Source organism: Hippoglossus hippoglossus, chromosome 6 (assembly GCF_009819705.1).
Source record: "Hippoglossus hippoglossus isolate fHipHip1 chromosome 6, fHipHip1.pri, whole genome shotgun sequence".
In the NCBI taxonomy this organism is placed as follows: domain Eukaryota; kingdom Metazoa; phylum Chordata; class Actinopteri; order Pleuronectiformes; family Pleuronectidae; genus Hippoglossus; species Hippoglossus hippoglossus.
In genome coordinates, this window is record NC_047156.1 from 9,757,497 (window position 1) to 9,874,396 (window position 116,900).

General features: G+C 41.6%; 12 protein-coding genes and 1 long non-coding RNA gene across 24 annotated transcripts; 8 read left to right on the forward strand and 5 right to left on the reverse strand.

Moving 5' to 3' along the window:
* The first annotated feature begins 10,552 nt into the window (after window positions 1-10,552).
* arsa (arylsulfatase A) lies at window positions 10,553-15,326 on the forward strand. 2 transcript variants are annotated; one of them, XM_034588098.1, is made up of 8 exons: window positions 10,553-10,891; window positions 12,811-13,051; window positions 13,165-13,383; window positions 13,464-13,633; window positions 13,865-13,989; window positions 14,536-14,663; window positions 14,772-14,874; window positions 14,966-15,326. In XM_034588098.1, exons 1-8 carry the CDS (start codon window positions 10,659-10,661, stop codon window positions 15,259-15,261), a joined length of 1,515 nt encoding a protein of 504 aa, XP_034443989.1. In that variant the 5' UTR covers window positions 10,553-10,658; the 3' UTR covers window positions 15,262-15,326. The 2 variants fall into 2 exon arrangements, with proteins under 2 accessions (XP_034443989.1, XP_034443991.1); XM_034588100.1 differs by having other exon boundaries at window positions 12,811-13,047; window positions 13,161-13,383.
* Window positions 13,887-14,633, reverse strand: LOC117763170. Its single transcript, XR_004614122.1, has 3 exons — window positions 14,513-14,633; window positions 14,041-14,242; window positions 13,887-13,996 (listed from the first exon to the last, which is right to left on the reverse strand). It is a non-coding gene; the product is annotated as an uncharacterized LOC117763170 (long non-coding RNA).
* An 890-nt stretch (window positions 15,327-16,216) lies between the features above and the next one.
* On the reverse strand, window positions 16,217-47,190 carry mapk8ip2 (mitogen-activated protein kinase 8 interacting protein 2). 2 transcript variants are annotated; one of them, XM_034588095.1, is made up of 14 exons: window positions 46,595-47,190; window positions 33,193-33,298; window positions 27,338-27,571; window positions 27,142-27,220; window positions 26,605-26,706; window positions 23,565-25,812; window positions 23,260-23,468; window positions 22,237-22,312; window positions 21,127-21,299; window positions 20,730-20,839; window positions 20,513-20,635; window positions 19,932-20,002; window positions 19,746-19,844; window positions 16,217-18,785 (listed from the first exon to the last, which is right to left on the reverse strand). In XM_034588095.1, the coding sequence occupies exons 1-14, from the start codon at window positions 46,657-46,659 to the stop codon at window positions 18,713-18,715; spliced, it is 3,768 nt and encodes a 1,255-aa protein (XP_034443986.1). In that variant the 5' UTR covers window positions 46,660-47,190; the 3' UTR covers window positions 16,217-18,712. The 2 variants fall into 2 exon arrangements, with proteins under 2 accessions (XP_034443986.1, XP_034443985.1); XM_034588094.1 differs by having other exon boundaries at window positions 26,503-26,706; window positions 46,595-47,188.
* On the forward strand, window positions 36,106-39,116 carry LOC117763167 (gastricsin-like). Its single transcript, XM_034588114.1, has 9 exons — window positions 36,106-36,161; window positions 36,246-36,387; window positions 36,538-36,655; window positions 37,053-37,171; window positions 37,641-37,840; window positions 37,930-38,046; window positions 38,163-38,310; window positions 38,487-38,585; window positions 38,773-39,116. The coding sequence occupies exons 1-9, from the start codon at window positions 36,106-36,108 to the stop codon at window positions 38,926-38,928; spliced, it is 1,155 nt and encodes a 384-aa protein (XP_034444005.1). The 3' UTR covers window positions 38,929-39,116.
* Window positions 46,434-51,014, reverse strand: LOC117763164 (zona pellucida sperm-binding protein 3-like). Of its 2 annotated transcripts, XM_034588108.1 has the most exons (8): window positions 50,518-51,014; window positions 50,281-50,399; window positions 50,023-50,126; window positions 49,741-49,918; window positions 49,515-49,632; window positions 49,326-49,408; window positions 49,080-49,225; window positions 48,838-48,975 (listed from the first exon to the last, which is right to left on the reverse strand). In XM_034588108.1, the coding sequence occupies exons 1-8, from the start codon at window positions 50,953-50,955 to the stop codon at window positions 48,914-48,916; spliced, it is 1,248 nt and encodes a 415-aa protein (XP_034443999.1). In that variant the 5' UTR covers window positions 50,956-51,014; the 3' UTR covers window positions 48,838-48,913. The 2 variants fall into 2 exon arrangements, with proteins under 2 accessions (XP_034444000.1, XP_034443999.1); XM_034588109.1 differs by lacking the exons at window positions 48,838-48,975; window positions 49,080-49,225 and adding an exon at window positions 46,434-46,545.
* A 2,006-nt stretch (window positions 51,015-53,020) lies between these two features.
* On the forward strand, window positions 53,021-55,730 carry LOC117763184 (zona pellucida sperm-binding protein 4-like). Its single transcript, XM_034588134.1, has 10 exons — window positions 53,021-53,024; window positions 53,256-53,520; window positions 53,629-53,768; window positions 53,895-54,079; window positions 54,173-54,270; window positions 54,451-54,608; window positions 54,690-54,882; window positions 54,978-55,164; window positions 55,266-55,341; window positions 55,554-55,730. The coding sequence occupies exons 1-10, from the start codon at window positions 53,021-53,023 to the stop codon at window positions 55,670-55,672; spliced, it is 1,425 nt and encodes a 474-aa protein (XP_034444025.1). The 3' UTR covers window positions 55,673-55,730.
* A 676-nt stretch (window positions 55,731-56,406) lies between these two features.
* On the forward strand, window positions 56,407-66,625 carry chkb (choline kinase beta). 3 transcript variants are annotated; one of them, XM_034588102.1, is made up of 11 exons: window positions 56,409-57,025; window positions 58,080-58,188; window positions 58,344-58,457; window positions 58,732-58,865; window positions 58,949-59,053; window positions 61,091-61,149; window positions 63,623-63,710; window positions 63,865-63,973; window positions 64,784-64,884; window positions 64,986-65,067; window positions 65,170-66,625. In XM_034588102.1, exons 1-11 carry the CDS (start codon window positions 56,520-56,522, stop codon window positions 65,224-65,226), a joined length of 1,464 nt encoding a protein of 487 aa, XP_034443993.1. In that variant the 5' UTR covers window positions 56,409-56,519; the 3' UTR covers window positions 65,227-66,625. The 3 variants fall into 3 exon arrangements, with proteins under 3 accessions (XP_034443995.1, XP_034443994.1, XP_034443993.1); XM_034588103.1 differs by lacking the exons at window positions 64,784-64,884; window positions 64,986-65,067; window positions 65,170-66,625 and adding an exon at window positions 64,172-64,249 and having other exon boundaries at window positions 56,408-57,025; window positions 63,865-64,024; XM_034588104.1 differs by lacking the exons at window positions 61,091-61,149; window positions 63,623-63,710; window positions 63,865-63,973; ... (1 more) ...; window positions 64,986-65,067; window positions 65,170-66,625 and adding an exon at window positions 59,626-60,094 and having other exon boundaries at window positions 56,407-57,025.
* A 646-nt stretch (window positions 66,626-67,271) lies between these two features.
* Window positions 67,272-70,252, forward strand: LOC117763161 (kelch-like protein diablo). Its single transcript, XM_034588101.1, has 8 exons — window positions 67,272-67,523; window positions 67,892-68,080; window positions 68,192-68,376; window positions 68,444-68,795; window positions 69,103-69,248; window positions 69,429-69,583; window positions 69,790-69,947; window positions 70,070-70,252. Exons 1-8 carry the CDS (start codon window positions 67,272-67,274, stop codon window positions 70,250-70,252), a joined length of 1,620 nt encoding a protein of 539 aa, XP_034443992.1.
* A 766-nt stretch (window positions 70,253-71,018) lies between these two features.
* On the forward strand, window positions 71,019-90,279 carry cpt1b (carnitine palmitoyltransferase 1B (muscle)). Of its 2 annotated transcripts, none has more exons than XM_034588097.1 (20): window positions 71,019-71,215; window positions 72,275-72,427; window positions 72,578-72,717; window positions 72,855-73,026; window positions 73,233-73,334; window positions 74,138-74,275; window positions 74,360-74,437; window positions 74,690-74,797; window positions 75,261-75,345; window positions 75,621-75,816; window positions 75,901-76,086; window positions 76,177-76,282; window positions 76,362-76,478; window positions 76,555-76,719; window positions 76,811-76,945; window positions 77,327-77,479; window positions 77,572-77,685; window positions 77,790-77,882; window positions 78,006-78,333; window positions 90,269-90,279. In XM_034588097.1, exons 2-19 carry the CDS (start codon window positions 72,287-72,289, stop codon window positions 78,138-78,140), a joined length of 2,364 nt encoding a protein of 787 aa, XP_034443988.1. In that variant the 5' UTR covers window positions 71,019-71,215; window positions 72,275-72,286; the 3' UTR covers window positions 78,141-78,333; window positions 90,269-90,279. The 2 variants fall into 2 exon arrangements, with proteins under 2 accessions (XP_034443988.1, XP_034443987.1); XM_034588096.1 differs by lacking the exon at window positions 90,269-90,279 and adding an exon at window positions 78,366-78,445.
* On the reverse strand, window positions 79,091-85,604 carry sephs1 (selenophosphate synthetase 1). Of its 3 annotated transcripts, none has more exons than XM_034588110.1 (10): window positions 85,284-85,604; window positions 83,294-83,416; window positions 83,091-83,187; window positions 82,725-82,828; window positions 82,501-82,608; window positions 82,220-82,374; window positions 82,021-82,111; window positions 81,812-81,911; window positions 80,838-81,050; window positions 79,091-80,376 (listed from the first exon to the last, which is right to left on the reverse strand). In XM_034588110.1, the coding sequence occupies exons 2-10, from the start codon at window positions 83,387-83,389 to the stop codon at window positions 80,162-80,164; spliced, it is 1,179 nt and encodes a 392-aa protein (XP_034444001.1). In that variant the 5' UTR covers window positions 83,390-83,416; window positions 85,284-85,604; the 3' UTR covers window positions 79,091-80,161. The 3 variants fall into 3 exon arrangements, with proteins under 3 accessions (XP_034444001.1, XP_034444003.1, XP_034444002.1); XM_034588112.1 differs by lacking the exon at window positions 85,284-85,604 and adding an exon at window positions 84,730-85,231; XM_034588111.1 differs by lacking the exon at window positions 85,284-85,604 and adding an exon at window positions 84,434-85,231.
* On the reverse strand, window positions 86,061-91,761 carry bend7 (BEN domain containing 7). 3 transcript variants are annotated; one of them, XM_034588107.1, is made up of 10 exons: window positions 91,381-91,761; window positions 90,328-90,405; window positions 89,884-90,243; window positions 89,491-89,610; window positions 89,068-89,420; window positions 88,342-88,449; window positions 88,057-88,174; window positions 87,835-87,948; window positions 87,596-87,637; window positions 86,061-86,835 (listed from the first exon to the last, which is right to left on the reverse strand). In XM_034588107.1, exons 1-10 carry the CDS (start codon window positions 91,442-91,444, stop codon window positions 86,777-86,779), a joined length of 1,416 nt encoding a protein of 471 aa, XP_034443998.1. In that variant the 5' UTR covers window positions 91,445-91,761; the 3' UTR covers window positions 86,061-86,776. The 3 variants fall into 3 exon arrangements, with proteins under 3 accessions (XP_034443998.1, XP_034443996.1, XP_034443997.1); XM_034588105.1 differs by having other exon boundaries at window positions 89,884-90,246; XM_034588106.1 differs by having other exon boundaries at window positions 89,491-89,607; window positions 89,884-90,246; window positions 91,381-91,759.
* Window positions 91,762-93,355: 1,594 nt separating this feature from the next.
* On the forward strand, window positions 93,356-99,458 carry prpf18 (PRP18 pre-mRNA processing factor 18 homolog (yeast)). Of its 2 annotated transcripts, XM_034588115.1 has the most exons (11): window positions 93,382-93,557; window positions 94,653-94,730; window positions 94,968-94,994; window positions 96,054-96,158; window positions 96,257-96,370; window positions 96,534-96,680; window positions 97,303-97,371; window positions 97,646-97,786; window positions 97,870-97,941; window positions 98,032-98,187; window positions 98,662-99,458. In XM_034588115.1, the coding sequence occupies exons 1-11, from the start codon at window positions 93,492-93,494 to the stop codon at window positions 98,740-98,742; spliced, it is 1,056 nt and encodes a 351-aa protein (XP_034444006.1). In that variant the 5' UTR covers window positions 93,382-93,491; the 3' UTR covers window positions 98,743-99,458. The 2 variants fall into 2 exon arrangements, with proteins under 2 accessions (XP_034444007.1, XP_034444006.1); XM_034588116.1 differs by lacking the exon at window positions 94,968-94,994 and having other exon boundaries at window positions 93,356-93,557.
* Window positions 99,459-102,879: 3,421 nt separating this feature from the next.
* On the forward strand, window positions 102,880-112,004 carry si:dkey-234i14.6. Its single transcript, XM_034588819.1, has 5 exons — window positions 102,880-103,688; window positions 106,068-106,244; window positions 108,525-108,734; window positions 110,180-110,393; window positions 110,925-112,004. The coding sequence occupies exons 1-5, from the start codon at window positions 103,218-103,220 to the stop codon at window positions 111,101-111,103; spliced, it is 1,251 nt and encodes a 416-aa protein (XP_034444710.1). The 5' UTR covers window positions 102,880-103,217; the 3' UTR covers window positions 111,104-112,004.
* Window positions 112,005-116,900: the final 4,896 nt, after the last annotated feature.

A 116,900-nucleotide genomic window follows, 5' to 3' on the forward strand; every position in this document is an offset into this window, starting at 1 on the left:
TCCTGGCTGGTGAAACAGTAGCTGCCCATTCAAAAGGAGATGAACAGACTTAACTGAGTCATGGTGAGGAGATCTTAGACTAGAATAGTCATTCAGAGGCGGGGGGGGGGTGGGGGTGGGGGGGGGAGCTGAATACCTCCTCTGTGAGAAATGGCAGGAGGCAAGCCTTTCAGCAACTGGCCAGTAATTAGGTATCAATGTGTGTGTGTTCGGTTCATCACGGGGCAGATTCAAAGGTGCTCTTGTTAAAGGGGGTGTTGTGACTGAGGGGGGTCTGCTGGGGATGAAAGCAGGAACAGGAAATGGGGCAGATAGACCGAAACAGATCTTGTTTTTGTTTTTTACCTGTGCCTAAACTCTCCCTCTCTGCAGATGTAATCTACACCTGCATTAATAATTGAGGAATGCTCTTTGTGTTGCGTGCCTGAGAGGAATCCAGCCATTGTTTATCTCAGCTGCACCATGTATTTTTTCTCCCCCCCCTGCATTCAAAGTCAGCAAAATTCTGTTATTCCGGTTGGCAATTTACCAGAGCTGAAATAGCAGATAAGGATTTACCTCTGATAATTACCACAATCTAGATGTGGCATGGCATATTTATCGGTACACACACACACACACACACACACACACACACACACACACACACACACACACACACACGTACCCATGTGCTTGCTCAACCATCCTAACATTCCTCTCACTCTCCCACCTGAGAAGGGCAGCGTCCGTCACTCATGTCAATGAGGTTTCTGGGTATTTAACAGTCTGCGAGTCAATTCAGATTGATCTCATCTGAAATGGAGCCAAAATAAAAAGACAATTTGCATATTCATGGTGAGACGGAACAATGCTGACTAAATCTGATGAAGGTCACCTTCAAGGAAAGCTGCAGCTGCTTTCAGCTGATCAGTGTCAAGTGCAGAGAGCAGCAAAGGGAGAACAGTTGGTGGGATGCTAATGTTTTCACACACTTGCAGCTTTATTGTTTTCTCTCTGTGAAGTGTATAGGAAGGTATAGTATTAATTCCAGCACTAGAATAATGTGCACAACCTTCAAATATAACTCAAACATCCAATTAAAGTTTAATTTCTAATATTATTTCTGCCTTTTCTTCCCTTAATCCATGTCAAAGCGATGCACCACTTACTTCCCTGCTCTCAACGGACCTCTTTGAAAAAAATTTTACTTTAGTGTGTGTGTATATACAACCTTAACTTTATTCCCCTGTGCATTTTTTCCTTTTGTTAACAGTTTTTATGACAGGTTTTTTCTCGACAGTGACAATTTGACGTACATACCCATCTGTTTCAGCAGGGAGCACAGAAGACTTTGTTGTCAGCAAAGTAGATGCAGTATGTTCATAAGGGAAAACGTGGCACTACAGCCACTTCACTTTTGTGTGCGTGCGTGCGTGCGTGCGTGTGTGTGTGTGTGTGCGTGCGTGCGTGTGTGTCTATGTGTGTGTGTGTGTGTGTGTGTGTGTGTGTGTGTGTGTGTGTGTGTGTGTGTGTGTGTGTGTGTGTGTGTGTGTCAGTAGCGCCAGCAATGACAAGTATTGATCTTTTTTGTTTGAAATAGCTGAACATCAGCATATTTAAACAGACAGGGGGGTTCGTAGATAAATAAGAGAAAGATTATTTCAAGTGTACTAAAAGTGTGCTTGCAGACTTGCTGTGATAAAGGTTTACGAATCTTTCAGAGAATATTTATGGCAATGTAGCAATGACTCTTGATCTAAATTAGATAATGAGCATTGAGGTAATAACATCAAGGTGTTACTCAGTACTTTAACCCCTGGAGAGGTACTGGGTCAAACGTATCTGCATAAAATACCTCTGCTTTTTTGCTGCCAACATATAAAACAACACCAACTTGATTATATAAATTCTTGAGTGCTTGTGTGTGTGTGTGTGTGTGTGTGTGTGTGTGTGTGTGTGTGTGTGTGTGTGTGTGTGTGTGTGTGTGTGTGTGTGTGTGTGTGTGTGTGAGTGTGACGACCCTCTCAAAGCAGGCCTCTCCCTGCAGGAGCCTGATGGGAGGAGTTTGGTCACCAGGGAGAATCACCTCCCCTGGTCTGGCTACAGTAGCTTTACAAGCTGGTGGCATCCATTCATTCATTTCTTTATATAAACATGTGTCTTTCCTGAATTTTTCCAGAAGTTGAATGTGACGCCAATATTATCAAAACTTAAACTATGACATTAATTTATTTTATCAGGCAGAAATAGTCCCCAGCGCCAACCGGAGCTCTGAGTCATTTATCAAATTGTGAAAAAGCCGTCGCTTTAAAGATCCGGGAGACGAATGAGAAGCGGCTTCATTGCTTGGAGACAGACAGCGCAGAAAGACAGGGAATAGCTTTAATCGAGCGTGACACCAAGAAATAGGATCCGGGTTTGCAGGCATGGAAGTGGTTGGTTAATTGACTTAAGGATCGAGATCAGCTCTGAGGCTTTAACCCCAGGAACATTGTTGTATGGGAGCTGATATGCAGCGTGACAGCTTAAATACCCGCCTGACGGAGAGCGAGAAACCGCTCCGTGAAGAGTCAGCCCTCAAACACGATGCAGCTAATAGCTTACCATGCTAATTCAGAGTCAAAACTGTAATTAGACACTTTGTATGGCTATAGCTGTTAATTCATTTACAGCTTCTCTCTGCTTCCTCGCCAAATGAATTCCATGTGATTAAAGCAGTGTGGGACTGGATATGGTAACAAGGATAATGAGTGATACTGCAGCTGAAGTCAGCACAGAGCCTCATTATGCAGCTGACACACGCAAAGCTATGACTTCATTTCAACCTTCTGGCTTTGCATTTATATACGGAGTGAAAGCAATTAATAAACGGCTGGTGACACCAATTAATTCACCTCAAATAGAGGCAATGGGATTTTTACACCTATGCATTTATTAACTATAAGTCATATAATTAGGAATGTGAAGTAGCAGCTATAATCTGTCATGTGTCATGCATATATTTTGTATGTTTACAAAATATTACAACTGAGCATGGTTAATATATTAAGTTAATAGAGTAAGTAGTTTTTTTTTATCATACTACTATTTCCAGGGATGGCTAATAAACCTTATATTCAACACCGCATTCATAAAAAAGCCTGTGAATGATTTGTATACAGACAACTAAGTTTTATAAAATGAGTGTGAAATCATATCGTCTTATCAGTTATTAATACACAGCGATGCGATTATGAACACTTCAATGGAAAAGTTTGACTTGACAAATACATAAATAAGCATCTGGGCAACACAAGGTTAGCACTGTTGCCTCAGAAGGTTCTTGGTTCGAATCCCTCGAGTTTTCATGTTCTCTTCGTGTCTCTGTGGGTTTTCTCCGGTACTCCGACATCCTCCCACAGTCCAAAGTGAAGTAGTTTGGGGTTAATTGGAGACTATCAGTATATCTATTTACTACAGGTGTGACTGTGAGTGTTAATGGTTGCCCTGCAATAGTCCATCTACCATCCAACGTCAGATGGGATTGGCTCCAGCTCCGGCTAACCTCAAAGGATAAGTGCTTTAGATAATGGATGGATTATTGCACGTTATAAAAATATTATTAATACTTTTTGTAATGCTTAAAATATTCAAAATAACTTGTGAAGTGTCAATAAAGATAATAGCGATGATTCTCACATGCAAAACGACTGATGTGATATTTCTCGTCTCTCGTCTTTGAGCTTGCGTGACGGGCACATTACATTACATTATTATTACGAGTCGCAGAGGAAGCCGCGTCTACCAACAGCTGATCAAGTTCAAATCTCAAATGGGGAAATAATCATTAAATTCAGCTCATTACTTTGCATTCATTACAGTTTGTGGCTCCAAAGTCATTAGGAAGGATTCGGTCGCATACTGTAACTGACTCAAGCACTGGAGTCGCTAATGAAAGCCTGTTTACATCTCTGACTGTGACATATGTCCTGTTTGTTCTGTGAATATGTTAAATGTGAAAAGATTTGAATAAAGTTTCCACAGAGATATGAATGGGTACATTATTCCTCATCTCTGAAGCATGATTACTGCAGGAAAGGAAATTGTCAACCTGAGCACTGTAAGTCAGAATTTATTAAATCCATCCATTGCTCTGGTTTATTCTTTTTAATCAGTCAGAAGAAGATGGGGGAGGGGCACGGTGCAGCTCAATGCGCTGGCTGTATCTGTTCCAATTACAAATGATGACAATGCAAAAAATGCTCTCTGAAAATTAGAGGAATTACTGTTTACTTTTGGCAGCAGAGTTTGCAGGAATATGGAAATGTGGACACGAGGAGCTGATCTTTGAGATTATGCACACATGACAGATGAGACAGATGTTTTCTAAATTCAGACAGAGCTGTTTACAATCAAAGCTGGAGCTTTATTTCCCCGAGGACTCATCTCAAGGTGAGCTGAAAAGATAAATCTCAACATCCGTACACGTTTTTGAAGTTCATTTCACGTAATTCAAATCGGAATATTTTTGTTTTGTTTGGCCCTTAGCATGCATCAGTAATCTCATATCCCAATACATGCAGCAGAATCTCCATTTTGTTATCTTACTTACTGTGCAGGCCTGTTCCTCTGCGTGTTTCTCTCAGGTCTGCATAACAAGGTGCAGAGCAGATGCTGGAGTCAGGCTGAGAAAAGAATGGATCACTTGTGGAAGCAGCGTGGCAGCAGATGACAGCCGGAGGGTGGCGGGAAGATGGCAGCGGGCACGAGGGCCACTCAGACTCTCCTTTTTTTTCAGTAATGTTGCCAGACAGTTGTGGAGGAAATGGTTGCAGGGACAGGTCGTTAATACCAGCAGTCTGTCAGGAGAACGCAGGGATCACACGGGGACACGACGGCTGGATCACAGGAGGTGTTGCAGTTGCAGTTCATAACTGACTGTCTGAGTGTATTGTGTGTGTTGTGAGCGAAGACAAAAATGGCAAAACCCTTAATTTTGACTGTGATGTCTCCTCTGTGTTTTATGTAGGGCTGTTGTGTAGCTGAAAAACTTTGGCTCTATGTTTAGTACAAGGAGATCATCCGTGTGTATGAGCCGAGAATGTCGACAAAAGTGCATATTACCCCGGCAGGTACTCAAACATTTATGAGTTCTTCAGCTCATGTTGCTCCGCAGAGGCCTGTTAGATTTCATTGCATAATTCTGTGCTCTGTTTCAGCCTCTGTTGTGCCAATGAAGCTCTGTTTATTTGCCAGGATGTTTTTGTGTAACTGCTCCCTCAGCTCACGAGCCAGAATAACAATGACTTTTCATCATCGAAAGGACCGCTTCATCCCCAGTCAGACAGGAGATCTGCTCGACGCAACCGCCTTCAGCAAACACTTCAGGCGGTCTTGACGGCATCATGAACTTAAACTCGCCGCCGATCCAAAATGAAACTGTGTTTTTATACTTTTCTAATGCTGCACTGACAACTCGTGTAATAACTGTTATTTATCTCAATGAACTGCAGTTTGTCTGGGGAGTCTATAATGAAAACCACAGGATATGAAGCACTTTTGGGTTATTTTCAATTTGCACTTTTTCATCACTATATCTTCTCTGAGGAGCAACTTCAAAGATGTTGTGGTGTACGCTGCTCAAAGTGCATTTGCATGACGACAAGATAATAGGCAGCTCGCTCATTGAAGATGTTCTGCTGTCAGGGCAGCGCCACATCAAATTATTAAGAGCTGTCCATGGTTCTGATTCCAACACCTACCTACCTACCTATCTATCTATCTATCTATCTATCTATCTATCTATCTATCTATCTATCTATCTATCTATCTATCTATCTATCTATCTATCTATCTATCTATCCGTCCACTTGTCCTTCCTTCCTTCCACCTGTCTGTGCATCCACCCTTCCACTGATCCCAAGACCTACCTTTCTTTATCAATAAATCTATCTACCTACCACCTACTACCTCCACCCATGCATCCCTCCATCCATCCATCTATCCATCCCTTCATCTTTCCATCCATCTGTCCATCAATCAATCCATCCATCGAACCATCCTTCCACCTGTCCGTCCATCCATCCATTCATGGATCCCAACACCTACCTTTCTTTATCAATCTACCTATCCATCCACGTACCTACCTACCTCCATCCATCCATCCATCGCTAACTCTTTTTCTATTTCACGTTGCATAATTGTAATTCTCCTTCGACTGTGACCTTCCATAAAAACCTGCTTAAGTTAAATAGAGATTAAATGTCTTTGAGAAATGGCAGCAGGATGCAGAGCTGCAGAGGCAGATGTGAGGAAACTACATGAGGACTTGAACGAGCAGCTTTGCCCAGCCTCCAAATGTCAGAAAGCTAACCTGCAATTTAACATGTGCCATCAACCCTCAATGACTCCATTACTGCTCAATGTATTGTGCAGCACAGCCTTGGAAATCAGATTTAAAAGAGATTGTCTGCGGAACTAATGGTAAAAATCTGTCTTCGGCTCTGATATAAGGAATGCATGCAAAGAAGGAAGTGAGGGCCAACTGTGATCCAATGGTGCCCACTAGTGTTAAAACGTTTCCCCCGCATTTCTCATACACAGCCGCATAACAGTTCACAGCTTAACTCACAGCTTCTGACTGTTAATATTGTGTGAAATGACACACAGCAAGAGGAGGACTAGAAAAACGTTTTCACACAGTGGCCTGTTGGTGCTTGTTTACTGTTGATTTACGTCCCAGTATTTGCTGTTGCTCTTGTGAAACCAAATAAACAGTATCTGCAGGGAACTATGAGCACGATATCTTATTCCCATGAAGAAGAGGAGGAGGTGAGGTGAGGATGAGAGGCAGAGCTGCACGCCACGCCATGGGCTGTGAAAGCAGATGTTACAAGCAAAAAGCTGCAGACTATTCACACATGCACATGCACATGCACATGCACACACACACGCACACGCACACTCACACACACATGCACACACACACACACACACACACACACACACACACACACACAGACACACACACACACACACACACACACAAACACACACACACACACACACACACACACACACACACACACACACACACACACACACACACACACACACACACAAAGCCTGAGGTGGGGACCCTTTTTTGAGCCCCAGATTCTTCAAGCTAGTTGACAGCAGATTCTATTTACCCACAGTTAAAGGTCAGATCAGTCACATTTTACTGAATCATGGTGCAGCATGACTCTCAGGGTCAGCTCTGGTCATCTTGGTGCCAGGGAGGTCATGTTTTCATCTGCGTTTGTGTGATTGTCAATTTCCATGAGATTTTGTGGAGGGGTGGGGCATGAAGGAAGAACCCATTACAGTGTGGTGTTTTGGTGGAAGCAGTTCAGGCAGCAGGTCCAGCAGGTTTTTTCTTTCACTAACATGGGAGTTTTGCAGCATTTTCGTTGATGTGTCAGAGAATAAGTCATGGATCCCATAGAAAAAAAAGTCAGAAATGTTCAGGGGACTGATATTTATGAGTGTGTGCCATTGGTGCAGATACAAATAATAATGTGGATGGAGTAAATATAAATGTGGTTTCAGAAGGGGACTGTTGGGCCTGGGCTGAGGTATGAAATCTACTGAGTGAAAATCGAATTAATAATATAATGAAAAGGCTGTTTTTGTTGATGATGTTGTGATTGTAACCATGTAAAATACAATTAGCGACATTCTTGCGGAGCCCTGATTAAAATCTGCGCCCTAGGCAACCACTGAGGCTCGTGCCCTGTCATCCATCCACAGCTGGTCTCCTCCTTCCTCTCTCTGACACTGTCTGGCAAAACCTCTCAAAACCTAAATGGTCATAATCATAACTTAGGCTATTCAGCTACTAGATGGCTACTTGTATGTCTTCCGATACAAACTGAAACACTGATGACTGATGTGTCATGATGCATGATGCATGATGCTTTGAAAGGATTGTGGTCTTAAATTCAAAAGGAATGGAGAAGCAGGAATGGTAGTCCCCCCCCCCCCCCCTCCTTGGTTGCAGCAGCACCATATTGTTCCCTGCAGAGACGTTTCCAGAGCTCAGGGTTTCAGGTGATTAGATGAAGGGAGCTCGTGCAGTGAGGCATCTCTCTTATCTTTGCCTTTCCTTCATGCACCAACTTCATTGACGTTTTTGACAAGAACATGTGTGTATTTGTATAGAAATATGAGTTTGTGTTTGTGCTTTCTTCTGTTTAGATCACTGGGTCAAGTATTGAAAGGTTTTACTCGCAGTGAACATGCTTCTCTTTCTCCCAGGGCTGTACTGCCGCTCGATGGTTTGAACACAAACAGAGTAAAGACACAAACACAGCACATACTGCAGACTACAGTCATCAGTACAATCGTCCATGGGTGTGTGGTTGAGTGTAATACTCCCACAGCAGGAAAAAGTACAAGTAGAGAACCCAAAATGTGGAGAAAGAGAAAAACATGCAGCTGATAAAATTGCTTTAGTATTTTTGGAGCATCTCTCTCTCTCTCTCTCTCTCTCTCTCTCTCTCTCTCTCTCTCTCTCTCTCTCTCTCTCTCTCTCTCACACACACAGTCAGGTGTAGGTTATAGGCTCAAAATGTTCCTCACAAAGAAATCTGTACAAGTACAAGTACACACACACAGACACACAGGCCTACATGGCAGCTGCTGAATGTAGGTCAGTACTGTAGAGAGATGTGAAAGTGAATAGTAAATCAAAACTATCCATCAGCTGATGCCACAGCAGCGCTTCCCTGAGGCTAAACAGCAGAGCTGGACAGCACGCGAGCTAAACGAGTGCCAAACACACACACATGTGATTTGACGTGTTGCATTATTAATCAGTACCAAAGAAAACAGCTATTGTCTGAATTCCAGTAGTGGTCCCCTCCTTAGTGAATGTGTTTCAGGTGTCAGCATTATTTTGCATACAATCACGTGGGAATCACATGAGAGTTACATTTGTTGTTGGGATTTATATGCATTCATGTCCCCATTGTATCCCTGTCTCACTCTCATAGACACACACTATGCCAGCTTATCAAAATGCAGATAGCACCTTCCTGTTCTTTTCTCCTGTCCACCCGACTGAGGCTCGGCTCAGAGAATAAATAAATAAGCGGGCCCAGTACTGAGCTGTTCATATTAAAATCAACTGTGACGTCCATTTCTCCTCCAACTGGTGGCTTCTGCAGCATTGCACCACAGATTTATTTCTCCTCTTGTTTGTGTAATTGACCATTTGTCGGGTTGAATCAGTGACAAAATCCAAGGTTACCACTGAGGACAGAAACTCAGCCGCAGGCCCTAAGACTAACAGCTTCAGTCAAGAGGCAGATTAAACATCCGACGTGCAGGGTGCACAAAGAGCTCAGGACCTTCTGGACAGTCAAAGGACAAGCACGTTCTCACATATGCCACGTTGGTAAAAAGATGTGTTTTGATTATTAAACTCTAAGTGCTTAAAGTGGCTATTATTGGTACTTTTAAAATATCATATGTCAATGTGAAAACATGTGAATGCAAATAATGATGCAACTCCCGAGATATATTAACTAAGCTCTCCTGGGCTTTACACAGTTTTCTCTCTGTGCTGCTCTCACTGCAGCATTTTCAGCAAAAGCAGGAAGCTACTACGATCAAACCCAACATGCACTACCTGCTCAGCACCCGACAGCGACTAGCTGGTGAGCACTTAATGTATAAACAGTCAGATATTTTCCTCTGTAATTTGTAGAGAGAACAGAAAAAGACTAAAAAGGAGAGTAAATATCAGACCTAAATTCATCTGGTGAATAGAATCTAAATAAGGGATAATTTATATCTATAAGCAACTGCTTGCAATCAAGTTCACTATAACACCCAACCACAAGGATGGCAATGTTGTGTTCACAATTAAAAATATATATATAAAAGATCTTATATAAATATATAAATATAGGTTATGTGGATCCATGCTTTCCATATGAAGACACATGTTGCACAAATTATAGCCAATAAATAAATCCCTATCCCTCTCATTTTAAAACCACAGTGAAGTCCAGATGTGTGTTTAATATCAAATCTAAAACTAACCGTGTGCAGAAAGAGACGAAAACCTAAAGCATGTGATGTACATAATAAATATATTTTTTAGAAGAACCTTATTCAAGACGGTAAATACAGTAAAAATAAGACATAAAAACACAAAATACAACACTCAGAGCCAAAGAGGAAGAAAACAAAATACACACACAGACACGTTTTGCATTTCTATCTTAGTGAGGACACTCATTGGCATAATACATTCCCTAGCATCTTACTTTAACCATCCAAACTAAATACCTAAACTTAATTCTAACACCAAGTCTTAACCCCCAAACAGCCCATTGATAAAAGTGAGGACGCTCAAAATGCCCTCACTCTGTAGGGTCTATGCTTAAAATGGTACAAGAACACACACACACACACACATATTACTTATTCATTAATTATACTAATTGTTCATTGTTATTATATAACTAATAATCATATATAATTTGTCCTATGAGGTCTTGTGTAGTCCTTAATCCTACACGGGACTACATTTCCTAGTCGTGCGTGACGTCAACTCTCCGCGCCGGGACACGTGACGTGTTGTTGTGGTTCCTGTGTATGGAGCAGGTTCCTGATCTTCTTCACTCAGCTGTAGAAGTGGCCTCAGGATGGACGTCACCTCTCTCCTCCTCCTCCTCTTCCTCTCCTCTCTCTGCTGCTCCTGCTGCTTCGGGGCTGCTCCGCCGAACTTCGTCCTGGTTTTCGCCGATGATTTGGGTTTCGGGGATCTGGGCTGTTACGGACATCCCACCTCTCTCACCCCGAACCTGGACCGTCTGGCCGCGGGAGGACTCCGCTTCACCGACTTCTACTGCACCAGCCCGGTGTGCAGCCCGTCCAGGTGCCGGGGCTCTTACACACACTGGGGCTGATGCAGGCTCACACTCATGCTGGAGAACATGGACAATAATATAATATAATATATAATATATATTAGCCTCTTATCCAGATTTCATATGCAAAGGTCAGGGTGTATTTTCTTTTAAATATAACTCTCTGTTATTCAGAAGCTGTGCAGTGTGACAGGTCCACTGTCTCCTGTAACTAGAGGCTAGGAGCCATTACAACATCACCTGTTACACAAAGCTATGACAACACTCACTATCCAGTGCAGCTTATTGTGTCATTTACTACATTGTTACAGAGCTGGAGCAGATGAGTTTTATGGACCTTCTTCAAAAGCCAGTGTTTAAAGCGACTGTCACATTTTAAGCAGATGTTATTAAAATAATTAGATTAACAAAAACACGCCATGGTCAATATTGTACAGTCAGCAGTGATGGATGGAGCAACCACCTGTAATTCAGACACTAAATCATAAACCCTGCATGATTAACAAAGTAGGAACAAAAAGGAGGTTAAATGTGTCAATTCCAGGTCTGTCGGTAAATTATATGATCATTTTTATGACCAATTTCTGTCCTGAATCGTCAGAAAAAAACTCCTGGAGAATAATTTCTCAGAAAGACTGGGAACCCTGTTGATGTAATTTACTGTCCGTCATTGAGAAGAAGAATCAGGGTTTTAAACTGCTGGAGAAACAAATCAGCACATATTTTACAACTTTAGGAACTTTAGGAGTATATGAACTCTTAGAATTATAGAGGTGACAGCCTCATCATTTATTTAAGCTAAGAGATGACTGATAAATATAATAAAGCTTTATGTGTTTGACTTTAAAGTTATAGTATTAAGAAGAGAAAAAAGAAGCAAAACGTCTCTAATGGTTTATATTCTCCTTTGCAGCACAACACATGAATGTCCTCTATAAATCTATGTAGGCCAGCATGTGTTATGCAACAGGAGCCTAAGATAAAGTGGTTAATATAAACTCAGAGCTCGACTTGCTGCGTGTTTCAGTGTGGCCAGGAAACAGAGAAACATCTATTATAGGTGTAATAGTAGAAAATAATAATAATAATGGAGTCACAATTTGATAAAATAAAGTTAAAACTGTGCGAGAGGAAGATGCAATAAAGGACATAAAGGATAAAAGAATATAAAACAAAAATGAATCAGGCTGAATTAAAAGCAAAATTAAAAAGGAAGGTTTTAAAAGTAGATTTAAAACTGTCGATAGTAGGACAAGACCTCCTGTGGGGGCGGGAGACTATTCCAAAGCTTTTGGAGAAACAACATGGAGAAGCTCTGTCTCCTTCAGCTGTTTGACAAAAGGGAGGATTGACTAATAGTTGTTGTGAAAGGATTGAAAGGGTTGTTGTTGGTGTGAGGATGACCTAAGTGATCTGGGAGCAGAGTATGAGATCAGGAGATAAGTGATGTAGTGAGTGAAGTTTTATTCTGAATTCAACTGGGAACCAGACAGAGCAAGTTGGCTAAGACAAGCGTTATATAATCTCTTGTCTTAAGTCAATAGGATTCCTAAGTGGTGAAAGCTGCTTTTCACGATGCTACAAACCTGTTTATCAAAATGAATGACGATAAGAGCCGTGGGTAGGAGGCGATTACTGGAATCGTCAAGACACAATAACAGTTTTCCAGTGACAGATGACTCAGTCACTGGTCAGCTCTGACTGGTCACTAAGATATTTTATGTTGATCTGCAGCCCAGACATTAAAGGCCATTAATTCATCAATGCATTTTTCATCAGGTTTGAACATACTGTGAACAAAGACCATCAACACTGTCCCTTCAGACTGTTCTTATTCAGTCTGAAAATACATCCTTCTGATTATATACACTTTCCAGTCCATCCTTGTTCTGTTAAATAACATCTTTGTTTGGTGACGTCTTCTCAGAGCATCGTTGTTGACGGGACGTTACCAGACTCGCTCCGGCATCTACCCAGGAGTGTTGTACCCGGGCTCCATAGGCGGACTTCCTCTGAATGAGACCACCATCGCTGAGGTCCTGAAACCTCAGGGCTACGCCACAGCTGCCGTGGGAAAGTGGCACCTGGGATTTGGGGCTAATGGCATGTTTCTTCCGACCAAGCAGGGGTTTGACCAGTACATGGGGATCCCTTACTCCCATGACATGGTTAGTGTGATTGAGTTTTAAGATAGTTTCTGTGATAGTATTTGTTAAAGTATCTTTTTTTGCGTGTAACATCAATTTGAATGTGTTTTTCTCTGTGCCTGTTCTTCCCCCAGGGCCCCTGTCGGAACTTGACTTGTTTCCCTCCAGATGTGAAGTGTTTCGGATTCTGTGATATCGGCGTAGTAACCGTCCCGCTAATGCACAATGACGTCATCAAGCAGCAACCGGTCGACTTCCTGGACCTGGAGAAGACGTACAGTGACTTCGCAACCAACTTCATCACCACATCGGCCAAGAAGAATCAACCTTTCTTCCTCTACTATCCCTCTCATGTAAGTAGCACATGTTAAATGTATGTTTTCATCCCCCCCCAAGATTGTGGAAACACTTCACTCTCCACTTCCTCCTCCAGCACACCCACTACCCCCAGTATGCAGGTCCAGGGGCCGCCGGGAAGTCTTTAAGGGGCCCATATGGAGATGCTCTGCTGGAGTTTGACAACACTATCGGAAACCTACTGACAACCCTGGAGAAGACAGGAGTCATCAACAACACTCTGGTCTTCTTCACTTCAGACAATGGGTTGGTTTGTGTTTGTATTCAAATGAATCGAAATCCTGGAATCGTTCTTTCTTACTGTAAACTGACATTTTCAGCTGCCTCCACAACCAGCAGCTGTGGAACATTAGCCTCTGTTCGAAGGTCAAGTTTCATGATATCTTTAGATTTATCATCATATCATTGGATTTATGGCCGTCTGGTTCATTTATTGTCCTTTATCAAACGGGTTATTCCCTGTCTCTCTGTGTGCAGACCTGAGCTGATGCGTATGTCCCGTGGCGGTAACGCTGGCCCTCTGAAATGTGGGAAAGGCACCACATATGACGGCGGCATGAGGGAGCCAGCCATCGCGTACTGGCCAGGGACCATCAAACCAGGTGAGGACTCCTTGATCAGCTGCAGAATGTCGACACTGGATGATGCCTAACTGTCACTTTCCACACAGACCATAGCTGGTGCACATTTAGTCTTTGAAGGAAGCTTAGCCAATACAGTATCAGTTCAAAGACCATATTGATGGTTTTGCATGTTTCAGTCACATATACTAAGCCATTTTATGTTTTTACACTGATTCCAAACATCAACTGGTCTCTTTTCATTCATTCCACCAAGGAGGTCCTGTTCCCCCCCCTGTTGGTTTGTTTGTTTGAAAGCTACATCACACAAAACATACAGGAGGGATTTCCACAAAACTTCGGTCGGGGAAGAAACCATTACATTTTGGTGTGGATAATTCATGGATCTTGATGAAAACATTTAGGGAACTGATATCTTTGAGTGAGTGACACTTGGTGCAGTTTGATTGAATTTAAAGGGACTGCTAGGCCTTGGGGGAGGTAGGTGCTCCATAGTGTGCCACTCTTTTTTTTGTATAAAAAAATACACCCATTTAAATGTGACTTTTTCTGTGTGCATCTCTTTAGGTGTGACTCATGAGCTGGCCAGCACACTAGACATCCTCCCCACCATCTCAGCCCTGGCAGGAGCCAAACTGCCCCAGGTGAAGCTGGATGGAGTCGATATGACAGAGATCCTTGTCCAGCGAGGAAAGGTAGCTGGCGTCATACCTCGCAGCAGATAGGGAGATTTTGTGAAAACCAAGATGATGTATTATGATGAATTTCAAAGATGTGTTACTTCTTAAATTCTTGTTTTGCAGAGTAAAAGGGAGACGATGATGTTCTACCCCACAGACCCCAGTGAGATGTATGGTCTGTTTGCTCTCAGGTTGGGGAAGTACAAGGCCCACTACTACACACGAGGTAAAATAGGTTTCATCTGCTCAAAAGCAGAATTGCACCATCAGAACTGAGGTGGTTTTGACTTGTGGTTGCTCATGTGTTTTTGCACCAGGTGCCACCCACAGCGGCACGACCCCGGACAATGACTGCTCAGTATTCGCTGTTCTCAAGGCCCATGACCCCCCTCTGCTTTTCGACCTGGAGCTTGACCCCTCTGAGAACTACCCTCTCCCTCTGATGGGGAAACCCGACCTCCAAGCCCTGCTGGAGAGGATGAAGAGAGTCAAGCAGCAGTTTGAAGCCTCCATGGTGTTTGGGCAGAGCCAGGTATCAAAAGGAATAGACCACAGCCTGGAGCCGTGCTGCAATCCTCAGTGTACCCCCAAACCCAACTGCTGCCAGTGCTGATGGGACAGATGTGTGGGGGAGGCTGAAGGTACTGCACTGATTTTACTGTACAAAGTGCTCAAAGCTCGAAAGATGTGTTTTTTGAAATAATGCAATTCAGCCACTTGTTTGTGGAATGTTAAGGTTTCAGTGCTACTCATACTGAAAAGTAATTTTGCAAATAATCTGTTTTCCTCAGTGAGGAAATCTTTATTTTTTGTGTTAATATTGATTATATTTCAAATTAGAAGAGCAACCAGAGTAGGAAAAGGCTAACACTCTATCTTACTGTGTTAAAAACAGTGGAACATTCATGGATACACACATGTATCTGGATCTGCATTCCCGGCGCCTACACAAAATTTCAGGTTTCAGTAGTTTTTGTGAAATCCTGCTAACTAAAAAACAGAGAAACAAAGGCAGAAGAAAACATAACCTCCTCAGCGCAGGAAATAATGCACGACAAGGAAGGTATGTACGTTTGTCTGTTAGTAGGTTCATGCAAAATTGACTACTGTTACGAAGAAACCTGGTGGAAGGATGTGTTATGGGTTTGGAAAGAACCCATAAAATGTTCAGGGGGCCGATCCAGAAATGTTGGATTGTGAGATAGGTTGTTAAAAAACGTTTTAGTTGATTTCCCAGAGAAAAATTAATGGATTTCTTGATTTAAAAAATCAGGGACGCTTTGGGGACTGATCCGGTGCAGATCTGAATAAAAATCTGGATACAGTGAATTTAAATGTTTTATTTTTTTAATACTTTCATGAGGGGACTTTGGGACCTTGGTGGAGATTTGCAGTCTTTAACCGCCCCTCTAGTTTTAATTGATCCATTATGAAATGTTATCTTCAACTTTCTTTATCATCATAAGATTTTCAATATTAATATATGAAGTATTTGTAAAAATGTTTTGCAGCACATTTCAATCACACAAACAAAGAGTGGATGTGAACAATAAAGACGACACGAAAGGTTTTGGACATCAAGCATATATTTTATTCATAAGACCAGATCCATGACAAGGCAGAATGATTTTTTTTTGTCATTTTTTCTTTGTTTTTCCCTTTAATTTTACAAGTCCTTGTTTTTAAAGATACAAGATAGGATATGTTGTTTCTGTCACATACGGTTTTGCTCTAGGTATACAGTGAAGAATCTTGTTAATGTAGTGAAGTCAAAAGTTTGGTTTAACTGTTAATGTATGTCTCAGCGGGTAATATGGGACGAGATCATCCTCAGAGGTGGTTTTTGTGTAGTTGAAAGTGAGGAAGGATTTGTAACAAGGCAGAAAATCATAATCAGAAGCAAATAGATACAGATCAGTGATGGGGAACGCTGTCGGAGCTCAGAGGTGATTATTACAATCGGCAATAGAGTTTTCCAGTGACAGCTGACTCAGTCACTTTTCAGCTCTAACAGCTGATAGGTCAGTAATCTGCTGGGTGTGTCACACTCTTCCCGAATATGCCCTAAATGTGCTGCTGAAGCCTGTTCATAGAGACCTTATGGAACCCAAATCCCACCTGGGTGACAGATACTGGGATAAACACCTCGTGTGGAAACATAAGACACTGAAATAAAATTATTGCAGATCACAGATATTTAACGTGTTTTTCTAATCTTTCAAGGGCCATTTGTCTGGTTGTGATCTTTTAGTTTTTTTTTTATTTCTTTTTAATGAATGTACATATTCATTTCAGTAACATACTCAACATAAAGGACACAGCACTATCTTAGATTCGCTATTGTATATACATGATCTAACTGACAGCGATACATATGCAGATAACACCCTGCCTCCCTCCTGCCATATCAACATTCAGTGAAATCCTGCAGATAATATGAGGTGCTTGTTTGTTCTGGTGGACTGTGACTGAAAGCAGCAGAACAAGAAGCCAAACAGAACGAGCGATTGATGAGGACGGTCGGGGTTAAACCTCAAAGCCTAACATGTCATGTAGCAGTCGACTGCGGTGACTGCATCGAGTTTTAAATCAACCCTCTCCCCTTTGTAAGGTGCTATAAAATAAGTAGGTTGTTGTGTAACGTGTGAGCGATGCTGTAATCCTTGACCGGACTAAAAGCAATAAATAAATAAATATGGGACCGCGTCGCTATCCCTCCTGTCCTTCATAGTTAAAAACAGATCAAAGTCTAACCATTTACATAACTATAAAACTTCATATTCAACTCTTCATTAAAGGTTTAATTCCACTTTGACACAGAGTCCGAGAATTAAGCAAGTCGCTCTCACTGCACAGTAGCCACCACTCTTTACACAACTTTACCGCCACGTGGTCAATCCAGTCGTACTTTTTCCGTCGTCGAAACCGCCAAGTCAAAAGCAAAGCGGAGACTAGAGCGTCACTGAAATCCAACAGTTCAACAGTCAGAGGTGGGAGGATATGGCTTTTCAGAGGGCCTTTGACCTTTCTGCTTTCTTTGACCTGAAAGTCACATCAATCATTGCAAAGCACACAGTGACGAACCACGGTTTTACACGGTTAAATGATTTCCTGTGACGGCTCCCCACGGCGAAGCTCAACAAACACATTTTCAGGATGGGACAAAAGTAAAAAAAACGGTTCTGTCAAATCCCTACAGATGTGCCGACAGTTACCGTGCTCGGTCTGAATAAAACGTCTGCAGGGCTAATGACATTCAAAGTTCAATTTCAATCATTACAACTTTTTCAAAAAGAATCAGTCGTAAATAATCTCTACTTACTTCTGTCAGTCATTAATACCTCCAAGAGAACTATGAAGGAAGTCCCCTCCATTGGTCCTAAATGTGAGTGTCTCTTAATTAGTGTGGATGAGGCGCCTGTATGTCTACTCTCTATACATGTATTTACAACACACACTACGTCTTGTACACAACACAGGGGTAAGCTCGGACCAAGGACGGTTCACTGTACTCTCTCTACTTTGCTCCAATGTCACTATCAGTAGAAATCTAATCAGCAGTTTGTCAATATTGACCAAATACATATTTACAGTTAATCAAACTCCCGGCCTCCTGATTCCACACCGCTCCCGTACTGATTGTTGAGCTGCTTGCCATTCACTTGGATATGTGTACTTCTTGTGTGTGTCTGTGTGCATTAACCCTACTAGCCATGCATTGAAAAGTGAAACAGCAGTAGTAGGTAAGATCGTTTTTTTTTTTTTGTCATTTCAAAAGAGGAACCTTTAAATAAACAGGTGCTCAGCGTCTTAGTTTTATATCATAGAAAAGGATCAAAGAAACAGGCAATCAACCCATCGCGGTGAGAGAGACAGAGAGAGAGAGAGAGAGATGAAGTAAGTCGCATACTGTAGAAATGAAGCTCCCAGTATTTAGAGGGACACAGAAGAGTATTTTTTTTACTATGGAGAGAAGCCCCCCCACTCACAGTGCCCTCTGGTGGCAAACTTGATGAACATACACAAGCTGTAGAGGAGGAAGGTGGTCGTCATGGCAACACTTCTTACTCTAGGTAAATGTCCTCAGTGGGGCAAGCGTACTCCAGGTGTTCCTGGTAGTACTCCTGGAAGGCTCGACTGCAGAAAACACAGATGAGAACATGATGAAATATCTGAACAATCCCTCTATTGTTACACAGCCACGCTGCGCAATTTCAGCACTAACTCTGCAAATAAGAGTGGAGTTCCTCAGGTTGTAAAAGTGGTCAGTGGTTTCATCCCCTGCTCCTCCAGTGGCTTTGGACAGGACACTGAACCCCAATTTTACCTGCTGGCTGTGCCATCGTAGTGTGAATGGATGAGTTAACTCTTTCCTAATAAATGTCCATGTAGCACAAACAAAAAAGTGCTTGGTAAACATAAGCCCTAGTGGAAACACCGAGCTGATCTCTTTGAATCAAAGGAGGGAAGCAGTTTTTCATGTCTGCCTTCGTCAGTGGGTCTGGACCCGAGAGAGAGAGCAGGATGAGAAGCTGATAGATCATGTGATCAGTTCAGCTCTTACTCAGCTGCCTGCTCTCACTCCATCCAGAGACAGACATCTTTAATTATTCAAATCTGACCTTCCACACAAGCTCACACACAAAAGAACCTGGATCATTGTGTTCTTATCCAGCTTCAATAGGGAGTAAAAATCTATTCTAAGATGTCATTATCAAACCTGAAGACATAGAAATGTAATTGAGGCTTGATATTTTACACTTTAACCATAAACTTTAAACCCAAATGCAATCAAATATGTAAAACTTGAATTAGGACAATAAACATAAATCTCTTTCTGCATTGTTAATTATGTAAAATAAAAGTTTTCATATAGGTGCCATTAAAGAGCACTTAAAAAGGGATATAAGCTAAATATAGTTAGCATCATTTACAATCTCTTTTATGGACTGTTAGCATTTCAGCATCTTGGCAATTACAGAGCACTTAGAATCGAGTAAATATGTCGACTCAGACATGATTCCCAGAATAAAAAGATCATTACTGTCTCATGGTATGTGCTTGATGTATAGTAACTGATCTAATGATGTAACTCACCCAACACACTCTGCTACAGGTCGCATGGACTCCTGGGAAACAAACACATGGCAAGCAAATCGGTTCAGCATGGGGTGCTTGGTGATGAAGCCGAAGTAGCTGCAGAGAGAAGGAAACAGCGTGATGCAATCAGTCAGCTGTTCCACCGCAATCTGCAAACAGCACGGCAGAAGCTCGTTTGTTTACCAGTTGTTCCTCGGATGGCAGCCACAGAACGAGATGTTCTTCATCTGGAAGAAGTGACTACATCTGTCGTACTGAAGAGGAGCGAGAGAGGGATTCAAACTCAGATCGTGTACAGAACACATAAATACCAGTTTGCATTCACAGTTTTAACATATTTTATATCTTAAGTTGGTTGATATTACCTTGAAACTTGAACAAGAAATGACTGGGAAATGGGCCAAGAAACCCATAGGATCAAGGATCCTAGATTTATTTTATTTTTTCTTCAACATGGTGAGATCATTTTTGGGTTTTTGGACATTTTCACTGATTTCTCTGAATAATTCATGGATCCTGATATGATGCAGATCCAAATGAAAATCATGATCAAGCAGTTTTAAATGTGGTTTCATAAGGGGACTGTCGGCGGAGGTATGACCTCTACTAAGTGACATGATAGATTAGAGTTTTTTATGTTAAACTCTACTTTACGGGTTAATTCAACATACTTTAAACAAATTGTGGTAAATTGTCAATAGAGCACTAATCCAATATTATTGCATTTTAAAGGAATGACACTTCATTAATTCATTTTTCCATACCTCATCGAGGGTGTCAAAGTCATCCTCCAAGCTCATGATCAGTTTCACTCCCTGCAAGCTAATCTCCAACTCACACAGGGAAGGAGGTCGCACGTGTACCGTCCGTTTCCTCGATATCGCGATCTGAGCAGCGGAAAAACCTCCATGTTAATAAAACATCATTTCAAACATTGCAAACTGTACGTGTACATATTTTTGTGTTTTCCACTTTGCTTACCTTCTGCATGGCAGCACAGAGAATGCCGTTTCCTTGGTGATGAGGTACTTCAACAGACCCCAAAAACTGAACGTTGAAAGTCTCAATCCACGCCGGATTTCTTTTCATTCCTACATATGATGTGGACATACATGCACAACATGAGACTCCTCTGGTATGGAAGTAAATCAGTCTCATCAGATTTTGAAATTTTAAAGCCTTTGAATTTCTAGCACTGAATTTTTTTACGTTGAAATTTGTATTTTTTGCCACTGAATTTCAGTCTTCAAATTTTTAAAGTATAATATTCAACTGCTACAATTCAGTTGAAAAAATTCAGATGCAAAAACTTCCATACTCTGACTTTTCATAATGACACAGGTGAAAAGACAGTGGGTTTATATATCTGTTCACTCACCCAACAACTCCTTAGACTGGCCCATGACCTCATGGGCATAGAAGGCAGGGAAGATACCCTTCTCCCCCGTCCGCATGTTGTAGCCTCTATACCAGTAGTCATCCTCTTCTTCCTCCACGTATAAAGGATCGTCCACATCCAGCTCCAGCTCATCCGCGTGTCTGGGAATGAACCTGCAGAGGGCAGCAGAGAGGCTGAGTAAAAATAATCAAATCACCTCTGACACCATTTGTCCTTACATGGAATCCTTGCAGCTGAGCATCCTATAGACTAGATCCTATAGCATCTATCTGGGTGTCAGGTGATTCCCAGTGGGGAGCAGAGAGAGAGAGAGAGAGAGGAGGGATGAAAGGGCTGACCAGGAACGATAATGGGGTGGAGAGAAAGAGGTAGCTCTAAATGTGGAGACGTGATTACTGACAGTGGGCTGTGGTAAAGCAAATGTATAATTAAACATGCACAGCGTGTTGGTGTATACAAGAAAGGAAAATAAAGCTTTCTCTCTCGTGCACATTCACATACATACAAACACAGATGGTGGTGTTACTGGCAAACCTTCAGCTCTGGAGCCCAGCTATAGTTTGGACATCTACCCACAACCCTGATATAATGAATGATTCCATAATGCTGCATGACAACACATCGAAAGCCATTAAACATTGAAGGGACAGTGATTTAACAACGTATTTAACATTTATACTGATTTCCATGAAACTTGGTGGAAGGATGCAAAGGATATCAGGATTTCTTTTCCATTTTCTTTAACATTGCAAGATATTGTGTTTTTCAAAATTTCCATTCATTTCTCAGAGAGTAAATCATGGATCTTGATGGAAAAATCCCACTCTCCTCTGTCAATTTGAGTTTCCCTGTACTTCAGTTTTGCTGGTTTGTCCTCATTTCTCATCTGTTCATAATGTTTCAGTTTCTCCCTGTGTTGCCTGATTTCTTTTGCTTTCTGTAATGTTTCTGAGGAGGGACTTGGAGTTTGCTTGTTTGGATTAATTACTGCCTTCCTGTTTGGTCTGCTTTTGTTTCTGCCTGTAACACAAAACATAAAAAAAGCTCCCATTGTTGTCCCATGGTTGGAAATGACTGTGGTGGTCTTACCTGTAGACGGCCCTGTGTGTCTGGTCCCTCTCCTCGCCATTGATGGTACAGGAGAAAAGTCCAAAGGATTCTGTACCTACCAAGCAAAGAGACATGAAAAAGCTTTTTGAATTTTCAGAGAGGAGGTCCAAATTAAAGTTGATTGGATATGTCAAAAAAAGAAATGGGGCTCTATGCCTTCTAATGAGCCTTCATTATGCAAATCACCCTTCATTAGAGATACAAATCTTGAAGAGAGAGCACTGATTGATGGTGGTTGTACTGGGAGGCAGAGCCCTCCCATTCATCTTGTGGGATCTTCCTGACATATTTGGAACAAATATAAATGCCTCATGCTGACAGTAATGAGTTAAACTCTGATGAAGAATATTCATCCTAAGGACCATTGGAGGGAGAACTGTACCACATAATGCTAAAAAGCTTTAATATGTCAGATATGTAGTTTCCACTGGCTTAAGTTCAACGTTTTGGGAAATACAGCTATTCACTTTCTTGCACAGAGTTAAATGACATCATTACTCTCCTGTCAGTACAATAAATGAGGTCACAACCAGGAAACGGTTAGCTTAGTTTTGCAAAAACACTGGAGGCAGCAGAAAACGCATCCAACGAATAAATCTGACTGTGAGATTCTTTCTTCATCAGTGACACCATTGAATCTTTCTGTGAGGATGCAATTAACTTTTGGAGCTGATCAAAGGTCAAAATTGCCAGAATAGACATTCATATCTGGAAACAATACAGCTGGGGATCAAATCTAATACTTAAATTGATCAAAAAAGAATTCCCCCATGATATAATACTCATTTTATGAAGTATCTTTGCATCCTATAGGATTTTTAGACCCGACCTGGTGGTTACATAGTTTATGATGATGTGGTATAAATGACGTTATTATGACAAGGGCACTATTACAATAGTGCCTATACTGGTGCGAAGGATGCCTCCATTCTTTATGCTAAACTAACTCTAGCTTCAAACGGACAGAGTCATGACTTTCAAACGGCATCGTGTGGGACTTACTGGAGGAGCGGGAGGTGCTGTTGACGAACACGTTGAGGAACTTCTTGGAGAATGGGAGGTCAGCTTCAGGGGAGGAGTCCTCGGAAGAACTGAGAAGTTCTGACCTCACCTTCTCATCATCTCGACCGTAGCCCACCTCACTCCTTCCCAAAGGCTCGTCGTCACATAGCGTGGAAAGCTCACTGTCATCACTCAGAACAGAGGTGCACCTGGTAGGACAAGATTCGTCAATTTCTATCTAATATCTAATATCAAAATGTAGAAATGTAAGAGTGACATTATATTCTTAGCTTGTCACAGCGCACCTTCTGAGGCTGACTAGCTCCAGCGTAGTATTTTCATCCACCACTAGTGTGTATTTCATGGAGTCATAGGCCAGTTCATCCTCTTCATTCGACGGCCTCAGAGCCAGATCTTTCTCACACAGTGGGAGGTCATGGTCGGATAAACGATGGTCTTGCACACTGGAATCGATGGGCGGTGAACTGTCCAGCTCCAAGTCACTACCTCTGAAGGACTGCTTCCTCAGGCCACTCACGAATGGATAAGAGTCCCCATCGTCCTCCTCTTCGTCATTGTCTGTGGAGTAGGTAAGGCTGAAGCAGCGGTTGGTCTGGGTGGTGGGGATGTCGAGCGTCAGGCTATGTTTGACCTCCGTGATACGCTCAAGAGAGGCTGACGAGCGGCTCGTTGGCCTGGGCTCTGTCTCTCGACCTTCGTCCTTGTCGCTGACCACACTCTCACTGAAACTTGGTGAGTCCAGATCCCTCCTTCCCTCCAGCATCGTCAAGTCGTTATTAGGCTCCTCATCTTCCTCCTGTCTCTTGCCATTCTTCAATGTTTTTTCCATCAAGTTCTTCTCAGAGTCTTTAGTGGTATACAAGGAGCTGAAATCTGCGATTCCTCTCCCATTGTTTGCACAGCGCTCTAAAATAACAGGGGTTGCTGTGTCACCAGTAGAGTTGCTCATATACAGACAGGGGCTTATAACTACTCCTTCTTTTGAAGACTCCACACTTCTTCTTTCTCCAGGCTCCATCCTTTCCATTCTGTACTCTTCACCCTCTTTCTCTTCTTCCTCTGATTCCTCCATCTCTGCTTTCCTCTCTCTGTCCTCATCATTGAAGCCATCTCCCTCTCCAATGTCAGAGGATGGTGAGATGGTGTCTGACACTGACACCTTCCTCTTGAAGCACTCCTCGGGACAGCTGATTGGGTACGAGCCCTCTGAGATCATCCTGTTGACCAAGTTGCTGAGCAGCCAGGGTGAGTCTGAATTCTCACTTAAGTCATCCTCACTTTCTGATTCTGAGTCTCCCTCACTTGTTCCATCGTATTCATCTGAACTTTGTATTAGCCTGGGTCCCACTGGCAGGTAGAAGGAGCGTTTGAAGCTCTCCATGCTGTGGTCTGGTTCTATCTGGAGAACCATCTGTCTGGACAGACTGTCCTCGCAGCTTTGGGCCGGCGGCAGAGTCTCATCTGGGTCAGCCTGGTGCTCGCAGGACAGCTCATCATCCACATTTTGCAGCCCCATCAGAGCTTCACCGTCATCATAAGGCTCAGGGGGTAAGATGGGCGAGTCAACAGGGGATGGTGTAGCCATTGTGGGTGAGGGTAGAGGGGAAGGAGATGGTAGAGGAGATCCTTCTTTGATTGGGTCGGGCTGGCCCAGAAGCAGAGACGCTTTCAGTCCAACAATACCACTGTCCTGCTCCAACTCTGTGTCTGGGTCCAGTTCCTGGTCTGATGTAGGTGAGCTAGCCTCCTCAATGGAGTTGGTGAGATGAGATGAGCGTCCACTGCTACTTTCATCACTGGTAAGGTCCAGCTCTGTCTCTGAAATAGAGGAGATCATGTTGGAGACAACAGGACCTCCACAGGCAAACGCTGCCTCCAGCTCCCCTTCAATGTCAGAGTCAGACCCCGGAGAACTGAGGTCCTTGTCCTGGTCTGAAGTTAAGTATCCCCGCTGGTTCATATCTGCTATCCCTGGATCTGAGGATGGAGAGGTGGAGTCGTTAGCTGCTGCCTCCATGGCAGAATTTGCTTGAGTATCTGTACTGTTGGACTGCTCAAGAGCCTCTGAGTGGCTGGAGGACATATAGCTGGAGAAGGAGACAGGCTCAGAAGGTTCAATGCAGGGGAACTCGATGTATGCTGACTGCTTCTCCTTACACACCATATCATATGTCTCCTTACACATGAACTCCACTTCGAAGTCCTTCTCTAGCTCCTCATCGGTCAAGGGTGTGTCAGCGCCATCATTGGCTCCCATGGGTGCAGTGGATGACAAGCAGTGACTGGTTCCATCTGGGTCTGGGTCATTCTCCGGCTCGATACCTGACTCGCTGGTGATTGTGTAAGTGTCGGTGGCACACCGGTTTGAGTGTTTGTGATTGTGGTGGCTGTTGAGGTCATGGTCCACCTCTGTGTCTGAACACTGGGAGTGCTCGTCTACGGAGGGAACTCTGGCTGTCTGGATCAAAGGGTCAGCTTTTGGCTCAGTGACATCACCGGTGCACGAGTGGGACTTAAGTTGACCGAATGAGCCTGCAACGATAAAAAGGTGGAGAGAAACAAGAAGGGGCGTGAGGGAACAAAAATAGACAATGACATCTGCTCTTCATCTGCTATTGTGCAATTCTCAAATATTTATGATGTTTAACATTTTATTTCTTTTGCATTTTCTATTTATTCTGTTTTTCATGCTTTTACTTTCATATTTTAAGCCTGTTCAGCAATTTCTTCTTCTTCTTCTTCTTAGTTCGGTTTATTGGCTGGTGGCAACCAACGTGAAGGCGCATTACTGCCATCCACTGTGTGTTTCAATATCCTACTTCTTCTTCTTCTTCTTCCCCTGAGTTTGGTTGTTTAAACATGCTATTTAATAAACTTTGACTTTGCTTTGATGTAAAGATTTGGCTGTAAATTATGAAGAGAATGCACAAAGAGAAAGGAGATAGGTCAGAGGACTTGTAGAGGTGAGACATAGCAAATATAGAAAGAAAGAACATAAAGACTAATGAATGAATAGACATGCAAGATGTAGATATCTTTCACAAGTTGATGATGGATGAACAAGTTCAGCAAACTCTTCTTATTTTACTAAAAACACTAATTTCAGTTCCTGATCCAATTTGGTTTGTAAGAATGTTTTGCTGAACTTTTAGTCAAATTCACAGCACCACACAGATGTCAATGAAACGAGCTCTGATCTCGCCCGGTGGGCCTTCTTGTTACCGTATTCCGGCCTCTCGCGCCTGTTGCCCTCACTGTCGCAGAGTAGGGGCCTGTGAGGGGACTGGGGGTTCCCTCCCTCCCCTGTCTGTTTGTGTGGAGTACCTTTGGTCTGAGACCCTGGTGCTTGGGAAACTGGAGAGACTGGGCACTGGCCTGTCACATGGCTGCCATCCTCCAGACATGAGTGAGTTGGAGACAGACGACCTAGAAGAAGAGTAGATATTGTAAATGATTATTATCAATAATCACCAGGCTTCATTTGAAGGCAACAAGAAAATGGAATAAAAAAGATTGTGGCAATTTCAGAAACATGAATATAATTTATATTTATGTAATATATACTTTTTTGTATTTTTTGTTTGCCTCATTTGAGCCAATCAATGTCATTGTATTATATTTTATTATATTACATCATATTATATTGACGGACATTACTCAAGAAGTTGGATCAGGATGAAGTAGTAAAGACAATCAGGAAATTCATCCCTAAGTCAAGAGTTTTCCAGATAAATGAATTATTATTTAACTGATTAACTGTTAATTATCAATAATATATTTATCTTGTAAAAATAATGAAATAATGAAAACATCTCCACTGTCTACACCTGATTTACAATAGCTAACTAATTAGGTACTCACCCTGTGAGGTGGGGTTGCGTAGGGAGTCCTGCCAGCTTCCTTTCTTTGGGGACTGACTGCTGTTGTTGTTAAGAGAATCCTGATAAAAAAGAGAGAGGAAGGTCTTTAACAAGCTTATTGATATTTATTATTTAAGTCTAAACATTATGCATAAACAGTGTTTATGTGTTCGGGAGCAGAGCTTCTGTTTGCTCACCTGCGACACAGCAGTGGTGAGGTTCAGCGTGGTGGGTCTGCTCTTTATAGTGCCAAGGGTAGGGGAGAGAGGAGGGGAGGCAAAGGGGGATTGGGGCGTATCGGGGTCAACCTCTTCATCCTCTTCCTCCTCGTCATCGTCATCTTCGTCATCAATCATCTCAAACTCTTGGAAGTCATCCTGGAAGGAGCAGATCGGGTGGTGCATGTCACTCTTCTCCAGAATGAGGGAATCCTGACCCCAGAAAACAACGAGAGCGACAGAGTTAATGATGGAGAAAGAGGATGAAGTACAGAATGTTTTTACACACACTGATTACATGTCAGATGAAAGATACTTTAATGAAAGCATCCTTTCTTCTGACGGCACAGGGGAAACTAGTATGTAGTGAGCAAACACAAAGGATAAATAGCTGCTACCTTGGATTCACTACACACTTCTTTCTATTTCATTTAAAAAGTTGCCAAGAATGAGCCTGTCTGAGAATGAAAAGAAGTAGGAGAGCACAGATGGACGACATGGCAACACAATGTTTGACACATATACACACTAACCCTGTATCTATGTACTTTATGATTTTTAGTTTAACCAGTTAGCCATAACTACCCCAACAGTAGACCTCCGCTAAGGCTAAGGCCCTTTCTTCCCACGTAAAAGAAAGTTAGAAAATGTCCTGAATTCCAAAATTCAGTAGTAGTTTTTGCGAAACCCTTTAAAATAACAATCAAACGCTGATATAAACAACTTCCTTGGTGGAGGTAAAACGTGACATCACACTCTCTACGTTAGTAAAAGCCGCCACAGCATCAGTATCATAAACTGCATCCTCACCCTCACATACATTTGTGTTGGTGGGTTTGTTTGAGCATCTTGTTCTTACTTTAAATGTAATTGACAATTCAAACATCAGGATTGATTCATCTGGTTTGCAGTTTGAACAGCGCTGCAGTTTCTGTGCCGTCGTTTTAATGGACGAATCAAAGCTCATCCTCTCACCGTGCACGAATCTGCTGACTCCCAACGCATCCACTTTACGCCACAGCACCAGAAATCAACACTCAATCTATTACCCAGAGAGCACACACGAATATTCAAAGTCAAATCTATTTTTTCCTGTGATTGAGCCGGGAAGACGTGTTTTGAAAAGTTGGCGACGTAGATCATTATTTACAGCTAGTTCACAACCTACTGTCAAGCCTCACTATGCTGTTTCCCCACACCAGCCCATTATAATCCATCACTTGGGCGCTGTGACCTATAATATGACGGTGTAAACACATCCTGCGATCCATCAGCCGGGTTATGAAAATGCCACATCTGCTTGGGAGAATAATCGGCGCCGTCAGGAGACGTTCTGCGAGGCCGACTGTCGGACAGGCGAGCTCGAAGAAAAGAGAGAGAGAACTATAAAAAAGAGTTGTGTCATGGCGAGAATCGATGCCCATGGTCTGCAGTTCCCAAGGGCATCCCATCCGGCTCTGTGGCTGTCGCCCAGCAGCCTCATACAAGCATGTTCTCCTGCTGGCAGGGGAAGTGAAAGAATTTAAAACCTCTCACAGACTCGCAAGCATCAGAGAGCGCTAATGTATTATATGCAAATGAAGTGAGTCTGAAGGCAAACTGGTATTACTTGTATTGCACAAATACACTCAGACCCATACAAACTGTACTGATCCGAATAACACCCATATTACCTGCACCAAGGAGATTATGTTTTCCATTTCCATTTGTTTAATGGTTTGTTTGTGGGCTTTATTATGAAAAAAACTACAGGACAGATTACCATGAAACCTGATTTATTGCGAGCAAGGGAATTGTTTTCTCTTGATTTCTCACAGAATACTTCATGGATCTTGTTTTTTAACAATCAGGCATGTTTAGGGGACTGTTCTTTATTAGTGTGTCCAATGGTGCAGTTTCAAATAGAAATCTGGATCTAAGGAATTGAAATGTGGTTTCATAAGGGGACTTTGGTGGAGGTATGTACTCTACTGAGTCAAAGTTACTTAAATGTCCTGTATACGGCTCATTTGTTGTCAGTTCTGCTCTATTACAGCAGCTCAATAGAAAATGTCTCAGGATCAGGAGGTAGACTCAGTCTTCAATGAATCCGAAGGTTGGTGGTTTGATCCCTGGTTCGTTCGGTCCACGTGCTGAAGTGTCTTTGGGCAAACTACTGACAAACACACAAATTTCCAATGAAGTACCATTAGTGTTTGTGGTGTAAGTGAAGCACTGTTTATTTTATGCTCTATGAATTACCGGCCATCAGTCCATTACAGGGCGAACAACCAACCTTTCTCTCTTTCACACCTAAGGTCAATTTAGTCTACGATCAACCTCAATCTGCATGTCTTTAGACTGGGAGGAAGCCAGAGTACCTGGAGAAAACCTTCATAGACACGGAGAGAACATGCAAACCCCACAAAGAAAGACCTCAAACTGGGATTCAAACCCCTTCTTGCTCTGAGTTAACGTGCATTTCACAGCACCACCGTGGATATCAGACCATATACAATCCATTAACCATTTATTGAGCAGTGCCTTTGCATGCTGCTCAGTTAGCAGAGAAATATTACAGTGACAATTAGAAGATGAAGGCAGAGCAACGTTTTGATCTCTAATGAGCAGAGCACAGGCTGGTTCAGCATGTCTAATTCTGTATCTACTGACTGTGCTGCTGCTGCTGCTGCTGCTGCTGCTGCTGCACATCACCGAACCGTGAGATGGCAGCATCACTGTACAGCACCGCCCTCAGCAGCCGAGGGAGCTGAGGCTTCAGGTCGGACTGTTTGGGAATCTTGGTTAATAAGATGATCAGCTGACTGAGAGAAACCGAGAGCAGGATCCTCGGGCAAAAATTGGCTTCACGGCTTTGTGGGGGATCGTAAAATCTCGGAGAAGAGAAGTAGAAGCAGAGAGTTAGATAGCAGTGGGTCAGAAAACTAAAAAGGATAGTGGTTCCAAGCATTCTCGCTGACTAGTACACAACAGTTTATTGACCACGTTTGCAACGCTGTCCAAATAGAGTAGATATGATGGTTTTCTGATCCTTAATGACCTTTAATGAGACCATGTTGCCTTTGTTCAGCTGAGGAGTTTTTTTTATATTGTGGAGGCTGTCTATGTCGTGCATAAAATCACTGGTGCATCGCTGGGCATAATTTATTTTGTTTTTATTGTACAATTAAAGCAATTGAAACAGAGTTAGTTTGCAGCTAATTCGCATGTGTTGTCCCTAGGCAGTTAAAACAGGAAAATAAAGAAATAATAATACCCTTGAAAGTCCTGAGCAGTATTGATTTAGTAGATAACTCCTACAAACGTACATTACAAAATCACCAACACTGCAAAAATATCTCCACATTTATTTTTGTCTGTACAATACAATGTGCCCAGTTAAATCAAATGTAGCTTATAATGTGTTTTAGCTTTGTGCTGGAATTTATGACAGATGCAGATTTGTCTCCCGTTAATGGAGACCCCCTGGTGAGTGATGGCCTTCCACCTGACCCATGTGGGTGCTAGTGGTCTTCACGAGATGAAGAGGAATCAGAGGGAAAACGAGGCAGAAGCCGCAGGGACAAAAGCATGTGAACTTGTTATGTTTCTATGCTGCGGGGGGGGGGGGGGGGGAATTAAAGCCAAATGACGTGTGAAAACACATTGATAATCCTGATCCCCAGATAGAAAGGAAGGACTGAACTAGACCTGCAGAGACATTTTTGACCTTTGGCCTGAAATGACCATTTGCAAAATGAGACATTGATTGTGAGCGATCTTTAACTGCCTGCCCTCTGCTTCAAATGATAGATCAAGCTATTTTAAGGCATGGTGCATGTGTGTGTGTGTGTGTGTGTGTTTGTGTGTTGTATGCTTTCACATCCCATAACGAATTGGAATTAATCAGAGTTGGGGATTGGGGCCGGAGGATAATCCCACTGTTTAGATTGGCTGATCCTCGGGAACATCAAAGACATGCTGTCCAGTATGAACGAATCTCACTGACACAAAAAGCAAAACCATCAGCAGAGTTCAGAGCACGAAGGAGGCTGACGAGCTGACAAAGTGTCACAAGCCCTACTGATGCAGGCAAAGTCAAACACCATGTGAAATACCCTCTGCATAAAGCTCTGTCTCGCTTTTTTCCCTATGATGTTCAAACATGCAGCTCAACGTGTCTCCAATCCATCGCATGTCAGCAAGATTTCCTCCTCTGGGCAATAATGAAACATAACGAGGGCCGACACTCTCTCGGCCCTGTGCTTTCTCGAAGTGAGCAGTCAGGGCCTGTGCTGATGTGTGTCTGATGTGTGTGACTGCATGTGGGAGGCAAAGAGGTGAAAAGGGGCACTGATGCCTGGTTTACTACTGTACGACCTCTCCGGCATGAGAGGGGAAAAGACGACTATCTAAAGTCGCACTCCCTCGGGGGGTCTTTCAACATCCTATCAAAAAAAAACACAACATCATTGCTACAGAAGGGCTTTGCTTGCCATCCATAATGTGTTTTTGTTGGTGGATTAAAGTGGAGGGAGCGAAATATCCAGCACAGATTTATGCCGAGAGCTAAACCCTCAGAGCCAACCATGCCTGAGCTAAATCACCTCGGCGGAGAAGAGCAAAAGGGAGAGGGAGAAAAGCCGGGGAAGGAAATCTGTCTGGGGGAGGAAGGGGTGGAGAGGTGGTAGAGAACAAGGGAGGAGGGAATCTAAGCTCTGTCTCCAAGCAACACTCTGCATAGCAGGGAGGGAAGACATATCGGAGGGAGGGAGGGAAATACGGAAGGAGGGAAGGAGGAGGATGTCTCTGCATAGCAGCAAACTGCACTGGGTCACCCACCCTCTGCTGCAGCTGTGGCTCCACGCCACCAGCATAAAACATTTACATCCAACAGGATGGAGAGCGAGAGGGCGAGGCAGGGGAATGAGATAATGGTTCAAAATGTGTAATTAAAGTCTAAGGTGGTCAGACATGTAGGATGATGCTTTGAATGTCTCAGTTATTTGCATATATTTCATAACACAGTGATTTGAGTAGGACGCTGAGAGGAAGTGCTGCTTAGAGTCAATGAATGTATGTGTGGCTCAGATCCAGCGTGAAATGATGCTTGATAATGATCTGTATGATCTGAGAGAGCTTTAGAAGAATCTTCCTGTTAACACATTATCCAGCTCGCCATCGTTCTACCATCACCCTCAGGTGGTTTTTAATCCACCATGATACTGTAAATTGAGACACGAGCTGTTGTCTGTGGAATCAGTAAACATTATATTCAGCAAACAGTGAATGACACATTAACTTCTGTGAGTGAAAAACAGCTGATTTCAGTGAAAAAAATATATGTTTGAAATATAACCTGACTGACAGGAGTATAATTATACATGTAAGATATGTTCATGTTTAACTTACGCACCTTGTTACTGTGTTATTATTATTTGTATCATTATTATAAAAATCTGACGTATATAAATGGGCCAAAATTTATATTTTTTTAAAAGAATTTTGCAATGATGCCTATATGAATACTACAAATAAATAAAAACTCAAACTCAACCAAATATATAGAACCTGATTTAAGAGAACAAACACATTTTTATATATAAATGCAATTTTCTGCATTTACTGTATATTAAAAGTTTTTATATCAGTGCATATCAGCAAGTAGAGATACCTGTGATGTCTGTGAAAGGCTCGGCTGATATCATCCGCCAACTGATAAAGCGATCATATCTATAACTCCCCTATAAAGTTTATATAAATGTAGATATTATATACAAGTTTTTATGTTGACATATTAGAGACACAACTCAACAAATGGGTAAAATATCAATGAAAGGAACAAGCAGCCTCACCTTCTCGTAAGGATCAGAGTCATAGTTGAGTCCAATCCCACAGTCATCTGTAATTTCGGAGAGATCTTCATCATCAAACTCCTCCAGGCTGATGTCATGGGATGGCCTGGAAACACATGAGAGAGACGCTCACTACATGACGTAAAAACAGAACGCTGATATAATATATGATATAATATGTCTGTTTCACCAGTGGACGCTCCAGAGGGGAATTTCTCATTGATATATGCCCACACACGGAGCCCTGATCTCAGGGAAACCTACTGTAAGTGATGGCCTGTCATGTTCTAACTGGGTCTCAGTCTCGTATACTGGAACCCACACACCTCAATCTTCTCTTCTAAAAAACAGACACATAAAAGTGAAATGAAATACTTCAAATTAAGTTGATTTGACTGTTAGCTGTGGGTGTAATGTACAAGTTGTAGGTGAATTATTGATTGTTGCCTTTTTTTTTTTTGGTAAAGTTTCCCAGCTGCCATTTACAGCTCCATCACATTACAGCAGGACGTGTATATGTCTTTGTAATGAGCCGTTCTATTGCAAGTTTGTTGATGAGGCTCTATCTTATCTTTGGCCCATTAGTTTCAGCAGCCTCTTGCTTCTACAGCAGCAGGCTCACAATGTCTGGAGGTAAATGCTGCATTGCAGTTTTCCTGCTATGGAAAGGACACTCGACATATTACGTATGGTTGCAAGCTTACATCGCACACACACACACACACACACACACACACACACACACACACCCACACACACACACACACACACACACACATACACACATGTGTATATATATATAGGGGTGTTATCTATCTACACAATGTCAAAGGTACCGGGTAACAAATGAGGATGTGCTGAAGCATCTAAAAGTGAAACAAAGAAGGTGAAAAGCCTCAGAAGTCTGAGTGTCCCCATGCTGCTGGTGTGCTTTAATGCACAGCAAGGTGCTACTGACAGAAAATAATGGGAACAGATCAATAAAAGGGTAAAAATGTGTTTTACAATCAAAGTTTCAAGTGTAAAGAAGAGTTAATTTGCAAAAAATTATAAACAAGTCATTCTCAACACACAGCTCATCCTGAACCTCAATGATGTTTTGTCACAGCAGCTGTTATTTGCCACTCAGGAGAAGTTTGCTTTCCAGGTTTTATGCCAGAAGCTTTTTTCTGTCAGAAAAGCTTTCGGGCTCTTCAGGATAAAAAGCAGCAGAATCTGCGTGCGACTTGTAAACAGGTTGTGGTGGATGAATGGGTCAAACACTTTCATCCAGGACACTGGGGTGTACAAATCCTGTAATATCTGTTTGACTTTGTTTCTCACAAGAAGCCTTTAAGGTAATGCCAGTGCTGAACACAACCTGGTACATGTCTAATAGTACGTGGTCTGGGTCTCAGCAACAAAATAAAACATTACCTCTGACACATTGCCAACTGGAGGTGGTGCTCACAGAGCAAATGAAACAACATACTGAGTTACACTGGGCAACAAGCAGGACTTACACTGTGAAACAATGGGTAACACTGGATACTGAGGGAGACTTAATACAGTTAAACACTGAATAACAATAACTAATGTTTCCAGGGGAGTGCACTTCCTGAATTAAACAAACCTGTGTCAGACTTTCAGCTCTGTGAGTCAGGTCTGCAGTGAGCTTGCATGATCACAACTGTAGTATCTCTTAAACTCTCTTAAACAAAACGGCTTTATTCTCTAATGACCCTGTGAAGCTCAAAACACTGGTTTGTACAAGCTCAGGAGTGTAGTTGTCTGGCAGCGATTTTCCAAGATATGATCTTATAAATGTTTAATATTTGCCCATGAATGGGTTGTTTTTTCGTTGCAGTTTTTAACACTTTACACTTGTTAAATGTTAAATATTGCACATCCACTACAGTACATGTCTTTTCTTCAACCCCAAAGAATAAAATGTTCTTTGTTTTTTAAACAAAAACTAATAACATAACTTTTTTTATTAATCTGAAAAATATAATATAATAACAAACATTGTATGATGTATGAACAAATCTAATCTTAATTTTATCAGAGGGAAGAAAATGCTATCAAATGTCAACATATTAAAAGTTATGATAAGCTGAAGAGCACAATAAGGTTTTGATAAAACTGTGTGGTTATGATATAACACATTGATTTTCCATTAGTGGAAAAATGTTGTCACCTACAAACTATTAAACTTGACCTTGCTGTTGATATATATTTAAATAATCAAATAAAACTGTTCTAAAGTGGCATCTCGAGGATTTAGTACAGAATAGAAACAGAAAACCTATATTGTCATTGTATCGCACAAAACAGAATTAGGGTTGCCTCCCCTGGTCGGAGCAAAGAATTTAAATAACGAATTCATAAAGTGAAAAAGAACACAATTCAAAGTATAACACCGAACTGCAGAGCAAAGAGCCGCTGCACTCGTGTGTGCCACCATCTTGGTCGTCATCACCGAGAGCATGCAGACAATTTCAGAGAAAACAACAATGAGTTCTTATTACAAATGGTTTATATGAAATCACGATATCGATAAAAAACTTAGCTCAATCAGCATCAAGAAAAAAAGACAGAAGCGGTTTCTGTATTATAAACATGAGACTTTTAAGTGATGAACCAGAGTTTTTTACTACCCCAACTGAAAAACTGTTTACTATGTGGTTGTTATATAATATATCTAATTAGGACGTCTTTTTGTCTACGTTTGTGCAGCATAGAGTGTTGCATGTACAAATAAACTGTGCAGCTGTAGAAAACAACTCTGAGGGTCACCCTGTCTTAACTGATACGACTGAAATTTCGATAAGAGCCGGGCTGATATGGGACCACACAGGCGTATATATAAAGTCTGTTCAGATCCGAGCTGAGTCGTATCCACCCAGGAGAGCTGTGTGTACAGGAGGGATCATGAAGTGTCTCGTTGCTGTTCTGGTCTGCGTCGTGCTTGCAGAGGGAATCGTCAAGTAAGGAATCTGTATTTCCTAATTCTAACTTCAGAATTCTAGCATGAGAAGACTTTAAGGTTTTGCTTCCTTCTTCTTCCTCAGGATCCCTCTGCAGAAGCACAAGTCGATGCGCGAGGCCCTGAGAGAGAAAGGCATCGAGCTGCCGTACCAGGACCCGGCTCTCAAGTACCAGGACAATGAGTTTGCTGGCTCTGCCAACATGTACATCAACAACTACGCTGATGTGAGAACGCCTGGGTTTACACCACTTTTGCATAATTTACACCCCCAAATGAAAAAGAAAAGGTGTTCTGAAACTAATCGATGTGTTTAACCCTAACCCTTTTTTATTGTGCTCCCCTCTATCTGTAACTCCAAACAATGTGTTGTCCAGACCACCTACTACGGAGCGATCAGCATTGGAACACCCCCTCAGTCCTTCCAGGTGCTGTTTGACACCGGCTCTGCCAACCTGTGGGTTGACTCCATCTACTGCAACACTCAGGCCTGCAGTGAGTACAAACCTACAGGATTTACACTATAAATCCTCATCTGTCACGTTCCTCAGAACATACTGCATGTGAAGAACATCTCCGGAGGACTTAAAGGTTCAGTGTGTTAGATTTAGGTAAAAGGAATCTATTGGCAGAAATTGAATAGGAAATAATCCTAGTGATGTTTTCACTTGTGTGTTTCATCTAAATTGTACAAATTGTTCTTTGCCCTAGAATGAATATTTACATTTTGATATTTAGTGTAATTACAGGCATGCAAATCCAAAAGAATAAGTGACTACTCTAATTCAAATTCAGCTCTTGACTTCTAATGCGAATATGAAAAGGCTCTGCTATAGACATAAGGACAGCTTCAGAGAAATGGCTGCAGAAATCATCCAGATCTATTTTACAGACGCACACACCAAGTTCAACCCCCAGCAGTCGTCCACCTACTCTGCCAAGGGTCAGAACTTCTACCTGCCCTATGGAGCTGGAAGCCTGTACGGAACATTTGGATATGACACTGTCAATGTAAGTCAAGACATCGAGAACAATCAGTTCAACAAAACACAAGTATGTGAATGGTTACCATGTTTTTCATTCACTTTTAGCAGACTACACAGGACTGAGTCATACTGAGACAGACTCTCACCAGGGAGCAGGTGTACATGTGTTGCCCTGCAGCAAAAACATCCCTGAGTTTTAAGTTGGTCAGACTTGCATCATGTTGAAAAGTGTTTATACACAAAGATCAGTGCAGCGGTTTTATGTGTATTAAGTATTGAACTTGTATTTTAAAGTAAATATATGGATTTTTACACATAGGATACTCAGCGAAGTCTTAATAATATAATAATATAGAATTAAAATAATAATTATAATCTTGGAGTAAAATTAACAGTGGCCTACCTTATTCAAAATGCTCCACATTGATTATGTATATGTACAATCTTAAATTTGCATCTTATAATGGATCTTATTGCTGGTTCTGGACCAATAGGTTGGCGGGATTGTGATCAACAACCAGGAAATTGGTCTGAGCACAAACGAGCCCGGCCAGAACTTCGTGGTGGCCAAGTTTGACGGCATCCTTGGCCTGTCCTACCCCTACATCTCTGCCGGAGGAGAGACCCCCGTCATGGACAACATGATTTCTCACAACCTGCTTGATGCCAACATATTCGCTTTCTACCTGTCTAGGTAAAACTGATAAAATAAGACTTTTATTGTTCGATACACATTCTCTCCTCATAAGGAGCTTGCAGCTGAGTTTTGGTTGTGTGGTTTAGGGGAGGACAGCAGGGCAGTGTGCTCTCTTTCGGAGGAGTGGACACCAGTCTGTACCAGGGCCAGATCTCCTGGACCCCAGTGACCTCGGAGACCTACTGGCAGATCGGTATTCAAGGGTCTGTGCTTTTCAACATTTTATCAACATAAATCAATCTTCTGTTTTTATCGAGAAGTTAGTTCACTGATATTTGTGCAAGAAAAAACAACTTTGGGCACATGCTTCGTCCCACAGATTTGAGATCAACGGTCAAGAGACAGGCTGGTGCTCTCGGGGCTGCCAGTCCATTGTCGACACTGGAACCTCCACGCTGACAGCTCCAAGCCAACTCCTGCCTTACATCATGCAGGCCATCGGGGCCCAACGAAGCCAGTATGGCCAGGTAAGACAAGCTGAGGGACAGACAGGCAAACAGACACTCACTCACCCACAAAGCAAAAAACAATCAGAGAGTAAGCCGCTGTCATTATTTCCCTGTTTGTATGCTGCACCATTTACATTCACATATCTGCACATGAAACCTCTCACACACTCTCTCTTCGTTGTCCTGATCTCTAGTACATGGTGGACTGCAGCCAGGTCAACAACCTGCCGACTCTGAGCTTTGTTATCAGCGGTGTTGCCTTCCAGCTTACTCCTTCTGCTTACATCATCCAGGTAAGTTACTACATTCATGTCTGTGGAGATTCATCCAAGTCATGATATATCCTTAGATTTACCACATTCTTGCAAGCATGTATCTGTGTGGGTTCATACACCCTTAACGTGCATGCCATGTTTTATTGTTTGTGTGTGTACATGCAGTAATGTGCCAATTTCTTTTCTCCGCCTCCCATTAAAACAGGATGGATCCCAGTCCTGTTCAGTGGGCATCACCCCCACCTACCTGCCCTCTCGTGATGGCGAGCCCTTGTGGATCTTTGGAGACGTGTTCCTCAGAGAGTACTACTCCGTCTATGACCGCACCAACAACCGTGTCGGCTTTGCTTCAGCTGCCTAAGTCTTGTTTGGACAATATGGGTTTATTTCAGTTAACATATTTGTTAGTGTAAATTTACACCACAAAATGTAGCACTGTAAGTCTTTTAAATCTTCAGATTGGTGTAGAAAGGTCTTGACAAACATACCCTGGTTAGAGCTGTATATTCAGAAAAGAAAGGAGTTTGATGGGAAAATGAAATTACATAATTATCAAGCAGAATAAAGGTGAAAATCACAGATTCAAGAGTGTGTGTCCAATTACTTCTTACGACAAATGGTGATTTTAAATATCATACAATCCAGGCACATACAAAGACTACTCTAGAAAAAGCTAATCAATAAAGGGGCAGCGTTTAGAAGGATCTATCGGCAGAAATTGAATATAATTATCGTTTTTTTTAATGTAGAATCACTTGAAACTAAGAATCCTGTGTTTTTGCTATCTTAGAATGACCCTTTGTATCAACATTGGGTGTGGGTTCTCTTCCATGGAGTCCACCATGTTGCACCACCATGATTCTACAGTAACCCAGAATGGACAAACAAAACACTGGCTCTAGAGAGGGCTTTTCATAATTTTGACATTACCTGAAAGCTAAAGTAGATTCTCCTACCCACTTAAGAAGGGAAGGGGGAGGCGAGTGGTATTCACGTGGTTGTAATGTGCATCCTCACCTCTAGATGTCACTAAATCCTACACACTGACCATATAAAATGGTTTTATATTGTACTTTGCTGAACTGTAGTTGCCATTGGCGTCACTGCAGTCTGACAACCGGTGCCAGATACAATATATAATTTAGTGCAAAATGACACCAACCTCCAAAACCAGAGTGTGGTCTGTGGGTGTGATTAGAGCATCAGAACTGTTGCCACAATGGATACACACACACACACACACACACACACACACACACACACACACACACACACACACACACACACACACACACACACACACACACACACACACACACACACAGAAGAGCCTGTCTTAAACCTGGAGCAAGAAGGTCACTAATGAGCTTCTCGACTATCCGAACCTTCAGGGAATCTTCGCTTGTATGTGTGTGTGTGTGTGTGTGTGTGTGTGTGTGTGTGTGTGTGTGTGTGTGTGTGTGTGTGTGTGTGTGTGTGTGTGTGTGTGTGTGTGTGTGTGTGTGTGTGTGTGTGTGTGTGGTTCAGAATGGAAACACACCACATCAACGCAGCTGTAATCCAAGGCAGCTTGTCACCACCACACAATACCTCACGTTTGTTTTGGATGAGGAGTTAGAGAAACGGAAGCTTATACGAGAAGGAGCTGCGATCAAGTCAGGAAGACGAGAATCCTCAGCATGTTGTTCAAGAGAATAAAAAATCTGTGTTTCATTACACAAAGCAATTTTCATTGTGAAAAGAAGCAGTGCAACAGATTTGGGTCCAAAGTACAGACTCGAGAGGCTTTTAATGTTGTTTGTGATGGTTTAATTTAGAAACTAATTGTGCTAATGTCTTAAAATGGACGTGGTAATGATTTGCTTACACAAAGAAGCACATGAAGTCAGTCATCCAGAGTCAGTGTCCCTGTCACTCTGGATAATCCCACAGAACACGCTCACAATGTCTATCCAAGATTATTTCATGGGTAGAAAGTACAATAGTGTCAATCAGAACTGATCCCCAGTGACACTACAGACACTAGAGTGACAGTGTTTCCGAAAAGAGATGGTACTGGTGAATTATCACAAAGGTCATTTTACAATGCTGTGAGCAACTTAAAATAAATGAATTCGGTGCCACAGTGTTTGGGTGGAGATGGTTTCCTCAAAATCTGGATGAATACAATTAAAACATAGAAGCTTGGCTTCATAACAGCCGTACACACTTGGAAGGATTTGCTCTTTAATTTTATCTGTCCTCTGTTTTTCATTTATTTTCCTTTGGTCATTGTCTGGTAACCTCTGTGACTTCCAATTCTCGACTCCATTTTGTTTGTGTGCTTATCAGTTTTGGTTCTCCTCTGGCCACACACACACACACTGACACACTCACACTCACACACACACACACACACACACACACACACACACACACACACACACACACACACACACAGAAATACTACATCAAACTCCAGTTTTCCATTCTCCTACTTTCTTATTTTATCTTACAGGAGATGTGCTGTGTCCTTTTCTGAAATGTTCTGCAGTTTTAATTTCAGAATCAATATCATATAAATATAAAGTGAGATTCAGTCACTATTGCAGTGTTTGCATTATGTCCATGTCCCTGTTTGATGTTTAGACAACGTGCAAGTGAGCGTGCAGTGCCTGTCACAGCGCATTGTGTTCTGCTTGCTTCTTATCCAACACTCTGACACCCTGCATCCAGCATCCAGTCCATCTCTGCTTGTGATCGTTCTTAATAATTCGGATTTGAAGCTGAGGCTTTGAAGCAGAGGAGAGAAACATCAAATTCTCTTCCACAGTTTTAAGCTGATTTAAATCAAATCTTACTGGAAGAAAAGTCCATGTCTGAATTGAGAACACACACAGTTAATATGGACTATGGTGTAACCCAAGCCAGTGTCCTGGGACCTTTGCTGTTCTCAATCAACTTAGATGTCAACCGCTATGCTGACGACACACAGTCCATGAAGCCGGATGACCCAAATATGCTGAAACTCAATTCCAAACTGACTGCAATCCTGTTTTTGCTAAACTGCAACACGACCACAAGAACTTTGACCAAAACTGCCTTTTATGATTTGTGAAATATTACAAAGGTGAGACCTGAGCTGAGCCAGCAAGATGCTGAAAATGTCCTTGTCTAGACGACTGTCCAGCTCTATGCACTGGCTAATCAAAAGCAGCCATTAAAGGACTACAGACAATTCAGAATGGGTTTTAACCAAAACCAGAATTAGGGCTCATATAACTCTAGTTTCAGACAAGGTCTCTGGAGCTTTCAGAATTGATTTCAAAGTCTGTCTCTTACTTTTTAAAGTGATCTTATAACACTATATTGTTCTATGATCAGCCTTGATACTTAAGATCCTCCACAGTTGCACTTTTAACTATTTCCAAAGTTGCAACAAAACTTTTAGCCTCTATGCTGCAAAAAATATGGAACACTTTAAATATTAGACTTAGTGGACAGTTTTCAATGACAACTGATATACCCCATAACTCACAGCTTTTTGTTATTCAAGTTAATTGCTATTTCTTTTTCATAAATAGTACTAGAACCCTTCATGTGTATGTATCTGGATCTAAAGAACATGCAGGAAAAGGGTCAGTCTCCATCTATTCTAGTGGTGACATGCTGAGAGAGAATCCTACCACAAGAAAAGCAGTCAGCACAAAATTACCATTCACTGATGCTGCTCATGTTGCTGCAATGACACACCCAACTGCCACCAGTGAGAGTTTTGTTCTACATCTCCTCGTCTCCTCTCGCTCTTTCTTTGCGTTTCTCTCCTCTCCTCTGTCAGATTGAAAACAATCTCTCCTTCTCACATTCGTTCTGACAATTTCTCTTTGTCACAAGTTCACAAGTTCACCTAACTGTCTCATTGAGTTAGGCTTTATTTTACTTTTAACAGGGTCGAGTTTTAAAGCATCTACACAATGAATCATTTTAGAGCTGCAATAAAAAATCAATTCTCTTCAAATGTATTAATTTTCATGATCAGTCGATTTTAACAATCAATAAAGTCTAGCATTTGATGATTCCAGTTTCTGAAATTCCAGGAAGATGTTTAGATAAACTCATTATCTTTTGGGTTTTGGAAACGAGATATTCGAAAATGTCAACTGATATTACATCAGATATTTTATAGACTTTATTGAAAAAACAACAACTTACTAATGTTGAAAATGATCACTGGTTGCATCCAGTCAATGGTCAGGATACTTAGAATATCAAGCAAAGCAAATATGTTAAAATAAAATGCATATGTCTAAAAAGCAGAATAGTAGATTTATGTATTTAAAATTTGACACGAGACAAAATTGGTCATTTTGATTTCTTTCCTATAGTTGTTACGCTGAGAGGAAATGAAAAGGACACTCTATTCACGATACTAAAAAAGATTCAAGGAGAATCAATGATGCCACGATGAAGCTGCCTTTGACTTTATTTATTGTTCCTATGTGAAAACCATGAGCACCTGCTTCACAGTGACATCATCTTCAGGGACAGTTGATGTGGTTGTCACTGAGTCATTAAGATCAATTTCCCAGGCTTTTCACCCACCATCAGTCTCCAGTAATACTACACACAAACACCCGCAGGCACACACACACACACACACACACACACACACACACACGTATGAGTCATACATTTAACCTAATGAAGCACTCTCTGTTTTCTTTGTCAGATCCAAACCTGGAAGATCACGCCATTTTTAAATTGAGATGATGCATCGGTTTGCTCTTTGAGGAGGACTTGGCCGGATTTGTATTAATGAAGTCATCAGATGTGAGTGAATGCTGCAGATTGGTGGGAAATGTTCACATGTTGATGGGAAAACAATCTCTTGGACTGTGTAAATATAACTTATTTCCTCATTGTTGAATGGAAAAACAAAGCTATGGCAGCTGTGAAGATTTGACGGATGAAAACATGGCAAGAGGAAATATAAAACCACCATGAGGGAGACAGGATGGGGGGGGGGGGGGGGACGCTTAAGCTAGAATGAATCTGTATTTGATTTAAGCCTCTTACCCCATGGTAACCATACCCATCATCACCCAGCTCCCTCCCTCTGCCTCCTCCAGCAGCCTTCAAAGAGTCAGAAGGCAAAAGTGGAACATCGACTGCTCACCATATGAAATTCAAAATGAGAGGGGTAGAGGAGGTGGAGGCTGATAAATCTGTCGAAGTAAAAACCCAGAAAATACTGAGGAGCTGGAACCAGCACGTTTTGCTCCTTTTGCTTAAGAAATTACTTAATTAATCTATTATATCAATTTTATTTTTGTATTGTTAAATAATTGATTCTTTGACTGATAATTGTAACTCGTAGAATTTGCTTTCCTCAGTTGTATATGACCGGATTTATAAATAACCTAACCATAGCTCTGGTTTTGTCAGATCTGTGAATGCAAATTAGTACATGCTCTATATATTCTATTTATATTTATTCTAGTTCAATGTGAATGTTTTATACGTTTTGAAATAAAGATGGAAACTGTCATAAATTGATTTGTTGAACTCAGACCTTTTTAAAACTGGATCCAAAATGGAGCCTATACCATAGAGGGGATTTTTAGTTTCATTTAGCCTAGTGAACACGTTTTATTCCTACCTAGAAAATGTGGATGGTTTTCATTTCTGCAAAATTAAGTCAAATTGAGCATTAATGTTTCCATTTATTATGTTCATCCTATTTATATGGACCCATGTCACTTAGTTGAAGCTGAAAGGAAGAGTACATTCACATTTTACTTTGGCAACAGAGGACAAATGTAATGTTAAATGATTAGTACCGAGGCATACAGCATGTATCTGTGTAAATGCTTGTATTTTCAGTGGGGAGAGTGCGTCCTCTGTTCAGGAGAAATTACAGTCAGTCATAAATTTCTGCTGCTCTGGGAGAAACCAGGCTCTCTTAAGGATTATGTTGCCCATTGGAAACTAAGGTTATGTAAAACAGATTACTGTCCCACATCATCACAATGCAGGTGGTTTCATCCATGAATCCATGAATCAGTCACACATAGAGATGAGACACATAAACATTTAAATGAGGAGAGCATGGATATAAATAAAAAAGTTAGTGAAAAAATAAATCAACAAATGCACTTTTATTTCCGTGTTCCAGATATAAGTATTTCAATATGATTTATTAGAATTTCACTGCTTAAATCTGATGGTCTGACTGAAAATAAACAAAACTGCTTGTGTACTTTCTAAGGTACCCAGTAGAGGTCATTACTCTACCAGGTCCCAACAGTCTCCTACATTTAAATACACTAGATCCAGATTTTTTATTTAGATGTGTACCAAATTGCAAACACTCATAAATATCAGTCCTTTAAACATGCCTGGTTTGTTTTTCCGTCAAGATTCATGAATTATTCTCTGGAAAATCAACGGAAATGTTGAAAAATGCCTCATTTTACAATGTTGGATCCGCCCCCCTGATCCAGATCCACACCAACATTTCATGGGATCTTCCTTGGATCAAGCCCCACCCCTTCACAAAATGTCATGGAAATCGACGGAGGAGCTTTTGCATAATCCTGCAGGAATATAACCAAACAAACAAATCCAGATGAAAACATAACCTCCTCCATCATTCTCCACCTCATTCACATAATAGTGACACACTGTAGAGACACGTCTCATCAGTGGTCTATAACACTGCCTTTGAGTTTGAACAGAGAAGTTAGCTGAAAGGTTGCATCTGTTGTAGTTGACACAATGCCTAAGCAGGTCAAAGGTGTGCATATGGAATCTCCTGTACCCATTAATCCGCTGATACTACTAAGATTAGCTGGCTCAGGCCTCTTTTTAAATGCTGTAGAATTCAAAATGTTGATGTAATGGACCAAGCTTTGCTCAGTGCTATGAACTAAGGTCAAACAACAACTCAGCTTTACAGTATTGATCTGATATGATCCTCTCATGAGATGAAGCTACAGTCTGTAACTAAATCCATGCATGAGTGCATGTTGTGGATAAAAAATTCCACTGGGAGTTGCTTCCTAATGTGATTGCACTCTGTAGGACATGGGACATGTGGAGACAGACACCCGGACAATGAAATGCATTAATGCAGAAAGCGTCCTCTGTCCATTTGTTTCTCTTCGTCCTAACACAAGATTAAAGTGATTTTATATAGATGTAAAAATAAACAATAGCACGGAAATGCCATTGTTTCTTCAGAGGAAGGTCTTGCAGCAGGAAGTGTAGCATGAGACTGAGGAGAAATGCAAGGAGACGTGTCTTATACTCAACATATGTACATAAAAAGTGATCTGAATATTGCTGCAGCCTCCACACAATTTCAGCCAAACCTCAGCAAAGAGTTGCACCATTTCACCTCTTTCCAGGCACTGACTATCGTCCAAAAAGCAAAACCTATAAGACCCGAACCATGCAGGTCTTCTAACATATAACAACCTGGGTTATTGATCTCTGGTAACTGGAAAAACCTCTCACGGTTGTGCTGAGGCGAGAAGAAAACGCCAGCAGATTTGTGCGTCGCAGAGGTCACATCAGAGGCGTTTGAAACAGCATCAATATCAATGAGACTTCCGTAAATCATTGTTCAGCACCATGCCCTTGCCTGGGTTGGACTCGACAGGGCGTGGGCCTCGCACAGAGAATGCGCAAAGCTGGTGACTGTCGCGACAGCTAAGGATCAATCATCTGCCACATATTTCAAAATCTAGCACCAGTCTTCATGCTTCGGTGACAAAATACAACAGCTGTCGTTGTTTTCATCAGTTCCCAGACACAGACAAGCGGCAGTGTTGAGCTGCAGCATCTACAGGCAGGAGCAGGCCTGTCAGGTTATTAGAATATCAGGCTGCTGCCCAGGCTTTATAATGTGCGCTTCACCACAGTCACCAAAACAACACGGATGGATGCGTTTCTGCTCTTTAGTTGCTTTAGTGGCCTCTCTACACCCCTGCACATCCTCCCCCTACCATCTCTCCTCTGCCGCTCCCCCCCGTGTCAGCTCTTACCTGCATCCGGGAGGAGAGAGGGAATGGAAAGTGGAAAGGGAAAACATCTCAGCCCTGTCCGCCATCTTCTTCCACAGACGAGTCGCGAGAGCTAATGCAGAAAATCACAGTGGAAGCTCAGTCCATTCACGATCACGGGGCAGCGGACGGACGCGGCCGTGGACAGAGGTGTTTCTCTCTCCCTCTTCCTGTCTGCGGCCCCACGGATAACCTCCTCCCCCCCTCCTCCGCTTCCTGGCCGCGAGCCTTGGATCAGACGCGCCCGCACAGCAGCACCATGAACTCTGCAGCAGTCCACCATCCACACGGGCGGGATGGAGAGAGAGAAGCGGGCGTCGAGGCTCTTCGGAGACAAATCGCTGCACCGCAGAAATGTAACAGACAATCCTGCGTTTCTCCCCCAGTGCGCCCACACGGAGCGTGAGCGCGCAGTGTGCGTCCGCAGTCCGCGTTAGAGCTCGTCAAATGTCTGCTGCTGCTGGTGCTGATGCTGCGATGCTGATGCTGATGCTGATGCTGATGCTGCCTGTGACACACAACGGGTTGGGGGCCAGCAGTGCGGAGACAGAGGAGGAGGAGGAGGAGGAGGAGGAGGAGGGTGGTGTGGAGCATATAACGTCAGTGCCGTCACCACATGAGCAGGCTGCACCGAGGCAGAGCTGGAGCTGCCAAACAGTGGAGTAGAAAAACAATAAGTGTTTACAATGACATCACACTGACAGGGACGTTTGCATACAAAAGAGTGGGACAGCGCCATAAAGGGGCCCCCACTTACAGCCAATTATATGTCCAGCATCCACTCACAATTCCTGATTGAGTACATTGCACATTGAAGTCATTCCTCGTTCACTGGTTGTTCTATAGTTTAAGCAAAGCTACACATCATTGGATGTATTTTGAAAACTGTTCCTTGTTCAAGCTCATTGTGTATTTTAAAATAAAAGCTTAGAAAATAAAACAAAAGGTCATATGTGTTGTCAGCATTGTTACGAAGTGATTTAAAAAGAACTTCAGATCCAGCTGGGGCCAGTGCCCCCCACGCCCCAACCCCCCGGATGACACAGACCAATCGATCCAGGGGTTTCTGGGAAAAGACATGTGTTTCAATGTCACATATTTTTTGCCAATAGCTTGATGGGCATTGAGCCTAAATATAACACAGCAAAGAGACAAAAAGAGTAAAGTCCGCAGCAGATCTAAGATCTTTCTGAATCAGCGGCCATAATTTACACAGAGGTGTCAATTATATGTTCAAATAGCCATGCACATCCTGATTCAGTGAGGGGCTCAATAAAGTTATTTTTTGTTGACTGTTAGCTCTGTAGCTTTGAGCAAATTGTGTGTTTCTTAATTAATCATCATATTAATTGTTAGTAAGTGATTCAAAAAAGATTTCAACTGGGGCCAGGGGGGCACTTGGCCCCTTGATTTGCACCAGTGGTCCAGGGGTTCCTCTGAAACAGCATCCACAGTTTAAATGATTTTAAAGTAGCCTATTGGTAATGGATGTGGATATTGTTTTCAATTTCCATGATGGGTGTTGAGCCTAAAGATAAAAGAGCAGGCAGCAAAAAACGAAGAGTCAAAAAGGTAAAGAGTGACAATCACTGTGGAGCTGTTCACTGCCGTGGTGCTGAAATAGTGAAACTTGCTAAGTTGTAATTGACCATATGGACCACAGGAGGGGGGTGAGTACCCGCTCAGTGGGTAAAAAGCTTTGCGTCAGCAATAAGATTTGTATTACGCTTTAATGTTATACCTCATTCACTAAATATCCAGAATATAAAACTGACAAATTAACTACATTTTAACATTTTGATTTTGTTCTAGACTCCATGAATTGAAAAGTGTTGATGAAGTAGGATATACGATACAAATGTAGGATCATACAAGATACTAAATGCTGTAGCTTTATTATATTTACTTGTATAACATATAGTCCATTTCATTCCATATCATTGTTATGTACTTCACATTCTGTTTATAGTTTGAAGGAAAAAAGGGGAAGGAAGTTTTCTGTGACAATTTTAACACACTTTTAACACAACTGGGGGGTTGGTCATAATGTAACATATATGATTACACAGAGGCCGATGTAAAAGATGTTACACTTTCATCTGGAGGATTTCTTTTTTCTCACACTTTTATTATATGTTCGAATTTGGATTACATTTGATGGAGTAAATGGGGTTACTTTCCTTGTTCAAGCTGAACTGTTAACAAGAAGAAAGAGAATAACATAAACAGACAGATATATGAACCATTCAGAATGTTTATTTCAATGGCCATTGTGGTGGCAGGGCAGTGAGTTAAAGAGCACTATTGGATCTTCTCTTTAATGTCTATTGGACCCATGGTGACATCACCTTCCCATGTGTAACCTGAGAAAGAAAAACAGAAGATGTGTGTTACACTATCACTATCAATTTTTCCTATATGATATCAAACTATTATATAATTATTTAATTATGTAGGAAAAACATACTTTCACCGGACACGTCACGTATCTTCCTACCAGGGGTAGACAGACCTGTACCCACAGCTGACTTGCCTCCTGAGCCACCAGTGGGAAATCCACCGGACTCACAGGAGTCACAGGCTCCATCAATCCCGCTGGCCTCCCTCCAAAACCTGGGAAGAAAAGGAGGTGTAGGATAAGAAGTCCCATATCAATTTTCCTGTAATGCTTTCTAAGTCACACATGTACATATAGGCACACTCGCAGACTCACCCATCAATGTAGGAACAAGCTCTTTGTTCATTATTAAAGTCGGAGGCAGCTGATGTTGCTTTCAAGTGGCAGGTAATGTAGGTCTGGTTTGATTATCAGAGAATTAAGAATATTATTAAATCCAATATTGCAGATTTTTATGCTTAATAGAAAATATTAGATACTTAGGTTAGGTTTGGAGATACTCACTAGTCCACTATCAGCTCCCTGGAACCTGAAGGCCTCCAGCTGGAACTGAAGCTTGTTATCTGCAGAGCGAGAGAGGAACCTTGAGGAGGAGCCTGTGATCCTGGCATCAACCAAACACCTGAACACGAGAAAAACATTCAAAATTACAGAGGGACATGCTGGGTGTTTGTGATAATCAATTGTCACTCTGCAGGACAATCCAAGTGAACTTCTCAAACTACCTCACCCATTTTTTTCAATGAAGGCATATCTGGGGTCGGAGGACGGTACAGGAGAAAGAGTAGCCACACAGTTGTCCACAAAAACACGGAGGGGCACGTGGTGGTACTGCTGGACGGTAGCCTCAATACTAATTATATCTCCCAGGAAATACTGGTAGCTTGGTCTCTCAAATTGGAAGTCGTCTGTGCATTTAAAAACATACATTTTACTAATGCTGACAAATACATATTTTTAATTACAGTTCCATAAATATATAAATACGCAGATACATGATTCTGTAACTCACCAGTCATGAGTTTCAGTGTGAAGTATAAGAACTCCTCTGCCACCTTAACTGCATAGAATGGGATCCACAAAGGTACAAGAGGAAGGCTGCTCACATTGTGCTTCCTAAATGATTAAACAGGTTTCCTTAGTATGCAAGCAACTTAAGCATTCCATCATTTTTTGTATTCCACACTGGAATTTATTAGGTCAAACGCTATATATTAAGATTTTGTTTGTGTTTCTTTATTGCCACACTTCTTGTTGATCGACTACATACCTTGGATAGTGGCACTCCACAATTACAGCAGCTTTGCTAGTCCTCACCACAGAAGAACCAGCCAGACTTTGAGGATTATAGTTCAGAGTGAAGGTGTAGATAAGGGCATCTTCTGTCAACTGGCCAGAGAAGTAGATACATAAATATTATTAAAAGCAAATAGCAATATATACAAACATATTTTCCCATACTTATAGTTAATAGTCATCATAATGGATTTTTTTTTATTGTGCTTACTGCTAATGAGCTGCCACAATTCGAGAGTTCGGATTGAAAAATCAACACTTGGGCAGCATGGTCCTCTCCGACAGCATTACAGCTTCCCAGGGTAAGGTCAGCAGGATTGATGAACTGGCCAATCCCAAAGAAGTCCTTCTTGACTTCCACCAGAGCCTCCTTTTCTCCGCAGTCGACAGCAACCGTTGCAGCAGGAACCGGAAATCTCAGCTCGAAAGGCACCTCAGGCTGGGGCTGAGGCTGGGGATCTGCAGGGTATGTCCAGGTGAGTGGTTTCTCAAATGTCTGCTTTGCCTGTTGGGGAACTTGAGGCGGATCTTTGATGGGATCCTGTCTCCCTGGCTTCTGGTTATTTGGTTTGTGTAACCACTGAGCATCACATAAGCTGCCAAGCAAGGAGAGTGCCACAAGGCACACCGCAGTACACTTCATCACCATGGCTTCACAACAACGAGTGTTCTGCACACTTCACTGGATGCTGTAAGGAAGGTGGATATGTGCACATACTTTTATACCACGGTGAACATGTTTACTCCCATTACATTCCCGCCCCTTCAACTGGGCCCTCCTCATCAGACCTAATGAGAGTAAACCTTAGCCAATGACATAAGTGCAGCTGTTGACCAAAGCGTATGACATAACTGTGTTGAGACATTTTCAGCTGAGTTCAGATTATTTAATCTCTTGATACATAAAATGTGATTGTGCCCTAAACTGTATGCCCTATTTAAAAAGTCTACATACATCTGCAAACATAAATCAATGTGAGGATAATGTACCAAATTGAACAGTATCATGCTGGTAAATTGAAAGGTTATGTTAACTTTTCTTTAAGCAAATGAGAAAATATGTATAAATAGTTGACAACCATGTACCAAGTTATGTTGACCGTGGGTTAGGTCTACCTGCCCTTAACATGAAATGTCAACTTCTGCATTCTGCCAAAGTACATTTCGCAGAATGTTGAAAATCAATTTGGCTCCAGCAAAGTCACAAAGAGAAGATAACATTGTTCCAACACTTTTAGTTGGAGCTTGGAGAAAAGTGAAATGACTTTATGTGAATATACTTTATATTGTTACAAAGCACTGACTAGACCTGATGATGATATTGTGAGGTCAAAAGCAGCTGGTGTTTTAAATCAGTCTGTGCGACTAAATAAAGATCTTTAATACACATCTGCTTCTTACTCTGGCAAATTCCAACCATTAATTGAACACCTCATAAATGCTGCACCACTCATGCTGTTGCAACACCAACATTTGATTCAGGATTGTAGGTCAGGTCAAGTTAAGTCAACAATTAACTCACGATTCACCATCTCACCTGCAACAGATACCGATCTTCAGTCACTCCTCCATATTTTTTTGTAAAGCGCTTTGACTTGTCTTGTTGTGGAAATGTGTTTTTACAAATAAATGTCCTCTTCCTCGTCGCCTTTCATTTGAACTTTTATCTTTTACTCACTTTATTTTACCATTATTTTTACTTTGATGTATGTCAACAACAACAAAAAGCCAAGCAATTTCTTATGATTGTTTGCCTTTTAAATACTGACTAAACTGCAACATGCTGTATATGAAGTTGTCATTATTTATCAAACTGAATATCTTAGCTATCTCTATGTTAATTGACCACTTATATTTTAAATTAAAGATATTGACAGTTTAGCTCTGAATAGTTTCCTTATTAAATAAAGATATATTAAACCCGTAACAATTAAAGACGTTTTTATTATATTTTTGGATGTCTAAAACCAACTTGTAATTTTTCATATTGTATTAGTCAAAATTTAACAAGAAATGTTTTTTTTAATGTAAGTTATAACTCATCCTAGTTCTTTTGAAGGGCATGAAAACAGTGACAAGGGTCATGTCAGACCAACCTGATTTGGCAAACATTAAGCGTCTTGTGTGCACTTCCACAAGCAAAGTTCCCAGAATCTTTGTTTTGCCAGTATTTTGATGAAATTAACTATATATATATTACACATATCCAATACATACATATCAAAAGTAATTTTAAGAAATAAAACTATTTCAGGAAATAGCAATTATTCTGTCACACTGTAACTAGGGCGTACAACAATGCACTGGTTAAAAGGTTATATAATGATAGCTAGTCGCTTGTCACTTGAGTATACTCCTGATTATCATTGTCTTTGTAGATTTTTAAACAAAAACAAATTTTGTTTTCAGTTTTAAATATACGCATGACTCCAGCCGAAGATTTGTTTCATTTCATTTTGAATACAATTCAAAAGTGTAAAAAAAAAAAAAGTAACAAATCTGACATTCATGATGGGTCTGATCTACATTAAGGATTTGCTGAGTCAAAAATGAACCTTCAGTATATCAGATGTGGATCCATTACATCTACTGAATACTATACTGTACTAGATGCATACTCTAACCACTGTAATTACTCTTTCATCTGGAAAAATCTGAACACTTCTCTTGGTGATTCTGTCAATTAAATGTCAGTGCATATTACGAGAAGAAGGATGGGTAGTTTTAGCAATGACAACTACACTTATAGATACGAGGAGGTATAAATTCTGATTGTGAGTTTACCTGTTTGGCATTATCTTGAATCTCTTCATTGTTCCACCAAACACCGCCCAGTAACCGGAGCATTTCATTTGCAGTTGTGGGCAGCCAATAGGATGTGAGATATCGACAAGTCTGTCTTTGCAATATCTGATAAAAGGCAGCAACTTTGCCCCACATTTTTCACAGCATCTGGTGTTCTTCATGAATCACTCTGCTGTGAAGCCATAACAATGAAGTTGATCAGAGGTTGTCTCCTGGCATTGGCCCTTCTTGGCTGTCTGGCTGATGCTCAGTATTTCAAGCCGAAGCAGCCCCAGCCGCCCCAGCAGCCCCAGCTGCCCCAGCAGCCCCAGCTGCCCCAGCCACCCCAGCAGCCCCAGCCGCCCCAGCAGCCCCACAAGCCCCAGCAGCCCCACAAGCCCCAGCAGCCCCACAAGCCCCAGGCTCCAAGATATACACCACCACCACATCCACCAGCTCAAAGGCAACACAATCCACCCCCAAAGCACCAGACTCAGCTGCCTAAGGAGCCCCACCAGACTAAGCATCCCCAGCAGACTAAGCACCAAGAAGTATTTCACTCTTGTGATGTGGCTGAACAATACAAGATACAATGTGGGGCTTCCAGCATTTCTGGCCAAGAGTGTGAAGCTATAAACTGCTGCTTCGATGGACGCAGCTGCTATTATGGCAAAAGTGGTAAGTATTTCTGTATTCCTCAAAAAAACTTAATAGATACCCAATTCTTCACTTTTGGTGAACTTAAACATGTTCAAAGAGTAGAGCATGACCACTGCTCTTTGCTCTCTAACTTGCTCTTTTCAGTGACTCTTCAGGCCACCAAAGATGCCATGATTATTTTGGTGGTGGCCAGAGATGCCACCCTTCCCAACCTCGACTTGGAAACAATTAGTTTCCTTGAAAATGGTCCAAGCTGCAGCCCGATTGATACCACTTCAGATTTTGCCATCTACCAGTTCCCTGTCACAGACTGTGGTACAATCATGACAGTAAGCTCTGCACCTCTTTTGACTCTTCAGTTTGATTTGAATTGATTTTTGTCAGGTGTTAATCAAAACTGTAATACTGCCAACTTACTGTAGGAGGAGCCTGGTATTATCATCTATGAGAACAGGATGGTCGCGTCATATGAAGTCGGTGTTGGAACCAGAGGAATTATTACCAGAGACAGCAGATATGAGTAGGTGTTTTGTTTTTCATACTACTGGTCACAACATAAAAGGTTACTACTTTAATAATCCAATAATTATGTTGTAATCAAGAAGATATACCACAAGTGGGTGGGGCCAAAGGGTCATATTTGGGTGATTGGGATATTTTACAATCCAAACCTCACTGACACACCTTTTGTTTTTTTTAGGCTACTTATCCATTGTAGATATATTGGAACCTCAATTGAGGTTCTGGTCATTGAGGTTGGCCTGGTTCCTCCACCATTTCCAGTTGCAGCTCCTGGACCCCTGTTTGTGGTGCTCAAGCTGGGCAATGGACAATGTTTTAACAAGGGCTGTGTGGAAGGTTAGTGGGAATATAATAGATTGTGCAGTAAACCTCATTGAACAATGTCTGTGGCACCAATCAATCTTTATGTTTGATCAGAGGAGGTGGCCTACTCCTCTTTTTACGCGGATAGCGACTACCCCATTGTAAAGGTGCTTCAGGATCCTGTGTACGTTGACATCTGCATTCAGGAGAGCACTGATCCCAACCTGGTCTTGACTCTTGGAAGGTGCTGGGCAACCAGTGATCCCTATCCTCACAGTCTTCCTCAGTGGGACTTGCTGATTGATGGGTAAGTGTTGGCTTGTCTTGTAAAAGAGGTATTGATTATACATTTGTAATGGTATAAAAATAGGCCATTTTCCACCCTCTCTGCTCTTGTCATAGCTGCCCCTGCCACAATGATCGTTACCAGACCGCCCTAGTGCCAGTGGGTGCCTCACCGGAAGTCCCTTTTCCAACCCACCACAGGCATTTTATTTTCAAGATGTTCACTTTTACAGATGTTGGTGCTTCCAATCCCGTCAAACAAGTAGCTGCATATCCAGGGAAAGTTGTTCCTCTCAAGGAAAAGGTATAGGATCCCACTCTCAGGATTTCTTTGGCTTTGTTTTTACCTTCTTTTTAATATCACCTCATCTACATTTTACAAACGATACCCTTGTTTTCCAACAGGTGTATATACACTGTGATACAGCTGTGTGCCAACCCTTTCCTGGAAATAATTGTGAACCTAGGTGTTTCAGAAAGAGTAAGTAGAACAGTCTGATATTTGATTATAAATGCACCACTAGTATTGTTTTTCTATCAAGTCTCTTTCCCATAATTTTACCCTGTGGAAGTAAGAAAAGCTCTTAGCTAAACCTACTCTGTCTTCACCAAGACTGGAAACAAGATCTGGTATCTGGCATCATGTGTCTTACGTCTGACTGGAACTGACCACTGTTATTGTTTTGTGCACAGGGAGAGACCTTTCTACTGTCTACAAGAGCAGGGAGGACACCCCTGTGGTTTCAAGCCTGGAGATTCAATTCATTCAATCTCCTCTGCAACAACATGCAGACAGAACTTTATTGTCATGAAATCTCTGTACCCAATGCTTTGTGGAAAGTGATTCAAATAAAGCTTCATGTTGCTGAACGTCCTGTCTATCATTGTGGTCTCATGGCCTAGAAAAGTTCAGATAGTATCATGTGTTCTTGCCGTAACTTATCCCATCTGCTGCATATAATGAAATAATTAATATAAATGTAATGAAATATGCAGAGTTATCATTTTAATGTGTCGTTTTTTACCCCTTTGAGTCAACTCTGTAATTAAGACACAATACATGAAGGAACCAAGATGAAGAGACCATTTGACCCCTTAAAGGCTGCCAATTTTAATATCTTCATAACCTTATGAGTATATAAGCATTTGAGCAATTTGTGGTTGTTTTGAAAACAATCCTAAAGCATCTATGGGTTATATTTAATGGAGTATTTCACAGATAATTGGGCTGGGACTAGAGTACCAAAACAAAAAAAATACATAAAGTATACTGGACTACAATGTAATCACCATCTCTCTAAAACATACCATAAACAAAAAGGAACATGGTAGATTTATTTGAGAGCTGCTATATTTGTACTGTATGTACCTGAGGGGCTGAACTCGGCAGGCTGTCACCACTCACGCCACTCCCTCAAATAAACACTTCGTTTCCCAGAAACCTTTAGGGTATGTGGAAGCAGACGTGTCATGACGCAACCCCCGAAACAACCAATGAGATGAGAGAAAGAACGCGCACACGCATTGTGATTGGACACCGCAGACGTCAGTTCGGCTCAGTCCGGAACACTCGACGCTGTAGGTGGACGTCAGTAAGTGTTGAGTGTTCTGATAGTTTAATGCTCGATTAAAACCTCCTCCACCCCCACCCCCACCCACATGCTGCCATCACCGGCCTGTTATGGTCGTCTCTTCCGGTTAAGGAGCATTACCGGTGCCCTGCGTTTCTCAGCGAGTCCACGCTGCCGCCTCACACCGACATTGACCAACCGCCGTCCTCTGCTCCTCGCCCGGACACTCACGATGCACTCGAGTGGAAAAGCGAAGACCTGCCGCGGAGGTCGCGATGAGCCGGGGCCCGGAGGAGCAGGCGAGCCGGGCCCGGAGCTCTGCGGCAACATCCCCTCCATCACTACGGAAGACACGGGTCCCCCGCTGGAGAGGAGACGGCAAGATGTCGTGGTTGACGAGAGAAACTTAAGGACCCCGAGTCCTCTGTTCGACGCCAGCGGGGACGACGACTCCGAGGCAGAGTCGTACCGGGGCGGGAGGACCGAGGGGGTGGACCGGGACACCAGGAGCCGCGCGTTTGCCTGGTGCCGGGACTTTTTGTCCGGGTCGTGGAAGACGATCGCAGAGGTGGATTTTGAGATCAGCATCGTCAGGTAAATAATAAATACCGACGATGTAAACAACACTGCAGGGTCCTTGTAATGATGGAGGTGTAGATCGTTTTGTAGTCAGCTATTGTGTCGACTCTGTAATGACCGTCATTAACTGTTCACTGTTATTATTTATACAAGCAATAATCATACTCATAATTAAACAGGAACGAAAGGAGCAAGGACACCAGAGCCATACATCAAACCAGTGGGGAACGAAACATGTCAACACGCATTTGTCTTGCTATTTTTATAAGAGTGCATTTTAGGGACTTCACAAATAACGTGACCTCATTGATAACACAGGTAAAAGACGGCTTGTTGTTTGTTCATTTGCTACAATGGATAATGATATTTACCAATAAGAGTAATAATAATAATAATCATGTCAGACATAGTAGAATTTAAGTTACCCATGGAAATGCATACAGGAGAAATGTTAAAGTGATGTAGCATGTGCCTGTGATCATGATCATTGCAGGATATGGCCTTAGTTATAGTGATTTTACCCCCTAAAATAGAAAATGTGGAATGACATAAGTTTCTGATGACTAATTTTCTTTCTGTGGACTCTTTGATAAGTATTTATGGTCCCAGATTGGAGCCACTATCTTTATGGTTGTTCTGCTGCCTTTTTAAGGTTTTTGGGTCATATTTTCTTGTTATGTAATGAGCTGTATCCCTCTAACACTATGGGATCACCATTTCTTTCTTTCTTTCTTTCTAATAAAAGTTTTAACTAACAATTTAGTAGCACTTAAATGGCACTTACTTATAGCACTTTGTAGTTTGGCTTTCTTGAAGAAATTGTACTTTCTTGATTCTTGTTGTTCTGGGTTTGTACCCTCGCTTTGGATAAAAGCGTAATTGTAATGTTGGCGGGTGTGGTGTGTTGAACATGTCTGCGATATTAACTTGCCAAGAGCAAAACCAAAACATAACGGCCGTCTAAGAAAAATCTACATGTTGTTTGTCTTCTGATCTTCCTGAGAGGTGGCCTGTGGGGTCAGGTTAACCTGCCTCTGAAATTATAACACTGCTGTTTTTGTTTTTGCAGTGGTGGACTGAGTAATCTGCTGTATCTGTGTACATTGCCTGAGCATGTGAACTCTGTGGGAGAGGAACCTCGCCAGGTGCTCCTCAGGATCTACGGTGCCATCCTACAGGTTGGTCTGTTTCAGAGAAATCATATTATTCCATGACCCGGTGTGGCTGCACATATTTAATAATCATGGTGGGGAAATGAAAATCAGATCAAATGACATTAAAAGCATTTTGAAAAGGATGATATTGTGTCTGACATATTGTGTCTCTGTCACAGGGAGTGGACTCTCTGGTGTTGGAGAGTGTGATGTTTGCCATCCTGGCAGAACGAACTCTGGGGCCGAAACTTTATGGCATCTTCCCTGAGGGACGCTTGGAACAATACCTTCCAGTATGAAGCACACAAAAGCAAACACGAGAGGAACAAACTGTGTCTCTGTTGTTTCACACTCCGGTCATCTTCAGCCAAATTATACAAGCACAATGGACATTATGTTATTTTGGATGTTAATGTGTAATTATTGTTTTACTGTGCTTTCATTGCTCTTCAGTTGCCTAGGTTACCCCATTAAGTTTGTGGAGATTCAAAGGTTCTGCTGCCGTTGCTTGACCTAGTTCATAATGTTGAAGATATATAGTAATTTCCTGTATCTCTGTTTTCCCAGAATACCCGCATGCACACAGAACAACTTTCAGATCCTGCCGTCTCAGCTGAGCTCGCAACCAAGGTGGCACGTTTCCATGAGATGGTTATGCCCTTTAACAAAGAGCCTAAGTGGCTGTTTGGGACCATTGACAAGTAAGGACCCCTTAAGTATTACTCTCTTTCTAACACTAGAACTTTTTTCTACTTATTTGTATCGTCTATTTTATTTCTGTTAGATACATGAATCAAGTGATGAAGCTTAAATTTGTCCGGGAAGCACATGTGAAGAAATTCAAGAGGCTGATGAAGTTTGACCTGCCTGCTGAGCTACAGAGCCTCCGGTGAGTCCTGCACAAGCCTCAGAAGCCCAAATTCTGTATGTTGCATGGAGTGGCTTTATATGTATTTTTATATGTAAAGCAGCTATTAAGATGTTATAGGCAAGGTTTAGGAAGATGGTGGGATGAAACCTCTAGTATCCCCTGGCCCCTCTTTTCAATACCCAGCAGTGTCAGTGAGGGACAGAAAGCGAGGAGAAAATAGCAGAATGATGATGCAATCCCTATTGCTCAAGCCATGGGGGATTACATGTAGTTCCATCAGAGCCGTATCATATTACTCACTGTAATCGCCAGCTAGGAAGGGTGTCAGTGTAGTCTGTTCAACTTCCCATGTTAAAGGGCAATTACAAAAAACCTGGAGAGTGGTTGTATTGTAATGATCATATCAGAGTGTGGGTGGGTTTTGAACCTCTTGTCTGCCAGTGAGGCGCGGAAGTTACTGTCAACACGTGGATTCAACAAATAATGAGTTATCCTATCATATAACACGTTAGACAGAGTAAAGCTTAAAGCCTTGTTGAATTTGTGCTCTGTATATAAACTAGTAAAACAATCAAAATATCAACTTACAGATTTGTTGGATACAAGTTTAATCTGAGGGAGAGGACGAGCTGTCTGTCTGTTTCCACTCTGAATGCTGACCTTTGTTCCACTTCTTCCACAACCTCACTGCTGCGTCCTCCTGACACTCTGACCTTGGCAACCAGTAGAGTTCCAGCACAGTGTTTATTGTCTGTGTTTATCTATGAACACGTTCTTTATCTAGTAGATAAACCAGTCTCCCACTGAATGAAAACAGGCCATGCGCTGTCATCACCTGACAGACGTCCTCCCTCTTATCTGAGTTCATAACATGTGTTTTGTTCAGACAGGTATAAGATATCAGAGGGACATTGGTTTCTTTCTCCCCTCAGGATTTATTACTTTCATTTCCGCAAGGTTTTAGTTATATTCTCCAAAACCTCCTTTTAGAGTGTTGAACACCACTTTTACCAACTTTTGAATGAATAATTCAGGAGCTTCCTCATTCATAAACACTATGGAACTTTAAAATGATATTCAGGTTCAGGTCGGGTTCTGTTATGTTGGCTGTAAAACTACACATCCGTAATCAGGCAAGAACAAACAATAACCATGTGTGTGAGAGACAGGGTAACACAAACTCAGTGCAGCCTATGTTAACTGAATCAGGCTCAGGTCGGGGTTTGGAAAAAAACTGAAAAGCCTACAGTTTGGGTCGGGCATTGGTTAGTTTTCTCTCGGGATTGGACGGCTTCAAATAGCAAGATGCGACCCGAGTGTACTGCCCAGCTCTATTGGCTTGTCCAGCCGGGTTAGTAGCTGATTTAAATGGCGTCATATATATTACCTATGAAACCTCTGTGTATACCTGCTATCCCATAGCGATAAACAAAAATATGGAACGTTACGTTAGATACGGTTGAATGTGTTTGTCATGTTTTGTTCCATGTAAGCTGCCCACCAGCAAGAGTATAAGGGGCAAGGGTGGACCTGGAATGCATGTGGTGCAATGCAGCCTGGTTTTTCAGCAGTAAAACAGTGAAAGTTGTTGATAACATGACATGTGACTGTATCTCATTGCTTCAGAGTCGTTTCTATGGTCTAGGACATCTTGACCCCCTTTCTATGACCTCTGCGAATGAGGTTATGTTTTCATCAGTGTCTCTTTGTTAGCTGGTCGAATTATGTGAAAACTACTCAACTGAAAACTACTCAACTGATTTCCATGAAATTGTAGTTAAGGATGGGACATGACCGAAGACATTTGGGAGCGGATCCAGATAAACCGTCACATACAGTTTTTCGTTTGGGGGGAAAGGGCATTTAACTTGGCAGAGGAATGCCCTCTCATAGTGCCCTTCTAGTTTTCAATTATTTATTTATTTCTCATAGCAGTATTATAATAATGCTTGAGTAACTCTACTTCAAAGTTCAATACTTCACAATCTCTTATCTCTCTTCTCCCTTTTTCTTTAATCACCCACTCTTTTCATCCGGCTCTCGTCTCCACAACAGTGCACTGCTGGCAGCGACACCATCACCAGTGGTTTTTTGCCACAATGACGTCCAGGAAGGTAAAAGAAACTTCTCACAAGTTTGTCTGATTGATCCTTGTCCCCTGTCCTGTGAGTCTGTCACATTTAGAAAGAAGAGCAGGATATTACATAAGTCAAAAGGGAGGATGGGGTCTCTATTAATAGGGACAGCTCATATTCTTGTGCATCATCCTATGGGTGAAAATGAGTCATGGACGTAGATGAGGTGACAGCCGCTGATTTAGGTTTCTAATGAATGCGTGTTTCACAGAACAGAAACTCCCTGAAGCTGAGCTTACATCACATGGCCAAATGTACACTACCGTTCAAAAGTTTGGGGTCACTTAGAAATGTCCTTGTTTTTCAAAGAAAAGCACTGTTTTAATTAACATTAAATTAATCAGAAATACACTCTATACATTGTTAATGTGGTAAATGACTATTCTAGGTGGAAACGTCTGGTTTTCAATGAAATATCTACATAGGTGTATAGAGGCCCATTTCCAGCAACTATCACTCCAGTGTTCTAATGGTACATTGTGTTTGCTAATCGCCTTAGAAGACTAATGGATGATTAGAAAACCCTTGAAAACCCTTGTGCAATGATGTTAGCACAGCTGAAAACTGTTTTGCTGGTGAGAGAAGCTATAAAACTGGCCTTCCTTTGAGCTAGTTGAGTATCTGGAGCATCACATTTGTGGGTTCGATTATACTCTCAAAATGGCCAGAAAAAGAGAACTTTCATGTGAAACTCGCCAGTCTATTCTTGTTCTTAGAAATGAAGGCTATTCCATGCGAGAAATTGTGAAGAAACTGAAAATTTCCTACAACGGTGTGTACTACTCCCTTCAGAGAACAGCACAAACGGGCTCTAACCAGAGTAGAAAGAGAAGTGGGAGGCCCCGGTGCACAACTCAGCAAGAAGACAAGTATATTAGAGTCTCTAGTTTGAGAAATAGACGCCTCACAGGTCCTCAACTGGCAGCTTCTTTAAATGGTACCCGCAAAACGCCAGTGTCAACGTCTACAGTGACGAGGCGACTCCGGGATGCTGGCCTTCTAGGCAGAGTGGCAAAGAAAAAGCCATATCTGAGACTGGCCAATAAAAAGAAAAGATTGATATGGGCAAAAGAACACAGACATTGGACAGAGGAAGATTGGAAAAAAGTGTTATGGACAGACAAATCAAAGTTTGAGGTGTTTGGATCACACAGAAGAACATTTGTGAGACGCAGAACAGGTGAAAAGATGCTGGAAGAGTGCCTGACGCCATCTGTCAAGCATGGTGGAGGTAATGTGATGGTCTGGGGCTGCTTTGGTGCTGGTAAAGTGGGAGATTTGTACAAGGTAAAAGGGATTTTAAATAAGGAAGGCTATCACTCCATTTTGCAACGCCATGCCATACCCTGTGGACAGCGCTTGATTGGAGCCAATTTCCTCCTACAACAGGACAATGACCCAAAGCACACCTCCAAATTATGCAAGAACTATTTAGGGAAGAAGCAGGCAGCTGGTATGCTGTCTGTAATGGAGTGGCCAGCGCAGTCACCAGATCTCAACCCCATTGAGCTGTTGTGGGAGCAGCTTGACCGTATGGTACGCAAGAAGTGCCCATCAAGCCAATCCAACTTGTGGGAGGTGCTTCAGGAAGCGTGGGGTGAAATTTCCACAGATTACCTCAACAAATTAACAGCTAGAATGCCAAAGGTCTGCAATGCTGTAATTGCTGCAAATGGAGCATTCTTTGACGAAAGCAAAGTTTGAAGAACAAAATTAATATTTCAAATAAAAATCATTATTTCTAACCTTGTCAATGTCTTGACTATATTTTCTATTCATTTTGCAACTCATTTGATAAATAAAAGTGAGTTTTCATGGAAAACACGAAATTGTCTGGGTGACCCCAAACTTTTGAACGGTAGTGTATGTGGACACCTGAGCATTATACCCACCAATGTTTGATTGCAATGTATATTTTTAAACCAATATATCTGATTCCAAAATCATGTGCATTATTATGCTACCTTAACAACCTAAACTCTTCTGGGAAGCGATCTGATTTGAAACTCGGTGAATCAGGAATCAAACTGTTGCCCCAATGTTATCAATTATCACTGTTCACAGTATAAGTTAAAAAATTACATAAATTCTCACTTAGAAGCCAAACCCCAGAAACAAAGCACAGTGGATGGTTCCCACATACTTTTGTGTATTTCTTACATACAGACTTCTCAGTTACTAACCACACATACTGTATATTTATTACTTTAGAGCTTTTTGTCATTGTGCAAAGAAATGTGACTCTTAAAGTACAAGGGCAGCTGAAGAGAGTAGATGCACCATAAGAACCCACATTATTTCCACACACGGGGTATTTACGCACACTCATAATGTGTGATGGCGTCTGCTCTTTGAATAGCTCAGATACTTGTCATTGTAACAGAAATAAAACCACTGATTAGATCAAAGTGGACAACGGTGGTTTTTCTCACTTCTTGTTTTTCTGTTGCAGGAAACATTCTGATACTGGACGACAGCAGCCAGTCCTCAAAAGACAGACTCATGCTGATAGACTTTGAATACAGCAGCTACAATTACAGGTAATGTGTGAAGTCTGACTCATACGTAAGGTGTGAAGGGATCAATGAGTCATACATCAACACTGCTGATGCCTTATGGTTAGAAGTTAGTGTTTTGGGCCTGCCGTTTTAGATCTTTCCTCTGTGTATTAACATAGAACATGTTATTTTGTAGGGGTTTTGACTTTGGGAACCATTTCTGTGAGTGGATGTATGATTACACCTACAACCAGTGGCCTTTCTACAAAGCCTCACCAGAGAACTACCCCACCAGAGAGCAGCAGGTCTGTCGAAACATTTTACAGCCCTAGTGTAAAAGACAGTTTCTTTTCTTTGCTTCATTTTTTCCATCCATGGTCTTAACAGAGGTTTATAAGCAACAATGGCTGTCATGTGGTCAAATGATTGTCTCTACTGAAAAGGCTGAACAGTGCATTGAATCACTTTCTAATCTCTGTGAAGCTCAGACCGATGACACTGTCCTACAGCTTCCAACTCAAGAGCTAAGTTGTTTAGGAGAAGATGATGGAAGTGTTTTGGTCTCACAATGCCCTCTAGTGGTTTTATTTCTTAGTACAATTTTAAGTTGAGGATGGAAAAAATAACCCTGTGGACCATAAACACAAAGTGTTGCAAAACAAGACCCAAATGTCTTTGCTAGTTCTAGACTTTTGTTATGGTAAGTCCACATTAGCAAGATGTATAGAATGCACGCACACTTTGCTTGTTACGCACACAGGTTGTCTGTTCATGCAAGAAGTGAAACCGTTTCCTCTGCAGAGAAGCATTCTCTCTCTCTATCTTCTGTACAATAGCAATCTGACATGGTGCAAACGAACATGTCTCACATTTTGTGCTACAAATCAGTCATTTGTCCCACAATCGTGATCTAGAAATGTGTGATCAACAATTGTAATGAAAAAGCATCTTAATTAATAACAGACAAAAGTAATCAGTTTTGGTACAATTAACTTATTGTTAGTATTTATTTATCTATGGCTGATATTATGGGTATGTATCAATACATTATTAAATGGAACAAAGATGCAAGTGTACATGTGACTTGTCATGAATAATGTTCATTCTTTTTGCAGCTTCATTTCTTAAGAAGTTATTTGTCAGAACGGAGAAAATATTCAGACATTCCTGAGGACCAGACGAAGATCGAAGAGGACATGATTATTGAAGCAAACAGGTGATAATTTTCAGCAGTGGTGTGCAGTCGCAACTTTTAGCAGAATCACAATAACCTTGGCAATGTTGTGTTATTTATTGTGTGTTTGGTTTGATTTGTAGGTATGCATTAGCTTCGCACTTCCTCTGGGCCCTGTGGTCCATCATTCAAGCCAAGATATCCAAGATCGAGTTTGGATACATGGTAAGGAGAATAGTTTTTGTCTGATGGAAACAAGTAAAAATGACATTTACTTAATTTTTCACTCCATCCATGCCTTATAGTGAATAATATTGTTTTTTGCAGGACTATGCCCAGGTTCGATTGGATGCCTACTTCAAGCAAAAAAAGCTCTTCTCCTGAATTCCACCCTGTTGGGATATTTCTTTTCAGCAATGTGTTATTGAAACACCAGCTCTATGCACTTCAGCTCATGACGAGCTGTGGTTTTTGAAAAGTGTGAATTAGCATTTTAAGACGTGTGCATGAGCACAATTAAAGCTTTCAGGCAATCCAATTTCTCAAAGTACGTGCCTCTCCACAGAGTGGAATGTTGTTAGACCAGATTTAGCTCTGTAGCTCTGAATGTTGTTGTGAATCATGTAATGTTCAGATATTTTGTTTTATTATTTTTAGATGCACTTAACATTTCTGGACCATTTTTTTGTGACATCAATAATTGTTTAGCTGCACTGTCTTTGCATGTCAGTGATGGACAATCCTTGTTGCCAGAGTATTCATGTCTTTTCATTTCAGACACTGAATCTTACTGTAGCAGTCACGTTGTATTATTTGACTTGTAGAAATGAGTTCATTGTGGAAGGCTTTTGTATAACTCGTTGGTTTATTGTTTTTAGTCATTCCACCTCACCTCTTTCTTCTGATGTTCACTTTGTATTTAGTCGCATAGGTAGATCCCATGATTGCAGATTGTGAGGGAAGAAGCAAAGTAAATATTCTCACCTGCCACTCCAAGCTATATCATGTGTCAGTCAGAATAAGTGAAAATGTGACCCACCAATTTTTGCAGTTATTTTAAAAGTTTACCTATATTGTTAACTTTTCACAGGGGCTATTTTATACATTATCATTGTAGCAAACAATACTTCCAGTTAGATTTACCATCAGAACAGTTATAAGATGTGAGGATCTTGTCACTACTTTGGGTGTAAGGTAATGACTGTACATTACTGCTGCTCCTTTAATTGTCGGCCCATGTTCGATTCAGATTATTATTATCTCTTGTCATATATGTGTCACTCTATGCTAATGTCAATGATTCAAATGTTTTCTATTCATAGAGTGTTTTTATTTAACAAGAATAACTTCTGTTATTTTTTCTATTTGGCACATAAATGTGGCCACATTAAATTGGATGGATTAAATTAAATTCAACAGTGATTTAAAACAGTTTTGGAATAAATTCTTGACTTAAAAATATAAAAACATGTATTATTTATGACTTTCCTTTCAACTCAATTGAATGTGAAGTGGGGTTTTGACTTTTTTTTTTATTATTTATACTGTCTCCTGGATTTGACTGAATGCACTGCCATCAACTTTAATGTCCATATCTTTTTTTCACACATCAGTTTACTCTTGATACGAAACTAGTGAAAAATAATCTGTGCCTCATTAACTGTAGCTGTTTTTACAGCAGAGTTGTCCCAGTGCAGTTTCATACTGTTAAACTTTCTCTTTATTGTTTCGGTCCTATTTGCACTACTAAAATATAATTCAAAAATAAACGTGCTTGGAAAATCTACTGGTGTACTTTTTTTATTTATGTATTTAGTACCTGTTCATTAACTAAGTATTCAAATTAATACTATTGACACATACTCTCATATTACTGCAAGGTAACTTGAATGCCCCATGGTGACGTAAAGGCGATCCTTCACTGTGCCAGAGGGCTGACTGTTGTCCTACCTCCATGTGCCAAGAATAGACCAGCGGGAACAAGAAGTCCACTGCTCAGAGATCGAGGGGAAACTTTAGAATCAACTGGATCTGCTGCAGAACAAACAGGAACTCTGAAGTCAAAGTTTGATCTTATCCAGCCTTTTATTTACCGTGCTGTTCCTGTTAGCACGGGGGTCTTAATGTAAATCTTAGCTGACTTTGCTGTCTGCTGTCAGAGGGCACGTGTGTGACTGAGAGCTGAGCAGGGCGAAGGAGTCGAACTAGAGGTACACAACTAAACTGACTCTTCCAGCCACTATTCTTCCATTGTGCAGCAGCTGTTTTGAATTCTTTGGCGGGGGGCTCGCCTGACCTTATATGGAGCCTTTAAAGCACCATTCTGAATGTGAGATTATAGCAATGGTAGTGTGAGAGGAGCAAAGGCCTTTTATAGTTTTAAAAATTTAATAACAGTATAATGTGTCTGTAGTTTGTCAAAGTCAGAGATGAATCCTTTAAAGCAATATTTTATGTTACTCTTTGTGTGGGTGAGCTTGCAGCTGAAATCAGTTCTTCTAAGACTTTGGAGAGATTTGTCAGAGGTCATTAGTTCGATGTCATCCCCAAGTATAACAAATAGGCAAACTCGCCAAGAAGACTCAGAGGAGTGGAAAACCAATGAGACGCTGCGCACATATCACCATGGAGACGGAGGTAACACCATGGTTACAGTTCAAACAAGTACACATGCCTTCCATGTGAGTAAATAAAATAACAAAACACAATTATTCCAGCTCTATTTAAAAAAGTTATGCCTAAAACGGTGACTTTATGTATTAAAATGACATAATAGATTTCCATGTTAATGTTTTCTATCATGTTGAGTTGAGTTTGAATAACTTAAATGAAGTTAAACATAAATATATACATTAAAAACACAATTTATTTAATGAAATCAAATTATTTGACTTAACATGATAGAAAACAACCCCATTAAATGGGACCCTTTACATTTACTTATGTAATAAAGTTACATGGAAATTGAATATGTAATTGAAAGTCAGGCATGTACATATATATTTTTTGAGTGTGTACAGGTAAAGCAAAAACTGGCCTCATTTTTAAGGTGGACCTCAGAAGACTTTCAGAGTGCAGCGAGTACTTCCGAGCCTTGTCCCAGTCCAAAATGAGAGAGACCTCCGAGAGTTTCATCCATCTGGACCACGTGTCTTCCTCCGTCTTCTACAATCTCCTTGAGTTCTGCTTCCATAGTAAGTTTAAAGTCCCGAAGGAGGAGCTGGACACACATATACAGGTAACAGAGATTGAAACCTCCATAGTTATTTATCTATGTCTCTATGTGCTGTGGTTCATCCACAAAACCAATGTACCGCCTCTTGTTTCCTACATTTTCCTGCCCCTGGAGGTCGGCAGCTATCTCCTGACTGAGGCCTTCCTCTCACGGTGCCTGTCAGCTCTGGCAGATGAGCTCAGGCCAGACAACTGTTTGTCCTTCCTGAATCTGGCTCAGGAGATGTGCTGCGCTGAGCTGAGGATGACGGTGCTCACCTACCTGAGTAGAAACATGATGGAGCTCTCACTCCTGACCAGGTATGCAACATGTCTGTGATCAGGATTCTCTGCATGGACTGAGCTTCTGTCTTGATCCATACCTCAGGTGTCTGAACGACGAGGAGGTGGATGAAGTTCTCAACCTGAGGACACAAGGACACAGACATCTCTGCAGCCTCAGGAAGGAGAACCTGACTTCTTGGAACGACCCAGAAACAGAACGCGCCCGCCACGTCTTCATCCTGAAAGAGACGGAGGACAGTGAAGCCTGGCGTCCGATCACAGAGCTTCCTTTCAGGGCTGATAAGTGGTGTTTCACTACAGTGGTTGTGTATAACTACTTGTACGTCATAGGAGGCTACCGGCAGCGTGTGAAGAGAGGCTGGGAGTTCAAGATGGCTTCCTTTAGGTACAATCCCTTCACTCATACGTGGGTCTCTACAGCTCCTCTGATTAAGGTGAGAAAGTCCTCTAACCTGTAGATAAGGCTAATCTGTCTCTCCCCCCTGATGGCTGGCTGCAGTGTAGGTCAAAAACCTGCCTTCATGTTAGTGGATGGGACATGAGTTGAAATAAAAATTCCAATTCACGTAAATGTCCAATCGATTTTTCTCAAAGATCATTTCTGTCATTCAAGGTAGTTCTTGTCACACTGGTGTTTGTTATCGTTTATTGGTTCAAGATGGCAGCGTTCCTATCCAGGACATTTCGACTTTATTTCTATATAACACTAATTAAAATGGTCCCAATCTGTTGCATCCACAGCGCAGAAGACACTTCAGTGCAGTGGCCTGTGGAGGCTGTATTTACGCTGTGGGAGGCTGGTACTTGGACTCCCTGGTGACTCCCGACTCCAGCACGGCTCTCTACACAGCTGTAGAGCGCTATGATCCATGGGAGGACACGTGGAGGTTTGTGTCAGTGTGAACCAGCTGCCAGGTTCGGGCAGCGATTTTCTGTCCCCACTTGTCCAAGCCTGAGAGAAAAATAACCAAGTCGGATATACACACTCTATTATGCAGCAGCACATATCTCAGGCTTTTCTACCTGAAATGTTTCATACTGCTGACTGAATGTGATTTCTGTCCTAGGTTGGTCTCCTCACTACCCCTCACTGACTTCCAATTCAGTGTGTCCCTGTCACATGACGTCCCCCTTGCTACGAGCCTCGGACACTGTGTCTATGTGTTGGGGAGCATCCAGAGGACCGGGGAGAAACTGCTGCTGCAGTACAACACCAGGCAAGGTACGGCAAAGCACCTCGGCTCTGTTTGACGAGAGGAACACACGAAAGCTTGTATACTTGTGTGTGTTGTTGTCTAGCTAATTGTCTCCTCCATTGCATTCAGCTCAGTCCACGTCCCTCAGATTTACAGTTCAGATTAGATTGTTTCCCATCATGCTCATCAGGACGTACTAACAAACAGCACTTCTGTATTTTCTGTGCTTTAGACTCCTGGTGCGAGCTGCTTCCCACCCTCACCAGAACAGATGCAGACCTCCCGACTCTTTACTTCCTGGGTGTCACCGACACGCTTCTTGTGATTGGTGGAAACAACTCAGAGAATGTGGTGACATCGTTCTGTTTGCAATCGCAGAGATGGGGAGAGGTAAGAATGGAACAGAAACCTGAAACTGTCAATCAGGCATTCTTGGATTATATTCACCTGAAGCACAAAGTAAGATGTTTTTCAATAAATTAAAAATTGTACTCCTTTATTTTTTTGTCCAGGTGCACAGGGCGGAGAAAGTGTCCTTGGTGGGACAGGGGACAGTCGCAGGTGACGGTGTCCTCATACCAAGTATTGAACACAACACTGTTATGAAACTAGATCTCCAAACTCTCTCCCTCAGAGCTTTTCCTCCTCTTCCAGTTTCCACCCGATATGAATCTATCTTTTATCTTCACTTCTAATGCTCTTGCTTGTATGTGAGATTAAAAATCGTGAATTCTTTCTGGTTGATATAATTTAGACAGCTATCTTGTACTGGACACAACTAGTCACACAATTAAGACAACATATTTTGTTGTCTGTCTTCTCTTGTATTTAATCTGTTTACGTTGTGTATATTTTTTTATATTTCCCTGTTTCTGTCGCTTGCAATACCAATAATTACCAACAAAAAGCATCACCTCTCCTCTCTCATTTAGAACTAATCACTACAGTACATGATCCAGCTACTACATCACCTTGGATATACCCGACACTCGCACTTATGTTGGCAGAACAGGATTCAGGTATTATGCATTTTCAAATGGAATCAGCTGAAGTCTCACATTTCCCTTAGTGATTTTACATCTGTTCCATGATTATTGAAAAGGTTTTCCCTCTTGTGTTGCTTTTATCTATTATGTATTTTATGATTGTGTATTTCACCTGGTCTCAGGTCTCTCTTGAAAAAGAGATTGAAAATGTCAACAAGACTGCCTGAGTATTCAAAGATTAAAGATTTTAAAATCTCATCACATATTTAGGCAACATTTATAAAATTACCATTTTGGAGAAGTGACCAATTGTTTCATGCTGAACATCCCAACACATCACTGTAGCAGAATCAGTTCCACAGCAGAGACCTGGCGGCACGTGAGGTGAGGCTCTGTCTGTGTTTGGTGTCCTGTTACAAAAAGAGGCATGTCGGAGAGAGGGAGAGAGGGAGAGGGGGAGAGGGGGAGAGGGGGGAGGGAGAGCATAGGAAATGAACACTCTGATCTCACCACCTGAGAAAAGCCACTTGAAGGACACTGGAGTCACAGACACAAACACAGACAGAACCAAGCCTCAGTACAGAGGAGTTTCACTGCCTCACAACTACTGACACAAACCAAAGCCACAGCTCGTCGTTGCCTGAGTGGATTCCACTGACTGGTCTCACTAAGGTAAAATATGGGCCTGCTTCTTTTTCTGTTGTTCTTACTTTGATCTGCATGTTGTTGTATTTGCTGCAGACGTTTTCCTGATTGATTGTTTTAGATTAAACTCCATATTGCACTTATATCATGTATATATTTGTGTGTCTTGTACTGCATGCAGCATTTATATAAAACTTAAGATGAAGAGGAAGGTTAATTACACAGTTCTGAAAATTAAATTTTCTAAAATAACATTTCCTGTAGTCATTCTGTATTGATTCTGCCTTTCACCTGCCAGATTATCACAGTAAATGTTATGAGAGCAACGGTTTAGCATTTAACTCTGGGCTGTACTCTGTGTTTATATTTTCATCTGAGGTCTGTGCACATGCTCAGCCGGTACACCACTATATCTGGCCATTGAACTTTGTCCCACTTGGTAACTGCTCAGTCATATGACATGGAAAAAGAAATCCTAGCCCTGCCTCCCTGAACATTACATGGAGATGGTTTTTAGGTAGGATTTCACGTTACATTTACGACAGAACGGCTGCAGCTGTAAATATATGTATTAGTTAATTAATCAAGAAAATGTTTTGATGATCTCCAGTTTTAATAAGTAAAATCAAGTAATAGGTGAAAAAAAGGTGTTTGAAAAATTATCAGTGGCCTCTCTTATCACATTAGGAGCAAACAGTGCAGACAAATACTTCTGCGTTCCTTAAAATAATTTTGCCACTGAGAGTCAGATGTGGCAAAGTCACAAGGTTTCTCTTTATGTAAATGTCAGTTTGGGCTTTTTAAAGGTTAATTAGCAAAAAATTACAGCTTACTCACACTTAATAATAGTTTATGAAGATTATCTAATCTTCAGATATTACAGGATATTGTTGTCATTGAATCTTGGAGGGACCTGCATCCAGAGCTGGGGGGAAAAAATGACTCAATGACATTTAATGCATAGATGACACTGAAACGACTCAAGACTTAAGAGTTTTGATCACAATTTGGAAATATTGATTTATTATTATTATAGATATTTCTCCAGTCAGAAACCGGATAGTTTCCCTTTGCTTTCCATGGTAGTGATACACAGAGATGGCTGAGGCGCATCAGGCGGTGGGCTTCCAGTTCACCGTGCGGCCTGATGGCGTGGACCTTAAACTGAGTCAGGAGGTCATCAAAAACATCTACCTGTCAGGAGTGACGGCATGGAAGAAGAGAGCCATACAATTCAAGGTATAGTCCCATCTTGTCAGAAATTTGGAGTCACTCACGATTGTAGTGTATATTCACAGTGTATAACTTTGCTTTGTGCATTGTCTTCATAGAACATAGGACACAAAGCCTCATCTTGTCCTGACACTAATTCTTGTCTTTCGCTCACAGAATGGTGTGTTGGCCGGAGTCTATCCAGCCAGCCCGTCCAGCTGGCTGATAGTTGTGATCGCAATGATGAGTTCCCTGTACATTCGCGTAGACCCGTCTCTAGGCATGATTGACGCCATTAAGGACAACCTTCCACAAAGGTCAGAAATCCCCCATAGTTCATGAAGGAAGTTATTCAGTGTTCAGTATTCTGCTGGAGCATGTCGGTTTGTTTGGATGGAGCTATGTGCACAAATCAGCTGTTTAAGATCGACAGTGTTGTGCCTTCTCTGAACAGAGACTGTATATCAGTGCAGACCCGGGCGGTGCTGAGTGCCATCCTCTTTGCCACTGGACTGTGGCTGTTCCTCATCTACCTCCTGAGATACACCCTCAAAGCTCTGCTCTCCTACCACGGCTGGATCTTTGAGTCCCATGGAAGAATGAGCACATCTACCAAAGTGTGGCTGGTATGAATGTGTCCCTCTGTCTGTCACACACTGCCTGAATCTTTAATTCCACTGTCTGGTTGTCAGAACAATGCCTCTTTAATCTTTGTGTCCCTCCCTCAGTGCAGAAGATATATGGTTGACTCTGGTAAGAATAGGCTATAAAGTGCAATCTGTTACACTGCATGTGTAATGATGTATGTATGGTGTTGTGTGTTTGTAACCAGAGCCTGGTGAAGATGTTCTCTGGACGCAGACCGCTGCTCTACAGTTTCCAGGCCTCATTACCCAGACTCCCTGTGCCCAGTGTGGATGATACAGTTAACAGGGTGTGTAATTACACAGAGTTTACATGACTGCAAACACACAAGGCCCAAAAGTTTGTTGAATTGCATGGGAGCATGGTAAAGACATTTTAATTATGTGCTGGATTTGGGTATTTGGACGACATGTAGTCTTGTGCACTTAAAACCGATTTTAATTGAGATTCCAGCTCTGATAGAACATACTGGGAAATGTATGGGTAGAAGGCAGCCAGACTGGTAGATGGTTGTCAAGGACTGTGTGAATATGAATGTCTGATTCTACCCACATGTTCAGAAACTGACAAAATATTATAAAATGAAACGTGATATCTAAAAATCTAATTAATACCACATTTCTGCCTCCTTATTTAATAACTTTAAAACATTCATTTTAACCAATGTAACACATGAACTAAACCTTCACATTGAAGACGTGATTATTATTCCACCACTGCGATCAGTCAGGGGCCATATAGGGGCCGCAATTTACACAGAGGGGCCCATTACAGTATATGTCCAACATCCATGCATAATTTTTTATTCAATAAGGTGAACATTTAAGTCATTGCTTGTTTACTGTTGAACAAAGCCACACATGATTGAATATTGTGTGACAACACCATGATGTATGTTGTGGCTTTGTGAAAGTTAGACAGGGTAATACGATGGTAGATTAAAAACAATCTGTCACGTCTCCTCAGCTGCATCTGCCGGTTGTCCTCCAAATCCTTTCAGTGTGTGTGTCCCAGCGGCTCTATTGGATCAGCTGGGTTTGTATATAACAACACTGCCTCGTTCTGACCGCCCACGCCATGTTTTTCCCACAGTACCTCGAGTCAGTTCGTCCCCTTCTGGACAGTGACCAGTACAACCCAATGGAGATTTTGGCCAATGACTTTAAAGATTCCCAAGCAGCCCAGCTCCAAAGATACTTAAAGCTAAAATCCTGGTGGGCAACAAATTATGTGAGTAAAGAGGTGATTTATGATTATGATTGAATTCAGCTCAGTCATAATGTTATATATAATATCCATCTTTATCTGCTCTAGGTGAGTGACTGGTGGGAGGAGTACATCTACCTCAGGGGCAGGAGTCCCATCATGGTGAACAGTAACTTCTATATAATGGTGAGTGTATTAGTAATGCTCTGTTTTACATAATAGTAAAATTATATTCATGCATTCAAAGGTGGATAATGAGTGCATACAGTATAATAGACTTTTTTTTGGAGAAATATTAACCAAATTCCTTAAATTCTCAAAACCTCACCTGTCAACATGCCAGCAACAGTATTTGAAATACATTTTGGGTTTTGATTTATAGTTTTTTTGATTTGTTTTGATGCAATATGTCTTGTTTGTGTGTTCATTTGCGTGAAGGACCTCCTGTACGTGACCCCAACACACCGACAGGCTGCACGCGTGGGGAATGTGGTCCACGCCATGCTGCAGTACAGACGCAAACTGGAACGTGGTGAACATGAACCGGTAATGGTTGTCATGACATCACAGCCGTGTAATGACACTATAACATCACTACATTTTCTCCCTGTATCTTCTCTTTAGCCTTATCATGAATATCAAACCTTTGAAATGAAATAGTGATGTCTGCACAAGTAACAGTTAAAATAAAGGGAGTTTAACTCTCTAAACCTCAAGCGATCAATATGTGTATAAACAAAACAAAAAAACAGACTGTTATCAGATTCCGATTTGAATATATTCCCGATTAGTAAATATCATGATACAATATCAGCTTTTTTCAAACTGTGCCACTTTAAACCAGCAGGAAGAAAACAGCCAAAAACACAAATGCAGAAATCTCTCAAGCAAAATAACAAAAGCTATTCCAACTTTGGTAGAAAATAGTGTTTTCATATGGGCCTTTACATCTATTAATATCCTTTCCTCATTGGTTTTAAACTTGTGTCACTGTCTTTCTTCTGCCCAGCTGAGGGCCTTAGGGACCGTTCCAATGTGTTCCTCTCAGATGGAGAGGATGTTTAACACCACCCGCATCCCTGGCATTGAAACAGGTGAGATAAGGGTACATTTTAGGGGAATTAAGGCTCAATAATGTTGGAATAGTTGTTGCCACGTTTTCCATTAGCAGTTTAAAGATGAATACCTGCTTTGATGCTGAAAAATGATGAGAAGTGTAAGTGTGTGTGTTTCGGTGCTGATCTAACAACTTCACTGTGAGCCCTTAGGATTCATGTGTTCAGACAGAAGACTAGTGTTTCTAATTCTATTTTTAAATCGTTGTTGTTTCTCATCTGACCGTCCTTTCTCGCCGAACTTTTCCCTGCAGATATTGTGCAGCACCTGACCGACCGCAAGCACCTGGTCGTCTACCACAGGGGCCGCTTCTTCCAAGTGTGGCTGTACACTGGAGGGCGCCACCTCTTACCCAGTGAACTTGAGACACAGTTTCAGAGGATCCTCAATGATACAACAGAGCCTGAGCCAGGAGAGCTCAAATTAGCTGCCCTGACTGCAGGAAACAGGTACTCTCTATAAACATATACAGATGACACACACACTGACGTAGACATACTTGGATAAATGTGTCACACTTTCACTTCTTCTAGAGTTCCATGGGCTCGGGCTCGGATTAAATATTTCTGCCAGGGGGTAAACAGAGTATCCCTGGACGCCATAGAGTCAGCTGCCTTCTTCCTGTCACTGGATGACGAGCCGCAGGGTTATGACCCCGCAAAGACCAACTCACTGGACAGTTATGCCAAGTCCCTGCTGCATGGAAAGTGTTACGACAGGTAAGCAGAGAAGGCCTCGGTTCTGACTATTAGCAAAGGTTTGAGTTTATGTGCTTTGTTGCCCTAAAGGTTTTATTTCTTGTGTCACAGGTGGTTCGACAAATCTTTCACCTTGATCTCTTACCCAAATGGAAAAATGGGTATAAATGCTGAACATTCGTGGGCAGATGCACCGATTGTAGGACATATGTGGGAGGTATGACGTGTGCACAGGTATTGCATGATAAAGCATTAAGTTAGCAGTCATCTTCAGCTGTCCCTTTCTGTCTGTGTAGTATGTCCTTGCAACGGACTGCTTCCATCTGGGCTACACAGAGGAGGGACACTGTAAAGGCGACGTGAACAAGAACCTGCCCCATCCCACTCGGCTACAGTGGCGGATTCCAAATGAGGTACAGCAGAGCCTTGCATCGTTTATTACAATTAATACACTTAGTGTCCATCACAAATTCATTTTCTCCTCTTTAGTGTCAAGCAGTCATCCAGACGTCATACCTGTTAGCCAAGCAGATAGCTGACGATGTGGACTTCCATGCTCATCTGTTCAGTGAGTTTGGGAAAGGCCTGATCAAGAAGTGCAGGACCAGCCCTGATGCCTTTATCCAGCTCGCCCTGCAGCTGGCACAGTTCAGGGTACGACTCAAATCCTTCTCTGCAGACGTTACCTCTCACCATCTGTACCATCCACCGCCATCACGTCACACTCTTCCCTCTGCTCTGACAGGATCAGGGAGTGTTCTGTCTGACGTACGAGTCGTCAATGACCCGCATGTTCAGGGACGGTCGGACGGAGACCGTGCGCTCCTGCACCTCTGAGGCGGTTGCATTTGTCAGAGCCATGGAGGACACAGATGCAACAGTAAGCAGAACGCATTAACACACAGAACCACTGGAAAGCAACATAAAAAGCTCCATTACATAAAGTTGGGGTTGGTTTAAATAACGCTGAGCTGCTCATAATGTAATTGTAGTTGTGAGACATTCAAATCCTTTACTGGAGGGAATAGCTACATCTTTTTTGCAAATAATTTGACCTACCTGGTGTCATAATGTGATGTGAGAGGTCACATCGTTCTGCTGAGGACTTGGTCGATGAGACCAGAGATAATGTGTCTGTGTGTGTGTCATTGCCCTGGACTCTGAACTCCCTCATGTTCCAGGGTTATACTGACATTCTTGTGGACAGAATTCAGGTCATTTTCGATCCGATGGTTTGTTTGCTCGTTTATTCTGTGACCAGAACGCCCAGAGATTTGCCCTGTTTCGGAAGGCGGCTGATAAGCACCAAAACATGTACCGTCTGGCCATGACTGGTTCTGGTATCGACCGCCACCTCTTCTGTCTCTACTTCGTGTCCAAATACCTTGGTGTTGACTCGCCATTTCTTAAAAAGGTAAAAGCGCTGATTCACAAGTTTCCTGTTAACCCACATACCACAACCTATCTGTCATTTTCCCACACAACATTCAATGTCTCTGATTCAAGGTGCTTTCAGAGACATGGAAGTTGTCCACCAGTCAGACTCCACAGCAGCAGCTCAATTTGGTTGACATCAACAAGTTCCCTCAATACGTGGGAGCTGGCGGTGGATTTGGACCTGTGAGTTCAAACGTTTTATTTCAGAGATTTGCACAAGTTAAATGTTCATAATGTTTTACCCTGATGTCCTGAGCTGAATAATACCATCTCTACTGTGCCCCCAGGTGGCTGACGATGGTTATGGTGTGTCTTATATCATTGTGGGGGAGAACCTCATCACATTCCATATTTCCTGCAAGTTCTCCAGCCCTGACACAGTAAGAGCACAAACTGAGAGCATTGGTTATTATTGATCAGTTATTTATACTGTATTTTTCGAACCTCAACACTCTCTCTGTTTCTGTCTCACTCTCACTATTCCCTGTCCGTGTGCCATGCAGGACTCAAACCGGTTCGGCCAGAACATTCAGAAGGCCATGCTCGATATCCAGGGACTCTTCAAGCCAGAAAATGATAAGAAGATGGTGGATGTTGGAAAGCATGCACAGATGGAAAATGGTAAAAAGCACATATAACGGACTCTGTGGGACGGATTCACCTGAGAGTCTGTCTTTGACACGCTTCATTCATATGCACGAAGAAAGTTCAGGTTGCACTTAAGATCTTTTTGATTATCCGGTGGGTCATTTTAGAAGGCGGCCATTCCACTCAGTGAGAAAATAGGAACAGTTGGTACACCTGTAATTTATTTTTATTTATATTGTACTTGTCGGAGGAAACGATTTAATCTTTTGTAATAGGAAATGTTGTGGTGGCAAACAATAAACCACCATTGCTGGAGATAAATGAACCTACCACATTTCTCCAGGTAACGCAGGACTGTATGTAAATGTAACATAATAAATCTTTATATAATATTTGTGTGGTCTTTGGCTTTTTAATTTGATTTGTAATTTTTTCTACCTAGACATTGAGATTTAAATACTTAATCATCTGTCAACAATTATGAATTTGCTGCTTTTATATTATTCTTGACTAAAAATAAACACAAAAAAAATGATCATACTAGTAACTTTGCTAATGATTATTTATCATAATTTAAACAGCTGTAATAATAGACCCTTAAACCAACTAGAATGGCACTGAGTGGAGCACATACCTCCACCAAAGCCCAACAGTCCCCTTATGAAACCACATTTACATTCACTAGATCCAGATTTTTATTTGGATCTGCACCAAATTGCAGAAACACATATCAAGATCCATTAATTATTCCCTGAGAAATCAAGGAAAATGTTGAAAAACATAGATCACACAATGTTAAAGTGAAAAAAAATATCCTAGATCCACCCCCTCATCACGAATCCACACCAAAATAAAATAGGTCCTTCCCTGACCTGCACCACATCCTTTCACCAAGTTTCCTGGAAATCAGTCCTGTAGTTTTTGTGTTATGCTGCTAACAAACAAACAAACAACACAAACTATTTGGCGGAGGTAATCAAAGACTGACACAGGAAAGCACTATGTTATAAGAGAAGTTTATTATTAGAGCTGGGGTGGAGGTTATACCTTGTTTATGATATCCACATGAACATTTACAGAGGTTCATCCCAGCAATTAGGATGAACAAAACAAAGTTCTGTTTCAGGTGAGTGCTAAATTAAATGCAACAGATCCTGAACCAAGGCAACAGATTCACAGATTAGAGCACATGTTGTCTGACAAACTCTTTTCCTTTATAACAGTTGCACAATTTTTAATCGGATATCAGGAATGCAGACGGTAGAAGGTTCATCTCCTGAGGGTTTTGCAGATTTTGTCGCAGCTTTGACTTAAAACCAGGACTCATCTAAGACTTGGGGGAGCACCATCTGCCGTTCATGTTAAAAAAATTCTATCTGCAGCTCTATGTAAGTAAGTAGATAATGTCACATTGGATTTTGTTTATTCACATAACTGCCGCTCCCAAACAGCGAGAACAAAACATCGTCTATTTGAATATTTATTAGTTTATGTGGGGACAATACAAAAAGTCAAAGTAATAAAAAACAAACCATTCTGGTCACACTCTTTCAAGGCATCAGTTACAGCAATGAACTAAAACTAGGCTTTTTTAACTGTACAAAGTGAATGGACAAACAAAAACACCAACACATCACCTTGATGTCGCTTGATGAGAGCAATTTTTAAAAAGAGGCAACGGGCTGCAGACTTCCTAAGATTCAAAATGAACCAACATTATCAGATTATCGTCTTCATCACTCTCTTACCAGAAGCTGCCTGCCACTCAAGCACATTTAACGAAACAGAATACAACAGACACAAAAGGCATATGGATTTTAAGTACGCTCTATTTCTTACCAATGTTTCATAATGGGTATAACTTCAGGTTGAGTCCATAGGGTGGTGACATGCTCCCCAGGGCCACTGTGTGGTGCAGTTTTTCCACGTAGATACACGCCAACCCAGTCCTTTCTGTGTACGTACTATTTTGTGTATATATTTCAACACTCTAGGATGGTTTTGAAGTTTATGTGTCTAAAATCACTCAACAGAGCTGTTGGGTTCCGGTCTATGACTCAGCAGAGGAGGATTAAGAGGTTGCACCGGGAGTTGGGTTGACATTCTGCGTGGCGGCCTGTGGTGCCACCTCTATGATCCGAGGTTTGTCAATGATGCGAGCAGTGCGGTTTCCTTTCTCTACAATCCCGATGATCCACGCTTGGTGGCCCTCTCCGTATTTTGGTGATTTGATCTCGGCACAGAAGCGAGCGGCCTGCTCCCGCGGCAAACAGATTAACAGGCCCCCTGTAAAAGAAAGGGAGACTTGTCAGTGAAAAGGGTTTTAAATAATGATTCTGATGGCGTAATGATGCTAAAGATATATACGTGTTCTCATCATCTCTCTGACTATTTAGTCTCTTTAGAGATGTATCCCTTTCTTTCCTTTGGTGTCCCTCAGGGCCCATTTTCTTGAAGTAAACTGGCTTCCCTTCTTTAGGTGCATATAAAATACTGATTCAAATTTCAGATTTCATTCATCGTAACAATCTATAATACACGGACAGACTCAGGGTCTTAGAGTTTCCCTCTGGGAGAAAATTAAAGGCAAACTGTGACTGAAACTTTGGAGTTAAACAGCATTTTATTAATATTTACCCGTGTTATGTTTTTTGTCATCTCCCCCCCAAAAAAACACTTTGTAGATAATAAGAGACAAAAAGTTAAATGATTAAATTAGGAGGAAATAACCATGAATACACACATACCTGATGTTTCAGGGCAGGTGCCATGCATGAGACCAAACATGTTCCCACAGGCCTTGGACACAGCAGCCATCTTGGCGAGCACTGGGAGGTTGTGGATGACAAACGACACTTCACTTCGCTGTTGTCGTGCCAACGTCTGGGCGTGGCCAAGGATGCCAAACCCTGTGATGTCGGTGGCTGCGTGGGCATTGAAGGTGTGCATGAGACCCGCCGCTACATGGGGAGACAGAGAGAAAGAGAGAGAGAGACTTAGAAGGACACCTGGAAAAAGACAGACGGATGGATGGACAGACGGCCAAACAGACAGACAGACAGACAGACAGACAGACAGACAGACAGACAGACAGACAGACAGCTGTGTTTTCCTAGTTGAAGATTATTCAGTAGGGTAAATAAATACAGAATATTCAGTCTGTGTTGACAATCACAAAAGCTAATAGCTTATTGTTGGCGAAAGTTGTTGACTGAACTTTAAAGTTTACTTTATTTTGGACTTCCTCCTTTATTTACCTCAACTGCAGAAGGTAACAGACTTTTTATTTGAAGTAAGGTTGTATTCAAGAGAGGACTTATATATCGAATTATGTGAGTTTGACAAGTGTAATTGGTCATATAAGAATCAGATGCTTTGTGCTGATCTGCTCCCATTTGACTCAATTCTCTGTTCTCTCCTCCACAACACACATGACCCTGGACCCATGTCGGTGGGTACTTTTCCCCCACTGACTCACTACTTCATGTCCTTGTGGAAAGCCCTGTCTTTGCTGGAAGATACTAAGCAACAAAGTGTGCAATTCAGCTGAGCTGCAGCAGAGGCTGCTGCCATTTATGAAATTCTAAGCTTTTTTGCCCAATTGCTGATGTAATTATGCTCAACTTTAAACTGGTTGTTTGATTTAAAAATAATGACAACCAAAAGTTCAAAAACACTGTAATCACTGCAAATCAATATTGAGGATAAATTCATCATTTACCTGTCCTGTTGAGCCGAGCCATGTTCATCATGGCTTCATGATAAGCCAGTTCTACATCTTCCTGAGTTACCACCAGCTTTATTTTGTTCCACTTCTCAGGCTGAGTGATTTGAAAGAAAAAAAAAAAACATACACATGGAATTAGTGTCTATCCTAAACAACAAGAAGTGTCACAACTTAACTATTCATGAGTGAACAGGCAGACTTACGATATCTAACCACTGATGTACTGCAACGGCAACTTGCGTTCCAAGTGGCTTCGTCAACACCAGCACGTCTCCTGGGACTGCGTTGTCTGGCCTAAGAAATGTCCAACAAGGTGTGATTAGTTGCATCACAATACATTTGTACATTATCCTGAAGCAGCTGTGAGTAACTCAAACAGCTCGAGTAAGAAAAGACTCCTACATGATAAATTCGTTGGGCTGGCAGACTGTTGTCGCGACTCCTCCCATCACCACCCAGGGGTTGAGCACCGTTTGTCCTCCTGTTACAGACGTGCCTGCCTCCTCTGACGCATCCTTGAATCCCTGAATGATCAGGGGCATGACTTTGTCTCTCTCCTGTAAAGAGAAAGAAAAGAGTCAGAGCGGCAAAATAAATATATATTTTTTTAAACAATTAACACAGCTGTTGCAGATATTTGCACTCAATTCTAAAGTGACTGCATCGGCTGACGTGACACTTACCTTCTCTGACATTTTGTTGCTGACTCCTAAAAGCATCAACATGTTGTCACACTCTGTCACTCCCATGGCGTACAGGTCACTTAGAACATTGGCACAAGCAATTCGTCCCTACAAGACAGGAAAATTAAAGCTAATTATATTAGTGCCACCATTTTATTTGTCCCATGTATATATAATCAATAAGACCACTTTAGAGCACTCAGTAAGAAGAGAGACTTCCATACCATCATGTACGGGTCATCCACAATGGGGTAGATGTAATCTGTCGTCTGGACCAGAGAAAGGCCTCCATGTCTGAGGGGTATCACACAGGTGTCCATGCCTATGCCTTCACAGAAAAGAAAACAGGGCAGAATTCAACAGCTTGGCTTTAATATAGAATTTAATGATGCCATCAAATTGCTTTTATTTTAGTTTGTCTTTCAATTTCAGAACTAAGGGTCAGGTTGTATTTAATACAGAAATTACATTTTATAGTAACGCACTTCTTTCTACTATTCATACAAGCCTGTATCTTTTTGTTAAACATTACTACTAATAAACATTTAGGGTGTTTATCATCATTATCGCATTATGAAGATCATTATTACCTAATCGGGGCATAACTGCCCCCAGGAACTGTTCATCCTCCTGATAGTGGTTCTCCTGTAGGGTTTCTAGCAGCTTCTGTAACACATCTTGGGGCACCTGTGACCAGAAAATAACCAATTATTAACAACATATTATTTTTTAAATATATATATTCCTTAATCAAGTGGAATTTCATATAAGAGAGATTTTGATGAGAACCAACCTTGCAGCCTGTGCCCTTGAGCTCAGCAAAGCGTGTGAGTCTGAAGTTCTTGTCCAGCTCGTAGCTTTCGGGGTTGAAGGACTCCCGCACAGACATGTCTGTAGAAACTCTGGGTCCTCACCACTAGGACCATGTTAATGACGGGACAGAAAAAAATATACTTGTGATTGAAAACATGGTCTGGATGTCTCGGGTAGAAAGTTTTGTTAAATGCACAGACTTAAAATCAAATAATAAAAACAGCTGATTCATCACACTGCAGTGCCATCTGGGTTTATTCATAAATATTCTCTTTTGTGCCTCATTTCAAGTGAATCACACACAAGCACAAATGATCTGTACAATCTGAAGCTGCAGCCCTGCAATGCATCCTGCCTTTAAGCTACACAAAGAGGGGATTCATTTCAGTTCTGTTCATATTAATATTTTGTTTTATTTGCTTATATCTGCAATTCACAATTGTTTTCATCATCACTTTAGCTACAGATTTTGGCAATTCATTATGCACTGTAAATGTTATAATACAATGGAAATTCCAGATACATCTCAAATGCCCTTGGTGACAGCTTAAAAATGTTGAACGATTTGTCTGACCGAAATCTTGAAATATTCAATTTACAAATCCTCCCAAAGAAGAGGTTGGAAAAAGAGAAAGACTTTAACAAACAGTTTGAAAACAATATAATTCAATAATTAATTTAACCTTTAAGATCTAACAGCTTTTAATGACCAATATATTTATAAACCATCTCTCTAACAAGTGATGAACAATTCTCAGGTGAGGAGTGTATCTCTGGTTTAGTGTGTTGGACTGTGTTAAACTAGTGGCAGGTAAAGAAAACTCAACTATAATGAACTTTTAATAAAGAGCACAATAATGAGTACCTCTGTGCCCTGGCAGTGAAATGATGAGTGCACTCACAGTAGCATAGTTGCACACAAACCCACAAGCACTTACTATGAACATAGGCACTTTATACGTCTTTTAACCGCTGCTTCTTTTCATTGTGTGTCTCGTGTATCTTTTGCATGACCTGCAGGTAAATGTTTATTTGCATGTGGTAAACAGATTCTGACACAAACTGCAAAGCACCGCCTTGGACACTGTTTGAATTCAACAGCTCCCTGCACCACACTCACTCTCCACTGACAACATCCACCATCACAATGAGCTGCAGCGTGTTGATCAACTCATTCTCATGGTTTCACTGAGGAGAACTGAATGAAGCGCAGTAACTTCCCGGCGGGAAACACCTGACAAGAGGAGCCATTCGAACCATTTCCTTGAGGTTTGAACTGCTGCAGGTTGCACATAGTGGGCTCGGTCAGTAAACTGTGGGAGTGTTCAAGACGCCAAACGCTGCCAACTTCATTCAACCCTCTGTTTCTGACAATATTACCGCAAACAACAAGTCACGAGTGTCAATAGAACCCACGTTGCGCTCAGCTGTGACACTTTGAGTCTGACGGGCACATCGGCGTGTCTCATGTTGTTTGTTTAGCTGGAAAATGCCGTTTTCGCTCGGATGCTAGCTCTTGCTAGCAAACGCCGATCCATGCACGGTGTGATGGGCATCTGCAGCTCTGAGCAACAAAAGAGCGGGGAGCGCCCGAGCTGCGGATCTGCGCCTCATCCAAGCAACAACAACAACAACAACAACAACACGCTGCAGCACGAACGCGGCGCCAGCTCGGGAGAAACTGCGCCGGCTCGTTGCACAATGTAAGTTTAGAAAGTTGCCGTAGTGCACCGAGCAAAAATGTCGGCGGCGGAAAAAATTAACCCCTTCCTGCCCGTCGCCATGCGAGGTGGTGCAACATCAGCGTTAAAAGCAATGAAACCGGAGTAAACACGCCACGTGTGTGGAGTCTGTGCTGGTGTGGTGCAGTACACGTGTCTACAGGAGCCCTAAACACGATATTAGGGCCAAAGCGGAGTTATATTCTTTCTACATTTCCCCTTTAATTGCTCGGACCAGTTTATCCTTACCAGCTTCACGTTAGCGGTGGATCCCCGACAGAAGAGCGGGGACGGGACCACAATGCACTGCGGCCAGAAACGGGCGTCTTCAGAGAAAGCCTGACGAGAATTCAGACATATTCGCCCTCAAAGTCAGGACCGGACGGTAAAAAATGAGAACTATCACGAACATCAACCGAGCTTCAGATGAATTAGTTATCGAGTGCTCCTTAACCTTCACGAAAACGATATTTGGTGGCTAATACAAAGAGGAAAGTGACGAGCTCTCAAAGGGTCCTCTGCCTGAGCTGTGGCTGCTTCGACATCCCCTTTAACGAGCTGTGGAGTCTGGCAACAAAATCTCTACAATGGAGTGTACCTTTAATTTACTGTTTTCCCTCCAAATCTATGATCCGAGCGAACACACGACAGCCCTGCCTGGTTCAAATATATAAATGTATTCAGTGATCCATAATCTTACACTTGCACTTTGCACAATCTCTCGCCTGGTGCTCATCGTATTTTTTATATTTAATCTTTGTTTCCTATTTATATATTTTTTATATTTATACTTGCACAAATACACCACAGCAAATCCCTTGTATGTGTAAACCTGCTTGGCAATAAAACTTGATTCTGATTCTTATGAGCATATATTTTAATCACCCCATCGCAACAAATATGTTCACACTGTTTTATTTTATTTTTTTTACTATAAACTCAATTTCCTTATTATTAGTCAAACCTCTGCAGGAAGGAATCAATTATACTTTCAGGTGTTATAAAAACAACAGAAAAACACAGTTGTGAAGAAACAATATTTATTGATGGAAACAACCATTAAATTTAATGTGCACTGCATTTTCATTTGCAAGGGGAAAAATACAGTATTTCCATCACAAGATTGACAACAACAAGTCAAAAGAAACATTATTGTATAGAGTTACGTCTTTTTTTATTTTCAGCTCACATCAAATATTTACTTTTCAATGTAATGTTTGAAATTAAGGCTGACGCTGCACTGCACATTACACCCATTGAAGTACATGTCACTTTAAAGGCATAATCCACAATGGGCAACATCCCATAAAACGTAATTTGTGCAAAATATATGAATGCTGTACTGTTGCAGTACTTTGTCCCATTTCAGGCTTTTGACTCTTAGTAGCCTAAATATCGTATGATATCCAGGCGAGTGGGCTTTTATAGCTGTCGCCCATAATGTAAACAGTAAGTTACTTCTGAACATGACAATAACCTGACATTTCTTCTACCACTGTATCATCTGCTGGTTTAGAATCCCAGATCCAAGTGGTTTACTACATGTCAAATAAAAAGTCTGAAGGACCACAAGTGTGTGTGTGTGTGTGAGAGGGAGGGACTTCCTCTACACTTGGTCCTGTTTTCCCCTCTACATCCAAAACACAGCAGTTAACAACTGCAAAAGAAATATCAGAATAGGATGAATGAATCAAGTTAGAGAAGTAATGATGACAATCAGGAAACCTTCTGCAGCCCTCACATCAACCTGTCATGTTCACCACTGTCCCCTTCACACTTGCAGGTTTGCTGTAGTCATAGCCTGTAAAGGAACACAATATTAAAATTAAATACCAGAACAGCCTCAATGTGTTTGTGTGACAATGTATAGGCAACACATCTGGTGTTTTATTACAGGTCTCATTGCCTTTTTGAAAGGAAAACTGAGAAGGGCTTTTCTGACATGAATAGTGCAATAGAGAGGTAAAAGAAGGGATATGGTGCATGGTGTGAAGATAATTAGCTGACATTTTGAGAAGCTGCGTGAGCATGTCAAATGTCACAGAGACGCGTGACAAAGACATGAGCCAATAAGCAGGCCAGCAACATCAGTTTGCGTGTGTTGTCATGGCAAAGTGGGGAGAGGTAAAGATATTGTGGGCTCAAAGGGGGCCTGATGGAAAGATGGAGTAAGATGAAGTACTAAAGTGAGGGGAAAGGTGGAGACCATAGCTTTTCAGCTCCACAAAAGGGAAGTCGACATGTCTATCTGGTGACTGACTGCAATATAGGTCATAAACCCCACCTCCTCCATGTTACAGGATGGGACATGGACCAAATATAGTTGCTGTCACAAGTTCTAATCTGTGTGTTCATATTTCCACTATGTTTGGTTTTGTTTGAGCTCCATACCCCGATCACAAGATGGTGGCTTTCATATCTGGAATATTTTATTTGTATTTGTGGTGAGGGGGAGAAAGTGGAGATGCATCATCCATCTGTATATATAGATTATTGGTGCAGGTAAGGAAAGATAAATGTATACAAGTAAATAAATGAGTCCCTGTGTGTGTGTCTCATACTTGTAGAAGGTCCATTTAAGACTTCTTCTGCCTCTGCAGCATCTGAGGAGTCAAAGGAACATGACGACTTACCTGACACATTCACAGAACACAGTAAATGTATTACTTAAAGATAACTATTTGCTTTAGTCATGCTCACAAAACCATTTGCGTGATAATATAAGATTAAAACAGTAGAGATATGACGCCAGACAAAATATGAAAATAAAGTATTACAAGAAAAGCATAGCAGGCAGTACCTCTTTTCAGCCTCCTCCTGGCGAGTTTGATCTGATCTTGAAGGATCTGAACCCAGTCCCGAGGCCCGGGCAACTTCTCTATTCGGTGTTCGGTGCAGTATTTCTCTGTAAAGACTGAACACAGTTTACACGACTTTATTAACGTTTCCTTGCTGTGTCATGATTGTTGTACACTGCTACAAAGACAATGCTTAAATCCTTCTGTACTTTTCTCTTGCCTACCTTTAATGGCACCTACAATGTTGTGGTCCAAGCCCTTACGATTGTCATTGAGTCCTCTCTTTCTTTTACCATTTGGCAGGGAGTTGGCCAGGGTAGTATCATCAAAAAAGGCACACACCTAAACATGTAATCGCACGATGGTAAAACATTGCTGAGCCTTTAGTTAACTTAAGTTATTATTAAAGTGAATAAGAAACAATTACAAATGATTGTTAAAAAAATAAATATCCAGTGGTTTTAATTAAAAGACTAAAGAGTTGGATGTGTAATGTTGTAGAAACACACCAGTTTCCGAAACAGCAGGCTCCCAGAGCGTGTGTAGTTGACGAGGATGGAGTCCAGCTGAGCCTTTGAGATAAACACATCGTAATCCTTGGCAAGACGCACCTCAGACTGAAAAGGAATCAAACAATACACAGTATGAGGTGAAAACATATCATGGGAGAGATGATAAATGAACACAGCTCGATTCATTTCTGTTTTTAGAGAGAAAAAGAAAACACACTGTCCAACAGAAACCACTATCATAATAAGAGCCCTAATAAGTCATAATGCTGTATATTCCAAGTCCAAGAGATCACAAAGGTTCTGGAACAAAACCATAAATTTGATAATGGCTTCTGATATATACATTTAAGTTTAATGATTTTAAATGGCTTAAATAAAGTCAAACATGATAAAGAGAGATTTTCTATAACAGAATACACTATTTCCTATTTCTGTATCTTCATACAAACTTGGAAGAACATTAACCATGTGTAATTTTTATGGGGTTTGAGATATATGTTTGAGACTGGGTTGAAAAAAGTAATCAGTATATTTTGTAAGTTTAATAAAGGAAACACATTCATTTAAAACCTTATTGAGAATCACAGATTAACTTCAAATGCATAAGTACTGTTTCAGTGGGAAATAGTGTAATACACTCACTCAAGTATAAATCACAGCTACAAGCTAATCACAGAAACTGCACAGCTTATACACATTCATTTACACTAACATGCAGTTTACCTCTAATGACTGAGGTTCCCTGAACTGGTTCAGGAGAGGACTCTGTGAGTTGTTAAAAGCCACTGGATTGTTCTGAGGTGGCAGCACAGAGACCTCAGAGGAGACTGGATGTCTGTTGGCTGCGGATGAGTCCTGCTGGTTCTCTGATTCCTGCCTCTTTCCAGATTCTGCAGGTGCAGCTATAAGTGGCGAGGCCTCCAGAGGGCTAAGAGCAGCTCTCCTTGTACTAGACACACTCAGCGGTGCCACTTTATAGATCGGCCTCCTCTTGCGCGGCCTACGACGAGGAGCGGGTCCTGGACCGAGACGAGGTTGGCATGGTGATGCTGTCTGTTCCTGCCTTTCCAGCGACGCTACAAAAAGACAGACACACACTACATTCTCTCTCCCACCGTGTGTGAGTATTTGTGTTTAACCACTGACCTTTTTGTGCCTGCATCAGCCTCCTCATGGCACGCAGCTCCTGCAGAATGGCCTGCAAGGTGCCCTTACAGTTACACATGCAGCAGGGGGCCTCTGACGCAGCAGGTGGTACCACATCTGCTGGAAAGTCAGTAGTGTGTGTGGGTTAGTGATTGTTCTCTGAAGTGTGTGTATTTCTTCAGGCACAATGTGCTTTAATGCCATATCTCTGAAGACAGCGTGTACACTGTGTGTATGTGCATCTCTTTTTCTATCCATTTGCCAAGAACACTTCTAAGTGTCTGCTTCACACTCAAATGCACACAACAAAACACTTCAACACCAGAGAGGATCTCTTTTCTGTTTCATTACATTTTTTTTCATCTCCTCTTCACACATGCTCGGGTACTCTACCGTTATCCTCATTCACTTTGATGACATCCTTTGTGTGGTTGAGGATCCTCAGGGCCTTGGAGCGGGTGCTGTACTGGGCACAGCCTGGACCGTTGGGGATGGAAGTAGATATGGTTGAAGTCGTTGCAGGCCCCATGTCCGCTGCAGAGCTCCAGCTGTTGCTCTGGTGGTCGTCTGATACAAGAGGCAAAGATGCAGGCGGATGTAGCCAGGCCCGACAGCCTGCCTCCGGGGGCTCCTTCGCTGAGCTGTCCTGCTCTGCTCCCACACGGTGATAGGCCCTGCTGCTCTTATCACTCAGGAGCCGCATCATTCCTGTGATTTGCCTCTTGATCTCCAGGCCCTCATCCCCCAGCCAAACTACTTTGAGAGAGAAGAGTGTCAGTCAAAATAGTGAGATCCATTATGTTATATCAAAAGATGAATCCTTGCAGTGACACATACCTTCAGGCACAGCAGCAACCTTAGGCTCCACATTGGGATCCGTATAGCTGGGATTCATCACACATGACGGGTCATCATCTGCATTTAAAACAGCAAGGTTTTGTCAAGAAAATGCAATATTCCACTTACAAGGCACGGTTTCGCAACAGCCACTGTTAGACCATCACTCAGGACATTACATACCTCAACGAATCCAACTGCCTCAACCCCTTTTACTCTTGTGTGCAACAATTCAATGTCCTTTGGTGCAATAATTAAGAACTGCATAGCCTTTTTCATATTTTGTGTATTTATTAATAGTTTTGTGCTGCTCTTTAAATCAAATCTATCTATCTATCTATCTATCTATCTATCTATCTATCTATCTATCTATCTATCTATCTATCCATCTATCCATCTATCCATCCATCTATGCATCTATGCATCTTTCCATCTATCCATCTATCTATCTATCTATCTATCTATCTATCTATCTATCTATCTATCTATCTATAACAATAATGAGATAAAAGCTTAAACGTATTTGATTTGATGATTGCAAGAATGGTGCATGTTGGCCTTTTGTTTTGCATGTTTATGATGAGGGTTGTGCAGACTGGCAGGGACTGTGATGTCAACCGAGGCAGACCCCCCCCTCCCATCCCATGCAGAAACCACCACCTGTAGGTGGTATGAAGAAGTGTAGTCAGAGAGGTGGTATGAAGAAGTGTAGTCAGAGAGGTGGCCTGCAGCTCACAGCTTCAGCAGAAAGTGAAAAATCAAAGGCTGCATGTTGCATGCCCAGAATGCATGCGCAACATGTTTTCATATGTTGCACTGTTCGTCTCCTTAATTAAATCTTATTGTCAGGAGCTATGATGAGTCGGATATTGTTTTAAGTGTAAGATGTGAATCGTTCGCTGCTTGTTTAAAATCGATGCAGGCTGTGGGCATTGTCGTGGCCGTGGCTTTTGTTTACAGTGTCGCCTCTGCATGGCACACGGCGCCAGACAAACACCCAGACACAGACGCGCGTCTCCGCACGGTCCTGCATCCATTCATCCAGCAGCCTACCTTCATCCGTGACCAGTTTGAAGCTCCGAGACTTCCTTCTCCTCTTCCTCTCCCCAAACTCCATCTTCAGAAGGATTTGTTCAGTGAAGTAGCGCAGTGGGGGGAAAAATCAGGGAGCAGGATTCAGATACAGTGAGCAGGACACAGTCAGTGTCCGTCTGCCTTATTGATCACTTCTATTCCTCCTCAGGCTGAGCTACACAGACGCTGTCATCCGCACATTTACACCGTGCTGTGTGGTTCCATTCATCTGATAACCGCTGCTGAGTAAGATCTGCTCCCGTCTCCGGCGTGATGCTGGTTCCTCCCTTGCGCCATGTAAATAAATTAATGACTTTAATATTAAAAAATCGTCACATATCCCTTTGCGCCACCTGATGGTAACATTGTCGTATGAAAGGTCGAGTCAGACACTGTGGAGTCCAGACATGTGAACCCAGCAGCAACGAGACCCAACACACTCACACAAACTTTTCTTTTATATAGATTCTCTATTTATTATCATGAATGCTGTTATTAGTGTCTTTTTGTCAGAATAAAAAGGGAAATGACTAAAGGATCTCATGTTTACAGATTTAATGTCTGACTGAAGTGAGAAGTACACTGGATATAATACTAATACTAATACTACTAATACTAATACTAATACTAATACCAATACTACTACTACTACTACTACTACTACTACTACTAATAATAATAATAATAATAATAATAATAATGGAATAAACCTCCCAACAGTAAAAACTATAACAATAGATAAGGAACAATGGGGAATAAAAGGACTAAAGCCCAGAACAATAAAATAAAAAAAGATGATGAATCAGATATTGTGAATTAATAAAAAGGCTCTTTTAAAAAGATATGATGAGTTGGTTGTCCAGCATTTTCTTGTTCCATTTGTTAGAATAAAAAAAAGTCCTCTCATAGCAGGCAGGAGTCAGATGGAATCAATCCATCTTCTTATCAAAGGGCAAAACTGTTCTCTCTCCAGTCATGACCTCACCTCAGGCAACTGCATAGAGTAGAAAACAGGAAGTAGTACAGGTCCCAGTGAGAAACAAGTGCTGACCAGTGAACTAACTGGTGTCACTTTTCCTTAAATTTTCTTAATTCTGAAAAAGATAATTTCCAAGCGGTCCGTGCATGAAGTATAATTCATCTGCAGTTGTTCACAGCCTATATTAAAAAATGTCACTTTAGGGGGGCATAATCTAAATTCATTATCTTTCGTGTTAAGATGCAAATGATTGTTAATGGTTTTTTTTGCAACAAAAAAAAAAAATCCCCATTTTCTACCACTGTGATCACCTGTTAGATAAAACCTGTCTGCTTTCAGATGGAGCTCTGAATTGGGTTAGGTTGGTTTGGCTACACAAATGGTGTAACACAAAAGTGAAACGTGAAAAATCTGGGCTCTCAAATAAATAGTATGTCACACACACACACACACACACACACACACACACACACACACACACACACACACACACACACACACACACAGTTCAATCTGAGCAGATTCAGGTCCTCAGCATAGAGGGCACCTACATTCAATGAGCCCCCGTTATCAGTGTGTTTAAATAATGTAATCACATGTAAATAGTTGTTGTAAATGTAAATAAGAAAATGGGTTGTTTGCTGAAAACCCAACACAGAAATATTCAACTTAAAAAAAACACAATTTTGTGAGTTAATCATAACATGTGGTGTATTAATTAGAAAGTTAAATTAGTTAATATTTGTATTAAATATTTTTTCCACTTCACTTATAATCAAAATAATAACAGCATGTTTGATGTTATCCTTAAAGAGGAGTGCTTGGTTTTAATATTATGAGCTCTAATGTAATTTCTGTGAAGTCTCTAATAAAATAAGATAACACGTAGTAACATTTTATTTATTATTTGTTAATGTATGTGTTTATTTTTATTTTGAAACATAATGAATAAAACGGAACCACCGGGCGACTCTTATACTGAAATGCAGCATTCAGGGGGTTTGAAGTGTACTTCCGGTGTAAGTGTGTCGTCGCTAGCACCGCAGCTACTGTTTGTTCCAGCGGTTCTTTGTGGAAATAGAGAAGTAACGACCGACATCACAGTTCAGACATGGATATACTGAAAGCTGAAATCGCAAGGAAGAGGAAACTCCTCGAAGAAAATCAGCTCGTTGACGTGAGTCGCTGATTCACCCCTTTGTGTTTGTTAGCCTGTTAGCCTCGTTGCTAATGTTGAGAAGCAATAACTTTGCTCAGGAAACTCGAATTGCAGTTTTTTTTTCTGAACACTTTTCTACAGAGACGAACTTTACTGAACCTCGCGATCGATACAAGATGAAGTAAATGTTTTTAATTCACTAAAATAAAACAACATGTTAGTAGATTCTCACCGTGTTGGTTGATCATCTTTAACGTCAACTTCAGGGTAAATGGGAGTAAAACTACTACGAGGCCTTTGGGATTATACACATTTATGTAACAATATAGTTATATCTTCACTTAATTACATTTATGAACAAATTATTTTAACTAACAACACACAAATCCATGCGTTGCTCTTGTCCTTATTGAATAGATCATTCAATTAATCGCAATGTAGAATTTGGATTAAGCTTGTGAATCCCACTCAAAAGTTTATTGGAGTCTGGAGTTTGCAAACTTAGAGTCCAGGCAGTGAAACAAGAGAGGAGGTGAAGGTTAGAATTATTTTTATAAACACTCGTGTATCAGTTTGAGTTATCTGCTCTGCCTCAAAGGAGACTTCAGATCAAGGTTATGTTACAGAATGATATAGTGTGGCTGTCAGTGATGTAGCAGGGATTTGACCCCATGTGCTACAGTGACCTGACACAAGGACAGGCTGCCAGAGTCCAGACCTTCACTCAGTAGAAATGCCTGTCAACAAGACATCATAAGAATATGGCTGAAGTGAAGCAGCTCTTTTGAGGAATGTTGTGCAGGTCTGATCCTCAACTATAGTAAACATTTATTTTAGGATGTCTCTCCCAGGGTTTGGTCAGTTATTTTAAGGGTTCCTATCTTTTTTAACATCCACGTGCCTGTTTAAGGCATGTATTAAATACATCTGTGTGTTTTGTGCATTATTAGATTTTTAACATTGTATTTGTCTGCACTTCTGACTTGGATTATATTTTATGACCGATTAATTCAGAAAACCAGGTTCATTGTACAGTGGTTCACCGTTTTGTCCTTGTCACAGTATATATACAATGCCCTGAAAAAATCTAACTAACTGTCCCTCTGTCCCCAGGACTCCAAAAGGTACTTCAAGAGGTCGGATCTTGCTCGGAAGGAACAAGAAGATTACTTCAAAAGATGTGGATATAAGGTTGATACCCGTCACTGTCTGTCTACTCTCACTGTCACACATAGATGCATAAATCACTTCAATGCCTTTAGTTCTTCAGTTCAGTTATTATATCATATTTAGTCAGTCTAATACTCTGAATAAACCGTTCGTAAATGAAATAAAGTCAGGCACTGCTGCTCAGGTGAACATTAGTGTTTGTATCTGTGTTTATTGTGCTGTTTTTTCCCAACCTGCCTCTGCTGCCTGCATCTGTAGGTTCAGAGAGAGACTCCCGAGAGCCAGGTATGGGAATGCACAGTGAAATGAGCAAACAGGATGCATGACAACGTACAGTGAGAACACACTGTGTCCCAAAAGCTTCTGCTTCCATGGCATCCTTTTTGTTAGATCATTTACTGAAGCCAGTGAGCCTCCAGAAATAAAACAAATTCTGATGTCTGCTGGCTGGGCTTGTTAAACTGGTAATTTTGAAAATGTATTTAAATCCTCCAAAAAATTATTTAATCATATGTGTAATTGTTATCAGAGTCAGCATATACGTACTACTCCATAGCAAGGCAACAAAGAAAGGAAGCCACAAAGCCAGAGTGGGACACAGCTACGGTGTGGATTTCAGCATGGGATTTTGAATGGATATTAAAAAATATATTTCTGTTGTCAACCTGTGTCTCTTTTTTTGCACATAATCTGTGACAGCAGCTTCAGTAGCTCTAATATTTCGGCCAACTTTGAGTTTTCCTTGGTTTTGTTTAACTAGTCTGCATTGCATTGTAACAGTCGCTCTATTGAAAACTGCATTTCTGTTCCATTTTGTGCAAGACCTAAGATGTCTAACTTATTAAGCTATGCTCATGCAGTATGCTGTGTTTATTGGAGCCAGGGCCATTGTTACTTTGGAAGGCGTGTTGTCGTCAGTTTCTGTGGGTTCTTTTAGATTGTGTTGCTTAAGCCACAATCTAAGAGTGTCAGGATGCATGTGCCTAAAATCGCATGACCTAATAGTATACTTTGAGTTTCTTTGTTGCAAAAAAATAACTTTTTGCCTGTATTTTGGCTTTGGGTGGTACACCAGCATTCAAATTCCTCTAAATGGATGTTATGAGGTTTATATGATATTCAACATGCTTGCTTTGATTGGTGAATTATTCAGTCTTGTCTTCATTGAAGAACTACATGTATGTACAGTTAAGTATTGTTTCATGAAGACATGGCAGTTGCTTTTACATATCTGAGTTGTGTTTCTTTCTTTTGCATTGGAGCAGAATGAAAAAATCTTTTGATATTATGTCTACATCCCTCCAATAACATCAGTATATCTGTTTCCTCCATGTTTCCCTGAAGATTGATAAGGATAAGGAGGAAGATGAGCCATCCAGCCCAGCAACCCCAGTTTTAGAAATGGAGCTAACAGAAGAGAAGCTGCCGATGACACTGTCACGACAGGAAGTGAGTAAATATGTATAATGCAACACTTACCTCTGAGCATTTTTCATTCCACGTCACATTATGTATTATTGAATATGTCTTTTGCTGTGTTTATGTAGGTAATTCGCCGGCTCAGAGAAAGAGGTGAACCAATTCGAATGTTTGCAGAGTCTGACTACGATGCCTTCCAGAGACTCAGGAAGATTGAGATTCTGACCCCAGAAGTGAACAAGGTACGAATATGGTTGGAAACCAGTGTGAGGGTCCGGACAGAAATTCACACTGTATTCACCTCTACTTTGGAAAATTACATACACTACCATTCTATAAGCTGTCCGGAATTTTGCTGATCAACGCTCCTTTGCTCCTTGTATTTGCTGCTTTCTTTATGTTCAGGGCTTGAGGAACGATTTGAAAGCAGCCATGGACAAGATCGACCTGCAGTACCTGAATGAGGTTGTTGGAGGGACAGAGGCAGGAGAAGTGGACACACAGCATGACCTGAAAGTACATGAGGAAAACACCACTATAGAAGAACTGGAGGTACGTTGAGCAGTTAACTGTCACGTGGAGGAATGGGTCTCCTGTCGTTAAATAGTTTAGTTAAAGTCAGTTCAAGCTATGAGTAATTTGAGTAATAAATACTTTTGTACTTTTAAATAAACTCTCACTGAGGTACAAAATCCCTTTCCAGCCGGTGTGTCCATAGTCCAGCCCACGGGCCAACCGTGACCTCATTTTAAATGATCTGTTTAATCTCTCAAAGTTTACAATACGTGGCCTGCTACTCTATATTGATTAATCCAGAACGATCACTTTGCGTTTTTTATTTTCACCTCATGATGGCAGCACTATTCTACAGTTTGTAGACATGCACCTTGTAGATCCTACTTGATGGGTGACTACAAACTGTCGTATGGGTGGAATAAATGCAGGTGAAATAACACTTTTCATAAATCACAAATGAAACAGGCAATTGGCATTTCTTGACATTACCAAGCATAATTCATCAGTGAATAACCTGCACTGAATGGGGGGGGGGGAGTGAAACATGCTAGCGTAGCCTCCCAGCAGCTCGAGGTCATTGATCTCGAGTAAATCATTATCTGTTTGTAAATCAAGGTTATGGTTTATTTTGCTCTCTAATATTGAAAATCTCCTCCAGGCTCTTGGTAAGACTCTGGGAACCGGAGACGATCTTGGAGACCAGGAACTTATTGACAAGTTTTTGAGGGTAAGACCAAAAACCTCATGCTCTGCCTTTGATCTAGAAGGAGCTGTTGGATAATTGAAATTCATGTTGTTTTTCATTTAGTTATATTATTGTTTTTCTTATTTTTGTTTATTAAGAAATATTTGACCGTTGAATTAATTTTCATGATGGGACATTTTTTGTGATGTACAATATGTTACAAGTCAAGAGTCTGTCAAAATCAAGTGGTCGTCACTGTTACGATTTTTGGTAATATTTTTCCTTAAAGACAGATTTTTTTTTTGTTGTGTTCCAGTTTCTTCTTGGAGTTTGGGCCAAGGATCTGAACAAACGAGAAGACCACGTGAAGCGCAGTGTTCAGGGCAAGCTGGCCAGTGCAACCCACTCACAGACCGAGTCTTATCTCAAGCCTCTCTTCAGGAAACTCAGGAAGAAGGTATAGTGTTTGAGCAGACTAAAGCAAGATGTGAGTTTTCATGCTAGAGTCTTGAATGATTCTAATTTCTCTTTCTCTTTTAGAATTTACCCGCTGACATCAAAGAGTCAATCACAGACATCATTAAATTCATGTTGGAGCGAGAATACGTCAAGGTGTGTTGAGTATTTGATCACAGTCGTCTCTTAATTATCAAAAATCGACTTCCCCGTGTTATAATCAGTTTGCATCTTTTTTTTCTCAAGGCAAATGATGCCTATCTGCAGATGGCCATCGGAAATGCGCCCTGGCCTATTGGTGTGACCATGGTGGGTATCCACGCCCGTACTGGACGAGAAAAGATTTTCTCCAAGCATGTGGCGCACGTTCTCAACGATGAGACGCAAAGAAAATACATTCAGGTGAGACTCTGACATCCATTACTACAAATGGCATCAAAATCCTGATTTAAGTGGGATTATTTCTATATGATTACTTTTTCAGGATATTGACTCTCATCAACCTTATTAAATCAAATACAAACTAATAAACATGACAAGATCCTCATACTGACATGTAGTGATGATCAATAGACATCATGTAATCATGCTTCAAAGTTACAGTATATGTCCACATATTTCTATAATAATAAATGTGGAATTAAGGTCTAAAACTAAGCCTGATATGTTGCCTGTGAATTAATTTAATTTATGTTGAAAAAGTTTCCACCTCTGCCAACAAAAATTTACCAATATTTGATGAATTTATAGCGTAACTACCTCATCCTGTTCCCGTCTATAGCACGAATTCTGCTACATTTTGAATAATTTACAATGTTTTGCTCATTTTAGTCAAAGTTGAGCTTTCTCACCTTGTTTTTATTTTTCTCACTACAGGGACTGAAGAGGCTGATGACCATCTGCCAGAAACACTTCACCACTGTTCCATCAAAGTGTGTAGAGTACAATGCTCTTTAACTTGTACGAAGCACGTCTGTAACAGGTCTATTGTATCACTGTCCGAAGTGGTAATTTTTCACTGCAGCTCAGTTAGGGGTTCTGGCCTGATTGAAGTGTTGTTGAGGCAGAACCTTGTATATCAGAGGCTTTCAAGTGCATATGCGTTTCACAGGAAAAGTGTGTAATTTAAATAGAACTGTAATATACAGTCATAAAGATTCAGACTCCTTTTCCAGTAGTTCACTTGAAGAACTTGTCAGATTACATGGAAAAGATCTAACACCCCTGGACTCTATTTAGATTTGTCCTCGTGAACTACTGGAAAAGCTGGTGTACATGTCATGCCAATGAAGTCATCAGTCCTCCTGGGAACATATATGTTTATGTCTGAGGAGCCGGAACCATTTCTTAAGAACTATTAAAATGTAAAGGGGTTAATTTTATTTACTGCTCTTGCTTTCGGCTTTAACATGATAATACTTTTACTACAGATTTTTCAAAGGTTTGTTTTCATGATGTTGTAAAAGTGAAGTGTCATTTGCCAGGGTAGCTCCTGTAGTGCAAGTTTTATAACACCTGAGATAGTACAGTTCTTAACACTTAGTTGTCATGCTATCTCCACTGCAGTCAATTCTATGTGCGTGTTTGAGTTGTCATGTTTTCAGCTGATAATGAAACCTATCCATGTGTCTCTATACAATCTCTGTGAGAAAATAAAGTCTTGTCAAATACCAGCAACAGTCCTGACAGTAATTTGAATGCAGTGTGAGAAGTTAATTTTCCCTTTCAATATAAACTTTGTTTCTTTATTATCAATCTTGGCTCTCTTGTCCTCTGCAGCTGGGCTGCTGAATGGCTCCGTTTTAAACACCACAGTTTTCTTGAAAATGTGTCGATAGGAACACAGTTTGTAATTAAGGTCTCTCCTCAGCAAATGTGCCAAGACATGCTTCAGTTAAAATTTTGATTGCCCACTATGAGACTTAAGAATTCATTAAGAACGCACTTGTCAGATCAAAATACGCAATTAAGGAATCATTGTGCTATTATGTGCTCTACTGGGCAGCTATTGGGAAATAAACTAGATTTGCAGCCACTGATTATTGGTGGAAACCTTCCAGTAGGGTGCTAAGATGGCAACATCCAGTGTCACACACTGACCTTATTACACTGAGTAACCATGGTGATGTGATCTGGTCATAGTGTGTTCTCGGCTGCCTGAACCCACGTCACTGCAGTTTCAGTCTGTGGGCTCTGAACACGTCACTACTCGAGACTCAGCTGGACAGGATGACGGCTGGCAGAGCAAACACCATGAACCAGTGTAGGATTTTCCACTTTCACCAGCCGCATCTAACTCGCAGTGCAAGAAAACAGCAACAGATAAACACTGGAACTCAAGAGCAACAGAATGACCCGATGAGAAGTCGTTTCATTTGTCCAGCCACGGAGGCATTTCTCTGTCTGCCCTTGAGATGAAGTGCACCAAATATTTTGGCTGTTGTCCAGTCTAATCTGTTGTTAGTGTTAGCTGTGACGTCTGCTCTGCCCGAGGCCTTGAAATGATCATCCAAAGTATTTGCAGTTCATTCAAAATGAACAGGAGACTTCCTTGTGTGTTATCACACCTGGGGGGTCGTTGAGTTCAGTTCTCTCCCAGAGCCGTGGTATGTCCAACAGAGAGGATGTTTATTTGAGTTGGACATCTGGGAAAAATCATTATGAAACCACAAGATTAATTTGGAGATCGTAACAGTTACTCCGGTGCATAGTAGAGCAGTGGAAGAGGAACTGTATAAATGATTGAATGAATGAAACGACCTCAACACAGGGAACGAGAAACCAATCGCAGTGCTCAAGCAGATATCAGAGTGATCCCTCCAAAACGTTTAGCTCCTAACGCTGATGCACCTTGTATCAGACTAGCTGCTGTGCTTCTGTGACACCCTGCCCTCTCTGCCCTCTCTTCAATCTGTAAACAAGATGCACTCACACATGCTAAGTCGCCATCTCCGTCCCTTGAGTGTCCTCTTCATTTCACCTCAGCTTGTTCAAACACACAGAGAGGGTGTACAGACTGCAAACTAAATCTGTAAACTCTCCCGGCGAGTGACCCCCCCACTCCCTGTAGTACATGGATATACTAGTACAAAGCCGCATGAACTCCCTGACAACAATGAGGGTTTGTGTTCATTGTGTGGAGGCCTAATGTTTTTTTCCTCTCTAATGACCTCAGACCTATGCACAGCCCCGTTACTGAGCTGTAAGATGTGAGCAAGCTGATAAAGACCCGCTCTCTATGCTCCTTTTGTTCGGGCGTAGGATTGTGTCAGAGCGGGATGTGTGAGGGTTCCGCTCAGTGTCATTAACACATTCAAATCCTGAGGCTTCGTGGATGGATTATCTCCATAGCCCCTTTGTAACTGCATAAATTAACACGCTGATGTGGAAATCAAAGCAAAAGTGTTGCTCAGATGTGCAATTGTTTTCTGCTGTATTATCTCACCGGGCATTATGTCAGGAAGTATTCTAGGTATCCATCCATTATTTAAGCTGGATACAGATGTATCATACATGCAAAACAAATGGAAGTGGACTCTATTTTGACCAAACCGTGCTTTCAGCATGAAGATGACAGTTTAGTTCCACAAAGTGATCATTGGAATATTTCAGCTCCTGGCTTTGTTTCCTCTCCATTCTTTTCCATGAAAAGGCCTCGTCTGTGGTTGCCGGCCAGCTCGCAGGTCTTTGCTGTAATTAGAGCTTCATTTCTCCTTTCACCTGGACTGTCTGAGCAGTATCATAGTTGCTAGGCACCTGAGCAGAGGTGGAAACCAAGGTGGAAAGCAGAATGTATCAAACCAATATGACCACCTCTCTCTCTCTCTTTTCTCTCTCTCTCTTTCTATGTGTGTGTATATGCTCTCTTCACTTTCTCCAAATCCTTGGCAATTTAAATTGATATATGGATTCATGCACTTTTCTTTTTAATAGTCAGATGCAGTGATGAATAACCTGTATGAACCTCTGTCTCCTGTGAAGACAAACCTCATGCGAAGAGTCATTTAGATAAACTGATGACATCACCGCCTGGGAAATTGACTTTTTTATTGGGCTCTAATGGGGCTCAAAGGTCAGCACTATAATTAAAATGCAAAATCATTTAATGGATGGGATGCATTGAGGTTTTTAGGAGAGGAGTGATGGGGAATGTCTATAATTTCTATGAGAGAACATGACACCAAATAATATCCATATGTAAAAAAAATCAATTAATTTTGTCTGCTCCTTTATTTGTTAACTTTATGTAAATGAGCCCAAACCATCCAGAGGTATAGTGAGGTCCTTCAGTAGTAATAAGGCAGCAGCACTGTAAAAAATAGCAGCACAGAAATACATATTTTCATACAAACTGGCCTTGTCCTCTGAGGAGCCATCATCATGGTGAAGTGACCACACGGTCACTGCTTCCTTTTCTTTCAAAGGAAAGAAAAAGGAAATGGATCCGTAATGGTCAGACTCAATTGAAATTGAACTGAATGGCACAGAGGGAACAGTGGAGATTAATGTGAAGCTGCTTATCAGCAGATGTGATTTGTGGAAACATGAACCAGCATCTCTTGTCCTCTGGCTTTTTTTTCTCTTTATCTTTCGTCTGCTATTTTTGTGTAAATCTGTGAACCTTCATCATCCAATTCAGTTCCCAAACTGAACATTGATCACAGGAGTAGATGTCTGTACACTTTGTGATTGATTGTAGGTTTACTGTGGTGCTGCCATGTGTGAGTACTTATATCTTTTTGAGCATAGATTTCGATGGTCCTCACTTAAGGGCTTCTAGAGCATTAACATTTGCTTTTAGGGTTAGAATTAGGTTTGGGTTAGTGTCCTCAGATGGAGGATAAAAGTACAGTGTGTGTGTGTGTGTGTTTGTGAGAGAGACACAGATAGAGAGAGAGAGACAGTTAAATCGACCTCTCTTTTTTTAGCATCAGAAAATCAATAGTTTCTCAGAGTAAAAACAAAGCACATGTCCATTCCCTGCAGTTTGCATCTATTGGATTTTAGAAAAGGAGACATACCTATATAGGTGTAGGCATGTGATTAAAATAAGTCAATATATATCATATCTTAATTATAGTTTTTACATACAATAGAACTATATAGTTTTCCATTGACTTTCTGAAGTCCTGGCACTAGCCAAACATGACAGCTGAGGGGTCTTTACACTGCTCACCCTCCGGACTCATCTCACTGTAGGCTGGACCATAAAATGAGAGAGAGAGAGAACGAGAGAGAGAGTCCAGCGTGCAGCAACAACTCAACTTGCAGAGGAGGGATGTGGCAGACCTCAGCTGGTGTGCGTGTGCACGGATGTAAACCCTCCTGCTGTCGCCAAGTGAACGCACAGATGACGAGAGGACGCTGGGCTGGCGGATAGAGGAGCCCACACACAGCTCCACACACACCACAGTGTCATCTCTGCTGGAGCTATGGACGCGCTGCAGGCGGAGCATGCTGGAGAGAACCCGGAGGAAAAGTACCGCGCTCTGGCCTATGACACGGCTCTGAGCACCCTGGTGGCGGTGGCCGTGTACGTGGTGGTGAAAGTGAGCCTGGACGGCATCAGACAGTGGCGAGCCCGGATCTCGGTGCTCGTCGTGGGCTCGGGACCCGTGGGGCTGACGGCCGCGTTGGTCGCTGTCCGCTCCGGGAAGGTGCTGAAACTGACCGTGCTGGATGAGCGGTACCGGAGCGCGCTGCTGTGCCGGCCCCAGCAGATCGCGCTGGATCCCCGAAGCGTGAAGTTCCTGCTGGGACTCGGGGTGGACTTTGACAACATGGAGGGCTGCTGGCACGACGAGCACTTCTTCACCAGGATAGGCGTGTTTCAGGAGTACCTGCTGAGCATCCTGGAGCAGAAGAAACAGAAGGTGGAGGTGAAGGTGCAGCTGGGAACCAAGGTACAGCTTTTCTCTCCGATAACATCTCACACGCTTATGATTCAGTTAAGATTCATTACTGACAATAACTCCTAAATTCATTTGTCATTACTGCTCTCTTCATCTCTATCTGACATATTTCTTGTGTACAAATACTTTAAACATTGACACACTTTTCCATTATGTTACAAACTGTTTCTTCTAATCAATGTGCGTCCTGGGAGAGGGATCCCTCACATGTGGCTCTCTGAGGTTTCTACGTTTTCCCCCCTGTTAATATATTTTTTTGGTAGTTTTTCCGTACTCTTGTTGAGGGTTAAGGGCAGAGGATGCCACACCTTGTTAAGCCCTATGAGACAAATTGTGATTTGTGAATATGGGCTATACAAATAACATTTGATTGATTGATTGATTTAAATGGTATGCATGTAACAAGTGTTGTATCAGCTCAACACAATGTTTTAAACAAGCTGCAAAGAGGTAAATAATCCCCATGCTCTATTCTCAGCTTTACATACTGTGTTGTACAGGTTACATTTTCTTTCAAACTTAAATTGATTTCATGCAAAGCCACCGATCTGGAAATGATGTGTGATCACTTTGTAGAGAGGAGACACTAACACCAGCTCATCTTGTAATGGCTTTCATAATCTGATCCTCCCTGAGTTACAGCGGTCAAAGAAAAGAGGGCTGTCCGATGGATCAGCAGTGATGGTGACAGAGATGTCTGGTCTCCTCCATCTCTTATGTGAACCTGGCCCAGGCTTTCTCTAGCTCACTCCTTCCTTTTCTGACATTTGAAAAGCCTTTTGAGTTTTTTGTGTTGCTTTCAACATGAGCCACTTTGCCCTTTAAAACACCCGAAAGAGATTTATACTCAGTTTGCCTGTTCACAGTTTACTAGCCTTCTTCAGGAGCAAGCCATTTAACACTTGGCTTTCTGCAGATCTATTTTTCTTATGAACAGAGATATATATGTAGGTATGATATTATATAATTCCTCCAAAGCTTCTCCTCATACGACATTGTATAATATTAGACTGAAAGCGGACTCATCAGTGGAAATAACCTGTTATGTAAGCTGACCTCAAACCGGAGGACATTTAGGCCATGTGAGATGTAAAAGACTGAATTTTAGTAAACACTTTCCAATCCAAGCGTTTTACAGCATCGAGTAACACATATTTAAAATTGTAATCCTGTTTGATCTTAACATGATTCCAGAAAGGTATATATTAAGGGCATCACCTGTATCATAGTGTGTTCAGGCAGATACACGATTTTCAGATATCAGACTAATGTTGATCGAAGCATGATGATAAAATAACAGATGCTGTCCCTGTCTTATTAAAAAGTTAAGTTTATTAGATACCCATCTCTGTGGAGGCCCAATAACATCACATTAAGCCTCTCTCCTCCAGCCCAACTTCCACTATAGGACAAAGAAACCTCTAACAGAAAAACAATGACTCAATGCTTAGTGAATATTTGTTTCATTGCTGGGAACCAGAGTCAAGACTATTTTCATCCCTGCTCCATTAAACTTGAGCCAAAGCGTCACTGAGGATATTGAGACAGGGTTTTTATTGAACTTTGTTTTTTTTTCCTACCATCAATTATACAGCAGTAAACATAACTAACTATTAGCTGTACACTTTTATGTTGCTACTCTTCTCTCTGCTGTCATCCCTGTTATATGTAGCTAACCTCCCTACTATCCACCAGACTTCATGAGGTGGAAGACAAGGTCAAGAGGATCTTTGATCACAACAAACTTCAGTTTCGTTCAGAGTCTCTGCCAAGTTCTCCATTTCCTCTTGAGTAGACAGGACACTGGTGTTTGATTACTTTTTTTCCCCCCTCCAAAGATCTAAGCATGTAAAATCACCTGTTCGCTGCAGTCTGAATGGATTAAATTTAGATATCTGTGGCTCTGAGCCCTTACAGACCCTGCTAAGGCCCCTTTTTATTCTTCCTTTCCCCCTGTCAGTCTGTCCCCACCTCACTTTGTCCTGCTCTTTCTTGTCCTGTGCACAGACAAGTGCCTGGTGTTTAACTGAGGGGCAGCGGTGCACACACAGGCATAATAATAAATCTCTGTGAGAGACGCACTGCTGCTAAGACAAGTACAGCCTCTGGAGTACATTGTAACAGCTTGTATGGGGATAATACAATACAGCCCATATGTCTCTCAAATTAATAGACAGTGGTAGAAAAATAAATCAAATCCTTAATAATACTGAACAAACATCCCCAATAACACCCACCAGTTTTGCTCCAGCACAGTAAATGCATGTTGTTACGTTCTTCTTCTATTAATAGCTTGACCCCTTTTCATATGAAACCATGAAAACAATCGTGTTTTTTTTTGTTTGTTTGTTTTTCTTCCTGTTGTTTTAGTTCACTGAGGAATACCTGCGCCGCATCCCTCAGACTGACTGGCCGAGTGTGATCGTGGTGGCTGACGGGTCGTGCGGTGACTCGTGTTCGGTGCTGGGCATCAGCTCCGACTACACCGTGGATTCCTGCCATGGCTATGGAGCTAATGCAACAATAGAGAGACTAGACCAGAGACAGGTCATTGCACGTGCACACACACATGCACGCACACATGCACATTTAACAGATGCATACACTCATGTGCACACACTGAGGCAATAATCAAATGTTTGCCGTTGGAAAGAATGAAGAGAGTGGAAACAGGATATTGCAGTGAAGGTGACTTTATTCGGCCTCATAAAGCTGATCAGAGCAAACAGTGACGTGGACCTGCCAACAGCAGCTGAGCACAATATCGGGTTTCTCATATAAACAGCCAGATTTCCGCTGGCAGGCTGTTTGGTCCTGTCACCGTCAACCCTGGCAACATTTTGATTTACTCATTGAATCTGATGGAGGCAGGCGATGACCATGATAAAGCTCTGGATTCATTACGTCCCCCTGCTCAGACTCATGATCTGTCCCCTGGTGTGAATATGAATGACGATATCAACACCTCAGCTGCACTGTTTTTCACACGGTGCATCAAAGGTCATTTGTTATTATATAGGCAGATGGTTCCTTGAATGATGACTCGGTGTCACTGCAAGATCCATAAAAGACTGAGTAGATAAATAAGAGACATCTCCACAGAGTAATCGCCTCTAAAACTGCCCCTGAAATAATTTAATTAATTATTTCTTTGACTGTGTAATATTATATCAGCTTTAGATTACGACATAAAATAGAAAATGAACCAAGAAATGTGTGATATTTGGAATATGGTTTACAACAGACCAATCGCCCTCTGATGATGAATCAGCCTCTGGGGGCAATGGCCGATATTTTGGGGCTTCCTGTGTAGACAGCAGATATCCGAGCCAAGACTCCGTACACGTCTATAGTCCGACTAGTTTCTCTTTTCACACAAGTCGAACGTTTCTCCACACAAAACCCAAACCGGATTACTTTTTTGTAGGTGTTTCGTGTCCAGGAGACATTTTGACTAATCTCTATAAACAGCTGTCTGAATATGATTGCAGATAAATTGAAAAGCAAGATGAATTTTCTGCTTTCCACACGGACTGTTGACCTGCGGGCAATCGAAGCCTGCTCAAACGTGATTGGTGACACTAGAGATGAAAACCAGACTCTTGTCCCTCACCTACAGATTCTGCACATTCACATGCAGAATCTGTTTATAGAGGTTAATAACAGACAGGCAGCCTTTGGTCGCCTTTTACTGGCAGGAGACAAATGATATTTACAGCAGTGGCCTGCTCCTCAGCATTAACCATCTGTATAGAATTACTTATGTTGATGACAGGTGGGTTTTAGGATTATATACAGTGATAATCTGTCCTACAGGGAAGATTAATTTGGAGAAATAATCACGTTGAGGTGAAAAAATCCCCAGGCTAATATCTAACCAATACTGAACACAGATATCATCTTCCTTGCTGTTTTATGCCACCATAACCATTGATATCACATTCTCTTCTGTGCCTGTGTGGCTGCCTTTTATTGGCCCCCTGTCTCTGTGACTGTTTCCTGTAGTGATTGAATTTACCCCTCAGGATATGATCTGGTCAGGCCCCGCCGTCCCTTCCATCCCAGTCTGCGCTCCGTTCCCTCGCTCGTCTCCCTCGGCTGCACTAACCACTGTTTCATCTCACGTGGCTGGTTTGTGACATTAAAAAGGAAATTGATCAATTCTGGCTCGAGGGGAAACGGGCCAGTCGATGCCAGATTGAGCCACTGAATAAAAAAACAAGCCATTCTTAATCTCCACTCAAGTGACAACAGCCCCACAGGCAGGAACCGTGTGTAGGTAATGTCCAATGTGTTTTTACCACAGACGCATCATATGGTGCATGTATGTTATGAAGTAGACCGGCTGTGAAGATATATTGCTCATGCCTAAGTGATGATATCAAAACTGATGGTCACTGATTGTCCCTGAATATTTTTACCACATCTAAAAATATTACCTCCGCTAAGGACGTTATGTTTTCACCCCTGTTTGTTTGTTTGTTTGTTTGTTTGTTTGTAAGCAAGATTACACAAAAACAAAACGATGGATTTCCATGAAACCTGTATGGGTCAGGGAAGAAGCCATTAAATTTGATCCTTTCTTTAACTTAACGAGAGTCATTTACATTTACATTTTAACAGTTTTCCCAGGGAAATTCATGGGTCCTGGTGAAAAAACAATCAGGCCAATTTAGGGAACTAATATCTATGAGTGTGTGAAATTTGGTGCAGGTCAATTCAATTTAAGACGACTGTCTGGCCTTGCCGGACGTATGACCGTACCGAGGGCCATTCTAGTTTACTATAGCATCTCCCCCGTCCTTCTGCCCTCTCTCATAACCTCAGGTACCCACTCCTGAGATCCGTGCCCACAGTCTCTACTTTGACCTGTCAGCTTACGGAGTGGAGGCCCTCCGAGAGCACCGAAACCCCACCACCAAGCCCGGCTTTCACCTGAAGATCTACGGCACCTTCAGAAACCGCTACATGGCCCTCGTCTGCGCCACATCTGACACCAAGATGGTTCGCTTCCTCAGGCACACGGCCAACTCTTCTGTGAGGCTCTCCATAAAATCTTTTTTTCAAAGCTTTCAAGTGCTGCTCACTGTCATTGATGAGGTGTGAAGGATGTGAAGCTGTGTTTCCATGTTAACTCCAAAGTGGCCACGGCGCCGTGATTCCATGCATATTCCTCACCTTTCATTTAGCAAGTGGCCTTTGCCTGTAATATTGTGGGAGACCGTGAGTGTCTGTGTGTGTCTGCGTATGCATGTGTGAGTGATTGTGTGTGTGTTTTCAAGTCTGTGGACCTACTTGAGTATAAGAGTGTCTGAGTCAAAGAGAGATAGGAGAAGAAAGTAGACCTCCCCAGTGTGTGTGTGTGTAGAAGCCATCTGCACCCTGCTGTTACACATCAGTGAACAAACGGAGGGCGGCATTATTCCTTCCTGTACTGAACACCAGGCGGCTGGTGTTTGATTTAATCTCTCTATGTTTCCATGTGAAGTACACAGCTCTGATGATGTGTAGCCTGTAGCCACAGTCTGCAGCGTAGTACTCACTCACAGGTTTGAGGCGAAACCATCCTTGGAACGCGAGTTGCTATGTGGGCGGCCATTCAGATGCACTGTTACTTGGTAACAGATGACTGTGCAAGTATGGGTCGAAGAAGAGCAGAGCAGAGAGACGGAGCCAGAGACGCTGTTGTCACTCAATACCCACAATTACTGTGGAAGAAATGAGGAGGCACGAAGCAACGCGAGGACACATTTTCATCCCCAGCTTTCGTACTGCAACGTGAAAAGATAACTTTCTTTACAGAGTCATCACAGATGGTAAAATGAACAGCATATACCTTATAGTACGTGATTTAAAGATGAACTTTAGCACTGCAGCTAATGATTATTTGTGTTATTGATAAATCTTATTATTATATCCTTGAGTATTCAGTTAAATGTTTCATGTATTAAAAAGACAAAAATGCATCACATTTCCTCAAAGCCCAAAACAACGCCTGCAAATTTCTTGGTTCACCCCACCCACACTTAAACAGCATAATCTATGCAATGTTATATCATGTGTACCAAGGAGAAGCAGAAGATTATCACATCTCAGCAGCTGGAACCAGAGGAGCTTTTGCATTTGCTTGAAAATAATGATTATTTGTCACGATAGTTGCAGATTCATTTACTGTTGATGAGTCATCTTTATGTTTTTGGGCTCTAGTTTGCATTAGATGTGGGATCAGTTATGATGCAACTTTCCGTGCATCTTTCTCATACCAGTGTTCATCTGAAAATGTTTAATGTGATCAACTTCACAACAAGTATATGTTTTTACAGACTGTTCAGTTATCACAGTTGTAAATACATTGCATTACATTGTACGTTGGTTATCAGAGCCTTCATACGTGTGTGTAAATGTGATCCTATTTATGGGAAGATGATGTCATGGTGAAGTGAACTAAAATGTATTTTAACTGTCCCCGTTTTGTTGTCCAGATCATGAAGAACATTTTCCATCAGTCCTTCAACGCCTACAAGACGGACATCGAGCCTCGTCTCAGCGATGTGACGCACCACCACATGCAGTGCAGCCGCCGTCTCTTTGAGATCCAGCTGTCGCACAGACGCATCAGCGCTGCTTACATTGAGGGGGACAACGTGGCGGTCACTGTGGAGGGGGAGGCAGCACGAGTCCTCAACTTCGACACAGGTACATGTCTGTGAAATACCAGTTATTACATCGCCAAGAATAGAAGGGGACATTCGCCTTAAAGCACAGTGTTGTTTTCCATTATAGTAGCTGAAGGTGAGACGTAACATCAAAGGTCCTTTTAGCTGGAAAACAGAGACCTTTGAATAAATGGAACAGAGTGAGATGCAAATGAAAAGAGAGTATATATCATTTTTATTCATGTGGTGTGTGTGTGTGTGTATTTGTGTGTGTGTCTTTGTGTGTTTTGATGGGAGGGTGACTCATTACTGCACTCAATGGCCTTTCGGCTGTGTTTATGTATATGTGCTGTTGTGTTTTTCATTTCGACCATAACTGTGACTTCAAGGTTATACAGTTCAGTATTTGTCTGTAAAATGGGGAACAGAACTTCTCATTAATATGTGGTGTGCAATACCAAGATACATTTTATTTGATGTGTGTATAATGTCTATTCTTCCTATCCTTCTTTCCCTCTCCTCTCCTCTCCTCTCCTCTCCTCTCCTCTCCTCTCCTCTCTTCATCCTCCAGGTTGTGGGGTAAATCTAGGTATGCGTGGTCTGGAGTCGATGGCGTCGTTCATTTACCAAACAGCCACCGCCGTGGACCAGAACGATATTCTCGAAGCGCTGTCAGCGAAGATGCAGCACTCCAGACAAGTGGCTGAGACCTTCAGACAGACGGGCCTGGCTGAATCAATGTACGAATGAAGCAGAGGGACATCCTGGTGAATGAACACCAACTAGTGGAAAGTGCTGGTGGATCATTGCTGTTTACAACAAATGTTTACAATGAATCACGAGTCTGAAACTGGAACGAACCACTAATGGTTTCCCGCTGAATGCAGCTGAATGAGCAGTGAACAGCTGGATAATGGATGTAAACGTGCCCATAAGTCTTTGTGACGTTCAGTGAATAGATCTGCTCTTAAGGGAGAATAGAAATGGCCACATTTTTCCATATGTGCTCTTCTGCTTTCAGCTTACAAAGCTTGATAATACAGGAAGAGATGTATAAACTCTTACAGCTGCAGTGAAACACTATCGGCTACTTTGAGTGTTAATGCACTGGATTTCTCTCTAAAGTGACTAGTGGGAATGTGGAAACTCTGTGACCTTCATGATTTTCACTACTGTCATCTTCTACTTTTATGAGGGAGGGAAGTGACTTGATTTTCAGAGCTGGTTTAATTTGCTCAGTGGACAATAAGGGAACACACGTGTGGAGTCCGATGACGTGAGGATGCAGCTGCTCCAAAGTTATATCATCGAGCCTTTTGTCTTTTTGTTTGTTCGACAATGTGCTGATAATCGCGATGATTATTTTGTGAGTCATTTGCTGTGGTGGCTTATTTTCTGTGCAACTTTTATAAATGAAGATTTTGTGGCACATTTCCAAAATAAGGGACTGGAACAATAATATGGGGAAACTGTATTATTACAGATTTATATTTATTATTCAAATTTTCACTTTTCTTGTAATCATTTTCTCAAGGTGATCTGAAAGGACAATAGAATCAACCATTATTAAGTATATTATTTCAGATGAAGGGGACTGTGCTGATGACAATGTCCTGCTCCTGTTGAAGTGCCAATAAAGATGAAAACACATGGATTTAATAAGAATGATATGGATCTTTACACGAAACCCTTTCCTTGGTTTAGTCATAGATAACATTTAATAAGTATTTGATATCAAAGTAAAAACAAAGAAAATAGTAAGGTCAGAAAAAAACTAAGGATTTACTTGAATTAACTAAATTTTTACGATATGTATCAAGCTGCTTTTATAATACAATTTTACTGTTTAGCCAGTTACCAATGTAACAGAATTTGGCTTCGTAAATTAAGATAAAATAATGAGTTGGAAAATAACAGACTGAGTTATATGTTATTGAATTTATGTAAGAATATAATTTCCCTGGAAATGTTTCTATTATTACAGTTTTAAAAGCCCTTGTACAGACACAGTTTTGTCCACACACCATTTCCACCCTGGCTGATATGAAGCAGTACTGCCCTCTAGTGGTGTAGTCTGTCAGGTACATCTGCTCAGAGTCGAGTTATTTCAGTCATGTTTTAATAAGACAAACTATTCAGTATTTAATGTATAAAAGCAGATGATCCATCAAAGATAAGATATCTTGAAAATGAGGCATAAATAGTCCCCAAGAATTATATATTTTAACATTCTAAAAAAATTACAGTATGAGAATATTAGATGTCAAGTAAAATAGCTAATAGTAGGTATTAGGAGTAAGATGGAACAACAAAGTTTACCTAGCAACATACTATATGTGAACCTGTAGTTAAATAAAATTGTGTTTGCCAGGAATGTTTTCATGTCAAACTTTACAAGGATGATGAAAATAAACACAGCTGATTTTATCAAAAGGTGATTGAGTGTAAATTCCCAATCTGACACACGAAGAAAAAAGTTGTCTCAGTCACTTCATATTAATCACTGAAATGATGCAAGAGGAACTTTTATAAAAAATCATTTATTATATAAAAAAATGTATATTCATAGATGTCATTAGTGTAGCAGGCATTGAGTACTTGCCCCCCATTAAATTCAGCATTAAACAACAATCTCCAGTAAGGTTTAATTACAAATATTAATTGTGCTGTGAAGAGTACACTGGAAACATGTTTATCTCTTCACTGTATCGCTCCCTCTTAATATCCACAACACATTATTTTTCATTCCACAATTAACTGTCCACAATGGAAATATAAACAAGTTGAAGAGCAATTAATGCGAACATAAAATCTGAATCTATTATCTTGTGAGAAGTAAAACAAACTAACTACCAAACGTGGATCCAAGGTGAATTAAAATTTTCATATTTACAAGATGTTTTATTTCATATTCAAAGTCGTGTACTGGAAAAAGGCTACAGTTATATTCTTCATCAGACTTAAGTGGGCAGTTTGTTAAGTTTTACTTGGGGGGTGGTCAAATACAACTTTACAACGCATGGGTGGAGTTTCACCAAACTTGATGTAAATATTACTTTGGAGTTTGTTTCCAGATGATTAACTTTTGGAGCTGATCAGTCGGTGGTGGCGGAGTGTGGGACGACTCACTGTCAGTTGAGAACTATGTGAGTTCATGCTGAATCCTGCTACCAAGGACTATAACATCTTTATGGATGTTTTGACAGCCATCACACTCGTGGGATTTGTCCTGGTGGTGCTGATGGTCAATCTAAATGTGACAAGTGGTCTGTGAAAGAGTGCCGTCCTATTTTCGGCAAATAACTACTGGATTTAACAGAACAAAACAGTAACACTCGAAATATAATGAGTCCGAGCAGAATAATCCAATAAGTAAATAAATATCAAGAGGTTTAAAGGCTGCATGTTAAATTAAACGCCATTTGAAGACAGATATTTTTTTCAGAGCTCCAAATGGTGATAAGTCTTGAGCTGTAGTCAATAGAGGTGAGAGACGGTGACCTGCGGAGATCCATTAAACTGCTCCGTGCCAACCTGTCCCAACCCTCCAACAGACAAGTTGAGGCTCTCGCTCCCGGAGCCGTTTGCTCCGTCTAATTAAAAACATTCATCCGCTCGCTGTGCCCTCCAAGGTCAATAGTCCAGACCTCTGAACCGGCCCTCGCAGTAGCACAAGGCCTTTCATTAGATTAAACACATTAATGAGAAAATCTTTTATCTTTGTATATAATTAAAAGTGGGATGAAGGACAACTTAATCAATGATGTGGAATGACAGGTTCGTAAATGAATTAGACCTGCCAATGGGGTGGTGGGGGGGGGAGGAGGCTGGCCTGCAATCGATGACGAATGTTAAACAGAGACTGAATGGATCGTCGTCACAGCAACAGGCATCCATGTGTCCAAACCAGCAGATTTGATGCACAGACTGAGATGTCACGGATCAACACGTGTGATTGTTAGTGTGCACGGCATCAAATTGGCAACTGTAACGCTTTTTTAATTGTGCATTGATTAATGGAAACTTGTGAGGAATTTGTGCACCTGATCTGCAGCTGATACTGATAATGATGTGTACTTTACACCTTTTTCTTGGATGACCTCCATGATCCCAAATAGGTAGTCAAGCACATCTGGATGGCATACTTAATAGCACCATTCAGCCATAGGAGGGCAGTGTTGTCCTTTTAATTAGCCTCCAGACGCTCTCTGAGTTTATTAGGTGGCAGAGGGTTATAGACGGGACGGATGGAGACTGTGTGACTGCTCACACAACATCCATTAAGAACATATTTATTTTTGATAAAAGCAAAATAGATAATAATGTGGTGTTTTGGGGAAGGATAATCTCAGTGAAATGCAAATAATCTGATGCAAAACACAAGGTTCTTCTCCTCAAATGTGCATATTCCTACTAACTGAATAATAATAGTTTATATGTATGAAAAGAAAGTTTCATTCCTGGATAAGTTTGACCTGTAGTGTGGGAGGATAGAAAAAAAGAAAGAAGAAGAAAGTGATTTTCACAGTTCTCTCTGCCGGCCGTGTGAGTTTGTGTTTGAGGAGATGGGGAAGGATGTGAGCACGAGGTTGTATTGACAAGCCTTCACTTGCTGTCTGACACACAGACAGGAAGTCACTGTCACATGACTGAGATATCGGCACCTTGTCCGATTGCACAGAGGCCCTCTTATGTTTGCTGCCAGCACAAATACAGACCAAGTCATTCATATACACACACACAGAGAGAAAGAGAGACAGGACGAGGACAAAGCCGGAGAAAAGGAAATGTTTAGAGTTTTGGCGGAGTTAGTTATCGAGGGAAAAATGTCTCATTGGTGATTCTTGAAATATTCTTTTCCTGCTTTTTTTAGCCATGAAAGTTGAGAGAGTTGAATCCTGCAGCTGGATTTCTACCTGACTTGGGCCTCTGTCGAACAATTATCAGCTCCCCTATCTGTTGAGCTTCTATCTGTCCCATCACATTCACGCCCAATTTCCCTAAACTGTCACAGCCAATAATTGGGCCTCTCTGTCAGGAAGGAAATCAGGACCACTGTTCTGACTAAAACACACATCCCTCACTCCTCCCTTTATCCCTCCCTCCCCCCTTTATTCCTCTCCCGCTCTTCCTCCATCCTCCATCACCCTGCTCCCCCATAATCCAGGGGAATTCATCTCCCCAGATAGAACACAGCCACCTCCTCCTCCTCCCTGTCCTCTTCTTCCTCCCCCTCGTGTGTGTGTGTGTGTGTGTGTGTGTGTGTGTGTGTGTGTGTGTGTGTGTGTGTTCAGGGGGGTGTACGCTGTGTGACAGGGGTAGCCTCGGGGCCTGGTTGCTGTTGACAGGGACGAGGGTCTCTGATTTGAGGAGAGCCGTCATACCATCGACTGCAGCTGCCTCCCCGAGTGACACCTCCCTGTTACTGGGGGAGATGTGGACACGTGTGTCAGTGTGTGCGGGTCTGTATATGTGTGTGTGTGTGTGTGGGTCTGCAGTGTTGATGGCAGAGTTGATGGACTGACTGGCTACCTACAGTGCTCAGGACAAACAGGGAAACTTTGCCTGATGAGCTGACAGGTCCTCGTGTTGAACACCTGCTGTAACTGGGCACCGGTTGGTGCCTGGACAAAATGCAGAAGAGGTGAAGGCAAGAAAGACGAGAAAAGGAAAACAGAAACCAGGCAGGTCGGGTGAAATAAAAAAAGAGATGGAAGTAGGAAACTAAACAGCATGCAGTCCCTAATATGTCATGCTCGTGTGCAGTGTCCCCAAATGTCCGTGTGGCTTTGTGTGTCCGTGTGTGTCTCCAGAGTCCAGGCTGTGTAGATCACCATTCCACCTTATCTAATTTCATTAATGTGATCCCCTGTCCATCCCCTGACGTCTTAATAGCCATTATTTGTGGGTCCCTTCAAATAAAGGCTCAGCAGTAAATTGCAGTCTGTGGAAATCGAGATATAAACGCCACCCTGCATTACTGTATAATATCTTTCCCTTTAATTAACTGAAAGCCATGCTGACATTTATTGGATTGCAAGTTACTTGTTAATGGCAATAAATTGCGAAACAAAAAAAAGAATCATTGCTTATTTTACATCAATAATTTGTGGACCTTTTGCTAATGATTATTCATTACTCGCCTATGGGGATTGTGGTGTTTGGTGAGCTAAAGTGAATGAAGAATGTAAAGATTTAAGTGGGCAGCGTCTACTTAGTGTTATGGCTTTTGGTGCCTTGCATTGGACGCCTCGCTCGCTTTGCCGTGCCCTCACCCCGTCTTCTGCATCTGACAAGAACGTGTTGGGGGAAATTTATCGAGTTCATTCCATCAGACTGAAGCACTTTGAAGAGAAAGTGGGAGAATTCAGAGCAGCAACGTGTTGGCATGGTGATGTTCTCATGTTAATCACCACCAGCATATTGCAACATATTAGCAAACTGAAGATGAGCAATAAATCCAAACAATTAAATTAAATTACACAGTTAATAGCTTGCAGATTAATTTTATGCGGAAAAGGGAAAATAAAAAATTCTTTAAAGACTA

Excerpts from the sequence above, each read along its gene's own strand:
- arsa (XM_034588098.1), top strand. The coding sequence starts at position 10,659 with ATGGACGTCACCTCTCTCCTCCTCCTCCTCTTCCTCTCCTCTCTCTGC. Across the intron at positions 10,892-12,810 it reads CCGGTGTGCAGCCCGTCCAG|AGCATCGTTGTTGACGGGAC; the intron begins GTGCCGGGGCTC and ends ACGTCTTCTCAG. Across the intron at positions 13,990-14,535 it reads GCCAGGGACCATCAAACCAG|GTGTGACTCATGAGCTGGCC; the intron begins GTGAGGACTCCT and ends GCATCTCTTTAG.
- LOC117763167 (XM_034588114.1), top strand. The coding sequence starts at position 36,106 with ATGAAGTGTCTCGTTGCTGTTCTGGTCTGCGTCGTGCTTGCAGAGGGA. Across the intron at positions 37,172-37,640 it reads TTGGATATGACACTGTCAAT|GTTGGCGGGATTGTGATCAA; the intron begins GTAAGTCAAGAC and ends CTGGACCAATAG. Across the intron at positions 38,586-38,772 it reads CTTCTGCTTACATCATCCAG|GATGGATCCCAGTCCTGTTC; the intron begins GTAAGTTACTAC and ends CCATTAAAACAG.
- mapk8ip2 (XM_034588094.1), bottom strand. The coding sequence starts at position 46,659 with ATGGCGGACAGGGCTGAGATGTTTTCCCTTTCCACTTTCCATTCCCTC. Across the intron at positions 33,299-46,594 it reads CTCTCTCCTCCCGGATGCAG|GCCATCCCATGACATCAGCC; the intron begins GTAAGAGCTGAC and ends ATGTGTTTCCAG. Across the intron at positions 19,845-19,931 it reads TGCCATCCGAGGAACAACTG|CTACTTCGGCTTCATCACCA; the intron begins GTAAACAAACGA and ends TTCTCTCTGCAG.
- LOC117763164 (XM_034588108.1), bottom strand. The coding sequence starts at position 50,955 with ATGGTGATGAAGTGTACTGCGGTGTGCCTTGTGGCACTCTCCTTGCTT. Across the intron at positions 49,919-50,022 it reads CACACTGAAACTCATGACTG|ACGACTTCCAATTTGAGAGA; the intron begins GTGAGTTACAGA and ends TTAAATGCACAG. Across the intron at positions 49,633-49,740 it reads GCCTTCATTGAAAAAAATGG|GTGTTTGGTTGATGCCAGGA; the intron begins GTGAGGTAGTTT and ends TCTCGTGTTCAG.
- LOC117763184 (XM_034588134.1), top strand. Across the intron at positions 54,271-54,450 it reads ACCAGAGACAGCAGATATGA|GCTACTTATCCATTGTAGAT; the intron begins GTAGGTGTTTTG and ends TGTTTTTTTTAG. Across the intron at positions 54,609-54,689 it reads TAACAAGGGCTGTGTGGAAG|AGGAGGTGGCCTACTCCTCT; the intron begins GTTAGTGGGAAT and ends ATGTTTGATCAG.
- chkb (XM_034588102.1), top strand. The coding sequence starts at position 56,520 with ATGCTGCCATCACCGGCCTGTTATGGTCGTCTCTTCCGGTTAAGGAGC. Across the intron at positions 58,458-58,731 it reads GCTTGGAACAATACCTTCCA|AATACCCGCATGCACACAGA; the intron begins GTATGAAGCACA and ends CTGTTTTCCCAG. Across the intron at positions 61,150-63,622 it reads CCACAATGACGTCCAGGAAG|GAAACATTCTGATACTGGAC; the intron begins GTAAAAGAAACT and ends TTTCTGTTGCAG.
- LOC117763161 (XM_034588101.1), top strand. The coding sequence starts at position 67,272 with ATGAATCCTTTAAAGCAATATTTTATGTTACTCTTTGTGTGGGTGAGC. Across the intron at positions 68,081-68,191 it reads AGCTGGACACACATATACAG|GTCGGCAGCTATCTCCTGAC; the intron begins GTAACAGAGATT and ends CTGCCCCTGGAG. Across the intron at positions 69,249-69,428 it reads CCATGGGAGGACACGTGGAG|GTTGGTCTCCTCACTACCCC; the intron begins GTTTGTGTCAGT and ends TTTCTGTCCTAG.
- cpt1b (XM_034588097.1), top strand. The coding sequence starts at position 72,287 with ATGGCTGAGGCGCATCAGGCGGTGGGCTTCCAGTTCACCGTGCGGCCT. Across the intron at positions 72,428-72,577 it reads AGAGAGCCATACAATTCAAG|AATGGTGTGTTGGCCGGAGT; the intron begins GTATAGTCCCAT and ends TTTCGCTCACAG. Across the intron at positions 76,087-76,176 it reads CATGGAAAGTGTTACGACAG|GTGGTTCGACAAATCTTTCA; the intron begins GTAAGCAGAGAA and ends CTTGTGTCACAG.
- sephs1 (XM_034588110.1), bottom strand. The coding sequence starts at position 83,389 with ATGTCTGTGCGGGAGTCCTTCAACCCCGAAAGCTACGAGCTGGACAAG. Across the intron at positions 82,375-82,500 it reads GCAACAAAATGTCAGAGAAG|GAGAGAGACAAAGTCATGCC; the intron begins GTAAGTGTCACG and ends TTCTCTTTACAG. Across the intron at positions 82,112-82,219 it reads CAGCCCAACGAATTTATCAT|GCCAGACAACGCAGTCCCAG; the intron begins GTAGGAGTCTTT and ends GACATTTCTTAG.
- bend7 (XM_034588105.1), bottom strand. The coding sequence starts at position 91,444 with ATGGAGTTTGGGGAGAGGAAGAGGAGAAGGAAGTCTCGGAGCTTCAAA. Across the intron at positions 89,421-89,490 it reads GCTGATGCAGGCACAAAAAG|CGTCGCTGGAAAGGCAGGAA; the intron begins GTCAGTGGTTAA and ends GTCTTTTTGTAG. Across the intron at positions 88,175-88,341 it reads GCCTGCTGTTTCGGAAACTG|GTGTGTGCCTTTTTTGATGA; the intron begins GTGTGTTTCTAC and ends TTACATGTTTAG.
- prpf18 (XM_034588115.1), top strand. The coding sequence starts at position 93,492 with ATGGATATACTGAAAGCTGAAATCGCAAGGAAGAGGAAACTCCTCGAA. Across the intron at positions 96,681-97,302 it reads CCACTATAGAAGAACTGGAG|GCTCTTGGTAAGACTCTGGG; the intron begins GTACGTTGAGCA and ends AATCTCCTCCAG. Across the intron at positions 97,372-97,645 it reads TTATTGACAAGTTTTTGAGG|TTTCTTCTTGGAGTTTGGGC; the intron begins GTAAGACCAAAA and ends GTTGTGTTCCAG.
- si:dkey-234i14.6 (XM_034588819.1), top strand. The coding sequence starts at position 103,218 with ATGGACGCGCTGCAGGCGGAGCATGCTGGAGAGAACCCGGAGGAAAAG. Across the intron at positions 103,689-106,067 it reads AGGTGCAGCTGGGAACCAAG|TTCACTGAGGAATACCTGCG; the intron begins GTACAGCTTTTC and ends CTGTTGTTTTAG. Across the intron at positions 106,245-108,524 it reads AGAGACTAGACCAGAGACAG|GTACCCACTCCTGAGATCCG; the intron begins GTCATTGCACGT and ends TCATAACCTCAG.